This window comes from Delphinus delphis, chromosome 15 (assembly GCF_949987515.2).
Source record: "Delphinus delphis chromosome 15, mDelDel1.2, whole genome shotgun sequence".
Lineage (NCBI taxonomy): Eukaryota > Metazoa > Chordata > Mammalia > Artiodactyla > Delphinidae > Delphinus > Delphinus delphis.
In genome coordinates, this window is record NC_082697.1 from 78802309 (window position 1) to 78944693 (window position 142385).

At 45.0% G+C, this 142385-nt stretch overlaps 4 protein-coding genes and 2 pseudogenes across 5 annotated transcripts; 3 read left to right on the plus strand and 3 right to left on the minus strand.

Annotated features, from left to right (window-relative positions):
• Nucleotides 1–568: 568 nt before the first annotated feature.
• TBL2 (transducin beta like 2) lies at nt 569–9284 on the plus strand. Its single transcript, XM_060032251.1, has 7 exons — nt 569–1295; nt 2765–2895; nt 3156–3340; nt 3828–3979; nt 4309–4435; nt 4795–4947; nt 5181–9284. The coding sequence occupies exons 1-7, from the start codon at nt 1166–1168 to the stop codon at nt 5641–5643; spliced, it is 1341 nt and encodes a 446-aa protein (XP_059888234.1). The 5' UTR covers nt 569–1165; the 3' UTR covers nt 5644–9284.
• Nucleotides 9285–19607: 10323 nt separating this feature from the next.
• On the plus strand, nt 19608–36557 carry BCL7B (BAF chromatin remodeling complex subunit BCL7B). Its single transcript, XM_060032252.1, has 6 exons — nt 19608–19845; nt 22795–22870; nt 32064–32160; nt 34352–34522; nt 35115–35194; nt 35450–36557. Exons 1-6 carry the CDS (start codon nt 19754–19756, stop codon nt 35540–35542), a joined length of 609 nt encoding a protein of 202 aa, XP_059888235.1. The 5' UTR covers nt 19608–19753; the 3' UTR covers nt 35543–36557.
• LOC132438853 (glycine cleavage system H protein, mitochondrial-like) lies at nt 29825–31950 on the minus strand (annotated as a pseudogene).
• Nucleotides 36558–41989: 5432 nt separating the features above from the next.
• Nucleotides 41990–108364, plus strand: BAZ1B (bromodomain adjacent to zinc finger domain 1B). 2 transcript variants are annotated; one of them, XM_060032254.1, is made up of 20 exons: nt 41990–42430; nt 51224–51340; nt 54229–54373; nt 61447–61648; nt 64449–64570; nt 66728–66925; nt 77314–79015; nt 82869–83007; nt 83506–83639; nt 85715–85820; nt 86768–86866; nt 89260–89437; nt 91328–91510; nt 98645–98792; nt 99870–100017; nt 101857–101969; nt 104279–104424; nt 105813–105916; nt 106172–106545; nt 107053–108364. In XM_060032254.1, the coding sequence occupies exons 1-19, from the start codon at nt 42324–42326 to the stop codon at nt 106527–106529; spliced, it is 4449 nt and encodes a 1482-aa protein (XP_059888237.1). In that variant the 5' UTR covers nt 41990–42323; the 3' UTR covers nt 106530–106545; nt 107053–108364. The 2 variants fall into 2 exon arrangements, with proteins under 2 accessions (XP_059888237.1, XP_059888236.1); XM_060032253.1 differs by having other exon boundaries at nt 106172–108364.
• LOC132438854 (large ribosomal subunit protein eL42-like) lies at nt 72163–72485 on the minus strand (annotated as a pseudogene).
• Nucleotides 108365–112718: 4354 nt separating the features above from the next.
• On the minus strand, nt 112719–114798 carry FZD9 (frizzled class receptor 9). The gene has a single exon (XM_060033143.1). The coding sequence runs from the start codon at nt 114713–114715 to the stop codon at nt 112943–112945; it is 1773 nt and encodes a 590-aa protein (XP_059889126.1). The 5' UTR covers nt 114716–114798; the 3' UTR covers nt 112719–112942.
• Between the last annotated feature and the right edge of the window lie 27587 nt (nt 114799–142385).

The following is a 142385-nucleotide window of genomic DNA, read 5'->3' on the forward strand; positions in this document are numbered from 1 at the left end:
CAAATTCTATCACTAGTCTTTCAGAATATCTCTTTTTTTGGTGAATAAACTCTGTAGATTGTATTAATGCCAATTTCCTGGTTTTGATATTGCACTATAGTTATGCAAGATGTTACCATTGGGGGAACCTGGGTAAAGGATACATGGAACCTTCCTCTTCATTTTTTTTCCCAACTACCTGTGAATCTATAATTATTTCAAAATTAAAAGTGTCTTGTTTAAAATCACCTTTTCAACTTCCTTTCTATCCCCAGGCCACCCTGAGTCCAGGATCTTATCACCTCCCTCTTGAACCCTTGCAACCACCTCTTGGTTTTCCTTCTGTCTTTGGTCTTGGCACACACTAGTCCATCCAAAGAATCTCCAAGACCCCGAGTTTGAGCTATCTCACCCTGAAATAACCACCAGAATCTACTCTCTGTTTGCTGGATTGAGCTGGCACTCAAGGCCCTCCAGACCTTTCCAATCTTACCTGCTACTTTTTTTTTTTTTGGCCCATGCCGCAAGGCTTGCGGACTCTTAGTTCTCCGACCAGGGATCGAACCTGTGCCCCCTGCAATGGAAGCGTGGAGTCCTAACCACTGGGATGCCAGGGAACTCCCTTACCTGCTACTTTTTATTTTGCTCATGCCCTGCCTCCACACAGCATTCTCCTGCTCAGGAGGATGAGGCTGTCCCACCTCCTAATTCCAGAAATACCCTTTCCCTTCTCCATTAACAGTAAAAGCCCATCTGAATTTCCCCTGATACTAAGAAGACTTTCCCACCTGTTGAATGGGAGTAATAATAGGTCCCATGGCTCCTTGAAAGGATCCAATGTGATGACGACTGGAATAACGCCTTTAATAACGATTATCAGTAAATTCTTCAAGGGGAGGCCTGAGCAGAGTCTGCATCACCTGCCCCCTACCCAGTGAGGCCACACAGCCTCAATGGCCAGACGAACTTAAATAGCCAGGCCGCGTCCTTCCGGATGCCCGATGGTCAGGCCCCGCCCCTCGGGACGCTCCACCAACAGGCCCCGCCCCCGAGACGGGCCAAAGACCAGGCCGCGCCCCTCGGGACGCACTAACGGCCAGGCCCCGCCCCACGTGCGTGCACCGCCCTGCGGAGACGTGCAGGCCCTCGCGAGGCCAGAGGCTGAGGTGGCAGCGACTGTGCCGACATGGAGCTGCTGCAGATGCCGGAGTTGATGGGGCTGTCGCTGTTGCTCGGGCTGCTGGCCCTGATAGCGACGGCGGCGGTAGCGCGGGGGTGGCTGCGCGCGGAGCAGGAGACATGCGGCCGGTCGGCAGGTTAGTGGGGCGGGGGCGCGTGGGGGCGACCCACCGGACCTGTCGCTCCCGGCCTCCCCGGTGTCCGACCGGCCGTTTGGGCCTGCGGGGGTGCCAGAGATCCCGCCCTCCCTTCGGCCTCAGTTTCTCCTCTTGGGACATCAGTTTCACTTTGGGACGACCTGTTAGAACCTAGGCCCCGCGCTACCGAGCTCTCCGTGGCCGAGGCTAAGCCGCCTGCCCTCGGAGCCTGAGCTTCTCCCCGGGGCTGCTGCGGGGACGCTAGGAAACTCTCCAGCGCGCTCCTTGTTCGTATTTTCTGAAAACGGGGAGGAGGGGACGGACATTCATTTGTGAACGCTCTGGTTCCCCGACATGCAGCATTTATTGAGTACCTGCCACCTCCTGTAGGCTTCGGGGTCTTTTCCTTTAGGGAGTCCAGTGTCGGGTAAAAAAGAACAGGTGAAACTGTAAGGGAAAAATATAGTGTAGTAGGTTTCATAGGAAGGTCAGTACTAGACACAGGAAACCCAAAGGTGGGAGTGGTCAGCCCTGCTTTTGTCGGTGGGCGGGGGGGTGTCAAGCAGGGAACACTTGACGTGGGGTCTTGAAGGATAGACATGTGAGAGTTTGCCAGGAGGCCAAGAGAGGGCGAATATTCCTGGCAATGGCAACATGCGTGAAGCCAAGGAGGCCTGGAACAGCGTTTGGTTTGACTGTAGTGGGAGGGGAGAGGGGAAGGCTTGTTAGACAAGGCTGGAGACGCAAGCGGAGGGCAGGCAGATTTGTCTTTGTATGTGGCCTCGGAGCTTTCTTCCTGTAGGAATTGAGGAGCATCTGTAGCGATCTAACATATGCCCGCTTTGCTCCTGGCCTGATTTTCAATTAAGTTAGCTATTTGATACAAAAATGACTGGCACCATTTCCAGCACACGGGATGTACTCAACTCACGTCAACTACCTCTCACCTCTGGGTTCTCTCTGGGATTCCTTTGAGCCCTTTAATGCTTGTGTTGGGTACTGTGCTTGTCATTTTGTATATATTATCTCACCCAATTCTCAACTTCTCTTTTAGAAAACCAAGGCCCAGGGCAATTACCTGAGATCAGGGTCACTAGATTCCGGTGTGCACATTATCCCCCACTTAGAGATGTCTGGCCAAGAATCTGCATTCCACTGGCCATTCTGTGTACTTGCTGAGCTGTGCCTGCCCTGAGAGGGCGCCTTTTCTGATGTGCAACGAGGTGCTCTATGGTTATGTTATATACACTAACAGCAAACAGCCTCCTCAGGGTCACTCAGTGGTAGAGATGCAATGCAAACCCAGGTCTGATTCCACAAAGCCTCTGTTTTTTCCCATATCCCTCTCTTCTTGAGGACAGGGGCCATATCTGGTCATCTCTTGTGCCTCTATTCAGTGCCAATCATAGGTGGTCAGTAAGTGCTTATCGAGTGAGTGAATGGACGAATGACATGGGCCTTCCTTATAGGCCAAAGAGCAAATGGACTTCCACCTGACAAGTCCTTGAGATCCAAGAAGCAGAAACAACATCAGCGGGTTCACAAGGAAAAGCCTCAGCAACACAACTTCACCCACCGCCTCCTGGCTGCAACACTGAAGGTACATGGTGCCCACGCACAGGACATGTATACAGAGACTCACACCCCCGTAGACTTTTCCTTTGTAGTATTCTGTGCATGTTACAGACCCCTCTGCCTCTGACCAAAGTCAGTGGGGATGCCCCATCCTATCCCTTCTCATCACATCCCATCAGCAGCTTGCTGTTAATCTAAGCAACAGGGCTCCAGAATCATGGCTGCATGGGTTTCCCCATTTGCCCAGGGGGTTCCTGTTCATACTTGCTGCAACCCTTCCCCTAGAGCCACAGTGGGAACATATCTTGCATGGACTTTAGCAGCAATGGCAAGTACCTGGCCACCTGTGCAGATGACCGTACTGTCCGCATCTGGAGCACCAAGGACTTCCTGCAGCGGGAGCACCGCAGCATGAGAGCAAATGTGGAGCTGGACCATGCCATCCTGGTGCGCTTCAGCCCTGACTGCAGGTGGGACAGGAGGGATCCCCAGGTTTGCCTGCAGAAGCCCTGACCCAAGCTTATGTCCTTCCCATACCTTGTGTAGGGTAGTGAGGGGGGACCCAGGGTCTCCCTTGAGGTGGCAGAAAGGGAACATCCAGACAGCTTGAACACCGCCTGAGGCTCCTTGGAGGCCTGTGGAGCTACATAGCAAGGAAGCAGAGAGGGGAAGATCTCTTCCTCCTTGGGAAGTACCAAAGCCTGACTTCCAGAGTAGTCTTGGAAGCTCTAGTGGTTTTCTAAACCCTAGAGAGATGCTAAAGGAGCCAGAGCTATGAGAGGCTTACCTTGTAAGGAGTTTTAAGAGATTTTGAATTAAGGGTTTAAGTTGTGAGGCTGGACTATAAGTCCTGAAGGGAGATCTTGATTTTCCTCAGAGCCTGCCTAGCATAGGACCTGGCACACACAGGTCTCCGTGCCCAAAGGAGTGAGAGACTTGTCTGCTCCCTGTCTCTAGAGCATTCATCGTCTGGCTGGCTAACGGAGATACCCTCCGTGTCTTCAAGATGACCAAGCGAGAGGATGGGGGCTATACTTTCACGGCCACCCCAGAGGACTTTCCTAAAAAGCACAAGGCAGCCATCGTCAACATTGGCATTGCTGACACAGGTGAGGCACTCAGAGGATGGAGCTTGCCCAAGGCAAGAGGGAATGGACCCAGTTTTACTTACTGAGTGAGCAAATGCAGCCTGACAGTTATGCTTAGCCCCAGTGTGACAAAAAGGGCCCTGGCTCTGGGCTCCCCTGGAGTCCTGGGAGCCACAGCAAGTCCCCTGGGGGAGGCAGGTAGTAGCCACAGTCTTCAGCCAAATCCTTATCTGTGGTGACCCTTGGCTTGGGAGGCAAGCGTGGATACGTTACACTGGGCAGCAGATGCCTTCATAAGTCAGTCGATCAGGTCATGGACCTCAGCCCATGGCACTCCTCTCGCCCTTCAGGGAAGTTCATCATGACTGCTTCCAGTGACACAACTATCATCATCTGGAATCTGAAAGGTCAGGTGCTGTCCACCATCAACACCAACCAGATGCACAATACATTTGCTGCTATATCCCCTTGTAGCAGGTGAGGAAGGAGGGACTTTGGCCTCGGGCATGGGCAGAGGTTGGGGCTGGGGGGCTGGGGACAGAGCAGAGAGCCAGCTTCAGAGAGCAGAAGGGGCAGGCAGTGTGGAATCAGGACACCTAGATTCAAGTCCTTAGTCTCTATTTCTCCATCCATAGTTTTTAAGAGGTTGGGGTGGGGGTACTAAGTATCTTACAGCCTGGCTGTGAGGATGGACTGAGGTCATGTATAAAAGCAGTTTTCAAAGGTAGTGTTTTAGGCACAAGATTAATTAACTTTCTCAGGAAAAAGTTTTGGCAGATTTGCAGAAAAAGATGCCCTTAAAATTAAGTTTTAATGCAACCTGGGTTGTATGGCAGGTTTGTGGCCTCGTGTGGCTTCACCCCAGATGTAAAAGTTTGGGAAGTCTGCTTTGGGAAAAAAGGGGACTTCCAGGAGGTTGTGCGAGCCTTTGAACTGAAGGGCCACTCTGCAGCCGTCCACTTCTTCGCTTTCTCCAATGACTCCCGGAGGTGAGTGACTTCTCTCTGATTTCTTACACGTGACTTGCAGCCCCTCTTGGCGTCCAGGATCCTTCTGCCATTCTCTGCAGTGGCTCTGAAGTTGCGGGGGGAGGGTGCCTGGCCTGCAGCAGGAAGTAGACATAGCAGTGGAGTTGGCTTCCTAGCTGGCGTCCCTAGCACTGTCCCAGTGCCCTCTCCTCCAGGGTGTGTTGGGGCTAGAGCCGTGGCTTTCCCTGCTGCAGGATGGCCTCTGTCTCCAAGGATGGTACGTGGAAACTGTGGGACACAGATGTGGAATACAAGAAGCAGCAGGACCCCTACTTGCTGAGGACAGGCCGTTTTGAAGAAGCAAGCACCATGCCGTGCCGCCTGGCACTCTCGCCTGACGCCCAGGTTTTGGCCTTGGCCAGTGGCAGCAGCATTCATCTCTATAACAGCCGGCGGGGTGAGAAGGAGGAGTGCTTCGAGCAGGTCCATGGGGAGTGTATCAGTGACTTGTCCTTTGACGTCACTGGCCGGCTTCTGGCCTCCTGTGGGGACCGCGCAGTGCGGCTCTTCCACAACACCCCTGGCTACCGGGCAGTGATGGAAGAAATGCAGGGCCTCCTCAAGCGGGCCTCCAATGAGAGCACCCGCCAGAGGCTACAGCAGCAGCTGACGCAGGCCCAGGAGGCCCTGAAGAGCCTGGGTGCCTTGAGGAAGTGACTCATGGGAGGGCACAGCAGGAAGGATCTGGCCTTCTGCCTTCGCTGTCCCGGCTCTTCCCAAGTACTCCCCAGCTGGAAGCTTTTGAAAGGGGTGTGCTGATTTTCTTAATGGTGACTCCTCTCTCCTTTTTCCCATTGAAACTATTCTTGCCTACTTAGATCTCTCTCTCTCTTCTTGCTGGTGTGACTCCTGGCCTTACTTGACCTCCCAGGCTAACGACCAAGGTGCTTCTCTTTTTCCTGGGCCCAAGGGGTAGAATCTGTCTTCACCAGGCACTGAGGAGAGTGGTAATTAGAAGAGAAAGAGAGAACATGGTCTTTGACCTTGTGGCAACACACCCTGCTATCCAAAGAAGTGTGTAATTGTGGGACTTCCCTGACGGTCCAGTGGTTAAGACTCTGTGCTCCCAATGCAGGGGGCCTGGGTTTGATCCCTGGTCGGGGAACTAAGGAAAAAAAAAAAACGACAAAGAAGCTTGTAACTGTGGAGGCAAAACCTAGGGAACACCTGAGTACTAACCAGCAGTCTTGCAGGGATGGGAGATTGGGAAATCTTCCAATTCCATAACTGTGGTATGGCTCAGGGAAAGGCTGATCTTAACCCAGCAAAGCACCTAACTTCATCAAAAAGTGATTAAGGGATTCATTCTGTGCCTCAGTTTTCTTATTTGTGAAATGGAAAATAATTATCTCTTGACCTCATTACAAAGATGTTATGTTGTGAGAGTATGAGGGTATGAAGTCCCTAGATTTGGAAGAAGAGTAGAAAAGAGTCATAACATATGTTACCTGTTGTTGCATATCAGTTATTAACTACAGGGTTAAAACAGGGCACTTTGAAACTCAATTAGAAAGAAACATATCCCTTGGGAAGGCCAAGTTTCTGGGACTTGATCATACATTTCATATCTGGTTCTGCTTTAAGTTGTGTGGGAGAATCACAGAATCCCGAGATAGGGCTCTTCTCTTCCAGGAGGTTATGAGGAGAACTTGAGGAGAACTTCTTTTCAGTTCACCAGACATTTGAGTGCCTACTCTGTGCCTAGCACGCAGCACTGGACCCTGGAGATAAGTATGAATAAGACATGGTTTCTGCCATCAGAGGTGGCAGGTGGAGAGGGGTTCACATGCCCGTGAAGTGCTTTTGTTAGTTTATTCATAGCTGGAGAAGGCTGTTGTAAAAGTCAAAGCGAGAGAGAGGATTGAATCAGGACAGAGGCAATGAATATGGAGTTGAAGTTGAAGGGTAGATTTGATAGATTAGGTATTTAGCAGTTCAAATTTTGGGACTTTGAGGACTGCTTGGATGTGAGATGGAAATGAGGAATCTTAGGAAGACTTGAGCCTAGGGAAAATTTACTCATCCAGAATAAATTCTTCCTCCCTCTCCCTAAAACTGGGATCTCTGCTAGTCACCCCCAACTCATAGAGATATTTGAACAAGTCACAGCCTTGGAGTTATCCTTAGTTACTCCCTTTTCATACTCTCTCCGCCCTACTGCACTGCTGCCGTCCACTCCACCAGAAAATTCTTTTGGTTACATTCCAGTTTATATCCTGAATCTGCTACCTCTCTCCATCTTTTCTGTTACCATCCTGGTTCTAGCCACTGTCACCTACTGGACTGCTATAACATAGCTTCCTCATTGGCCTCCCTACTTCCTCTCTTGCCTCGTTAAGTCACTTTTCTACGTAGCAGGGTGATCTTTTAAAAATGTAAACCAGATCCCATTGTTCCCAAGTTAAAACCCTGAAAAGACACCCCATCACAGTTGGAATAAAATCCAAAACTCTGACCATGGCCTACAAGGTCCTATGTAATCTGGCTTCTTCCTTCCTCTGTGACCTTGTTACCACTTCCCTCCACCAAGCCAAGTTATTTCCAGCCTCGAGGGGGACTTGTGCCTATGCTTTTCCCTTTGCTTAGAAGCATTTTTTTTTCTTCTGTTGGCAGTCTTGTCATGCTTGTCATAATTCAGTTCTCAGTTTCGATTATACTTCAGAGAAACCCTCCCTGACCACCCAATCTGAAGTAGCCCTTTACACCAATCATATCAGATCCATCACATTAGCTTATTTTATTTTATTTTGCATTACTTAATGCTATCTGAAATTATCTTGTTTGGATATTTGTTGGCTTCAGGGGTTTTCAGTTTAAATGATTATGGATGTCAAGTGGGTAATATAAGTGGGTGATTCGGGCCACAGTCGTCTGGGTGTAAGACAGTAGGAAATGGAACTGAAGTGATCTCTAGGGGGCATGTGTCCTGGGTAAGGGGCAGGCGTGGCTGCGACTTAATATTCAGGATTCCAGCAGAAGTTGCCTGTTTCAGAGAAGCTAGAAGTTGGCAATTCATTATAAACAGAAAAACTTAGGCACTGTGGGGACCAAACAGAATGCTACTGTGGGCAGGATGCAGACCAGCAGTCTCATTGGCAGCTTCTGGATTGTTCATTAACCCACTGGAATGTGACAAGACTCCTTGTCGGTCTTATTTGCTCTGTATCCCACACACAGTACCTGGGATAGAGTAAGCACTCAATAAATGTTGAACTCAAACCAGAGCAGTTGACAGAAATTTCAGTACCCTCTGTGTATTGTGGTTTTATGTTCCTAAGAATAGACTTCTGATTGATAATACTATGCACCTGGGTCCTGGTGAATACTTGCTTTCTGATTGTTTGAAGAATGAGACTAAAACACTTTGCATATCTGCTTGGCTCTGGCTTTACTCTCGTATATCCAGGAGAGGAAGTGACCACAGAATGTTGAGTTACGGAAGTCAGAAGTCTTCAGTTCCAATTTCAGCTGGGGCACTTACTGACTTGAGACCTTGAACAGACAGATCACTTGACCTCTCTGAGTTCGTTTCCTCATCTGTAAAATGGGAATAAATCCTGTCCTTCGTGCTTTGCAGGGCTATGAACTTCTAATAAGATGAATGAAAGCACTACAAAAAAGTCAATACAGAGACTTCCTGAGGACAGAAAGCTCCTCTCACTAAAGATGAGGCTGCTTCTCTTGTAAGCATGGAGAAGTTACCTAGATACTCCTGTAGCCTAGAGGCCACCGTGCTTTTTTGGTAAAAAATCCTTGTGTGTGAAGGCAGTGTTAATACTTAAATATTACTATTTCAATGTGTGTAGGTTTGAAATTTTTCAAAATAAAAATTTGGGGAAATATTTTAAAATGGTGCTTTATAGATTATTTTTATCAGTCATCAAAAATAGAAAAAAATATTTAAACCACAAAAGTGCACATCTAAAGGCCTGTTGATAGTCTTCATCAATTTCAATTAAGGTAATGAGAATACTCTTATTTAAAAGATGTTCTGGGGGATTCCCTGGCTGTTCAGTGCTTAGGACTCCATGCTTCCACTGCAAGGGGCACGGGTTCGATCCCTGGTCGGGGAACTAAGATCCCGCAAGCTGCACTGTGCAGCCAAAAACAAAAAAGATGTCCTGCAATTAGAGATTATAGGAGGTAAGTAGGAAGCACATACTCTGGTGATGAGTTATCAATGATGATAGGTTGGGACTTCCCTGGTGGCCCAGTGGTTAAGACTCTGTGCTCCCAATGCAGGGGGCCCGGGTTCGATCCCTGGTCAGGGAGCTAGATCCCGCATGCATGCCGCAACTAAGAGTTCGTATGCCACAGCTAAGGAGCCCGCCTGCCGCAACTAAGACCTGGTACAACCAAATAAATATTTAAAAAAAATGATTATAGGTTATATCAGAGACCCAACATTGCCCCAAACTGGCCACATATCTAGAAACAATAATTTGGGATTCATGTTCTCCTCTACAAAATTCCAGAAATATGAGTCTTCCAGGTGATCCTGGCTTGTTTTGAGCACACAGCTCTTGAGGCTGAGGCCCACTGATAGAACAGGTTGGCACTGCAGAATCAGCCACAGCAACCGAAAGCATGATTCATACACACAAACCTGGGAATGTCTTCTTGAGATTGTGACTGTATGTCCAAGTCTTCATTTCTTCAAGCTTCCAACTCTGATCCCAGGGTTCAGGGCAATTGGAAAATGAATGTGGTTTCCACTTTCTATTCAGTATACATACCCAGTTTGAGTCCATTTTCATTTTCTTGGTCACATTAATAGTGGCTAACGTTGAGCGCGAAGCCTTCAATCCCTACCAACTCACTATTGTTTTTGCCTCAGCAAAACCCAGTAACCAACCACATCTTAGTTTTTATTTGGTGAAGTCCCACTTCCCCAAATCTTAATCTGTACAATTTATAGGGGATAGACCCAGACCCTCCATGGTGGGCATATAACCAATCAGCATATTCCTGGACTTTGCCAGAACTCTAGAAAAGTGAAAATATGTTTAATTTTCTGCTGGGATTGCTTAGTAAGTTGGATGTAAAGAACCTATGTGTAGTCCTGTCCAAGAATGAAGCCAACACAGGAAAGCAGCCAAAGAGGTAGAGAGGTGCTGTGCTGAGGATGCTGCTTGTTTAGACAGCTGGCTCCAGACACACCTGAGGTTGCCACCACTGGACGGTCAGTTATAAGAGCCAATAGATTCCTGTTTATGATTGTCCGTTTGAGTTGGGATACTCTTACTTGCAACTGAGAGAGCCTTGACATCAGTATTATTAGAGAGTCCAAGTAAATTGCCCAAGGCACATAACCAATAAATGGCTTGCCCAGATCTTCAAATTTAGGTCTATCGAGTACTAAAATACATTCCTTTAGGGAATTCCTTGGCGGTCCAGTGGTTACGACTCTGCCCTTTCACTGCCGAGGGCATGGGTTCAGTCCCTTGTCAGGGAACTAAGATCCCACAAGCTGTGCGGCCCGGCCAAAAAAATAATTTAAAAAATAAATTCCTTTCATTTGCAAAGCCATAGGCAAGAATACAAATGAAGGCCCACATGCCATGCCATGTCTTAATATTTCTTATAAATTAAGCCAAGCTCAAATATGTTCTGTCCTCCTACCTTCATATAACTTCCTGGAAGGCCAAGTTCCAATTTAGAATTCTCAGACTCAGGTCTGTGCCACAAAGTGCTGTCAAAGCCAACCATCCCATGATCAAGGCCGTCCCCCTTTTCCCACCTGATTCTCTCCCACATTGCAAGAGATACCCCAGCCCGCACCTCACATGCCATCATATCCCTGCAAGACACCACCTGCCCCTTGGCCACCAACCGCTCGGGCCTTAGGGTGTGCACCATGGCAGCCCCACCTTTGGGAGAATGGACCTGGTGAGAGGCTGGTACAAGCCCTTGAAGCAGGCTTGTGTCTGTTTGGACAGGGAGTCCAGGGTCTAGTGGATGAGATGGTGACAAAAGCTCTGGGTGGTCACATTTCCCTGGTCCTGCAACTCCCTCGTGGGGAGGGGCATGGCAGGAGGACGGCCAGGGCAGTTTCCTCCGGAGGAGTCCTCTTTGCCCACATCTAACACTATTGACACTGTGTTGACCACACTCCATCTTTTCCCTGCAATTCCAAGTTCACTATGCTAAGCTCTCCTCAACACGTCAGAAATGTAATACAGTATTTTATTGTGAGTTCTTGGGGGTTCAACCAGGTATGTATCAGAGTTTTTCCTAAAGTTCTGGATACGTGAAAGCAATCTTGTGCGTTTTCTTTACCGGTATCTGTGGTCTGATTACTGACTCTCCATTCTCACCTTCAAATTCTTCCAAGCATCCCAGAGACCAGCTGCACCCAGGGTACCAACATGGAAACCATGTACACCTTTATCCTTCATCACAGTCCTAACCACTGGGCCGCCAGAGAATTACTATACCCTTTGATTCAAAAGCCCTCTTTTGCATAGTTTCTGCACCCAATACTCAGTGCTTGCCACTGGGAAGCAAAGATGGATAGATGGCCTTCCTTCCATCCAAAACGCGCTTGATCTGGTATCAGGAAATACAATAATAGTAACAACAGCAAATACTGAGTATGTGATAGGCAAGGTTGTAAGTGCTCTGTACACATTAGGCTATTTAAGCTTCACCACATCCTACTGGGTAGATATTGCTATTCCTATCTTAGAGATGGTGAAACTGAGAAACGAAGAGGTTAAGGGACTTCCCTAAGTGACAGAGTTAGGATATGAACTTGGCTCCAGCACTTGTGTTCTCAACGCACTCTTATGCAGCCTCCCAGCCATGCCTGTACCCAGAACATAGGCCAGAATGTGGTTACCTGCCATCAGCGAGGCACAGCCCTGTGCCCAGTACAGTGCCTGGTACTCAGAAATGACAAAATGAGGACAGCCAGGGTATTACTGAATATCACAGAACCCGTGTGTAGAGGGGTCTGGAAGTAGCAAGAGAGGCTGGAGAGGAAGAAAAAACAGGCTTACTCAGAGAGGCAGATGGGAAACCAGACCCAGTGTCAGGAGGATGGGTAAGGAGAGCTCCTGCCCCTCTCCTTTTTTTCCTTCCTCCCTCCCTCCCTTCCTTCTTTCCTTCCTTCTTTCCTCCCTTCCTTCCTCCCTCCCTTCCTCCCTCCCTCCCTCCCTCCCTCCCTTCCTCCCTCCCTCCCTCCCTTCCTCCCTCCCTCCCTCCCTTCCTCCCTCCCTCCCTTCCTCCCTCCCTCCCTTCCTTCCTTCCTTCCTTCCTTCCTTCCTTCCTTCCTTCCTTCCTTCCAGGGATAGTTGCTAAACATCTTCCATGGGCTATATTTGGAGTATACAAGATGTTTCCTCCCTGTGGCTGTGGGGAGAAGGAAGGCCTGGATGTACATGACTAGGTTACAGGTCTCAAATAAATAATATTTTTGTTTTCTTGTTTTTTATTTAAGGAGAATATTTAAATAGTAAAACCGGGTCAGAGCTCCTTAGTCTGCCTTGCAGATTCTTTCTGATCAGGGCCTCAGCATTGGTTCCCAAACTGGGCTACACGTAAGATCATCTTTTTAAAAATACACTAAATGTACTTTCCTCTTGTTTGGACAAATTTCTGTGATGTGGCAGCAGAACAATGATCCCGACCCCCACCCCCGCCACAAAAATGTCCACATCCCAATACCTGGGACCTGTGAATTCGTTAGGATACGTGCTCTCTTAGTTCGGGCTGCTGTAACAAAGTACCGTAAACTGGATGGCTTAAACAACAGAAATTTATTTCTCACAGTTCTGGAGGATGGGAAGTCCAAGATCAAGTTACTGGCAGATTTGGTGTCTGGTGAGAGCCTGCTTGCTGGTTCATAAATGACCATCTTTTCGTTGTGTCCTCACATGGGCAAGTAAAAGGGCAAGAGAGCTCTCTGGGGTCCCGGTTATAAGGGCATGAATACCAATCATTCATGAGGGCTCGGCCCTCATGACTGAATTTCCTCCCAAAGGCCCCTCTTAATTAAAAAAAATGTTTTGGCCGTGCCGCACAACATGCGGGATCTTAGTTCCCTGACCAGGGATGGAACCCTCACCCCCTGCGGTGGAAGTGCGGAGTCTTAACCACTGGACCACCAGGGAAGTCCCAAAGGCCCCTCTTAATACCATCACACTGGGGGTTAAGATTTCAAATACGAATTTTGTGGTGTCACATTCAGTCAGTCCACTGCACATGCCAAAGGAGAATTAAGGTAGCCGATGGAGTTAAGGTCACTAATCAGCTGGCTTTAAAATAGAGAGATTATCCTGTATTATCTGAGTGGGCCCAATGTAATCACAAGGACACAGTGTCCTTAAAGGTGGAAGAGGCTGGCAGAAGAGAAAGTCAGAGAGATGGCAGCAGGAGGAGGACTCAGCCTGATGTTGTTGTCCTTGAAGATGGAGGAAGGAGCCATGGACCAAGGAAAGTGGGCAGCTCCTAGAAGGTGGAAAAGGAAAGGAAACAGATTTTCTGCTAGAGCCTCTAGGAAGGAATGAACCTTGAGCTTGGCCCACTGAGACCCCTATCAGACTTCTAATCTACAAAATAACACACTTGTGCTGTTTAAGCCAATAAGTTTGTTGTGATTTGTCACAGCAGCAATAGAGAACAAATACAACGATGTGTTACATAAAATATCAAAGTACAGAATAATGCACAGAGTGTGCTGCAACCAGTTGTGTGAATATGTACTTTTGCACATATGTTTGTAAACAAGACGAGTGGGTGTCGACATTGGCTGTACATTAGGGTGATCTGGAAAGCTTAAGAACAAATCCCAATGGCCTGGCTGCAGTCCTGTAAATCAGAACCTCTAGGAGCGGGGGGACGGGGTAGAAGTACCCAAGCATTAATATCTTTTGAAGCTTCCCACGTGCAGCCAGGTTGAGGCTATTGGTATAGACTGTCTCATCTCTGGAAGGTTAAGCATTGGGGAACAGGGTGACTGTGGGACCAGGGAGGGAAAGAGAGACAGACTTGCTTTTTTTTTTTTTAATTTTGAACTTCACTGTATACCTTTTTTAAAAAAATTATTTATTTGGTTGCACTGGGTCTTAGTTGCGGTGGGCGGGCTCCTTAGTTGTGGTATTTGAACTCTTAGTTGAGGCATACATGTGGGATCTAGTTCCCTGACCAGGGATCGAACCCAGGCCCCCGCGATTGAGAGCACAGAGTCTTAACCACCACGCCACCAGGGAAGTCCCTTCACTGTACCCCTTAAAAAAAACTTTTTATCATGGAAAATTTCAGTGTATACAAAAATAGAATAGTATAACGAACCCCCACGTTTCCATTACCCAGCTTCAACAATTACTAACATTTTGTACCCTTTTAATTTTCTAGCATGTGCATGTTATATATCAAGATAAATAAATAAAATGAAAATAAAATACATGTGCCAAAGCTGTACCACAGAGAAAACCTTGGGGACAGGGCCCAGGAGCCTGCGTTTTTTTTTTTTTGGCATGCGGGATCTTAGTTCCCTGACGAGGGAACGAACCCGCGCCCCCTGCAGTGGAAGCACAGAGTCTTAACCGTTGGACTGCAAGGGAAGTCCCCGGAAGCTGCATTTTAACAAGCTTCTTGGGGGTCCTCATGGTTGGAGCAGCACTGGGCTCTCTCTGCCTCTGACTGGCCATCACTGGCTGTTTTCTTGTTTCTTTCTGGCACTTCTCATTAGCAAGGCATTAAGGACCCATGCCTGTGAATGTTTTGAGGGGTTTTTTGAACCGTTTCCATTTTTAGCCCATGTAACCTCTCTTTTAATGAATTCCAGTAGGTTCAATGTTGCTGCCTAAGGACACACAGGGAGCGCCCACAACCTCCTACAGGTCTCCTTGACTCATCAGGACTGTTGCGTGGGCCTTGGTGGCCTTACAAAGGAGCACAGCCTACAAAGTGGCTTTCAGAGGAAGAAGACCTGATCCAGGTCCTCTGTCTTCTCTCTCAGCCGGGCTCTAACACAACCCAAGAAGGAGAAAAGAGAGAACGTCAGCGTAGTTCAGGCTCTTAGTCTTCAAGGCTTTTCCTCAAACAGATTTTCATAGATGCCAGTGCGGGAGATGAATACACAGGTTCTAGGCTAGAACCACGGGACTCAGCAGGTTCCTCAGACCCTGTCTTCCACTGAAGCAGCCTGGGTGAGGATCTCAGCTTTTTGGGAGGTAAAATAAAAGGAAAGGGCGCTCCCCTGGTGGCGCAGTGTTGAGAGTCCGCCTGCCGATGCAGGGGACATGGGTTCGTGCCCCGGTCCGGGAAGATCCCACGTGCCGTGGAGCGGCTGGGCCCGTGAGCCATGGCCACTGGGCCTGCGCGTCCGGAGCCTGTGCTCCGCAACGGGAGAGGCCACAACAGTGAGAGGCCCGCGTACCGCAAAAAAAAAAAAAGGAAAGGGCCGAGAGAGGTAAACGCAATGCTCTAGGGGGACCTAAGCAAGGGTGGGATTACATGCTTTTGGAATAATTGTGGAGGAGGTTGAGTCTTAAAAGATGGGTGTTTCAGAAGGAGGATGGCAACTGGGGAAGGAGAGGGGGTGGCATTCCTCAGGGGAGAAGCAGTGTGAGTAAGAGCACAGAGGTGATGTGCAGAATCTGTTCAGGGAACAGGGAACAGGTTTATTCAGCTGGAGCTAAGAGTATGGCAGGAGCAATGGCACAGGAAGCCAAAAAGAGAATTTCTGCCTGCAAGGCACTTTGTGGTTTACAAAGCTTGTCCGGTCTCTACCTCACCAGGTCCTTGGTACAAGCCTATGAAGTACAGAGCCATTGTTATTGAAGTCATTTCACAGAAAACAAAACACAGAACAAAACTAGGATTCAGAGTGGTTAAGTGACCTACGCAAAGCCACGAGGCAAGTTCATGGCTGAGCTGGGATTCTGACCCAGGGTTTCTGCCTCCTAGCATTCTTTTCCCTGTGACTGAGATCATATTTGGGACCCTGATTAACACTATGGTATGAGGTTGAACTTGGGCAATGGGGAGGCATGGAAAGGATTTTGGAAGAGGCCTGGTTATCAAAGGCGCACTGGCCCTGGACACACGTCCTGGTTGGGGGAGGATTGAGTGCTACCTAGGAGCTAAATCGCTCTGACAAAGAAAGTGGGATGATTTCCAGGTAATGTGGATGGGGCAGAAAGGGAGAAAACAGCTGATGGCAGGCCCTAGAGAGACCCTGTGGGGAGGTGTGGTGGTCATTCTCTCATTCATTCATTCGATAACACTCTATTAAGCACCTCATCTGTGCCAGGTGCTGTGCTAGGCATCGGGGATGTGCTGGTGAACTTGACGATGGGGTCCCTGCCATCACAGGGCTGCCATTACAGGGGATAGCCAGATAATACAGAGCAAAGGAAAAGTCAAAGATCTTCTAATTGTGATTAAACTTATGATCTTCAGGAATATCCGAGGATGTCCACCCAGGTCATGTGGCCTTCAGGTTGGCTTCTCCTACCTGCCTGTGGTGGTTCAGGGGAGCGAAGCTTCCTTCCTCCTGCTTGAAGTGATCTGGGGAAGGCTTCATGGAAGAGGAAGCATCATGGCTGGGAATTCATTCATTTAACAGATACTTAATGATCACCCACTGAGTGCCAGGCTCTGTTCTAGGTGCTAGGGATAATCAGTGAACAAAACAAAAGGGACCATGTTGCTACCTTCATGGAGCTACTGAAAGGAGATAGACAGTAAACAAGACAGGGTAAAGTAGTATATCAGACGGTGCTGAATGCTCTGGAGAAAAATATATTGGGGGAGGGGGATACAGAGTGTGTGTGTGGGATTGCATACTGCAGTCTTAGGTTGGCCAAGAAAGGCTGAATTGAGAGGATAATATTTGAGTAAAGTCCTGAAGGAGGTGAGGGAGTGAGCCATGTAAATACGTGTATGCAGAATGGATGATCCAGGTAGAGGGACCCACAGTGCAAAGTTTTACTGGGTGTTTTCAGATGAGCAAGGAGGCCAGCGTATTTGGAGCAGAGACAGCAAAGGGTAGATTGCCGGTGGTGAGGTCAGAGAATTAATGGGAGGAGGGAGACGGTTGGGGCATTGCAGGTCTCTGTAGCTTTTACTTTGAATGCACTGCTTTGAATGCAAGTTGCCCAAGGTAGAGGTCTGGGCTGCTCATCTCAGCACCCAGCTCTGCATCTAGCACAGGGCTTTCACCTAGAAAATGTCAAGGTGAGATCTCTTTAAAGAGAAGGATGTCAACAGAGGGCATTTGTGCAGGCTTCGGGGAATAGTTGGCAGGTGCCCATTTTGACCAGTCTCTTACACAGAGAGAACTTCAGTGGGAGACAGGTGGGGAATGTAGGGCCAGGTGGACAAATGTGAGCAGGAAACAGGAGGATCACTGGGTCTTCAGGGGATGGCCCGAAGAAGCTGGCGACTGGCAGGGCGGGCTGGAGGAGAGATGGGTGCAGGAGGCTAAAGCAGCTGGGAGGAGCAGTGGGCTGTGGAGTAGGGAAACTAGAGGCAAGAAACCTTGGTGTGGGAGTGGGGTGCTGGCCAGCACTTGGACAAGGGTGAGACAGAAGTGAGACGTAAGTGTCTGGTGATGTGTGCCTAGACCAGGGGGCCCTATGAACAGAACTGGAGAATTCTAGAGAGCTGGCCTCTCTCACAACACTTAACATGCTCTGCCTCGAGTTTTATTTTCCTCTTGCTTTCCTTATCCTCGCCCAAAGGGCGGGGAGTGTGTCTTACTCATCTTTGCGTCACCCAGTGTCCACTGCTGCAGGGCATATAGCAAGTGCTCAGATAGTTCTTTGGTTCAGTTATTTTGGATGAGTGGCTTTGAGAAACAGACATGCCACCTTTGATCCTGTTATTTCTAGAATCGTTCTTCCCTCCACATGCTAGTTCAGCTCTTCCACTCCTCAAATGCTTATCGAGCCATGATGTTGGTGGATTATGAAAGGGCGAACAGTTATAGAGGCTATGTCAAGTTCAGGGTTAGCTAGACATTTCTCTGGGCACACAGAAGGAAGTTCCTCTAGAGCTGAAAGAAGTAGCTGCTACCAAGCAATGCAAACTGTCACTTACTTCCTTTATGTTTCCTGAGGCGGTTGCTCCAGGACCCTCTCTGCATACTGCAAGCATCAATAAATGCCTAGGGTGCTGGGGGAAGACTAGGGAGCTGCGCTGAAGGTTGAACATTCACCCAAACATCTACTGAGCATCTACAGTGTCTGTGGACACAGGACTTAGAGCAATTGCACCTACTGTATTCTCAAAGTTCAACTTCAAGGTCATTTTTCCCCAGATGCCTCTAGACACCCCTCATCTAGATTAGGGTTGTCATAGCACCTTGTACAATACCTCTCTTAGCCTAGCGTTTATAAAATGGCATTTTATTTTTATTATTATTTTTAAAATTTATTTATTTCTATTTATTTATTTTTGGCTGCATTGGGTCTTCTTTGCTGAGCGTGGGCTTTCTCTAGTTGCAGCGAGCAGGGGCTACTCTTCGTTGGGGTGCATGGGCTTCTCATTGTGGTAGCTTCTCTTGTTGCAGAGCACGGGCTTTAGGCGCGCAGGCTTCAGTAGTTGTGGCACGCGGGCTCAGTAGTTGTGGCGCACAGGCTTAGTTGCTCCAGGGCATGTGGGATCTTCCCGGACCAGGGCTGGAACCCGTGTCCCCTGCGTTGGCAGGCGGATTCTTAACCACTGCACCATCAGGGAAGTCCCCTAAATGACGTTTTAAATGCCTGTTTTCTGGTCTGCATGTTCTACTAAACTGGAAGCTCTTTGAAAGCAAAACCCCAGATTTTGTCCTCAGCACTGAGCATGGAGTCTTGCACAACGCAGGCATCATATAATCACCAATTGCTGAATTAAATGAGACCGTAATGTAGAGCAGGGGTCCCCAACCACAAGGCCATGGACCAGTACTGGTCCTCTGCCTGGAACTGTGCTGCACAGTAGGAGGTGAGCAGGGCGGGCGAGCAGGTGAAGCTTCATCTGCCGCTCCCCATCGCTCGCATTACCGCCTGAACCATCAACCCCCACCCCCGCCCCCGCCCCGGAAATATTGTCTTCTATGAAACCAGTCCCTGGTGCCAAAAAGGTTGGGGACTGCTGATGTAGTGTCAAGGATGCACTAAGTGGCACCCCAGGATATCAGGGAAGACCTGTCGTAGTTCAAATGGGATGTTGGAAGAGTAAGTGGTCATTAGGTGAAGAGACAGAATTCCAGGTGGGGAACAGATGTGTGCAAACGTTGGAAGGCATACTAAAGGTGTGAAATTCTCTGTAGTTGGAGCACAATGGTGTTATCTGGGGAGCTAGGGCCCCAGACAGGAGTGGCAGCAGGACAGGATGGTGCAGACCCTCAGTAACGTTAGGGTCAAGCCCATAAAATATAGGTTATGGCGGCAGCCCTGTCCAGAGGATTAAGATGCTCCCCTGGGAAAGAGCCTCCCACCACACCCTGCACACAGCACGTGCCACCAGCTCGCCCGCTTAACCCTGGCCTGCTCGTAAGCTCACTGGACTCGGGGACGCCCCGGGTGGGACGACCAGGGCGGGGCACGCTGGGTGGGACGCCCGGGGTGGGGCACCTGAGACTGGGCGCGCAGGCGCGCTGATGCCTCGAGCCCCATGGGGAGGGCGGGTGCGCGCGCTTCCTCGCGCACGCGCGCACGGAGGGGGCGACGGCCGCGGTGACGCTGTTTGCGCCGGGCGGGCGGCGGCGCGTGAGGCGCGCGATTCCCGGTGCCTTGGGAGCAGTGCCCCGGCCCCCGCCGTTCCCACTGACGCCATGTCGGGCCGGTCTGTCCGGGCCGAGACCCGCAGCCGGGCCAAGGATGACATCAAGAAGGTGATGGCGGCCATCGAGAAAGTGCGGAAATGGTGAGGGGCCAGGGCCGAGGGTGCTGGAGGGGGACGCCGGCCCAGGCCCAGAGCGGCGGTGAACTAGCGTGTGGGGTGGGAGCCGACCGGCGGGCGCTTGGGGGAAGGGGGAGCGGAGAAGGCGGGAGGAGGGTGCTGCTCGCGTCGGCGTGAGGTCAGAGGGCGCGCCAGCCGCAACCAATCAGCGGGTCGCCCGGCCCGCGGGTCCGCCCACCTGCCCTAGGGCAGCGCGGCGCCGGTGGAGCTGTGGGCGTTTGGCGGCGCTCGGTCAATGGGACCTGGTTCGCACGCCGGTCCTCTACGTATGAAGTCTAAGTTAGGTGAGAGCTTCTCGGCAAACCTACATGCCACGGGACCAAGTGGTTATTGGAATTAAAAGCCCTGTGTTTCGCCTAATACGGACCCACACGAGCGAGCTGGGTAGGCATTTTCTCTTGATGGCCTGGGAGCTGTTAGTAGTGGAGTCAGGATCTACCCTTCGTTTGGAAACGGCTCCTGTAGCGTTCGTTGCAGGCGCCGGTTTACCGCCTATTTTGTAGAAACAGTGATGCGTTATCACCTTCAATATTCACAGCCAACTGTTTGCGCCAACTTCTTGAGTACTTTTCTCTAGCTGATTACTACTAATAATTTTAAAGTCCGGGTAGGTGTTAGCTCCCTCCAGGAAGCCTTCTCCAAGTTCTCCTGCCCTTCACTCTCCACTCCCTTTATTATTATTTTTTTAATTAATTAATTTATTTTTGGCTGTGTTGGGTCTTCGTTGCTGCGCGGGTGCTCTTCTCTAGTTGCAGCGAGCGGGAGCTACTCTTCCTTGCGGTGCGTGGGCTTCTCTTTGCGGTGGGTGGGCTTCTCATTGCGGTGGCTTCTCTTGTTGTGGCTCACGGGCTCTAGGCGCGCCGGCTTTAGCAGTTGTGGCCCACGGGCTTAGTTGCTCGTGGCATGTGGGATCTTCTCCCACCAGGACTTGAACCATGTCCCCTGCATTGGCAGGCGGATTCTTAACCACTGCGCCACCAGGGAAGTCCCTCCACTCCCTTTAGGGTCATTACCTTGGACTTTATTTTCGTGTTTATTTGTCCATTTCTCTACAAGATCAAGTTCCTTAACTCTTTATCAATAAGGGCTTGATATATAGTTGGACTCATAAATACTAGTTAAATAATTAATGATTTTTCCCCTCCAAATCTCATCCTTCTAGGTTTTTTTGGGAAACCTAAAAATGGGCATACCTTTCTCTTCTGGCCATCTCCGTCCTCACCTGCAGCCTAGGGCAGATGAGCATATTCTCTCACCGAGAACTCTTGTACCAACTTCCCTATGATCTGCCTGCTTCAGGACTGGCTCATTCCCCAGTCCATTCATCACATTGTATTTTTCTCAAGGGTGAATCTTCTAGCACTCCTGCTTAGGAAATAATGCTTCATTGATCTCTTCTTGCTCTTAGGATAAAGACCAAAGATGATCCTTCTTGCCCCACCAGACTGGTTCAAACTGCCCTCTTTCCCAAGATGCTGGCCATCTTTCAGTTGGGGCCACACTTCTGTTTCTGCTACCTGGTGTCCTTCCTCTACCCTCTCCTCCCCCTTGCCTAGTTAACTCCTAGTTGTGCTCTCCAGTTGCTTCCTCAAGGACACCTTTCAAGATCCCCAGTCTAAATCAGGTCCCCGACTGGAACTTTCCACAATTGTATTAGGTCGAAGCATAATATATTGCCTGTATTTGCCTTTTTAACCAGCAGAAGCGGCAGTTTGATATGGTTAAACCTAGTGATTAGGTTTCAAACTGTGAGATGAGTTGTGTGATGTCTGTTTCCAGTTGGAATTTCGGGTCTGTGAGGGTCAGGACTGTGCATCTTGTTCCCTGTGTGCCCAAGACTTAGCATAGGGTCTTGAATATTAAATATTTTTGAGTAAATGAGGAATAAATGAGTGGCTGGCCAGGAATTAACTCCCGTTTCCTAAGTCTTTAGTTCATTCTTCTTTCTGTTACATCATAGTCTCTACATTTCTGTGATGTTACCATTTGCTGAATAGCATCATCAATAGCAGCAGTAACAGCAGTTACTTTTTTTGCTTTTTTGTCCTCAAATTGGGATGCGAAACTTGCAGAAGTCATACTCCAGACTCCCCAACTCTGGCCGTTCATAATCTACACTCTTATTCAACAATGTCACTTGCCTTTCCCTCCCCAGGTATGTGCGGGGTGGGGAGAACAACTCATTTTTTAAGGCTCATCTCAAAAGTAACCTCTTGTAAAATGAAACCTTAAAGCAGCCTTTCCATGGCGGCTTGGCCTTCACCTCTTCCAGAAGCCAGTGTGAGGCTCAGGTCTGTTAGTTGGAAGCATCCTGTCCTGCTCCTGTGATTATTTTTAAATAGCATTGTGTTTCAATCCAGAGTTCCACAGGAGTCATAGGAGTTCTGCCTTCCGTGGGATATCCTGATCTTACTCTTTCAGCCTTCTTCCTTGCCACCTTCACGTGTTACAATGCTTTCTTTACTTATCTTTTCATTGCTATGAGTTCCCAAGAGAGGGACCCTATCTTATATATCCTTTATCTCCTATTGGGCCTTGTATATTAGGGCTTTATAAATATCAGTGGAATTGAATTAATTTTGGGGAAATAAAGAAGTTTATGCGAGATAGATACCTGAATTTGAAAATGTGCTGATACTCTATACTGCTGTAGGCTGTGAGGAACAAAAGGTTTTGGTACACTGTACATGAGCAAAGGTGGCAAGTAGAGGGTTCAGAGCCAAAGGCATTTGATAGCAAAGTGTTTCTGGAAGGGATGATTTTGTCCTGAAAGGTAAGGTATGATTTGATGGAGAGGAAGTTTAGAAAGCACTTAAGATTGAAGGAATGATCTGCTGAGAAGTGGGAAAGCACAGTTATGATCAGAAAATCTATTTTATTGTTTATCAGTTCTAAGAAGTGTCTTTGTTTTAGGGAGAAAAAGTGGGTGACTGTGGGTGACACGTCCCTTAGGATATTTAAGTGGGTTCCCGTGACAGACAACAAGGAGGTAAGTGTGGAAGAAAATCGAAACAACAAAAAGGTAACGTCTCCTTTCTTTCTTTGATTGCCTCTTAATTATAATGGAATGTATTTTCCCAGAATTGAGTTGAAAATACTTCAAGGCATCCTCTGTCATTGGTCCACGCAAAGCCTCTTATTTTATTATTCCCTCCCCTTTATTCCCTTTCCTTAACCCATTCCTCTTTTCCAGGGCTTGACAAACTACAGCCCAGGCCTGCTCCCTGTGATTCAATATAGTTTTATTTGAACACACCTATGCCTGTTTGTTTCCTTATTTGTGGCTGCTTTTGAGTTGTAATGGCAGAGCTGAGTAATTGCCATAACACCTAATGGCCTGCAAAGCCCAAGATATTTATTATCTGGCCCTGTAAGAAAAAGTTTGTGGACTCCTGCTGCCCACTGTAGTTTATTACATCATGTGTTTAATATGTATATATGCCTTTCTAATTCCTCTTCCATGGGTTTATTTGGACACCTGTATATTCTTTTTTTCAAAATTTTTGTCTGCATTGGGTCTTCGTTGCTGCGCACGGGCTTTCTCTAGTTGTGGTGAGCGGGGGCTACTCTTCGTTGCGGTGCGCGGGCTTCTCACTGCGGTGGCTTCTCCTGTTGTGGAGCACGGGCTCTAGGCGCGCAGGCTTCAGTAGTTGTGGCATGTGGGCTCTAGGGTGAGTGGGCTTTAGTAGCTGTGGTGTGCGGGTTCAGCGGCCGTGGCTCGCGGGCTCCAGAGCGCAGGCCCAGTAGTTGTGGCACACAGGCCCATTTGTTCCGCGGCATGTGGGATCTTCCGAGACCAGGGATGGAACCCGTGTCGCCTGCATTAGCAGGCGTATTCTTAACCACTGTGCCACCAGGGAAGCCCAACCAGTATATATTCTTAACAGCAATATGAGTTCTCACTGCTCCAAATCCTCATCAACAGTTGGTATAGTTAGACTTAATGTATTAAGATATCTCATTGTGGTTTTAATTTGGTGATTAATGATGTAATTACTAATGAGATGGAGAATCTTTTCAGCATCCTTTTGGATTTCCTCTTTTAAGAAGTTCCTATTTAAGTCTCTTTGGCTGTGGTCTTTTTCTTAGGACTTGTAGGGATTCTCTGTGTTGTGGACACATACTCTTTATTGATTAAATACTATCTGTACCTTTTTCCATTCCATGGCTTGTCTTTACACTCTGTTTATGCAGGCTTGAGTAACAGAAGTTTTTTGTTTTTGTTTTTTAATTTTATTTTTGGCTGCATTGGGTCTTCATTGCTGTGAGCAGGGGCTACTCTTTGTTGTGGTGCGCGGGCTTCTCCTGGTGGCTTCACTTGTTGCAGAGTGCGGGCTCTAAGCGCACGGGCTCAGTATTTGTGGCTCACAGGCTCTAGAGCGCAGGCCCAGTAGTTGTGGTGCATGGGCTTAGTTGCTCCGCCGCATGTGGGATCTGCCTGGACCAGGGATCGAACCTGTGCCCCCTGCATTGGCAGGCGGATCCTTAACCACTGTGCCCCCAGGGAAGTCCCGAGTAACAAGTTTTTAATTTTAATATAGACAAAATAATTTTTTACTTTATAATTAGTGCTTTTAAACTTTTTTTTTTTTTTTTTTTTTGCTGTACGCGGGCCTCTCACTGTTGTGGCCTCTCCCGTTGCAGAGCACAGGCTCCGGACGCGCAGCCTCAGCGGCCATGGCTCATGGGCCCAGCCGCTCTGCGGCATGTGGGATCTTCCCGGACCAGGGCACGAACCCATGTCCCCTGCATCGGCAGGCAGACTCTCAACCACTGCACCACCAGGGAAGCCCTATAATTAGTGCTTTTAAATGTCTTAAATCTGTTCCTTCTTTGAGGTCACAAAGGTATTCTTCCATATAATCTTCTACAGTCTTGTTATCCTGTTCCCATTTATAACACACCTGGAGTTGATTTTCGTGTATTTTGAAGTAGGGGCCCAATTTCATTTTTTTCCATGTGGGTATGCATTTGTCCCACCACTTGAAAAGACTGTTTTCCTCCTGCTCTGTAGAACCAACTTTGTCATATTCCAAGTGTCCGAATATGGGTCTGTTTGTGTGTGTTGCCTCCAGCTTTTTTTGGTAGCACAGATGACTCTGGTGGACATTCCTTAAACCATTGTCCTTGAGGACTTGTGGGAGGTTTTCTCTGGATTAGATGCCCAGGAGTGAGATTTCTCTGTTACTGGCTGTACATACATGATTGTTTTGACTAGATGCTGGCTGTCAGAGCTCTCTCCTGAATAGCTGCACCCGGATACTTAGTACACTTCCCCAGTTGTGCTGCAGGGCTCCCGTTTCCCACATCTTCAGCAACATCTGATATTATCTAACTCCTAATTCCTAAGTCCTGCCAATCTGATAGACGTAAAGTGGTATCTCTTTGTTTATTTTGCATTTCTCTGAACACTAGGGAGGTTGACAGTTTTATCTCTTCAGATTTACTTTTTATTCATTTAGATTTCCTCTTTTCTGATTTCTTTTTTTTTGCCCTGAGGCTTGTGGGATCTTAGTTCCTCAACCAGGGATTTAACCCAGACCCTCGGGCAGTGAAAGCACAGAGTCCTAGCCGCTTGGACTGCCAGGAAATTCCCCTCTGATTTCTTGTATTTTCCTTGTTCTTGGATTGGGTTTCCTCTTTACTTTTCTGATTTGCATGGCTTCTTTGATTGATATTCTAGATATTCTAAAAGACACCGTGTCTTCTTTTGATTTGTGTTTCCCTGGTATGTCTTGTAATTCTGTTTTTCTCTGTTTTACATTTTTCTGCTTATTGGGCATATTGGGATTAGGTTTAGCTGTGGGTGACAGAAAACTCAAAGTAGTAATGGTTTAAAAAAGTTTTCTTTTATTCTTAGAGGAACAGAAATATGCAGTCTAGGACCGGTGTGGCACTTCCACTCTAAGAGTCCCCAGGGACCCAGGTTTCTTGCAACCTTTCTGTTCCTTTTTTTAAAAAAATAAATTTATTTATTTATTTTTGGTTGCATTGGGTGTTCATTGCTGTGTGTGGGTTTTCTCTAGTTGTGGAGAGAGGGGGCTACTCTTCGTTGCGGTGTCGGGCTTCTCATTGCGGTGGCTTCTCTTGTCGCAGAGCATGGGCTCTAGGCCCACGGGCTTCAGTAGTTGCGGCGCGTGGGCTTAGTTGCTTTGCAGCATGTGGGATCTTCCCAGACCAGGGATCGAACCTGTGTCCCCTGTGTTGGCAGGTAGATTCTTAACCACTGCGTCACCAGGGAAGTCCCACCTTTTTTTTTTAATTTATATTTAAGAGATTAATGGTTCTCTATTCATTTTACTTTATTTCTATTGTGGTAAAATACACATATCATAAAATTTACCATCTTAACCGTTTTTTAAGTGTACAGTTCAGTAGTGTTGAATACATTCACTTTGTTGTGTAATCCATCTCCAGAACTCTTCATCTTGCAGAGGTAAACTCTATATGCATTAAACAATTGCCCATTTTCCTCTGCTTCATGTTTGACCTTGTATCCAAGTTTGAGCTCCAGCCATCATTCAACACATTCAAGTTCAAGGCAGCAAGAGAGTGGAAGGATGGGCAAATGGTATTTTCATGAATTTAAGGAGTTTCCTAGAAGTCTCCTCAGGACATGTATACTAACTATGTGTGTTCATAATAGCTGTGGCACATTTAGGGGCCGGAAAGGCCGTGAAAATGTCACCATCTAAACACTCTACTTATGGGGACAAGGATTTCTGCCATGATACACTTTCTTTTTTCTCTTCACCTCAAATTCAGTTTCAAATTTTTCTTCCGATTTGAAAGTTCCACATTTTATTTTTAATTTTTTTATTGGCTATCTCTAACCTAATAAGACTTACACTTACTATTTTTCTGTATCAGTGTATAACGCTTATCAAAATCTGTGTTTCCCCTCAGAGCCTGAACACATTTTTAACCACCCCTGGTCTCTACCCCCACTTTCATTCCTGCCCTCTCCTTAGTTTTCAGTGGAATTTCAGGTCAGATATTCTGTTCAGATATTTCTGTTTTTACAGACATTTCTTGTTTTAGTCATTGCTTAATTAGACAAAGTAAACATTACTAATTATTTACTAACCCTTTGTACCTATTTATTATTGCTTTCTCTTAGATTCATTTCTTTTCTTGCTGGAATACACCCTTCAAGAGTTTTGCCAAAGAGGGCTTGTGTGGAGAAAACGTTCTGAAAATATCTTTGTTTTACTTTCATGTTTAATTGATCATTTTACCTGTATATGAAATTCTAGGTTAAAAATTATTTTCTTTCAACATTTTGAAACTATTACTCAATTGTTGTGCTTCTGGTTTTCTGTTGAGAAATCTGATGTCAGTCTAATTCTTGATTTCTTTGTAGGTGATTCTTTTATATTCCTGGAAACTTTTAGAATTTCTTCTGTTTGACCTGGAACTTCTGTAAGAATATCCTGTAATGTGGACATCTAGCTTCATTTCTTAACTTTTAGTTTGTTTCATCTCTTTATTCTGTCCTCATATATTCTGACTTCTCAACCCAGTTTTTTTTTTTTTTTTAAATTAATTTATTTATTTACGGCTGTGTTGACTTTTCGTTTCTGTGCCAGGGCTTTCTCTTGTTGCGGCTAGTGGGGGCCACTCCTCATTGCAGTGCGCGCGCCTCTCACTATCGCGGCCTCTCTTGTTGCGGAGCACAGGCTCCAGACGCGCAGGCTCAGTAATTGTGGCTCACGGGGCTAGTTGCTCCGCGGCATGTGGGATCTTCCCAGACCAGGGCTCGAACCCGTGTCCCCTGCATTGGCAGGCAGAGATTCTCAACCACTGCGCCACCAGGGAAGACCCTCAACCCAGTTTTTGCTCATTAATCTTTTCTTCAGCTCTATTTCTGCTAATAAACTCGTTCACTTAATTGTTTTTTCTTTTTTTCCACGCTGTGCAGCTGGCTTGTGGGATCTTAATTCCCTTCCCAGGGATCAAACCTGGGCCCCAGGCAGTGGAAGCGCTGAGTCCTAACCACTGGATTGCCAGGGAATTCCCTCATTCACTTAATTTTTATTTTGAACGAGTTTATTATTCATACCAAATTTCCTTTGTTGTTGGTTGTTCAAAACAACTTTCCAGTGTCATCCTTATCTTTCTGAGGAGATTTGCTATGTTTTATTTCAATTCTTCTGTCCCACTAGTCTGCTTCTTCTGGTATAGCTTGTTCTGTTTATTGTCTTTCATGGTGCTTGTTTTCCTCCAGTGTCTGGTTAGTTTTTTCTGTGCACTCATCTTTTATTCCTTTTGACTCTGAGCTGCATTGGCTAGAAATGTGTAACCGTGTAACCGAGGCTTTGTGTTCCCTCCTCTAAATGGATTTAGGGGATGGGATTAGCCTCAGGGTTCAGCCTTTCCCTTTTCCCCTCTCATCTTCCCTTGCCTCCCAGGGAACTCCCTAGTACCAGTCTTCCACGTGCTGCCTTTATCTGGGAGCAGCCGTCCTTGTCCAGCCCAAGGACTTGGTGGGTGAAAGTTAGGGGGGGCCCTGGAGTCACCCTTTGTTTTTCATCTAACCCTGGCTCTGGTGATGCCAGTACCCATAAGGGCCAAAGGTCAGGCTGCTAGATCTCTTGGGTAGTGTGTACATGTGGGGGAAGGACACTGCCAGCAACCCCCTCCCCATTTCTCACATGTAAGACCCTGGCGCTTTCCTATTTCAAGTTCTCCTGCCCAGGACTCAGTTCCTTTTGTCTCTCCGAAGGGCTTCTTACAGTGTTTGTGTTGGTTTCTGAGCTGGGCCCTGAGGTCCATCGGTTTATCTACCTTCCAGTGGTCCATGATAGTGTGCCATCTTCTAAGGTACTGGCATAGACCAGTTAGGTTAGGAAAAATAGAAAATGACCAAATTGGTAAAGAAAAAAATGTGAAGGACATAAGGGAGTGCGGCACTGCTGATGGGAGAGTAAATTGGGACAAACTTTCTACAGGTGAAGTTGATCGTATATGTATACTTAAAAACTTAATTAACCAGATGGTGGGAATCCTTTCACAGTGTATATGTATATCAGATTAACCCAGGGTACGCTTTAAATATCTTACAATTTTATTTGTCAGTTATACCTCAGTAAAGCTGAGGGGGAAAAAGCTTTCAGAATATTTATGCCTTTGATCTAGAAGTTTTATCTCTAGAAATTTATCCTCAGGACATAATCATGATGTGTACAAGGTATATCTATAGTGTTGAGCATCACAATATTATTGTTTGTGGTATTTAAAAATTGCAAGCAAAATGAAGATCTTATTGTAGAGAATTCATTAAGTTATTGTGCACCTGTATATTGTAAAGCTTTGTAACCATTATAAAAGATGGTGTAGAAGATTATTCAATGGCATAGAAAAAAACTTTTTTATTTTTTAGGAAGTTGCATATTTTATTATTAAACTGTTTCTTATTTTCCTGCAAGGCTGTTGCTTCACTGTATAAAAATAGCACAAGCAAACACAGTATATTGCAAAATTAACATAGTAATGTTCTTAATTGGACACGATACAACTAACAAACTTTTCTCCACTGCCATTTATTTCCAGTGGCAATTTCATTGAGTCTTTTGACCTAAATCCAGGGATGGCTGTAAGCAAGTTATTTTATATATATATATATATATATATATATATATATATATATATATATATATATATATATATATATAAATATATAGTTAAGATAACAATGTTATCCTTGAATTACATAATTTTTATAACTAGTTTTACCACAGATAATTTCAGGAATTCTAAATATTATAACTGGAGACTAGCCTAAAAATCATAGGGTGTTGTGAAAAAGATGCAGAGTGTTTATCAGAAATCATGAGGAAGTTAAGGGGTATTTTCTTCAGGCAACATTGTTGAAAGTCGTTTCTTTTGCTAAAAGTTGCCTTTTTTTTTTTTTTTGCGGTACGCGGGCCTCTCACTGCTGTGGCCTCTCCCGCTGCGGAGCACAGGCTCCGGACGCGCAGGCTCAGCGGCCGTGGCTCACGGGCACAGCCGCTCCGCGGCATGTGGGATCTTCCCGGACCGGGGCACGAACTCGTGCCCCTGCATTGGCAGGCGGACTCTCAACCACCGCGCCACCAGGGAAGCCCTAAAAGTTGCTTTTTAAAAATCTATCCACCACTAATTTAAGACAGCTATGCTAGATTAAGTTGTTTCCAACTAGTTTATTCAGGGGTTCCATGTTCACTCCTCAGTAGATTTTATGTATTTCTCATATGCTTCCTCACTCATTAGTTCATCTAGTTCTGAAGGCTTACTGAGTGTCATCTCGATCAGCCAACCATCTTCATAACAAGATTTGTTGACAAGTCCTGGATTTTCTGCTAGAGCTTCATTATTTTCTGTTACGTCTCCTGATGGAGGAGAATGGAGTTCACTCGCAGCTTTCACACTTTCCAAAGCACCAAATTCTTCGTTTGTTCAATTTTGTCCCAACTTCAGGCAGACTACAGTAAACAACATCTCCCAACGCTTCCTGTGCAGAATTGCTGATTCCCACTGTTCCAACATCATTTTCTGTTGTTACCCATTCATGTTTGTCTGTGAATTTACAACCTGACAGCAGAGCGGGTCCGGTGAGCAGCGCCCGGTCGGTGCCTGCCGCAGTCCCCAGGGCCACAGTGGGCAGGGCGTGTTGGGCACAGAGGTGGTGCGCAGGCTGCAGACTGTGGCCCGCACGCTCCGCACCACTCGCAGCACCATGTTCACAGAGAAAAATGTTTTTAATATGGTGAATGGGGGAGGGGGAGCAAGTTATAATGCTGAATCATGAGCCATTTTCATACAGATGTATGTTGTATCGGTTGTCTCGGGTTGTACAGGTGATTTTCATTTCTTTTTCTGTATTTTCAGAATTTCTTATAGTGAATGCATATTTTATGTGAGCCCAGAATCATTAAAATAAAGATAAATGAGAGATCAGAAAAAAATAATGATAAAGCCAAATGTTGGCATGGGTGCCGTGATGCTCGTACTCCAAATATATTGCCAGCCTCCTTGTAGAGAGTGGTGGGTGAGCCACAGTATATTTTAAGAAAAATATGTTTAGTTTATACTTTTTGATCTAGAAGGAATTTTTTTTGTGAATTTAGTCACATAATCCAGGAAAAAGTGAAAGTTGAGCATTGTGGGTTTATTCCTACTAGCAATAAACAAAAACAATCCTAAATCAGGTAAAGCTAAATGTCCACTAGTTGAGTAGTGATTAAGTGATTATGATATCTGGAATATTGTGCAGCTAGTAAAAATCATGTTTATGTAGCCTCTGCAGTAAAATGGTAAAGTGTAATTACATTAAAATTATGTCTGTATATGAAAAAATGAAGGGAAGGACTGCATGTATGTGTACAGTTGATTTATTGCCGAGCTAGTATTGAGAGTATTAAGAAACACTAAGTTGTATTACTAGTACGATGCACGTACAATAAATAGGCAAGTATAAAAAGTATGAATTAGTAAATTTGAGATTATTCAGATTTGAACTTTTGGCTCTTGGGATGCTCTCATTTGCAAATGCTTGGATTGATGATTTCCTGTCCTGTGGATTATTTCCTTGTTTGTTGCAAGCTAGTGCTTACCTTCCCACTGTGGTTCCCCCACATGTGTAACCTGCATCCTGCTTGAAGGCAGAGGTGGACATGGGAGATCATTTTGAGTGGATGTGGTGGATTGGTGAGGAATAGAGCTAGCAGGGGCCCCTTGTCCTGTCACTGCTTGCATTACATATAAAGTGACTCCTTCCTTTGTCCAGTCAGAGGTCCTTTCTTCTTTCACTTATTTTTCTTCCCTACTGTGCTACTAAAACAGGGATCTTTCTCAAATGGGTATTTGGTGTTTCTCACCCATGCCTGTAGGGAAGGACTGGATAGAGCATTCTCATCAGGGCAGAAAGCAGAAGAGTCCTACAGGGAGCTCTAGTGGAAGACATGTATCTGCCTCTCACTTGCGATTCATGATATTAGCACTGGGAGGGTCCATTTTACTGACAGAGACACTGAGGCCTGGGGACACCTTGTCCAGGATCCTGTTATTCCTCGGGTCCTGGATTCTGAAACCGCTGTTGTTCCTCCTGTTCCTAATCCAGACCTCTCTGGTGTCTCAGCACCTTCTCTCTCTGTGAGTCTTCTGCTTGGCTCTGTCATATTCCTCTTTTTTTCCTTTTCTAGAAAGAAAAGTCAAAATCGAACAGTTCAGCAGCCCGGGAACCTAATGGCTTTCCCTCTGATGCCTCAGCCAATTCCTCTCTCCTTCTTGAATTCCAGGGTGAGTTGCATCCATATGTCTTCCTTGCAGGAAACTGAAAAGATGACCCATTAATAATCAGAAGAATAGTCTGTGTGTCATTTCAGTGCCTACTGTTTTGCTGGTATCTTCCTGGGCACTTTATGGAAGCCTTTTCATTTAAACCTCACAATAACCCTGCAAGAGAGACCACAGTCTCCTCACTTTCCAGTTACGGAAACTGAGGCTCAGAGAGGTGAGGTTACATATCTAAAGTCATATCACTTGTAGGTGGCAGACCCCATGGTGGGTCCCGGTTTTCTGGATCAGAAGCACTTTTCTTTAGACTGTGTATTTGATGAGAGTGCCTCAGAGGAGACCCCCTCCCCCCCCATGCCGGGGCATCTACCCATCCACCCTTAGCCCAAGCTCTGCCTCCTAAACCAGTCTTCGGTAGACGTCCTGCCTGAGTCAGCACTACACTCATAACATTACCTTTTATACCTGTGTGGCAGCTACTGTTTATGAAGCACTTTCACTTCAGTTTCTCATTGTTATCTTTACATTAGCCTGTGATATAAACCAGGCAGTTATCATCATCCCTATTTCAGAAAACTGATGCTTGGAGAAGAAAAGTATTTGCCTGAGCAGAAGAGTGACAGAGCTTTATTCTTTTTTGTGATAAAATGCTACTTCCATTTTAGTATAGAAGGTGGTGGTCATTGTAGGATAAAGACTAGAAAGGGCTTACAATTTTCTCTTCGGAACTAGACTGGGAGCGACCAGGTATCTCCTCCTCACTTCTCCCCCAACCCCTGCAAGGTCAGTGTGGTACAGGAAGAGAATACAAGGGAAATGTTCTCTAGCTGTGTGAGATGTTCCATCATAAAGCTCTGGGAGACAATGGGAGGCTCCATTTCCTCAGTCTGGCCCCTATCTTATCCTTTTTGTTCATTGAACATTTAATGAACTCCTACTATGTGCCAGGTACTGTGTACTGCACTGGAGATTCAAGGACCAGTAAGCCACAGAGCCTGCCTGCACAGAGTGTAATGGAGGGAGACTGGTGTGTAATATAGTAAATGCAGGTGTGCACAGGAAACAGCAGGAGCATAAAAGAGAGGGTGGTCATTTCCACCCAAGGGAGCCTGGACACGAGGCTCTGTGGAGGAGGTGATGCCTGAGCTGAATGTTGGCATGTCTAGGGGCTTTGCAGGAAGACCGGAAAGAGCATGTCATAGCAGACACTGGTACTTGAAGCTGCTCTTAGGTTAGAGTCCAGTTTGGCAGGAGCCAGGGTACATGGGGAAGAACAGCAGGTGGTGAGCCTGGAGATCAGAAGGGAGTTTGTAGGTTGGGATAGGGCCATCTCGTGGGCAGTGGGGAACCGACAAGGGTTTAGAAAGATCATTCTGGCAGTGGTATGAGGTCCAGTGGGGGTGCCTGAGACTGCAGGAAGGGCAGTTGGGTAGCTGTGGCTGGAGGCCAGGCAAGAGATCATGAGGGCTGAGCTGAGGCCACGGGGAGAGGAAGGAATGGGCACAGGCCGAGTCAGGGCAGTGGGTGGGGCAGATTTGGTGACTGGCTGCTGGAGGTCAGGGAGAGGAAGGCCCTGCTGACTCTGTATTTTTAACTTAGGTGGTGACTTTAAGCCTTCAGACAGCGCTTCCCAGGTGGGATCCCACGGTCCTTGAGGCGGTGAGATGGAGCCTAGGCAGGTGCAAGGGCCCAAGCTGACCACCTCCAGACACTATCACCCTCCTTCAGACAGCCGAGAATAGCAGACAGACTCTCATTTTCTACACCTCTTGTATTGTGAGAAAGGTTGAGAGGCACAGATGTGTTCCTCCCTTCACTGGACAGTGGGAAAATACCAGGTCCCAGCTATAAGTGGTGGATAATAAAGAAGGGATTAATAAGCATATCTTGACCTTCCTGAAATATAAATGTTGCATAAACTTAAAGATTCTGGCTGCATCTTGTGGTGCTTAGAATATGTGTCATAAGATAGAACATGCTTAAATTAATCAATTTAGACTCTTGTTGGTAAGTTGCAGTGCACAGAAGCCCCGAGAATGTCTGCCTTTGGTTCAGAGGCTGTTTACAGCCGTGATCATTGTGTGCCTGGCTGTGTCCACGCTGTCTGCAGAGACACCAGGCCCTTGGCTCTGTACTGAATTACTCTCAAAAGTGACCACCCTCAGCTGTTGCCTTTGTCATGTTTGGTTTTCAGATGAAAACAGCAACCAGAGTTCCGTGTCTGATGTCTATCAGCTCAAGGTGGACAGCAGCACCAACTCGAGCCCCAGCCCCCAGCAGAGCGAGTCCCTGAGCCCAGCGCACACCTCCGACTTCCGCACAGATGACTCCCAGCCCCCCACCCTGGGCCAGGAGATCCTTGAGGGTGAGTCTCTGTTGGCCCCAATGAGCGTCTTGGAGGGGCCTTGCTCTTGCTCTTGATGTTTCTCTTCTTTAGAGTCACAGGTTAGAGAATTTGCCCCAGAGCTGGCAGCTTCAAGCCGTTTGTCAATTGTTTGAGGCTATTTTGGGAATGGTTTTATTTTCGCCTTTCACAGAATGAAGAAAGAAAACAGCAACACAACTGAGCGCCAGGCTCTCTGTAAGGAAGGCACTTTTCATATTTGATGCCTGGTATGACTCTCTCAAAAACCCCATGAAATGGCAGCTGTTATCTCCATTTTACAGATGAGGAAGTAGTCTTAGAAAAGTTCAATTGCTTGGCCATGATCACACAGCTAGTAACTTGTGGAACTGTGTGTCTCATTTCATTCCTTCTAACTTCGGAGCTCGTGCTCTTTGCACTAGATGCTGCGAATTTCTTCTTATAATGTATATTGATTCTGCGGCCTGTGTTGCCCCTTCACCAAGGCGTCTCCACATAGCTTGCAGGAGCACTCCCCCAGCTTGGGGCAGAGATCCCATAGGAGTCTCCTGCCTCAGGAGGCCCTTCAGCTACGCCGACCTTGCTTTTGCAGAGCCCTCCCTGCCCGCCTCAGAAGTTGCTGATGAACCTCCCACCCTCACGAAGGAAGAACCAGTTCCATTAGAGACACAGGTAAGGAGGTGCTTTGGGTTTCCCAGTTTCTAAGAAAAAAGTGAGGGCTCTGTTAATGTGCACTGGCTCTATAGCACGGGATGTGCTGTAGTTGGGAAGGCAGCACGGACGCTGGGCTCCAGGTTATAAGGTAGGGGAAGAGGTTTGGTTATCTGTGAGACAGTGGGGGATGGACTTCCGGGTTGTAATTAGGGTAGAAGGGGAGGTCTGTTTCAGAAGGATGGCCCTGTGATTCCATGCCCTGGCTGCTTCTAGATTGCTGAGGAAGAGGAAGACTCAGGTGCGCCTCCCCTGAAACGCTTCTGTGTGGACCAGCCCGCAGTGCCACAGACAGCGTCAGAAAGCTAGCACCACCCTGGCACCCTTCGCCTCCTGGCCCCAGGCCTCTCTTGCATTCTGGTTCTGGCTGTGCTGTGCTGCTGGGCTAAGGGCAAGCACTGGGCTCCAGAGCCTGCACATAGGAGCCTTCTGGGCTGGAAGGCTGACATAGGACTGGGGGTCGTAACGTCATCTTCCCGTCCCTGGCACCTGTGTCTGCTTGATCCTGAGAAGAGGAGCACTCCTGTCCTTTTTGCACCCCAAGTAGGCTGGAGCATCGGCCACTCCAGGGTTCATCTGTCACCTCCAGGTAGCAGTCTCTGCTCCGGAACCTCTGGACTGAGCTGCTGGTGCTTCTACAAGAGGAAAGAGATGTGGAAGGCATCCTCTAGAGAAGAGAGTGCCTAGGGCTTACTTGAATTGAATGGAGACTGTAGATTCATGGACTTTCGCATAGGGCTAGGGGCCCTGTAGGCTGCTGTTGGAGAATGCCTGAGTAGACTCCGGAGGCAAGGGAAGGGCTTCGCTCCATGAGAGGGTGGAAAAGTCCATATAGATTTCTTGCTATCCTGGCACTTCTGCCCATTCCTGAGGTTATCCTGCCTCTCATGGGCTCTCTGGCTGCTGACAGTCCTTTGTCCCCCACTGTAACCATCCCCTTCCCCCAACACACACGCGCGCATGCGCGCGCGCGCGCGCACACACACACACACACACACACACGCACGCGCAGCTTTTGTTGTTTCCACCTGGACATTTCATTCCAGCATCCCCTGCCTCCCGCCACGGTCCCCAGCACTCCTGCCGCAAACTCTGCCCCAGCAAGAATTTGAGGTTCTGACAACAGCACCCATTCCCACAGTACTCCTTCAGCTCAGACTTTCTAGAAAGTTCCCTTTTCTTTGAAATCTGCATGTTTAATTGAACCTCGTGATTTTATTTTTTGTTTCAAAAAAGTTTAAGAAAATGGAAATGGGCAACAGTGAGTGAAGACATATTTTAGCACCGAATAGAATATTTTTAAAATTAAACTATTTGAAATATGTCTTGTTGGTAGCTGAGTGCTTCATTCTTGAAGGTTGTGGAGGGCAGGGGCTGGGGGGGCGTGGTGGCTGAGTGCTAGCGAAGTCACTGTGGGCTGGGCCCTGCCAGTTGTCTTCACTCCCACAGAGTGACTTTCTGATGAAAATGATTTGGAGACTCCATTTGAAGTTGTCATGTACTTGGAATTATACTTCTGTCCCCGCCTACACCAAATGAAAACCTGTGTACACTGCACAGCTCCAGGTCCTTAGGAGGCTGACTTTTGTTCTTTAACTTTTGTTTTATTATGGTAAAATACACAACCATAAAACGTACCATTTTTAACCATTTTAAAGTGCACAGTTCCGTGGCACTAAGTACATTCACAGTATTGCGCAGTCATCACCACTGTCTAGCTCCAAACATTTTCATCACTTCAAACAGAAACCCATACCCTTTAAGCCCTTTAAGCCCTCACTCCCCGTTTGCCCCTCCCCCGAAGGCCCTGGCTATCACAAGTCTGCTTTTTGTCCATGGGTTCCTCCTTTTTGCTCCCGATTCCAAAGGAAAACAGTAGAGTCATGGTGGAAAAGAATTCTACATTCTATATCTCCAAGAATTTCATTTCCTGGACTTCCCTGGTGGCGCAGTGGTTAGGATGCCACGCTCCCAATGCAGGGGGCCCGGGTTCGGTCCCTGGTCAGGGAACTAGATCCCACATGCCGCAGCTAAGAGTTCCCATGCCACAACTAAGGAGCCCACGTGCCACAACTTAAGGAGCTGGTGCAACTAAAATAAATATTAAAAAAAAATTTCATTTCCGTATTCCCTAAAGCGATTCCTCTCATTTCTCTTAGGGGCTCCAGGTGTCATGGATGAAACTAGAATCCCAGTTAATTCTGTTGCCTTTTTTTTTGTCATCTCTAGTTGGTTTTTTCGTCATCTTTAGTTGTTTTTTTCTTAAAAATTTAACAGGTACTAAAAAACTTTAATGTCACAGATACTAGAATCATATGTGGTACATGAAGTATGTCTTAATTTGTTTAAACAAAGGAAGCTATTGAAAGTATAATGACCAAGAGACCATAAAAAGTGACCAGGCAGATTTTGGAAAAGAATCAAATAGAGGATCCTTTTAGTGGGGAATAGTATTAAGAAACCTAGATAAACCTAGTTTTGCTGAAGAGGAAGGAGTCTGAGGGAAGAAACAGAAACACAGGACAGATTGTGGAGGGCCTTGAAGGTCACGTCAAGAGAGTTTGGTTTTACTCTGTTGGCTTTAGGAAGCCAACCATTAGAAGCCAAGAACAGGGGAGTGACATAGCAAGGTGCCATGGAGAGGAAAGAGAGGGAGGCAGGGGGACAAGTTGGAAGGACCCTGCCAACCTTATCTAGATATGTTTGCACTTATCAAGAGGAGACTTACAGTTCTGTGAGTTTGAGGATAGAACAGCGATAGGTATATGGAAAACAAAGTAAAATACATGAGGCAAACCAGGGGAAACAAAAGAAGAAAGGAAATGCAATCAGTTCACCATGTGGATCATTTGTGAATAATTCATAATCATAAGTTATACACTGACTATTGATTGAACTATTGCAACGTAATTATATATGCTTGTATATATGTATGGTGTTTCTGGGGGATATAAGAGGGCTAAGTTCTCATCTTCCACTGACGAAAGTCAACAGCTAATATTAAAACTGAAAAACTAAAGAAAACAGCAATATATATGTTATTTAGAAATAGGGAGGTAAATACCAGAGGAAACAGCTTAATGTATTGAAAATGGGTGCCTGGGGGAAGCAGGAAGTGGATGGGGGAGAGCACTGCAGGGCTGCTTTTTGTAGAACTATTTGTTTTCTTAACTCCATCTATATGTTTCCTTTTTGGAACCATGTCCATTTTACCATGAAAAAAGACATAATTTTAATGTAGTTTAAAACATTTTTAAAGAAGAAAGTCATTACAGTAGTAGTTTTGGCCAGAAATAATTGAAGTAGGATGCAGTGGGGATGGCAGGAAGGGGATGGTTCACGATTTTAGGCAGGCAGAATTGCTGTCATCTGATTGACTCTATGGCTGTGGAGCTCAAGAGAGGTCAAGGCAGAGCCTGTGAGGTTGTGAGGAAGGTGGGGCCATTAATAGAAATAAAAAACACCCACACAGAGCAGGTGATGGAGGGAACAGAGATCACAGACTGCAGATTTGGGATGTTTTGAGGTTTAGGAACCAACAGGACAGGCCGGAAAATACCAGCCAGAAACTGAAACTGTAGGGAATTCCCTGGCGGTCCAGCGGTTAGGACTCCATGCTTCCACTGCAGGGGGCACGGGTTAGATCCCTGGTCAGAGAACTAAGATCCCCCCTATCCACATGGTGCAGTCAAAAAAAAAAAAAAAATGACAAGCTGAAACTGTCTAATCAAGGGTTTCAGTGTGCATCAGTGGAAGAGGGGTGTTAAAAAATCTTGTGTCAATTAGCTCCATTGTTTGTAAATTGGAGCCATAGAAAGAAATGGAGGACAACCACCAAGCAATAGTCACATTAAAGTTTATTATTTTTTTCTATTTTAAAATGAAAATATAATCACTATAGAAAAACAAATGGAAAAATATACAAAAAGATAACAAAGAAAATAAAACCAACCATAACTCCATCTCTCCAAGGTAAACACTATTCTTTGTTTGGAGAGACACTTCTTAGCTCCTTTTCTTGGGACTCCAGCTACTAGGCTGTATTCACAAAGCCCCACTTCTAGCTTCCACTTCGGTCTGCAGGATTTCCAGCTGTGTTCTGGATGGCTCTCCAGGGTACTGGTCTCCGGTTCTTATGGCTGAAACTGAGTCCATCACTGAGTCTCCCATTTTAGATCTCCGCTTTATCACCACCAGGGGCTGGATTCCAGTCCACAGCAGCCCCAAGCACTGAAATGACTATGGTGACCATTCTCATGTGCAATTAGATGCGTTTTTTTAAATATCAAAAGTTTCCAAAATTTGTTTTTTGGATGTTTTTGGAGTTCTTATTCTGTGTGTAGTCTGCTGTTAGTTATCTAGCTCTGCAAGTGTCCATCCCATTAGCCACTTAGTCTGTGCCTCAAATCTGGCCACCTGTCTCCACTGATCTTGCTACACATTTGAGGCCCTTGCCACCAGTGCCACAAACTACTGCAGTTCCCTCCTATAGAGTCGCTTCAATTCAACCCTCACACGCTTTGGCCAGGATGATGACTTCCTCTGCCACTCTCATCTCTTGATACTTTCTGCCTGAAAAATCCCTATGTTTTAGGCACATTGTCCTGAATTTACCAAGTCTGCTCTGCTGCTCCCTCTGCCTAGAAGGTTCGTCCCTCATTTCCTCTGCCTAGTGGAGTGGGCTACTTGCCTCTTCACAATCAACTCAGATGCCACATCCTCTGAGGTTTCTCCTAATCCTCTTAGAGGAAATTGCTACTGAAGGAAGAAGAGCTCCCTTCTCTGCTAGGTGATCAGAAGGGGCTTCATAGAGATGGCGTCTGACCTATATCAATGGAAAACAAAAATGTTGCCTGCCACATCAGTAAACAAAGGATGTTGCAGGCAACAAGCCATCACCTTACAGCTGAGCCATGAGGGAACTCAGGATAGAAACAGGATGCCCGCCATCTAGCAGTGCCCCCTGCCCCCCGCCGACCCCCAAACTCAGGAAGAGAAAGCACAGGATACTGGCCCCAGATAGCTGAGGTGTATATCAAAGGAATGATTTCAGTGAGCCCTGACTTTTGCATCTTCCCATACATAGAAAAGCAATAAATCTCTTAACTTGAGCTATCTGGTTTTCTTTAACAGTAATCTTTCGATATTCTGACTACTACCTGGTCTTTGTTGCAAAAACTCCTATGTATCCTGGCTCCTCCCTTACCTCTTCCAAGCAGTCTCTCAGAGCTATCTGAGATGTTGTGTCCTGGACTTAAATCCTCGGTTTTGTCTGCCAAATAAAACATAATTCTCAACTTTTAGGTTGTGCTTTTTTTTTTTCCAGTCGACACCTAGAACTTACCTTTTACGTGGGTGGGGGGGGTATCCTTCTCACTTCAAGGTGAGAAGAAAAGGAGAAAACGGTCTGGCATTGGCATGCTGCCATTCAGGGATATCTAGCAGTCTAGCCCTGTCGAAGACCAGGCTGGGAAGGTACGTTCTGGGCACTGAAGATTTTTTTTTGTTTTTTTTTCGGTACGCGGGCCTCTCACTGTTGTGGCCTCTCCCGTTGCGGAGCACAGGCTCCGGACGCGCAGGCTCAGCGGCCATGGCTCACGGGCCCAGCCGCTCCGCGGCATGTGGGATCTTCCCGGACCGGGGCACAAACCCGTGTCCCCTTCATCGGCAGGCGGACTCTCAACCACTGCGCCACCAGGGAAGCCCACTGAAGATTTTTGAACCAAGGGTGACAATTTAACCAGGGATGAATGATTAATAAGTGTGTTTCTGACTGTACTGGATAGCCAAGCAGATTTTGGACTATGTGGGTGTAGTGTGCTTGGAGAAGTAGCTCAAATGTTCTCACTCTCCAGGCACAATTATTGCTGTTTTCTTACTGCGCACTTTGTACAGCATTCATCACACAGAACTGTGATTATTTGTCTCTCATTTTTTCAAGTCTCATTTTTTTCCCCTGTAGCACCCAACGCAGGGCCCTGAACATTGTAGGTGCTAGTAAAGACTATTTGAATGAAGGTATGTATTTTTAATAGACATGTCGTTTAATATATTTTTCCAAAGAAGATTCTGTATTATCCTTTCCAGCAAGCCCCTAGAAGCAAGCATTATACTAATATCCAGATCTCAACCACACTCTAGTCTAGAAGCAGGTAACTTTGGGGGGAGCAAGGCTGGGGCTCAAGTTACCCCTCGTAGAACCTTTGCTGAGGTAAGGTCTGGAGGTTACTTCCCGCCAAGCCCTCCTCCCATCCGCCCCACCCGCGCACCTCCGGGCGTGGCCGAGAGCGGTGCCTTTAAGAAGGGGGCGGAGCCCAAGTGAAAAGACAAAGCCCCTGGCCGCGCGCTCCCCCTCCCCCCTCCGGCGCACCACACGGACAGTGGTGCCCGGATGTCGGTGTCGCCTTCGGTGACAGATGGCGTAGTGTCTGTGTATGTTAGAGGGCTTCCCTGGCCTGACCTCTTTGAATTCTCGGCCTTTCGGTCCCCTGCTGTCCCCCACTTTCAACTCCGCCGCTGGAGGCCCGCTCCTGTCACTGGCGCTTACATAACGTGACCTTTCACCTCTTCATACTGCCCTCTAGTGCGCTGCAACCCAACTAGGCGGCCCGGGAAGGGGGAGGGACCCAATCGCAGAGCGGCAGCTCCTGTGAGCCAATAAACGCTGGGTGCTGACCAGCTCTCCGCCTATTGGAGCATTCGCCACCGGCGCCACAGGGGAGCATGTTAGTGTGTGCGCTGGCCGGACCGGGGGGAGGAGGGGAATCTCCCGCCATTTTTCAATAATTTCCTCCGGTGCAGCTGAGGACGAGTCGTGACTGCCGAACGCGGGGACCCGTAGCGAAGGTTGGCCGGAGGCTTCGGGGCGGCGCGGCATTGTGCGTGGGAGTTCTGTGCCCTTGCGTCCCTCTCCATGGCCCTAGCGCGGCGGCGCCAGCAGTGAAGGAGCCGAGTTCGCGCCGCCCTCTCACCCCTCCCCTCCCCCACCCCACCCCCGGGAGCCAGGCGCTCGCTCCGGGCCGCGGGGCCTAGTGTTACGCCGCGGGCGCGCTGAGGAGCAGCCGCCTTCCCCGCCGCTGCCGCCGCCGCGATGGCGCCGCTCCTGGGCCGCAAGCCCTTCCCGCTGGTGAAGCCGCTTCCCGGCGAGGAGCCGCTCTTCACCATCGCGCACACTCAGGAGGCCTTCCGCACCCGGGAGTATCCTTTTCCAGTCGCGCCGGCCAGGCCGCTCGCGGGGTGGGGTGGGGCGGGGTGGGCCGCGCAGCCCCGCGCCGGTGGCAGCTGTCAGCGCGCCCAGCGCTGGCGGGCCAGCACCCCGAGCTCGAGCCCCAGGCCCGCCGTTCCGGGGGGGTGGGCGGGCGGGCCGGCCCGGCTCAGGCCGCCCCGGAGCCCTGCGCCCTCCATCCTTTCCTCTGACCCGCACTTTGTCACCGGGCCTCGCTGTAGATGAACGACCCTCTATCCCGCCCCCCCACCCACCCGCCCCAGGAGGTTGGCTTTAGGCCGTAAGTACCGAGGGTTGAGCGGGGTTTCCTTTGCTGCTGCTTTTTTCTTTATAAATTAAGCCTTCCACTTAAGTTTTGGAAATTGTACTTGAGCGGCCTCGTGATCTGGGTTGTACAAGTCGCGACTGCGTCTTCCCAGATCTCTGCGGGGACATTTGTGTTTTGCTTCTCCCGAGTGGACTTTAGGCTGGTGATGGATGAACTGACAGGATTGTGAGGCACAAAACCAAGAATGAATGTCCAGACTTAGAGAAGAGGCAGTAAAAAAGTTACCTTGGAGGAGCGGATGCCTTCCTTCCCTGGGCATGCACAGATTTGGAATTTTGACGATGTATAGGAGATCAGTATTTGTCTTTTAACAACGTTTCAAAAAGACACGCTTAAAGTTTTTATGTTGTATTTTAGAAACACGAGGCTGATGTTTTAAATGAGGAGCACCCTTTCTTCTGATCATTGCTTAAGGTTTCTTGCACAAGCTTATTAGTCTTTTAGTTGAAAGTTGTACGACTCTTATTTACTTTTTTTATGGATGCCAGATGCGTCCGTTTTGAAGCTTAAGTGTAAAAAAGTTTTCTGAATCAAGCTTTCTTTAGTGTACAGAAAGCTTCAAGAGTGAAGGGTAATGTATTCTTTAGTTTTATCACCCCTTTCCCTTTGGAAGGACTTGATTTCTTAGTTTCAGTTTGCTTGCTTCAGTATGGAAGGAAATGCCGGTGTGAGCTATATCATTTGATTTCATTTTTCTTTGATCCTCCCTTTAATGTAATGCTTTATGGGATAACCTCATTCTTGTTTGAGTGCAGTTTGTGGATGTTAGGTGTTTACATACAAAGGGATTTGACAAGTGAGTCCATGCTGTAGGAGGGCTCTTGAAGAAATGCAGCTAGAGCATCTCAGAGCTGAAATGGATCTTGGAGATGGTGGGGTTCTCCTGCCTGGGTATGCCTAGCGGGCCCACACAGTTGAGGTTGGCTTGCTAAAGGTCACACACTCCGTAAATGATGAGAATCAGGAGTAGAATTCAGTGCTCCTCGTACCTCATCCCTGAAAGTAAATCAAGAGAGGAACATGGAATGCTATTCTTTCACTTTTAATAATGTTAGTCCATTGTTTGTGTCAGTTTGTGGTATGATAAGGTGCATTTAAGGGAGGGGTCGGAGTGGTAATCTGGTTCTTTTTCATGTCCTGTTAGGACTTTTGGATTGTTTTGGAGAAGTGTTCTAGCTCTACCAAATACTTTATTCTAAAAGTGCCCAATTTTTTTTTTTTTTAAATAACATTCCAAAACATCGGTGAAGTAAAAAATTACTTTTGGGAATCTGCCATATCCTTTTCAGATGTCATCTTTTGAGCAGTTGATGGTTATTCACACTAATATTACTGGTTGTTGATTTTTCAGGTCTGGTTCTAGTGGAGCATCAGAAACTGCGATAGGGAGGAGACAAATTCTAAGTCTGTACTAGGTACTGAGCTCTGTAAAAAATGGCTGTAGATAGAACTGGCAGCCCCGGCCTTTTCATATCATTTACTGAAATCGCTGAAATACAGTGATACATATGAGGAGTTTTTTTTAATGATGACAGTTGAAAACTGATATGTGGAACTTTTTAACTGTTATGTATTTAATAAAAATTCTTCATCTTTAAAATTTCCCATATGAGTATTTAGAACCCTTTTAACAAAGGAGTTCTTAAATTGTGTTATATATTGGGGGAAAATTGCTCCCTTGGTAATTTCTACAAGTGGAAGCACTTTGAGGATGGTTTTTAAACAATTGTACTGTGTGGTTGGCAGGTTGGCATATTTCTTTATTAGGCTATTAGTGATTTCATAGAGGAGAACAAGTATGTGGTTGGGTAACTGCTGCATTTGAAGTATTGTTATTTCCAATTCTTAATTTATAGTTATAATTATGTTTTAATAGGACTTCATACTTTAATTTTCTCCTAATACCTACCTTTTGGTTGCATGTATATTCTATGGCAAATTTGTATGGTGTTTTATTGACCTAAAGCTGTGAGCATTGTGTTCTTGAAGGTATTATTGTACATCTTCATTAAACTTACAGTGGTTGTGAATGATGCACACGTTTAATGACTGGGTTATATGTTGATGTTTATTGTACTGTAGCATTAAATCTATGGTACATTGCTTCCTAGGATAGTACTACTGCTGGCAAGACAGTAGATCTTGGTTTGAAAAATTAACTTTATTGGAATCACTTCTTGATGTGATTATTTGACAATAGAATTCTACACTGACTGTGTTTAAGTCAAGATAGATTTTAAGGAGGAACTGAACCTACAAGTGGCCTGCTGTAGATTAAATTTTTTTTTGTATTGCTTTATCCTAGTTTCTAAAGCCTAGAAACTAGTTCATAACCTTAGTAGCATCAATATGAGAACTTTTAGATGGTGTAATAAGGAGGGGGTATTAGAATATACAGTTATTCTGGCTCTAGGCAAGAATAACTTGATTTGCCTAGAGTGTTTTAAGAGCTGGGGTTAAGTTGTAGTTGCAAGACAGGATTTTATTGGGCAGTTGGAATACTGAGCTCTTATGTCGATTTTTATAATTTAATTTCTTTAAAGTAACAAGTTATTATCAGATTAGAGTTATTTTTAACTTAATGACAGACTGGTCCAAAGAGAGAAAATAGGATAAAAAGCAGACCTTGAGTTGGTGCTTTGTCTTCTCACTTAGAACTCTCAGCGTTATAGTTATGCTTATTTAACCTCCATACTTTTATGGGCCACTTCCTTTCAGGCTATCAGGTACTTTATTGAAAGAAACAATACTTACAAGGCTAAAGAGAACAAAGAAGGGCAGCATATGGTGGTAAGGAAGTAGCTCTTGAACTCTTGAAAAAGTAGATGCATAATGAGATAGTCTAGGATTTGAACTTATCATTTATAGCTTACACAACCTTTGGAGAATTGCTTTGACATTTTGTCTGCAATTATAAGTGCAGCAGTCGCTGGAACATAAAAACCACAATTGGCATTTGCTTTGAGCGGTTATTTGAGAGTGAGTGACTTATTTTGGTAACCTAAAATCTGAAATAGGATTTAGAGCCAGCTGACTCAACATCCTTCTTTTTGTAAAAAATTAATTTATTATTATTTTGGGGGGGCTCTGTTCGGTCTTCGTTGTGGTGCGTGGGCTTCTCATCACGGTGGTTTCTGTTGTTGTGGAGCATGGACTCTAGGTGTTTGGGCTTCAGTAGTTGCAGGCCGCGGGCTCAGGAGTTGTGGTGCATGGGCTTAGTTGCTCCATGGCCTGTGGATCTTCCCAGCCCAGGGCTCGGTCCCATGTCCCCTGCATTAGCAGGCGGATTCTAAACCACTGCGCCACCAGGGAAGTCCCTGAATATCCTTCTCATGGGCTTTTTTTTTCTCCTTTCATTTATTTTTTCTTTAACTTTTCTCTTAGCATAAATCAAAGTAATAACCAGAACAGAGTTACATAAACTTAAAACTACCTAATGTTAGGGGTGGTTGTAGAAATTTCAGTTTTAGACTTTTGAAATTAATCTAATTTGAATGACTAGTCAGTTAAAAATTGTGCTGTCAGAGGACATTCATTCCTAGACGTAATCGTTAGGTTTATAGTGCTATCCAACAGAAATGTGATGTGAGCCACATGTAATTAAAATTTTTCTAGGGCCACATTTGAAAAAAAGAAAACAGGTGAAAAAAAAGGAAACGCACATTTTTCTTATTCCAAGTTTCAGGCTGAAGGAGCAGTCCCTGTCTGCAGCGACCTTTTCTAGTGGCAGAAAGGTCAGGAGGAAACCATGACAGCTTTTTAAGCTTCTTCCTGGAAGTGGTGTCTGTCACATCTATTGGTCAAAGCAAGTTATGTGGCAGGGCCCAGCCTTTGTGGGGAGGGGATGTGCTTTCCTCTTCCCAGGAGGCATTGCAAGCCACATGGCAGTGGGTGGAGGTGTAGAATCCTCTTAGGGAAGAGAGGTGGATATTTGGAAAAAATAGTACAGTCTGCCACATTTTAGGGTTAAGGGAATGTTTCCTGGGGAAGGTTGCTTTTAAGTTGAGATCCAAAGGATGGTTAGAATTTAGTTTATTTTGCCAGTTATATCTCAGTGAGCTGTTTTTGTTTGTTTTGGCTGCACTCGGCAGCTTGTGGAATCTTAGTTCCCTGACCAGGGCTCTAACCTGGGCCCCTGGCAGTGAGAGCGCTGAGTCCTAACCACTGGACCACCAGGGAATTCCCGATTTTGAAAACCTGAAAGAAGTTTCATATGGCTGGAGTGAAGAAGTGGGGATGGAGATGCAGTGTTGAGAGATACAGAAAAGGGCTGCATCACAGGTCCTTGTGAGATAGGCTGAGGAGTTTGGACTTTGCCTTAAATTTAGTGGAGGCTGTTGAAAAATTTGAACAGGAAAGAAGCAGGCTTTTAGGTTAGGAAGATCAATGTGGCTGTAGCATTGAGAATGGATCTGCAGCCTTGAGACTAATGGCAACTAGATGGTGTTTAAATAATTAAATAATCTAGGCAGTAGATAATGGTGGTCTAAATAAATTTACTAGCCCTTGAGGTGGAGAGCAGTACAGTTGATGGATTTCTGAAATTAAGTAGATTTGACAGGGTTTGGTGATTGATTGGGGAGGAATCAAGGGTTATGTTTTGGTTATCACTTGGTTAGTGGTGTTCTTCTCTGATATAGAGGACCCTGTGAGACAGGAGGGAAGGGGGCAGGGCACAACCTTAAAAGAATGACAGCCCCTGAGGACATAAAGTGGTTAGAACGGAGATGGCGGAAGAATCTACTTCCAGTAGACCTTGAGCCTCATTATACGCTCATTGCCATACATTAGAATATTGTAAATGACGCCCCGCAGGCGCACTGACTGTTTGAGGCCAACCATAAAAGGCCAGAAAGTGGGCAGTGGTCCAATTCCTGGAAATCCCTGCCTCTTCCCCAAAATAGTTGGAGTAATCTTCCTATTGCTTAGCCTGTGAAATTACCCAGCCCATAAAAACTAACCATCCCATATTCCAGGGCCTATCGCCTTCTGAGAGGGCCCACACACTCTGTCTGTGGAGTGTGTATCTCCCTAAATAAACCTGCTTTCCCACTTAGGTCTTGAGGGAAACTCCCTTGCCTGACTGCTTGCATCCTTCACAAGCATCCTATATTAATAAATCTACTTCTTGCCTATGGCTTTGCCTCTCGCTGCATTCCTTCTGCACTGAGGCATAAAGAACCTGAGCTTCATTAGTCCTGAGACCAGGTGTGTGGTTTCAGCAGGGAGATTGTGGGTTCAAGCCCCATCTGAGATGTGATTGGGTTTGAGTCCCAATCTGAGGTGTGGGGTTTCATGGTAGAGGATCAAGTGGTTCTTTTGTTTTGACTGTGAAGGGTGGTGGGGGACAGATAGGAAGTGTTTAGTTACGGAGGTTCTTATATTGAATTGCTGAGTATATCCAAATGGAGATGTATATGTTGCTAGTATATATATGGGCCTGGAGTTCAGAGAGAGGAGACTGAGCTGGTGATAGAAGTTATTAGCATATATAGATAGTAGTTGAAGTTACGGGCATGGATGAGGTCACCCAGAATGAGAATGCTATACTGATGATGATTTTCACAGGAGGGTACGAAAGATCTGTATTAGGGTAGAAGAGACTGTCATTATTTGAAAAACCACACTCAATCAATCAGTATTTGGTATTTAAATACATATTGTTTGAAAAAAGTTGGAAGAAAAAGTTTCTTCCTTTTTTTCCCTTAAAATAATAAAAATCATAGAAAATAAAACACAATAAAATCTTGATGGGTGGAATGATTTTCAGAACTGTGGGGGCCGGAGGATTTTTCCCTTTGCAACAACATATTTGTATTTTAGGAGGCCTGAGGCCAAGTGAGATTTTTAAATCGGAAGAAATGGGTTTAAAAACAAGACTGAGAAAAAAGGTTGTGAGTGTAAGAATCACAAAGGGCCAGAGAAGAAGAGGATTACCAGTCAGGCCAATTAACATGTTTTAAAATGTTATGACTGAATGAGAAATGAGGATCAAAAGCTGGATTTGGATAATGGTTCTTTTATTGGAGAGAAAGGACTTAATTGAGAAACACCTAAGTGGTTACAGTTAGGGACTGAAGAGGTTAGGATGATTCCCTGATTTCTAACTTGGACACTAGGGCCATTCAGTGAGATTGGGAGTATCTGTTAAAGAGCAAGTTTGGGAGGGAGTGGAGGAGTAGTAAGAGTTTAGTTTTAGAAGAAGTTGGATTTGAGGGATTACTGAGGCATCCAGGTGACAGCAGTTCTGTGTGTTATTGGCCATATCGGTCTTGATCTAAGGAGAATGGACTGGGCACATGGCACATTATTCCTACTCCCCCCCTCCACTGGGCAGAGCCTCGTGACTTGCAGGATCTTAGTTCCCCGACCAGGGATTGAACCCATGCTCTCGGCCACTGGACCACCAGGAAATTCCCACATTATTCCTACTTTTTAAATTAACAGCTAATAATAGGGGCTTCCGTGGTGGCGCAGTGGTTGAGAATCTGCCTGCTAATGCAGGGGACACGGGTTCGAGCCCGGGTCTGGGAGGATCCCACATGGCTCCGAGCAACTAGGCCTGTGAGCCACAACTACTGAGCCTGCTGGTCTGGAGCCTGTGCTCCGCAACAAGAGACACTGTGATAGTGAGAGGCCCGCGCACTGCGATGAAGAGCGGCCCCCGCTTGCCACAACTAGAGAAAGCCCTCGCACAGAAACGAAGACCCAACACAGCAAAAATAAATAAATGAATAAAATAACAACTAATAATAAAAACTTAATGTTTTCTCTTTAGGACGTATTTGTTAATCTCACATTCTCTCTGATTACACAGTGAATTTCTTCAGTGTAGCTGAATGATATATTAGAATGTTACTAAGCTTTTTTTTTTTTGCGGTACACGGGCCCCTCACTGCCGCGGCCCATCCAGTTGCGGAGCACAGCCTCCGGACGCGCAGGCCCAGTGGCCATGGCCCACGGGCCCAGCCGCTCCGCAGCATGTGGGATCCTCCCGGACTGGGGCACGAACCCGCGCCCCCTGCATCGGCAGGCGGACTCTCAACCACTGCGCCACCAGGGAAGCCCTAGAATGTTACTAAGCTTTTTGAATGTTTAAATAAATCCACGTACTGATTCTTTATTTTACCTCCCCTCCCCAGGTGCAAACAGGCAAACAGAAAACAAATCCATTTTGTTGATAAGTTAGTTATGATAATGTCCCTGTAGAAACCATGCTATTTCCTTTTCTCTATGGGATTTTATAAGTTTTCAGTGATTGGATTTACATAGCTTTCTATGGAAGTCTGACTCCTGATTTTTACAGGTGCTCTATTTTGTTTAATCATTTAAATATTAGCAACAGCCCGGTGAGGAAAAGAGACATATTGCTTTGTTTTTGGCAGATCCAGAGAATGATATGGTGAGAGAAGGTGCTTATACTATTGACTAAAACTACAGTTCTGGATTATTTATGGATTTATCCCTGTCATTTGTCTTTTAACTGATCATAACCCTAGAAAACCAAGAATCTCTTTTATATTAAAAATGAATTATTTGTTTAGTTGTGAGGTAATATTACAAGGGGAGCTGTTTAAATACTTTTTATTTCAACCATTATATATAAAAACTGTCACTTGGAAAGTACAGAGATTGGCAGCTAATTCTCTAGTTGTGGTGTAAGTTTATTTTCCTGCATAACATCTTTTGCTGTGCATAAAAGTAAATTAGTTACTTGTCATTTGAATTTGAATATGGCTGGGTGATAATGAATTACAATTGGGATGGTATGGAAAGTTACCATATACATGCACTAGTTATAGGATGTCTTCCTCCATCTCCCTCACAAAGACGGAATAATGACTGGTAAACAACTTGTGGACGTGGTATTATTGGAGATAACATAAACTCTGGATAAATATTACTATATCAGAATTATTTTTACTACTTGATGGAACTTATTTTTTAAACCTTAGAGAATCAACAAGTGTTTCCAAGGTAGACTGGAAGGCTGTTAGTAAATGGATCATTAGCATATGCACGGGGTTATTCCAAACTGCCTGTGAGACTGCTGGAGCCATCTCATCTTACTGTGGAACTGATTCTTAAACTTGCTGACCATCTGAGTTGTGTAACAGTTTCACATACCTTAAATTCTTATTCCTTGTGTCTTGTATTTTATTTTGCCTTTATTTTTTCTTACTAATCTTTACTACTGTGTGAGTCTTGTGAAATGAAACTTGGGTGAATTGAAGAAAGCACAGTTGTAGACGGTCCTAACCATACTTTAGTGTTAATCATCTTGTTTGGATTTGCCAATTGAAAATTGATTTCAGTTTTATCTTATGCTGTACATTATAGAAAGTATACTGTAGTTTTTTTCCCATATATGGTAAGTATTTTGTGGATTAGTTGTCTCTGTTGCTTGAATATTGTGTTCCTGAGCCACTGCTAACAGAGAGTATGAAGCCCGCTTGGAAAGATACAGTGAGCGCATTTGGACGTGTAAGAGTACTGGAAGCAGTCAGCTAACACACAAAGAGGCCTGGGAGGAGGAACAGGAAGTTGCTGAACTGTAAGTAGTAGAAGCACTGCCCTTCTAGCGCTATCTTCATGTTATTAGGAAAGAGGGAATATTAACCATAAAACAATATTTGTATTTAAATTTATGGGGCATAAATTGGAATACATTACGTTAGTATAATGTACTGGTGTCTTGCCTGTTGTCATTTTGCAAGTAACAGTATGTGGAATATATAGTTGTGTGTACACTTATTTAGATATTTACTAGGCTTTTGAGTGTTCTTGCTGTATACTTTTACCTTGTAAATACTCTGGAAATGTGGTTCTAAGCAAAGGAAGCTGGTATAATCTAGAAGTAATATGGAGGCAGCAAATTAGCAGAAAGTTTTCTTTGTTTTGTGGTCATTTGAAATTTAAGATAGTATTTAAAGCAGCTATCAAAAATAAGTACACAGTTTGAAGACAGTTTATCTGAGTGGGGTGGTTGAATGAGGTGTCTTAAAAATTCTGTCTGTTTTCAAAGGGCCTATTTGTCTGGGTAGTCTCTCAAAAAAAACACTCAGAATTTAGGCAGTAGAAGCATGCAGAAGGTAAGTAGAAACTAAGGATGATAAAACAGTACTCTTTTTTTTTAGTGGTTTTTTTTTTAATTTAAGTATATTTGATATACAGTATTATATGTTACAGGAGTACATTATAGTGATTCACAAATTTTAAAGGTTATACTCCATTTCTAGCTACTATGAAAAAACAGTACTCTTTTAGAAATTCGGAGTAGAAACTTTTTCTGTGGACTTCTCATTGACTTCTCTTGATAGTATATAAGCAGAGAGCATACAGTTTAGTAATTAATACCATTCTGCTCTTTTGCCTGTGTAACAGAACACAACCTTCAGTTGAGACCTGGGGTCTAGTAATGGTTCCATCACTGATTAATAATTAGTGAAGTCTGTTAACCTGGTGCCTGTTTCTTCTTTGCTTGGGTCACTGACATAGTTCTGTTTTGGATTATTGTTATTTATGTATATGCCCCATTTAGTATACTAGACTCAGGGTTGGCCTACCTTTACTGTAAAGTGCCAGTTAGTAAATATTTTAGGGTTTGTGGGCCATGTGGTCTCTGTCTCAGCTATTCATGTATTTACTTCAGTGACCAGTGTGAGGACAGCAATGCTTTTTGAACAGCAGAGGCACATATGACAGTTTTGATGATTGGGGTTGTGCTTTGAGAAGATTAATCTGGAAGCGGTGTGCAAGATGAGTTAGAGAGGGAAGAGGCAGGTGGGAAGTCTGTGTAATCTAGCTAGGAGTATTCGGGTCGGGAATCATGGCATTATTGGGAATAGAAAGAATGAGATGGATTTACATTCTGAAAAGGGGGGTTTGGTCATAATTTTGGAAAACCACTACAAACTTTGTTCTTGAGAAGTCATAATACACATTAAAGATTTTCAGAAGACTGTAGTAAAGAAACTCTAGCTTGGTTTAGTCTTATGGGTTTTAAACTTACTCGACCTTAGATCCCATTACAACAGAGGGAGGTTCTGAAGAACACAAGTAGGGAATGTTTTATGTGATTTGATAGCTAATAGAATATAAGGAGTAATGGGAGAAATTGTTGAAAAAGACAGTGAGGTTTTATAATTTTTATTCAAAGTAGTAATACTTTTTTCTGATTATAAAAGAAATGCATACTTGTTATAAGAATGTAAACAATACAGAGTTAGTAAAAGAGTCTGAACATCATTGTCCAACTTCACTCCCCAGAAATAACCACAGACAATGAAGCTTTAAGCCTGAGTGACTGGGAGGCTTAATGGAAAGAGACAGTGAATTTATAAGGGCCAGGAAAGGCCTCGTGGAATTAAGGAAGTCTGAGGACATGTTGGAAGGGTGATTAAGCTGGGAGGGAAGACAGTGGGGAGAGGACAAAGGTAACAGTCTTAACAAAGGCAGGGAGACTTGAAGGTTATTGATCATGAGGGGAATAGCAGATAACTTGGTAGGTTAATTGTGAACGGAGTATGATAAGAGCTTTTAAGCCGCAGTTGGAGGAACATTTGTTATGAACAGCACAGAGAGTGATTGAGAATATTGTAGTATGATAATAAACCTGCTACTTGCATCTGTATGAATATTCTCATGCCTGATCCTTCCTTTTGCCCTGTAACACATATGTTAAACTATCTGGTCAGAATTGGATATCTAACAACTCTCCATTTAGGTTGCTTCACATTTTCTGCTGTCATCAAGAATCCAGCAGTGAATATCTTTGTGTACCTATGACAGTTCTCCTAATTGTTGTCAAACTGCTTTCCAAAAGAGGTGAAACGTGGGCTTTTGGCAGAGTATGTGTGCTATTTTGCACCATTCACTTGCTCCTATCAGGGTGTGATAATTAAAGTTCTTTTTTGCTAGTTTAATAAATGAAAAGTGGTACATCATTGTTTCACTTTGCAAGGAGTTCAAATCATGGTTCCAACATATTAACCATTCATGATTTATTTTTCTTATCTGTAAAATGAAAATTCTAGACCCCTCACAAGGTATTGTGAGAACTAAATGAAGGAATGCATTTTTATTGATTGAGACATAATAATTAAGTTATGGTCTCCCAACCAAAAATTGCGCAAAGGATGTGTATAAAGAATTCATACCTGAAAAGGGAAGTCAACTGCAAAAACGAATGGGAAAATGTTCAACCTTACTAATGATGTGCTTATTATTTTCATTTTATAGATGAGAAAATTAACATGGACAGGTCAGTTAGACAAAGCTATTTAAAAGTTCTTTCTTTATTCTGTATACCACATAGGTTTTAATCTTTGTATTCTCCAGTGCCTTGCATGTATTTGCTAAAGAGCTTTTTGCATTGATCTGAGTAACTCTCCGGATAGACTCTCCTGCATTTTCTTGGTAACTGATGACATGTTTGTTTAGTTTGAAGGAGGAGTTCCCTGCCTGGTATGAGAAACTTGTTCTGGAAATGGTTCACCATAACACAGCCTCCTTAGAAAAGTTAGTAGATACTGCTTGGTTGGAGATCATGACCAAATATGCTGTGGGAGAAGAGTGTGATTTTGAGGTGAGTGCCTATTTTTATTTATTTTTTTAATGTGATTTGACTCACCAAATGTCAGGATTGGAGCTTCCAACATAGATTATAGAATATATTTCTTTGTGAGTAAAAATATACATTATATTTGAAGTCCACTTAATATCAAATATTTTAATCGCCAATTTTTTTTTTTTTTTTTTAATGTGGTGGGTTTTTGTTGCTGCAGGCGGGCTTTCTCTAGTTGCGGCGAGCGGGGGCTACTCTTCGTTGTGGTGCGAGGGCTTCTCATTGCGGTGGCTTCTCTTGCTGTGGAGCACGGGCTTCAATAGTTGTAGCTCGTGGGCTCTAGAGCACAGGCTCAGTAGTTGTGGCGCACAGGCTCAGCTGCTCCGCGGTGTGTGGGATCCTCCCAGACCAGGGCTCGAACCCATGTCCTCTGTGTTGACAGGTGGATTCCCAACCACTGCACCACCAAGGAAGTCCCTAATCACCAAATTTTAGAACCACGTTTGTTATTGGGAATGTTGACTATTACAATAATTGTTAGACTGTATCATTGCAACGTTGTTTTCCCTGTTTTGTCCCTTTTTGATAACTTGATGCTGTATTGGCCTTGTTTGTTTTGTCATTTTTTTCATACTTTGTTTAAAAGACCTTTAGATATTTTTAGTCCAAATCTATGGAATCTATAGGCAAAAGATTTCATTTCCCTGCAACAGTGATTGAGTTGACTGTTTTGTTTTTCTATTTAAATTTTTAAATTTTCCAGCCCATTACTAAAGGATAACTATTACTGAAGTAAATAGGTAAGATAGCTATTACTATTACTAAAGGATTTACTAAAGTAGTTAGGTAAACTGTTTACGTAACACTAAAGCAATCCCTATATAATCCTTTGAAAACTTAAGTAAGATTCAGGGCGGAAGGGAACTAACATTTGTTGAATTTCTGTATGTACTGGATACTGGGCTAGTTGCTTTACATAATGTCTTACAGAATCTGCACAGAAAAGTGAGGTGGTAAACAGGCACAGATGTTTAAGTAGCTTGTTCAGGTTTATATAACGTACTAGTTAGTACTAGTGATTTCATCTGTATGTAATGAAATGGCTGACTGACAGTGGCCTGGACTTCTCAAACTTTAGCCTAAATAAAATCACTTAGAGGATTACTGAATGTACATTCTTGGGCCCCATCCCCTGAGAGCTTGATTCAAAAGGTCTAGGGTAGGGCCTGAAAGTTTGCAGTTCTAACAAGCTCCAGGATGTGATGATACGAACCCTCTGGGGACAACATTTTGAGTAGCATCGGCTTAACCAATGAAGACATTTGATTATCTCGCATAATAAGTCTTAGAGGCAGGCAATTCCAAGTTTGGTATAGAGGCTGAATAATATTGTCAAGGACTTAAACTCCGTCTCTCTGCCTTTCTGCTCCGCTTTTCTCAGTGTGTTTGGTTTTGTCCTTAGCTTTGTTGCCTCTTGGTTGTGAAATTGTGACTGTGAGCACAATTGTTTGCTCACTCGCAATTCAGAGTGATCAAATATCTAAGCACAGTAAGAAAATCTTTACCAGAAGCATATTCCTCCTGTCCCCCCCCTTTTTTTAAAAAAATATTTATTTATTTTGGCTGCGCTGGGTCTTATTTGTGGCACGCAGGACCTTTGTTGTGGCATGCGGGCTTCTTAGTTGCGGCATGCGAACTCTTAGTTGGCAGCATGCATGTGGGATCTAGTTCCCCGACCAGGGATCGAACCCGGGCCTCCTGCATTGGGAGTGCAGAGTCTTACCCACTGGACCACCAGGGAAGTCCCCCTCCTGTCCCCTTTTATCTTTACATGTTATTGCCTAGACCATGGCTTACATAATCCATCAGCTGCAGGGGGGCTGAGAAAGTGAATACTACCTTTTTTATAAAGCCTCAAAAGAGACAGGCTGGCAAGAGAAGAGGAGGAGGGGAATGGCCTAGGTAGCCCAACAATAGCCAGTAAGTCTGTGTCTATCTGGCTCCAAAGTCCTTGTTCTTTCTTTAATTTACTTTGACTCCTTGTATCTCCTAGCTACTTTTTTAAAATTTTGTAATTGTCTGTGGAATCATCATTGGGTTTTAATCACACACTGTATCATTCAGTGTCCTGGCAGGAAACAGATGGCATATTCATATAGTGTAATCAAATTGAGTTTAATAAAGGAACTACAGACAGCAGACAGCAGTCTGATCTAGGTCAAGGAAAACTAACAAGGTTAAAGTACCTCATGGCTGTCAATAGTGGAGAGGCTTTACTACTTCTAAACCCCAAGTAAATGAGGGGAGGGAGTGGATACAGGAACTAGGAGAGAGTAATGTAATTGTAGAAAAGTACTTTGGTAGTGAGAAGTAACCAACCTGCTAGGGAGACAGGGGAATGAATATACCATATGATTTTCTGCTTATGCTTCCCATGGGTGGAACTCACCAAAATCTAGAGGGCAAGGGAGCCCTTTGATGTAGTTCATAAAGATCAGCCTGTTTAAGCACAGAGCAAGGCAGAGAAGACTGGAGACAGATATGGAGTGGCAAAAGGAAGATACTCTGCACACATCTGCAAGGTGGAAGAGGAAGAGTTCCAGGAAGCGGGGGAGAGAGATTAGGGAGATAGGCGTGTCCATAAACATATGAAAAGATGTTTACATTCATTAGTAATCTAGGAAATCAAACTGAAACCGTAGTGAGATCATTTTATACTCATCAGATTAGTAAATAAGAAAAAGTCAAAATAATGCCAAATTTTGACAAGAATCTGGAGCTGCTCATTCACTGCTAACTATTTTGGTAAATGCTTTGGCATTATTGAATACAGTGGACTTTGACTAGGGTTTTTATTCTTGAGTATTTACTCTTTTGATAACTAATAATGTTGAGCACCTTATGTGCTTGTTGCTATCCTTCTATTTGTATTTTCTTTGGTGAAGTGTCTGTTCAGATCTTTGTCCATTTAAAAATTTAGTTTAGGGCTTCCGTGGTGGCGCAGTGGTTGAGAGTCTGCCTGCTGATGCTGGGGACACGGTTCGTGCCCCGGTCCAGGAAGATCCCACATGCCGCGGAGCGGCTGGGCCCGTGAGCCATGGCCGCTGAGCCTGCGCGTCCGGAGCCTGTGCTGTGCAACGGGAGAGGGAGAGGCCACGACAGTGCGAGGCCTGCGTACCGCAAAAAAAAAAAAAAAAAAAAAAAAATTTAGTTTAAATTTAAATTGTTTATTTTCTTGTTTTTAAGTTGTGAGACTTATTTATATATTCTGCATACGTATCCCTTATTAGATATGTGTTTTTGCTTTTTCTCCCAATCTAGGGCTTGTGTTTTTACTCTCTTAACAGTGTTTTTTGAAGAGCACAAATTTTTAGTTTTTTTTTTTTTTTTTTGCGGTACACGGCCCTCTCACTGCTGTGGCCTCTTCCGTTGCGGAGCACAGGCTCCGGACACGCAGGCTCAGCGGCCATGGCTCACGGGCCCAGCGGCTCCGCGGCACGTGGGATCTTCCCGGACCCGGGCACGAACCCGTGTCCCCTGCATCGGCAGGCGGACTCTCAACCACTGCGCCACCAGGGAAGCCCAAGTTTTTAGTTTTGATAAGCCAAATGGAAAGAAAGTACCTAACCATATCTGTAATTATGTGTAATATAAATGTTCTAAAAACTTCACTTAAAAGGTAGAGATTGTCAGATTGGATAAGAAAGCAACACGCGACTATCTGCTGCCTATAAGAAAGATACAAATAGAATAATATGAAAAGGGTGGAAAAAAGATACCATCCTAACATTAGTCAAAAGAAATCTGGTATGGCTGTATAAGTGTCAGACAAAGTAGGTTTCAGGACAGAGAATATTACCATGAATAAAGAAGCATTTCATAATGACAAAGGGATCAGTTTATTAAGAGGGCATAGCAGTCCTTAATGTTTATGTATTTACTAATGAGAGCTTCAGAGTACATGAAGCAAAAATAGAACTACCAAAAGAAATAGACAAGTCAAAATTGTAGATGGAGATTTCAGCCCCCTCCCCTTTTCTCAATAACTGGTAGAAAGAGTAGACAAAAAGTCAGCCAGAATATAGAAAACCTGAATAACATTATCAACCAACTTGACCTAATTGTCATTTATAAAACATTCCACCTAATAACTGCAGAATACACATTCCTTTCAAGTGCATAGTTTATGATGGTAGACCGTAGTCTGGGCCATAAAAAAAGTCAGTAAACTTACAAGGGTTCAAATCATACAAAGTATATACTCTGACCAGAATGGAATTAAATCAATAACAAGATATCTGGAAACTCTGCAAATAATTGGAAACTAAATAACACAACTTTAACTTACTCATAGATTAAAGAAGAAATCAAAAGGGAAATTAGATAATATTTTGAACTGAATGAAAATACAGTATATTAGAATTTGTGAGATACTGCTTACAGTAGTGTTTAGGAGAAATGTATAATACTAAACATCTCTGAGAAAAAAAGAAAGGTCTCAAATCATTGACCTTGGCTTTTACCTTGAGAAATAAGAAAAAGAACCCAAAGGAAACAGAAGAAGAAAGGAATTAGTAAAAATCAGAGCAAAATCAATAAAATAGAAAACAGGAAAACCATAGAGGAAATCAGTGAAACCAAAAGCTGGTAATTTGAGAAGATCAATAAAATTAATAAACCTGTAGGCAAACTCAGGTTAAAAAAAAAAGAAGACACGAATTAACCAATATGAAGAATTAGGTGATATCCCAACAGAGCCTACAGATATTGACAGAATAATAAGGGAATATTATTAACACCTTTAAGCCAATAAATCTGCCAATTTAAATGAAAACATTCCTTGAAAGACACAAACTACCAAAACTGACTGAAGAAGAAATAGAAACCTTTAATGGCCCTTTATCTATTAAATAAATTGAATTTGTAATGAAAATCATCCCACAAAGAAAACTTCAGGCTCAGATGTTGTCACTGGTGAATTCTACCAAACATTTAAGGAAGAAATAATACCAATTCTATATGTTATTTCAGAAAATAGAAGAGGAGGGAATTCTTAACAAATTATTTTATGAGGTCAGCATTACCCTGATACGGAAACCGTATAAGCACAAGAAAAAGCCACAGACTAAGAAAAAAAGTATGTTCACAAAGCTCTCTTGTGAACCTAGATATAAAAGTTCTAATAAAAATTTTAGCAAGTGAAATCCAACATTATGTTAAAAGGATAATACATCATGACTAAGTGGGGTTTAGCCTAAGAATGCAAGGTTTTAAATTTCTAATTCTCCTTACTGATAAACCATACGATCATCTCAATTTACACACAAAATACATTCGACAAAACCCAAATTCCTAATAAAAACTCCCAGATAACTGCAAATAGAAACTTCTTCAACCTGATAAATAGTATTTACAGAATAACAATCTACAGCTAACATCATACCTAATGATAAAAGACTGAATGTCTGCTTTCCTACTCTACTTAATATTGTACTGGGGGTTCTAGTCAGAAAAAGAAGTAAAAGGCATCCAAATTGGAAAGGAAGAAGTAAAATTGCAGACAGCACGATTGTCTATGTAGAAAATCTCATGGAATCTACCATATAAGGTACTAGAACTAATAAGTGAGTTTAGCAAGGTAGCAGGATACAAGATAAATACAGTCATCCCTTGGTATCCGTGGAGGATTGGTTCCAGGACCCTGTGGATACCAAAATCTGCAGATGCTCAAGCCCCTTATATAAAATGGTGTAGTGTTTGCATTTAACCTATGCACATCCTGCAGTATATGTTAAATTACCTGTAGATTACTTATAATACCTAATACACATGTAAATGCTGTGTAAATAGTTGCCAGTGTGAAGCAAATTCATATTTCGCTTTTTGGAATTTCTTTTTCTTTTTTTTTTTTTTTAATATTTTCGATATGTGGTTGGTTGAATCCACAGATATGGAATCCGTGGAAATGAAGGGCCCACTATACAAAAAACCAATTTGTATTTCTATGTGTTAGCAGCAAACAGTTGGAAATTGAAATTTAAAAATTCAATACCATTTATAGTAACATCAAAAAATCTGGAATACTCTGGGAGTAAATCTGACAAAAGATGTGTAAGACCTATACACAAAACTATAAAACATTGCTTAGGGAAATTAAAGAAGGCCTTAAATGATGGAGAGGTAGACTTTGTTCATTGGTCAGAAAACTAAATATTGTTAAGATGTCAGTTCTTCCCAAATAGACATATAGATTCAACACAATTAATAGTAAAATCCCAGCAGCTTGTTTGTAGGGATTGCCAAGCTGATTGTAATGCAAAAAACCTAGCCAGAACAACTTTGAAAAAGAACAGCTGTCTGATTTTGAGCCTTATTGTAAAGTATTAAGACCGTGTGAAATTGGTATAAAGATAGACCAGTAGATCAGTGGAACAGAGTAGCATCCGGAAATAGGTGTGAGCACGCGCGCGCGCGCGCACACACACACACACTCTCCCTCTCTCCCTCTCTCTCTGTGCTGATTTTTGATAGAGGTGAAAGGTAATTAAGTGAAGAAAAGATAGTCTTTTCAACAGATGTTCTGGAGAATTGAATATCCATATATATTTTTTTTTAGAAAATGGAAATTCTTGAACTTTATTTACACATTTCTCAGGTTTGTGCAGTAGTTGCCCTTTGGCATTAGTATATTGGTACGTGAATTATGAACTAGATTGTGATCATTTTATTTTTTAAGATGTCATATTTCAACCTGGAGATCTGAGAAATAAAGTTGAAAAAAATCACTGTGCTTGACTACTTTAGAGTTTCAGTGACTTTTGTCAGGTGAGGTGGAATGTGTATTGGATAATATATTCTAAATGTTACCTTTAGGTTTCTAGTTCTTAATATCTTTTTTTTCTTAATATTTATTTATTTATTTGGCTGAACTGGGTCTTGGTTACGGCATGCAGGTGCAGCATGTGGGATCTAGTTCCCTGACCAGGGGTTGAACCTAGGCCCCCTGCATTGGGAGCGTGGAGTCTTAGCCACTGGATCACCAGGCAAGTCCCCTTAATTATTATCTTTGATTTTTTCTCCTATCTCCCTTATAGGTTGGGAAGGAAAAAATGCTAAAGGTGAGGATTGTGAAGATTCATCCTTTGGAGAAAGTGGATGAAGAGGCCACTGAGAAGAAATCTGATGGTGCCTGTGATTCTCCCTCAAGTGACAAAGAGAATTCTAGCCAAATCGCTCAGGACCATCAGAAGAAGGAGGCAATTGTGAAAGAGGATGAAGGAAGGAGAGAGAGTATTAGTACGTATGATAGTAGCTTTCCTTAATGAGTTGTGCAACTCATATTATGCGCAAATCTTTTTGAGTTCTCTAGCAATTAAATTTGTAATTGGGTTTGTTGCTATATAGACATGATTTTGTCTGTTTATGATTCGGAAAACAACTAAAATACCTACAAAGTGAATCAAGATTTAAATCTCCCTACACAATTAAGACAATTGGGAAGTCATTTCCTCTAGTTGCTTGGAAATCTATGTGCACATACCTAGCTACCCAAGATGGGAAAGTAAGTTTGCCTGCCTTTTCTCTTTAAGTTGGAATTATGTATATGTGTGGAAGGGGTGTGATCAGAGTATGAGGGATAAATTCTAATCTCTGTTTCTCTTCACATTGCAAGCCAGTGTGACAGTTTTGAGATTCTTCCTTTTATCTGTATTTTGTAACTCAAATTTGTCTCAGATGGGAGCTGCCAGAATTCTGAAACACTATGATATCTGAAAGTAATTTTTAGGGACTTGGAGACATAATGTAATGTTTTGAAAGTTGAAGAACTGAGACATTGCCCATTGGAAAAATAAATCGTCCTCTGAGGTCGTCTTTTTTTTTTTTAAATCTGTGTCAGTAAGGAATTTGACTGGGATAGGTGTCTTCTGTCTCCACAAATATGAGTACTCAAGTAGTCATGTATATTGATCCCCTTCCCCATGATTGTTAGAGGATCAAATTTTACCTCATTATTTAACTATTACAAAGTTTGAATTAGAACATTTCATTAGAATGTTATGCTGTATGTCTTCCATTCTATTCTTTGTCTCTCCAGATGTTTTGGATATGTGCAGATGGTTTTAAAGGAATGTTCTTATCTAGTCCCGAGGAAACTTCTGAGGCTCGTCTGCCCCAGTTGTTGATGCTTCAGTTTTGTTTTCCACTCTGCATTTTGAATGCTAACGTCTATGTTTTTCAGTTTCTCTTTTCCTTCTTTTTGATACTGAAGTTTTCTAACATGTATATTACTTATAATTCCCAAGACTTGAGGTTGATAAGTGTGTTGGTTAGGTGTTGACTGATGATATGTCTTCTAACACTTCTTCTAGAACCAGATCATTGGAATACCAATGATGTGTTACAGTTGTTAGTTTTATGCCTTAAACGTGTACTAGGAACCCCTAGTTTTAGGCTTTGGCTTCTTTTTTAGGGTGTTATATGCCTTAGTTTAGGTTTTAATTTTGGGATATAATGTTATTGCTAGTATGTGGAAAGAATGGTAGGCAGGCTAAAGAATGTTATGATGTACTCTGAATGTTTTCAGGGGGAAAACTGATTAGAATTTACATAGAAATATGAGAGACAAATTCCAGTATACGAAATGTTTTCTCACAAGGTAACCTTCCTTCTACTTTATGGGGGGAAAAATGTATTAGGCAGGAACTTTTCAGTTTTGTGTTTTTAACCTCACTGTTACGAATGTCTGTGTTCTTCCTTCATCTCAGAAGGGATCTGTCTGTCCTTCCTCTTGGTCAAGATACTTGTGCTTTGAATTCCATTCCTTCCTGCTTTCTCAAGGATTGGGTTAACTCTTATTATTCTACTCTACAGTGTTTTTAACCCTCTCTCTGATGGTTCTTCTCAACTTATAAATGAAGTTCCATTTTCTAAAAACAAAAACATACCCTCCCTTGATCCTGTTGTTCTATTTCTGTCTTACTCATTCAAGCCAAAGTTCTTGAGAATGTTGTCTCCACTTTCTGACCATCAGTTTATTCCTTATGCTATTATAGTCTAACTTCTGCCTCTTTAGTCCTAAAACTGTTCCTAATAAGGTTATGGGTGACCCCTAATTGCCAAATCCACTGATTTCTTCTTAGTCCATTTTACTTTTCTTTTACATTTAACACTGTTGGTCACTCTCAAATCTTTTAGTTTATTTGATAGCACAGTCTCCTATTTCTCTTAACTACTTTTCTTTTTTTATTTTCTTTTTCCCCACTGCCATTCCTTAGATTTTTTTCATATGGTTTTTGTTCTGCCTTTTTATTTTTATTTATTTATTTATTTTGCCTTTTTATTTTTCACTACATCATCATCTACTTGATTTCTAAGGCAGAAAACTTAGAAACCTTTAACATTCCCACATCTAGTTGGTTACCAAGTCTGTCTTCTTGACTCTTTCCTTCACCATTCTGATACATTAATCCAGATGTTTAAGATTATATCTTATGATTCCCTTTCTTCAGTCTCACCTTCCCATTTTATTCATTTTCTAACTGCTGAAAGTGCTTTTTCTTTTTCTTCATTTTTTCACACTAGTGCTCTTTCCAAAATGTACATCTAGTTAGTTAGATCAAAAATCCTTTGTTTCCCTAGTGTCCGTAAGACAAATTCCAGCCTATATGAATGGTATACAAGGTTCGTTATAATTTATAAGCCCCTACTTACCTCTGTAGTCTGATTTTTTTAATTGTACTGTAGATCATATTCACCTGTATCTCATTATTTGCAGTCTCTGAACAAGTCATATTCTTTCTGAGTCTTCCCTGCCTATCTTCCAGACTAAATTAGACATTGCTTCTCTCTTTTTGAGAATTTTTCTCTCTAATCTAGTATTTTTCTATACCAATCTCTATTATACTATTTACCCATTGTATTGTAATTATTGTTGACTCCTCCCATAGACTTTAGCTACTTGAAGTAAGGACCTTATGATTTACCTTAGGGCCCCATCACTCAGTGCTTGGTTGCAGAGTAGCTGTTCAGGAAGATTACTGAGTGGATAGAATTAAAAGAATTATTTTTTTCACTAATTTTCTATTGATTTGATTAGATGACAGAGCACGTAGATCTCCACGAAAACTTCCTACTTCATTAAAGAAAGGAGAGAGGAAATGGGCACCTCCAAAATTTCTGCCTCACAAATATGATGTGAAACTACAAAATGAAGATAAGGTTAGTTGGCACTTTATATTAAACCTCTTACATGTAGTAGATGTTGTTTAAGAAAATATCAAAGGGCTCGTTTTCTCGTAGAAAATGTGCTAAAGAAAAATGTAAATAAATGTTTCTACAACAAATTCTGAGTGGTTTTCTGGTCTTTGTAATTATGACTTTAAACTGTATTGTCTTTCCTAGGAGATAGCATGCTTTTTCCTTTTTAATAGGAATTATTAGGGTGTGAGAGTAGTTTACATTTGAGCTTCAAACTTAGTTATTTGAAAAAATAAGACTCTGTTTCCAGTGGTTATGGGCTTCCTGAGGAAATAGCTCTTCCCAGTTAAAAGCAGAGCAATTTGTAATATAATTAAACTCAGAAAGTGAGTTAACTCTAACCAGTGCTTTTTCAAGGCATCTGAAGCTAATAATCTAAAATGGTGAATACCCTTTAAATAACTTAGTACTATGTTTTATTGATTCTGAGATGTTCAACTTTCATATTTTTATATTTCCAGAATAAGGATATGTATCTTTTTTTTTTTAAATTGAAGTATAGTTGATTTACAATATTGTGTTAGTTTCTGGTGTACAGCAGAGTGATTCAGTTATACATATATATATATGTATATTCTTTTTCATATTCATTTCCATTATAGTTTATTACAAGATATTGAATATAATTCCCTTTGCTATACAGTAGGACCTTGTTGTTTATCTATTTTATATATAGTAGTTTGTATCTGCTGGAATCAGGATATATCTCAATATCAATTGGCAAGAATTCTTTTCTTTGTGGTACATAATGTGTCTTTCATTAATAGCATTCTAGATTTCATGAAATATGCCATGTTGCTTTTGGGTACTTTTATTCCTATATGTCTAAGATCTCATCATTAGAAAGAAGCAGGAGGGCGGCTAGGTGTGGAAGGCAGTTGCACATTTGTCTTCATGTCTAACTGTTATATAGAAGAAACAGCTATGGCCTGAGAAATTAAATAATTCTATCAAAGTTCCTAATTTAATAAATGAGATTAGGAAGGATTATAACCTGGATCTCTTGCCTCTTTAGAGTGTTGTTTTTTTCCCACGTCAGAATGCTGACAAGTCTTATTTCATTTTGACTCATTTGTTTTATAGTTAGTGACCTGAAGACATTACTGGATTGTTAGGATTTCTTTATATTTGAAAATTGTGTGTTAAATACAATTTTTCACTAAGTTTCTTAGCTCCCGTTCAGCAAGGTGGCTAGTTAAAACATCATTGCTGGGACCTCCCTGGTGGCGCAGCAGTTAGGAATCCACCTGCCAATGGCAGGGGACACGGGTTCGAGCCCTGGTCTGGGAAGATCCCACATGCCACAGAGCAACTAAGCCCGTGCGCCACAACTGCTGAGCCTGCACTCTAGAGCCCGCAAGCCACAACTACTGAAGCCTCCGCGCCTAGAGCCTGTACTCCGCAAGAGAAGCCACTGCAATGAGAAGCCCGTGCACTGCAATGAAGAGTAGACCCCGCTCGCCGCAACTAGAGAAAGCCCGTGCACAGCAGCGAAGACCCAGTGCAGCCAAAAATAAATAAACAACAAATAAATAAATAAAAGAAAAATGAATCCCTTATTGATGTACCTTTATGTAGTATTCCCTTCCTTTTCCCCCTTCCTTTTATAAGCGATTGATGATGACTTTCCATTTACTTCTTTTTCAAAAAAATTTATTTATTAATTTATTTATTTAGCTGCACCGGGTCTTAGTTGCAGCATGCACGATCTTCGTTGCCTCGTGTGGGATATTTAGCTGTGGCATGCAGGCTCTTTGTTACAGCAGGCGGGATCTAGTTCCCTGACCAAGGATTGAACCTGAGCCCCCTGCATTGGCAGCATGGAGTCTTAACTGCTAGACCACTAGGGAAGTCCCTCCATTTACTTCTAAATTCTTAACAAGAGGAACTGTTGGTTCAACAGATACACCCATTTTTAGGACTTTGATACATATTGACACATTGCCTACAGATATCTTTAACATTCTGTCTCTGAAAATTATTCTTCTTCTATCTAGTATATAACCTATTTTATAGGTGTAATGATGAGTTTTCCAGAGAGAATATAAATCTTTGTTCTCATTGGTTAATTGCTTTTTACCCCAGTAGTGAGTTAACTATTTCTATTTGTTAACCTAGATCATCAGTAATGTGCCAGCAGACAGCTTGATTCGTACAGAACGCCCACCAAATAAGGAGATACTTCGATACTTTATACGGCATAATGCATTACGGGCTGGTACTGGTGAAAATGCACCTTGGGTGGTAGAAGATGAATTAGTGAAGAAATATTCCTTGCCTAGCAAGTTCAGTGACTTTCTGCTTGATCCATACAAGGTAAGGTCACTTAAGTTTTGGACAGCAGGATGGAACACTATTGAATGAATTTATTTCCTCTGATGGTTACAGTAGATTTTGAACTCTAACTTCAGATAATGAATTCAAAGTTTTCACGTATATCTATTTCATATAGGTTGTGATTATGGGGTTGGTAGGGAAGAGGCCACACTGAATATCTCCTCTTCTAATTTGACTTATTTTACTATGGTTGCATAATTAAAACAAAGAAACAAATTACATGCATGTGCCTTTTTGTCTCAGATCTTTCTTGGAATGAGGTATGGTATTAAAAAAAATTATTTTTGCAAATTGATTACTAAAAATGAAAACTGATTTTGTATGTGAGATAAGATCAAATATACTTTCAGCCTTGAAAAGGACTAAGTATTGCTTTGTATGACAGATTAGTAGAAAATCTAGTACTTCTATTATTTTTCCTTTAATTATCTCATTTGATTTTCAGAATATTCTTATAAAGTTGTATGGTATATATATATTTTCATCTCTTTCTTGTAATTATGAAAAACTAAGGCTATCTTACAACTGAGTCATACAACTAAATTACTTCAATTACCTTATGTTGATATCGTTAACAAAAGTATATTGAGACATAATTTTACTTCTTCAAACATTGGTAAAGACCTCCAACTGTAGTTTAGCATTAGCATGTTTTCTTATTCTAGACCAGCACGATCAGGCATTATCTTCCATTATGCTCTTTAAGTTTTTAACATTTGTGTAAAAAGAAAAATTTAGGGATTAGTTGACTTTTTCTAGATCAGGACTAAAATTTCCATGGAACACTATTTAGTAAACCTAAACTTTTTCTTTTTTTTATTATTTTTATTTTTATTGGAGTATAATTGGCTTTACAGTGTTTTGTTAGTTTCTGCTGCTACAATGAAGTGAATCAGCTATATGTATACCTATATCCCCTCCCTCTTGGACCTCTCACCCGCCATCCCACCCATCTAGGTTGTCACAGAGTACCGGGCTGAGCTCCCTGTGCTATACAGCAGGTTCCCACGAGCTGTTTTACACATGGTAGTGTATTTATGTCAAACCTAATCTCCCAGTTCATCCCACCCTCCCCTTCCCCCCGTGTCCACATGTCCATTCTCTACGTCCACATCTCTTTTCCTGCCCTGCAAATAGGTTCATCTGTACCTAGAATTTTTCTAGATTCCACATATATGCATTAATATACAATATTTGTTTTTCTCTTTCTGGCTTACTTCACTCTGTATGACAGACTCTAGGTCCATCCACATCTCTGCAAATGACCCAATTTCGTTCCCTTTTATGGCTGAGTAATATTCCATTGTATATGTGTACTCACGTCTTCTGTATCCATTCATCTGTTGTTGGACATTTAGGTTGTTTCCATGTCCTGGCTATCGTAAATAGTACTGTAATGAACATTGGGGTACATGTGTCCTTTTGAATTATGGTTTTCTCAGGGTATATGCCCAGTAGTGGGATTGCTGGGTCATTTTGGTAGTTCTGTTCTTAGTTTTTTTAAGGAACCTCCATACTGTTTTCCACAGTGTCTGTATCAATTTACATTCCCACCAACAGTGCAAAAGTGTTCCGTTTGGGCTTCCCTGGTGGCGCAGTGGTTGAGAGTCCGCCTGCCGATGCAGGGGACACGGGTTCGTGCCCCGGTCTGGGAAGATCCCACATGCCATGGAGCGGCTAGGGCCGTGAGCCATGGCTGCTGAGCCTGCGCGTCCGGAGCCTGTGCTCCGCAACGGGAGAGGCCACAACAGTAAGAGGCCCTCGTACCACAAAAAAAAAAAGTGTTCCGTTTTCTCCACACCCTCTCCAGCGTTTATTGTTTATAGATTTTTTGGTGATGGCCATTGTGACTGGTGTGAGGTGATACCTCATTGTAGTTTTGATTCGCATTTCTCTAACAGTCAGTGATGTTGAGCATCTTTTCATGTGCCTCTTTGCAATCTGTATGTCTTCTTTGGTGAAATGTCTATTTAGGTCTTCCACCCATTGTTTAATTGGGTTGTTTGTTTTTTGGATATTGAGCTCCATGAGCTGTTTGTATATTTTGGAGATTAGTCCTTTGTCTGTTGCTGCGTTTGCAAATATTTTCTCCCATTCTGAGGGCTGTCTTTTCGTCTTGTTTATGGTTTCCTTTTGCTGTGCAAAAGCTTTTAAGTTTAATTAGGTCCCATTTGTTTATTTTTGTTTTTATTTTCATTACTCTAGGAGGTGGGTCAAAAAAGATCTTGCTGTGATTTATGTCACAGCATTATCTTCCATTAGGCTCTTTAAATTTTTATCATTTGTGTAAAAAGACAAATTTAGGGATTAGTTGACTTTTTCTAGATCAGGACTAAAATTTCCATAGAACTATTTAGTAAACCTAAACTTTTTCTTAAATTTTTTTATTTACTGAGGGGAAATTTTAATTTGTTTTCGTTTTATTGCTGTAGAGTTTTGGAACTGTGATACAGCTTTCGGTGTTTATAACAGGAACTTACTGTCTTTACTGTATGAAAATTGTATATAAGATCATCTCTAAATAGGTTTTAGACTCTTGGATCATTTGAGTCCTAAATATTTTCTTCTTTTTAAATTTTACAGTTGTCTTTTATGTATTTTAGTTCAGTGATTCAAATATGTGAGTAACATGAAAGAAAGACTGAGTATAATTTATGGATAAAAAGGTCTTTGGGTTTTATTAGAACAAAAAAGCTGATCCACACTTTCTGTAGGAGCCAGAGACTTAGAATTCCAGGAATTTATATCTTTTTTTGTTTGTTTTGTTTTAAGAATTTATTATATCTTGAAAAGCAATTTCTGAAGAAATTGGCTACTCTGAAATTTTCTAATGAGGACTTAAAATATTAACTTAATGAATTTTGGCTGTAATTCTGATAGAGACTAGAAGTGCAAGCTTGTTTACACTAAACTGCTGTAAGAAGGCAGTGATTCTACTTAGAGAAATTGAGTCATGTAAGATACCAGTCTGTAAATTCAGAGCATACACTTGTCTTTTAATGTATTTTGCATACCTTAAACAATAATTTCTTATTCCCCAATACTATTTGACATTTCACTGATTTTATCTTTTGAGTTTATGTATGTTTATTTTTCCTTTTTATAAAATTGGTTTTCTCAAAGAACTTTTGGCATCTCAGCCAGGACAGAATATAGTAAAGGTATGGATAAGTAGACCATAAAAGAGTGCTTTGGATTCTTTCCTGATCTAAAGGAAATTTAAAATAATGCAGTGGGGACTTCCCTGGCGGTCCACTGGTTAAGACTTTGCTTTCCAGTGCAGGGGGTGCAAGTTCAATCCCTAGTCAGGGAGCTAAGATCCCACATGCCTCAGAGCCAAAAACCAAAACATATAGCAGAAGCAATATTGTGACAAATTCAATGAAGACTCTAAAACTGGTCCACATCAAAAAAAAAATCTTAAAAAAGATAAATAAAATAATGCATCGAACATCAGAGTTGATCACATGTGATCTGCCTGTCCCAGAGGCAGTGGGTTTGAGCTTACTTTGGCAGCAAGTACATTGAAATGGGAACCAAAAGCAATAGGTTAAAATTTTTTTCTTTGGTTTTTGTAGAATTTAATGTTATGCTAGGCTGCTGAATACAACTACTATAGAGAGAGATGAGGTCTGGAGAGAGGAAGCAAGTTGTGAGTAATAGTTTTAGGAAAGGACCAACTAGGAGAGCTTAGGTGGGAAAGAGGAAAATTATTTAGAAATGTAGAATTTTGGAGTGTTACCTGAGTAGGGCCTAGTGTGATGATGGGGGTGTGCTTGTGGTCTTGTAGAACCTTAGAATATAAATTACTTGAGATTAAAAGCTATCTTACTCATTTTATATCCTGTGATGTTTAGCATAGGTATAATATGTACATGGCTAGTGAATTCATTTCTTTAAGAAGTTCCATTCTGTTCATTGAGGAGAAAAATGCAACTGACCGTTGAGTTTAGGGGTGAATATTTTGTAGGCCTAATGACTTGGAGGAATGATTTACAAGGCACTTGGATGATAAAATAACTGTCATCTAACACGAAATCAGCTATCTTAGCTCATTTCCGTATTCTAATACATGGCAGCTCTAGTGTTTTGTTAGTCTGTCTATAATGTTTTGCCTTTTTTTTTTTTAATAGCTGTGTCACGTGACATGCAGGATCTTAGTTCCCGAATCAGGGATCGAACCTGTGCCACCAGCAGTGGAAGCTTTGGAGTCCTAACCACTGGACCACTAGGGAATTCCCTGTCCATGTTTTGAAGTCTTATTTTGGAGTGGTATATCCTAGTAAGGAAGCATTTGGTTAGAGACGTAACAAGAAAAATAACACTTTTTAAGACATTTGGAGTCCTAAAATAATTTGGATTGATTTAATATTCTGAATACATTTTAAAAACGTTTTATTTTGAAATAATTTCATATAGAAAAGGTGACAAATACTATAAAGAATTTCTCTGTACTCTTCAAGTAGATTCCTCAAATTTTAACATTTACCACATTTGTTTTATTATTTTTTCTGTTTTTTTTAAAATTTGTTTTGATTTGACTTTTTGGTCATTTCAATTTATTATTTACTGCCCTCCAAGTTCTGGATTAGGAGTTGAGCAGATGATTTTTTTTAAATTAATTAATTTATTTATTTGGCTGCATTGGGTCTTAGTTGGGGGATCTTTGTTGCGGCATGCAGGATCTTTCGTTGAGGTGTGTGGGCTCTTTGTTGTGGTGTGCGGGCTTCTCTCTAGTTGTGGTGTGTGAGCTCCAGAGCATGGGCTCAGTAGTTGCAGTGCACAGGTTTCTCTAGTTGCGGTGTGTGGGCTCAGTAGTTGTGGCACACAGGCTCTCTAATTGTGGCGCAGGCTTAGTTGCCCCACGGCATGTGGGATCTTAGTTCCCCGACCAGGGATCGATCCCACGTCACCTGCATTGGAAGGCGGATTCTTAACCACTGGACCACCAGGGGAGTCCCTATTATTTTTTTCTCTTTATACACATTATTTTTTTCTGAGCTGATGGTAGTAGGTTATAAGACAGGATACCCTTTTACAAAATACTTGAATATGTGTTTCCTAAAAGACAAGGATATTTTCTATAATAACTATAGTACAGTGATCAAAATCAAGAAATTAACATGAAAACGATACTGTTATCTGATCTGTAGTTTTTTTAAAGTAAACGTAATCTCAAGATTTTATTATCTTCATAATAAAACAAAATATGAAGCTTAGAACTGGATCACTTGGCTCTTTCTCTTTTTACGTCCTCCCGGCTCAAAATGCTTGCTTCTCTTAATAGCCAGCATTCTCTTAGATCTGCAGTTGGGCTCAATGCATTCAAGCCTCAGCAAAATCTTCTTTGTGGTTTTATTTAGCCTTTTTCTGGAAAACCAGCTTAGTCTGTCCACCATAGCCACTCTCCTTCCTGTCATAACATTCCTTTCCTTGGAGAATACAGAGAATCCTTGCGCTTCTTGTACTGTATCACTTTGTGGGCAGGTTTGCAACACTAATTACAGAAAATCCAGCAGGTTTTAGGAATGGTTACCATGTATGCGAGAGCACTGTCGGTGTGGAAAGAAGTGATTTACAGTTTTTAGTCAAATTTTGCCAGTTGTCCCATTAACATCCTTTTAGCCAAACATATTTTGTTTTGGCCCTAATAGGATCCAGGGTAGTATCATGTATTACATTTACTTGTTATGTCTCTGTAGTCTTCTCTAATCTGGATTAGTCCCTCAGTTTTCCTTTGTCTTTTAAAAACCTTGATAATTTTAAGAATACAAACCAATTATTTAGTATAATGTTCCTCAATTTAAGTTTATTTCCTCATGCTTAGTAATACCACAGAACTGATGTTGTATTCTTCTCAGTGAATCATTTCAGAAGGCACATGGTGTAATTTTGTCTCATTATTAGTGATACTAATTATTATACATTTTAAAAGATGTTTCTTATCTCTCCTAATAACTGATGTTTCAAGTAAGTGTTTATGGTCTTAAGATTTTTCTTTGATTAAATTTTGGTGCTTGAAGTTTGTTTATGAATTAGACACTAGAGCAACAGTACTTTTTCCCAAAAATTTATTTATTTATTTATTTATTTATTTATTTATTTATTTTGGCTGTGTCGGGTCTTAGTTGCAGCATCTTTGTTGAGGCATACGGGATCTTCTGTTGCGGCACGGGCTCTTCGTTGTGTGTGGGCTTCTCTCTAGTCGTGGCGTGCAGGTTTTTTCTCTTCTCTAGTTGTGGTGCATGGGTTCCAGAGTGCGTGGGCTCTATTTGAGGCACGCAAGCTCAGTAGTTGAGGCACACGAGCTTAGTTGCCCCATGGCATGTGGGATCTTAGTTCCCTGATCAGGGATCGAACTCGCATTTCCTGCACTGTAAGGTGGATTCTTTACCACTGGACCACCAGGGAAGTGCCATAGAGCAGTAGTACTTTTAAAAATAAATTACATTAATTTCAAAGCACTTAAAAATATTGTATAGTAACACATTTCACAGATTTGCTGATAAAGGCATCTAGAGATTGAGACAAGCACACTATATGAATGTTGCCTTAAAACTCCTAACATCGTTCCTGGGGTGAATGAGAAGAGTGGAATAGAATCAGAATGCAGATTGCCAAAGTTTTCTAGTTTAGGGTTCTGACTGCTTACTAGTAAGTTAAGTTTAGCATCTGAATGAGCTGCTATAAATATTAAGTTTCTTCATTTTTATCTTATTAGATTTCCTTATTTGTGGTGGTGGTTCGTTCCAGGTGACAGGGAACAAGTATGGAACTGTATACACTATTTTCCTTCTTTTTTTTTTTTTACACTATTTTTCTTATAGCCTCTCGTGTTGCTAATACATACATAAATATTTTTCCCTGTTTAGCAGTTAAGAAGGGCCTTTTCCAGAAAACTATAATACTGCTAATCCAGATGCCCATTCTTTTCTCCTTCTCTATGCACTACTCTGGTAGATTACTTATGCTGAATGGGGGACAGGGGAGACCCTTAGCACATAAGTGGTTTTATACTTTTTCAGATTCCCCCTGAGTCCAGCCATGCCGGCTCCCATTGGCTGTGACTGCCCAGCATGCCCTATGCTGAGATGATCCAGTTACTGAAGGACTGCTCACGCGGGGAGCCGGCCTTTTGGGAGGGGGTTGGGTGAGTTAATTTCTTTCATTTTTAAGAAAAAAAATTAATGTGGTGTGGCTTGGCAAAAAAACACACCTTATAGATAAAAATGGGCTGCTGGACCATCTCATGGCTAAGCCATCCCAGCTCTTTCTTGCATTATTTCTGCATAATAGAGTGCTTCTAAGTAGAAGAAATTTATGCTAAATTTGAGTGACTTTTTAAATAGAAAGAAATGTAATCAGTAAATTAAGAAGTGGCCCAATTATAATAGACCCTATTAGATATTTATTTAAAATGGTAAAAATGAAACATAGTCTCACACTAAACTCCTTTTTAGTGATAAATTTTATTTTAGAATGACTTTAGAGATAATCTCTTATCCTGCTCACTAGAAAAAGTATCAATCCATTATGTTTGTACTCTGAAGATTTTCCAAGGCTAGCTGAAGTGGATGATTAACTTTTGGAAGGCACATATTTGTCCTTAATTCCTGCCAGGGTAGTTTTGGGTCTTATTCGTGATTTGTAGGGTGGTCTCTGAAATATTGTCCTCTCTGGAGTTTTGGTAATATTACTGCCAGCAAGAAGAATGGAATCATACATAAGTTATCTTTGCTTATTCTTTTTAACATTTTAAAATATAGTTCTGGGGAACTAGAACTGAGAAATTCTTGCCTCTGGGGAAAGTGTCGCCTGAGTCACAGATAATGTTTATGTTCTATAAACTATGAAACCTCTTTGTCAGCCCATACTGAGGAAGATAATTGAGGAACAAAACATCCCGTTTTGGTCAGGGAACAAAAACAGCCAGCTGGAGGAACAGTAACCTGCAATTGCCTGTAGTTCTTAAAAGGCAGATTGGCCTTTAAAGTTAGAGAACTTAGCCAGAAGAAGGATTTGTTAAGTATAGCCACTCATTCATTGCAGACCATATTTCTACCTCTTGTGCTGCTTAGGTTCTATGAGTTTGTTTCTCTGATGATTATATCCTTAATGTTTAAAGCTTATTTGGCATTGTAGTACAACTTATTAAATTTTATTGTACCTGTTTTGTTTACTTCAACAGGAGCATAGGTGTTGTTGTGTAGCATCTCTGAGATTTATTTCACCATAGCTGTTTCTCTGTTGCCTTTTTAAAGGGGTCCTAATTTCATATTCGATAGTCTTCAGCTGTTTCCTGGCCTGTAGTCTCATCTCACACTAGCCTGTCTTATCCACTGCCTCCAGACTGCTTCTTAGCAAGTTAGTCCTTTCCACTCAGAAACTTAAACTCAGCAGTCTCTGAGTGCCTTTTATGTGCTTAGCTGCTTTTGGTAATAGAAGTCAAATATTCTAGGGGTTATCTAGTCTTTCTCCTAATCACTTGAAACAAAAAAAATTTTTTTTGAATTGGCTATACTTTTTCATTGCTTGGCTATTATTTCATGTAGTATGTGTTTTAACTGCCAGGCTTTTTTTCTTTGTAATTATATTTTAAAACATCAAAATCAGCAGTGTTTTTGGTTTTGTTTCAATGCACATTTAAACAGAAACAATGGCAGGTTGACTGGGTTCTAACCTATTAACTAATTCTGTATAATGGGGATAAGGTGGAGATTTTAAGAGATAGGAAAAGATGTATATCCAGGAGAGTGAGAAGGTAAATGGACTAAGGGAATATATTGTGATTACTGAGTGGCATTCAGGATCCATCTGAGGTACCTGATCATGAATTTAAAATAAGTCCACACACTGTCATTGTGTCTTTTATTCTAGTCATGTTCAAGCTTAACAAGTGCAGGCTAGGAGTAACTTGATATAATAGAGCAAGAGAGACAAGGGAACTGTAGGTTTATGCAAGATTGATTGGAATGACTGTCTGTGGAACTTAACCTGAGTTAAGAAGGACAAAGAAGTGAGATTGGTGAAAACGTGATAGAATTAACTGATTTAAGGGTCCTGCTGGGATTGAAGGATTGCAGAGTTGGGGTACTAAAGGGAGTGGATTTGAAAGATGTGAGGGGATGATCAAGAGAGAATTGTGTGTTTGAGAACTTATGGGGCTTGTAGGTTTTTTTAAATAAATTTATTTATTATTTGTTTGTTTATTTTTGGCTGTGTTGGGTCTTCATTGCTGCTCACAGGCTTTCTCTAGTTGCGCCGAACGGGGGCTACTCTTCATTGCAGTGTGCAGGCTTCTTATTGCAGTGGCTTCCCTTGTTGTGGAACGCGGGCTCTAGGTGTGCGGGTTTCAATAATTGTGGCGCATGGGCTCAGTAGTTGTGGCTCGCAGGCTCTAGAGCCCAGGCTCACTAGTTGTGACGCACAGGCTTAGTTGCTTTGCGGCATGTGGGATCTTCCCGGACCAGGGTTCGCACCCATGTCCCCTGCATTGGCAGGCGGATTCTTAACCACTGCGCCTCCAGGGAAGTCCTATGGGGCTTGTAGTTAATAATGTATTCGTGGGAAAGAGTTCTTGAGGTGTGGGGCGAAGACAGAGAGGAGGTTAAGGAGCCAGGATCAGGAGGGCTCCTTATTTGTGAGCAGTGTTTTGTTGTCGTTAGTATACTTACTGATACTCTTAATAAGAAAATATGTTTCTGAATTTAAACAAAAATACTTAAATGGTGTACTTTCTACCATTCTAAACATAGAATACCCCTAGTTGTACTAAAGGTTTAAAGGACAAAAATACAATCCTGTCTCAAGAGCAATAATTTTAAAATTCCTCAGATGTTGACATTATCTAGATCAAGTATCCTTAGTCTGGGACCCATGGACTCTGAAATTGTATGCATGATTTTTATATGTTTCTGGGGAAAGAGTTCATAGATTTCATTAAGGTATTTAAGAACTGCTAATCTATATATAAGAAGAAAACTAGTTATATAGCAAAAAATGCCTAATATTGGAGTATAGATGTTTTTTTTGGCCACATCGCACGACATGCTGGATCTTAGTTCCCCGACCAGGGATTGAACCCATGCCCCCTGCAGTAGAAGCATGGAGTTGTAACCACTGGACCGCCAGGGAAGTCCCGGAGTATAGATTTTTAAGTCTGAGTATCAAGAGAATTTTGTGTTGATATGGCTAAAACATTAGCTAACATTCATGGCTTTGTTTTTTTCAGGGACGGAGTGTCTATGAAGAGAAATGAATATGTAGCTTTACCTGAATAGATGGGGAAGAGGGCCTTTAGGATGCTTAAATATTGCTTCTTTAAATTAGTTTTTAAAACTATTTTTGCTCCTGTTCTTAAATTCTAGTACATGACTCTCAACCCCTCTACTAAGAGGAAGAATACTGGATCTCCAGACAGGAAGCCCTCAAAGAAATCCAAGACAGACAACTCTTCTCTCAGTTCACCACTAAATCCTAAGTTATGGTGTCATGTACACTTGAAGAAATCCTTGAATGGCTCACCACTCAAAGTGAAGAACTCAAAGAATTCCAAATCTCCAGAAGAGCATCTGGAGGAAGTGATGAAGATGATGTCGCCCAACAAGCTACATGCTAACTTTCACATTCCTAAGAAAGGCCCACCTGGCAAGAAATCAGGGAAGCATGGTGACAAACCTTTGAAAGCAAAGGGCAGAAGCAAAGGCATTCTGAATGGACAGAAATCCACAGGGAATTCCAAATCTCCAAAAAAGGGCTTGAAGACTCCTAAAACCAAAATGAAGCAGATGACTTTGTTGGACATGGCCAAAGGCACTCAGAAGGTGACACGAGCCCCGAGGAATTCTGGGGGCACACCTAGGTCCTCTAGTAAACCTCATAAACATCTGCCTCCTGCTGCCCTCCACCTTATCGCCTACTACAAAGAAAACAAAGACAGGGAGGACAAGAAGAGTGCCCTGTCCTGTGTTATCTCCAAAACAGCTCGTCTCCTCTCTAGTGAAGATAGAGCTCGTCTCCCAGAAGAATTGCGAAGTATTGTTCAAAAACGCTTTGAGCTTCTAGAGCACAAAAAGAGATGGGCTTCTATGTCTGAAGAGCAGCGCAAAGAATATTTGAAAAAGAAACGAGAGGAGCTGAAAGAAAAGTTGAAGGAGAAAGCCAAGGAACGGAGAGAGAAAGAAATGCTCGAGAAACTAGAGAAACAGAAGCGGTACGAGGACCAAGAGTTAACTGGCAAAAACCTTCCAACATTTAAATTGGTGGATACCCCTGAAGGGCTGCCCAATACACTCTTTGGGGATGTGGCCATGGTGGTGGAGTTCTTGAGCTGTTATTCTGGGTTACTCTTACCAGATGCTCAGTATCCTATTACTGCTGTGTCCCTTATGGAAGCCTTGAGTGCAGAAAAGGGTGGCTTTTTATACCTGAATAGAGTGTTGGTCATCCTCTTACAGACCTTGTTACAAGATGAAATAGCAGAAGACTATGGTGAATTGGGAATGAAGCTGTCAGAAATCCCTCTGACTCTGCATTCTGTTTCAGAGCTGGTTCGGCTCTGCTTGCGCAAATCTGACATTCAGGAAGAAAGTGAGGGCTCAGACACAGATGACAACAAAGATTCAGCACCATTTGAAGACAATGAGGTACAAGATGAGTTCCTAGAAAAGCTGGAGACCTCTGAATTTTTTGAGCTAACATCAGAGGAGAAACTGCAGATCTTGACAGCACTCTGCCACCGGATTCTCATGACATACTCAGTGCAGGACCACATGGAAACCAGGCAGCAGATGTCTGCAGAGTTATGGAAGGAACGGCTTGCTGTATTGAAGGAAGAAAATGATAAGAAGAGAGCAGAGAAACAGAAACGGAAAGAAATGGAAGCCAGAAATAAAGAAAATGGAAAAGAGGAGAATGGGTTAGGCAAAGCTGATAGGAAAAAAGAAGTCGTGAAGTTTGAGCCCCAGGTAGATATGGAAGCTGAAGACATGATCAGTGCCGTGAAGAGCAGACGGCTGCTTGCCATTCAGGCTAAGAAGGAGCGGGAAATTCAGGAGAGAGAAATGAAAGGTAAAATCTTGTGTTGAGAGAAAAGGGGAAGCCCTTTAGGAGATAGTAGAAGAAAGGAAATTACTGAGGTAATGGTAGCGTCTTCGTTTGTCACAACTATTTAGTTATTTCTGTGTGTAATAACCCGACCCTTCTAGGTATGTTAGATTCTAGCAGGAGTGTTCAGCCTGGCATTCTGCAGTTAATGATAGTTTGACTTGGATTAGTGTGATGTTGGCATCTTTTCTGGCTTAGTAAAGGACCAAATCCACAAACAGACATAGTGGAAATAACATATGACCTGGGAATGGACTGACTTGGGTACCTGCGACTTAGCTATAGTTCTTTGAGCAAGTTGCTTATCCACGCCGCAGTTTCCTCATATGCTTAAGATTGTCATAACAAATGAATGACAAGGTATTTGAAGCCCTCAGCACAGTTGCCAACTCAGATATTAATCTTTCCTTTATTAAGATGTAAGGAAGTAAAAATTTGGGGCTTTCATAGCACCATTAAGTCTGAACTTTTTAAAAAACAGCTTTATTAAGAAATAATTCACATACTATATTATTCATCCACGTTTATTGTACAGTTCATTGTTTTTTAATATATTCACAGATATGTGCAGCCTTTATCATGGTCAATTTTAGAACATTTTCATCACCTCAAAAAGAAACCCCATGCTCTTTAGCTATACCCATCCTCCCCAGCCCTAAGCAATCACCGTCCACTGCTGTATCTCTGTATTTGCCTATTCTGATACATCATATCAGTGGAGCTGTATAATAAGTATGTAGTCTCTTGTGACTGGCTTCTTTCACTTACCATGTTTTCAAGGTTCAGGCTGTAGCATGTCTCAGTACTTAATTCCTTTTTATGACTGAATATTATTCCATTGTTTGGATATGTCACATTTTGTTTTTATCCATTTATCAGTTGATGAACGTTTGGTTTGGTTTAATCATTTTTGGCTATTATGAATAATGCTGCTACAAGCATTGGTGTACAAGTTTTTGTGTGGACGTATGTTTTCATTTCTCATGGGTATATATACCTAGGGATGGATCTGCTGGATCATATGGTAACTATGTTTAACTGAGGAAGTCCTAGACTGTTTTTCAAAGTGGCTGCGCAATTTTACATTCCTACCAGTAGTAAATGAGGGTTGTAATTTCTCCACTTGTCTGCATCTTTGCCAAAGCTTGTTATTCTATGATTCTGATTGTAGCCATTCTAGTGATTGTGAATTGGTATCTCATTGTGGTTTTGATATGCATTTCCTTGATGACTAATGATGTCATCTTCTCTTGTGCCTATTTGTCTTTTGTATATCTTCTTCGGAGGATATTAATTCAGATCTTTCGCCCATTTTCAAATTGGGTTATTTGTCTTTTTTTTTTTTTTTTTTTTTTTGTGGTACACGGGCCTCTCACTGTTGTGGCCTCTCCCGTTGCGGAGCACAGGCTCCAGACGCGCAGGCCCAGCGGCCATGGCTCACGGGCCCAGCCGCTCCGCGGCATGTGGGATCTTCCCGGACTGGGGCACGAGCCCATGTCCCCTGCATTGGCAGGCAGATTCTTAACCACTGCGCCACCAGGGAAGCCCCTTTTTTTTTATTATTGAATTACAAGGGGTCTTTATATATTCTAGATACAAATCCCTTAAGGTACATGATCCAAAAACATTTTCGCCCATTTTGTGTGTTTGTTGTCTTTTTACTTTTTCTTTTTTTTTGCGGTATGCGGGCCTCTCACTGTTGTGGCCTCTCCCGTTGTGAAGCACAGGCTACGGATGCGCAGGCTCAGTGGCCATGGCTCATGGGTCTAGCCGCTCTGCGGCATGTGGGATCTTCCTAGACCGGGGCACAAACCCGTGTCCCCTGCATTGGCAGGCGGACTCTCAACCACTGTGCCACCAGGGAAGCCCCTTTTTACTTTCTTGATGGTGTCCATTGAAGCACAAATTTTTAAAATTTTGATGACATCCAATTTATTATTATATTTTCTTTGGTTGGTTGTGGTTTTGGTGTCAAATCCAAGAATCTGCTGCCAAATCCAAGGTCATGAAGATTTACTCCTGTGTATTCTTCTAAAAGTCTTAAGAGTTTTAGCTCTTACATTTAGGTCTTTGATTCATTTTGAGTTAATTTGACTATAGACACATCAACTTATTTCTGGCTATGTGTGTCTTTACACCAATACCACAGTGTCTTGAATAGAATTGAGAAGCCAGAAATAAGTTGATTATTGATACAGAGAAACAAGAAACAGAATATTATAAATATATAATATAATTATACATATATTTAAATTTTATTTATTTATTTGGCTGCGTCTGGTCTTAGTTGTGGTACGTGGGATCTTCATTGTGTCGCTCTGGCTTCTCTAGTAGTGGCACTCGGGCTTCTCTCTAATTGTGGCACATGGGCTCTAGAGTGCAAGGGCTCAGTAGTTGCGGCATGCCGGCCTAGTCGCCCTGTGGCATGTGGGATCTTAGTTCCCCAACCAGGGATTGAACCTGCGTCTCCTGCATTGGAAGGTGAATTCTTAACCACTGGACCACCAGGGAAGTCCCTGTAATGTAATTATAAAATATGTAATAAATATCAGTACTTTGCCAAGGATAGTATTTGAATTAGAGTTCAGGTCTTTTGATGTCTAGCTCAGTGCTGTAACCTCTGGAACTAAATTTGGTCTTTTTTTTTTTGATGACTTTCCCTAGATTGTTTTTTGTTTGTTTGTACCTGCAAGAGAAGGAGCTTTTCCTTTATTGTGATTTGGCCATTACTCTTTTTGTCATTGACCTTTGTACTGATTTCTACTGTAATCATTGTTTCAAACGTACAACTCTATTCAGGCTAGAAAACCATTTATTAAAAGTAACAAATACCATACCGTTCTGTTTTGGTTTTTGTCCGCACTGTGCAGCTTGCGAGATCGTAGTTACTTGACCAGGGATTGAACCTGGGCCCAGAGCAGTGAAAGCACTGAGTCCTAACCACTGAACTGTCAGGGAATTCCCCCATATTGGTTTTAAATAGATGAAATTTGACTTAAATTTTTAAGTAACATCTGTAGACTGATGCATTTTCCAGATTCTCGCTACATTGTGGATGTTGTCATCAATAGAGTACCAGCAGTAAAATTGCTGGCATTGTAAATAGCAGTGCCCTTTACTTACAGTATCAAAATTTGTGACAGTTGTGGAAAAACTTAAAAGGAAAGATTCCTGGGTGTCTTTCATTATTGAGGGAAATTTCTATCTGGGTAGAATAAACTTATTAAATGAATGATCAGAAATAAATTGACTAAAACTTTTTTTTCATCATTAACAGTAGCAACTTGCTGAATAACTCAAAGAATAGTATTAAAGAAGCAATAATTACTATTATCTGCTGATGCTTCTGTGCCCTTGCTTTCTCACTCCTTTTTCTAAATTCCTCAGGACTGAAATATGTCTTATTTTGAAATAGCTATTTTGGTTTTAGTCATCCTGATCATTTTGAGGATCCTGTGGCTGGTCCTGTCAGAAAATGTTTCAGTTAATTCCGTTTAAGGACTATTTTAACTTTACATTTAAAATTAATTATCAATAAAATAAAATTAATTTATTATGAAACTAATAAGTTAAATTTTGGAGAGAGAAGATTTTGCACTGAGTTGATGGCTGAGACATCACCAAAATTCAAAGAACATAGAAGGATCAGATAGAAATTGCTGCCTTACACATTATTTCTTATAACAGTTTAGAATTAGGAGAAGGAAACTAAGATTTCTACTTAATACCAGGCACATTTCACTCCATATCTTATTTAAATTTGTAAGAGTAAAATTTACTAGGAAAAAACTTAATTGATTCATTTTATCTTTAACAGTGAAACTAGAACGTGAAGCTGAAGAAGAACGAATACGAAAGCACAAAGCAGCTGCTGAGAAGGCTTTCCAGGAAGGAATTGCCAAAGCAAAACTAGTCATGCGTAGGACTCCAATTGGTACAGATCGAAACCATAATAGGTGAGTTATTAAACTTAATTTTTATCATCTTTTAGGGCTGCTATATTGTTGCTAGTTTGTACTAAGACTAGGCAAGCTTCCCTGTTCGTGGATATTGGAAACAGAATTGCTCATCACACATTTATTTGAATATTTACTGTGCCAAATGCTAGGGTTATGAAGTTAAAGACATGACCCTGTCCTCAAAGATACCACAGATATGAAGCTTAAATTATGGTGATAGGAGAAATGTAATCCTAATAGAAGTCTTTAAAAATGGTAAGATATTTTAAATGCATACATTGTGTGGAACCTAAAGTAGTGAAATATTAGAAGTTATAAAAATTACAGATAATAAATGAATCTCAAATTCCCAAAATTTTAGTATTCTGTGCTTTACTTTAGGATTTGTATCTGCTGAACGTTCAGTGATATTCTGTAATCATCTTCCTCAACAATGAAGTCATCCTGTGCTCATGATCTTTCACTAACACATTAATATGTGGTTGTGATTTGTAGATACTGGCTCTTCTCAGATGAAGTTCCAGGTTTGTTCATTGAGAAAGGCTGGGTACATGACAGCATTGACTACCGATTCAGCCATCACCGAAAAGACCATGCAGACTCTCCTGATGAGGATTACTGTCCCCGTAGTATGTATATCTATTAGTTAGTTTACCCTGCTCAAGTAGGGTCAATATTAAGACTGTCTTTCCTCTGTCACTTTTTTTTTTACTTTCTAAATTTCTTTATTGCCTTCTTAGGTAGATTTATTTGAGTGAAGTGGGAAGATGTGAAATGCATAGCAGAAGGAAGGAAACTTAACATTTGATTATCGACTTTGTTCCAGGCATAGCATGAAAAGATAAAGAACTTGAATATTAGGATATTTGGGTATTAGATTTATACAAGTAGTTTTCAAACTTTGTTCCTTTGAAGTCTCTTTGTAGGTACTTCAAGGGCTGGAATTGAGGTAAGGGGCCAAGAAGGTGGTTATGTGTCTTTTTCCTCCACTTTAAAAATTCATTTATTTAATATTTATGGAGCATCTCTTATTTGCCAACCAGTTTTTCATGTGCTGTGATACAAGATGGCAAACAAGACATAAAAGGTCCTGAATGTCAATTAACTAAAATTCTAGTGAGGAGAAACACAGCAAATATATAACTAGAAATAAGTGACTGAGAAGGGTCATAAGGGGCACTGATAATGTTCTTCTTCTTGACTTGGGTTCTGGTTACATGAGTATGTTCAGTTTGTAAAATAGAAAAGTGTACTTTTCTAAATATAGATATTTGTGTGTATATAGTCTTTCTTGACCTATACATAGATGTGCGTGTGTGTATGTGAGTGTGTGTGAGTGTGTGTGTGTGTGTATATTTCTTTTTCCCCCCCCCAAGAAAAAATTAAAAGAAAAAATTTTCATTTAAAAATACCAGATGGTTAGGTTAGATCAAGTTTTCTCAGCCTCACTGTTGTTGACATTTTGGGCCAGATAAGTCTTTGTAGTGGGGGGTTGTCCTACATGTTGTAAGTTATTTAGCATCCCTGGCCTCTACCCACTGGATGCCATTAGTGATAACCAGATGTCACCAGATATTGCCAAATGTTCCCTAGGAGGCAGCATGGCTTTCTGTTGTGAACCATTGCGTTAGATGATACATAAGCTTCCTTCCAGCTGTACTTTATATAACCTAATGAAAATTGCTTCTCAAAAAGTAGTTTTCTTTCATTTTAGAGAAACTCATAACCCAAACTTTTAAACTCACAGAATCATTAAATAAGGAAATTAGTATATAGCCCAAAACTTCAAATTTAAGGCATTTTCTTGTTGAATTATGTTATTTGTTAGATTGTAGTACTTAGTAGAAAAGTCTAGTTTTGGTAGACTTTGTAAATAACCAGGTGAGGGCAGTAAATACGAAGTTAGGATCTTCAGACTTGAGAGAGATTCCAGTGGGATGAAGGACTGTGATTTTATGTGTCTCAAAAGCTTAATGGCTATTTTCAGAAATCAGGTCCACACAGTTACAGCTCTCAGGAGAAGACTGGCATCTACATCCCTTCACTTCTAGAGCATCCTGGTGGATGTTGTTCCTTCATGTTTTCTAGTTCCAGCATGGCAGAGTTTCTTCAGAATTACCTGCCTGAAAAGACTAAACAAGGTTATGTGTTAGTATTGCAGGGAAGGTGCTGCAGGTTAAAGGGGAGAGAAGGGGAGTAGGGGAGAGAACCAATTGTAGAATTAGGTAAGGCCTCAAATACAGGCTTAAGATCTATCTATAGTAATGTCATATATTAGTATACAGGAGATGGTTTACAAAAAAGCTAATCATATTTGACATTTGAAGCCTCCAGGGGTAAGTTTGTAGTAGTTTATATATTTCAGTTGTGTCTGCTTCACCACAGATGCCTTTGTGCTAAGCATCACGTACAAGGAACAGATTATTTATTTGCTCTGAGACATTTAGTCATCTCTCTCCATTCTATTGCAATAACTTGTAACAGTCTTAAACTTTGCCTGTTCAGCTGTATAGAGAGCAATTGTCTCAGATGATGTGCTGTATGTAAGATGTTTAAGAGAAATTAGCATCTATTGTGCCTGTGGATATATTTAATAGGCAGCATATGTGTTATTGGTTGTTGAATTTGCACTGTGTACTGCTTAGGTTTGAAACTAGGAATTGAGTATGTACTATATTCAGCCTAATGTATAAATTTTTCTTAGGTAAGAAAGCAAACCTAGGCAAAAATGTAAGCATGAACACACAACATGGACCAGCTACAGAAATTGCTGTAGAGACCACTATACCCAAACAGGGACAGAATCTATGGTAATGTGAGCATTCATCTGGTTGCTCTTTCTTTTTCTTTTTCAATGTTAAGAAAATAATTTATATAGTGAAACCCAGTGAGTTAGTGATTATCTATTAAGAGCATTTTGTGTGATTTTGATTTCTTGGATCTGTAAGCTCGTTGCTTTAAAAGCAGACTTGATTTTTTTATAAGAATATATCTGTTTGCTTTAAGGTTTAGAATTTTATTTTTTCCTTGTAATGTAACTTTGTATGTTATATGATAGATCTTACATAGCATTGGAAATGCCTTTCAGTCTGCTTGGCAATAGAAGTATTTAGAATTTTCATCTTTATTAAAGAAAAGGAATTGTAAATATAGCCATTAATCTTCCTTTGTATCTATCCTGCTTTTAGGCAGGGAGCTAGGTTTTGAGAGGGTCCCTTCTACTTTTGTGATCGCATTAACTGCTTTAGCTGTGATCACCTTTAGTTTAATGACCTTTTGTCTTTTATTTTTTGATATAACTTTACTCTGTGAAAGGGATATGGACAAGTGTGCCTATTTACTTTATAAAATTTGTCTCATATTACTTTTTACTTATTTATATGTTTGTTTGTTTGCTTATTTATTTATTTGGGCCTGCTCTGAGCGGTATGTGGGATCTTATCTTAGTTCCCCGACCAGGGATCGAACCCATGCCCCCTGAAGTGGAAGCCCGGAGCCTTAACCACTGGACCGCCAGGGAAGTCCCCTCATATTAAGTTTTAGTAGGAAACATTGGCTCCAGTGTCCTAAGATAAAGTTAACATTAGGTCTCATGGAAACAATAAATTGTTCTACTTCTGAGCAAGGTTGGAATTCTGCTTTCCCAACTCCCACCACCAATCCTAGGTCCCTTTCTTAATGTTTGATTCTTCCCTTTTTTTTCAGAGTTAACAGGGGTTTTTTTTGGTTTTTTGTTTTTGTTTTTTTGCCCCTACAGGTTTTTATGTGATAGTCAAAAGGAACTGGATGAGTTGCTAAACTGCCTTCACCCTCAGGGAATAAGAGAAAGTCAGCTTAAAGAGAGACTAGAGAAGAGGTAAGGGTTTTCATCTCGCTCCTCATATCTCCTCTTCAGCATTAGATATTATACATACCTTAGGGGTTTTTTGTTGTTGTTGTTTATCCATAAAAGCTTAAGTAAAAATTTTAAAAGTCTGTAACTCTTTTATGTTCTTGTTGTTCGGTATTTTCTTTTAAAATATTTATTTATTTTGGCTGCGCGGGGTCTTAGTTGCTGCACGTGGGATCTTCGCTGTGGCTTGTTTAGTTGTGGTATGCAGGATCTTTAGTTGTGTCATGCAGGCTTCTTAGAACTAAGTGGCATGCGTGTAGGATCTAGTTCCCCGACCAGGGATCGAACCTGGACCCCCTGCATTGGGAGCATGGAGTCTTACCCGCTGGACCACCAGGGAAGTCCCGTTGTTTGATATTTTCTGGACACCTCATGCTTGTTTGGAAAAGTATGCTTTTAAACGATGTATATACAAGATAGCAGGACTATTCATTGACTAACACGCCATACACCAGACTGAGAGCCTGATTGTAGTTAGGCAGCCTTGTAAGTGCAGTTCCACATTGGTTGGTATTCAGAAGTATTCTGTCGGTATCCAGAGTAGCACCAAAAATGAAAACAACCTAAATATTCATCAACTGATGAATGGATAAACAAAATGTGGTATATCCATAAATTCAGCCATAAAAAGGAACAAAGTAATGAAATATCCCACAAAGTAATGAAATATCCCACATTGTGGGTAAAATGAAATTTGCCCACAATGAAAATGTGGGCAAACATTTTGCTGAGTCAAAGAAGCCAGACATAGAAAGGCCACATATTGTGTGATTTCATTTATATGAGACATCCACAATAGGCAAATTTTTTTTTTTTTTTTTGGCCGTACGCAGGCCTCTCACTGTTGTGGCGTCTCCCGTTGCGGAGCACAGGCTCCGGACGCGCAGGCCCAGCGGCCATGGCCCAAGGGCCCAGCCGCTCCGCGGCATGTGGGATCTTCCCGGACCGGGGCACGAACCCGCGTCTCCCGCATTGGCAGGCAGACCCTCAACCACTGTGCCACCAGGGAAGCCCCACAATAGGCAAATTTATAGTCAGAAAATAGATTAGTGGTTGCCAGGGGATGAGGGACGGGGAGAATTGAGAGTGACTGCTAACCCTTATGGGATTTCTTTATGGAGTGATGAAAATGTTTTGGAATTAGGTAGTTTTGATGCTTCTAAAATGTGAAAACCACTGAAAGTATAGGCTTTAAAATGGTGAGTTTAATGTTATGTGAATTATATCTCCAAGAGAAACCACACACAAAAAAACCTGCCTACAAAATTAGCATCAATATCAGTGCCGTCTAGATTTGCTAGTGTCCCTCCTGTTCTAGCAGTTGTTTCTATCAAAACTGGGATAGGTTTTGCCTTAAGGCCACCTTTAATATCTGCATGCTTTCATGCTGGAATTTAGGTTTAATTGAGGAGAGAAGGAAAATACTGTTCAGTACATACTCTGCAATTTTGAGACACTTTTGAGAGTGATAATGGGTACATCTTTGGTTTTGGTCCACTGCTTAATGTATAAATGAATTAAAATTGTATTCAGAATCGTCCTGTCTTGATAACACTTAGATCAAAGAAGAAAATAAAGGGAAAATTATGTGGTAGAAGGCAGTGAAAGCAGAATCCTTTATAAGAACACCAGTGAGACACAATGTATAGTCAGAGGAAAATAATATTAAAACTCCTTATTATTAAGCATGAAAAGGGAACTTAGTACTCGACTTCGATGACCTTGAACATTAGTTTTTGGTGTAAGAAGCCAACAGTGAAGCTTATGGCGAATCCAGGGTAGAGAGTCTTATTAGAGTCTTTATTACTGTGACCTCAGAAGGTTAATCTTCAGTGTGAAAGTGAACTCTGAAGGTCCTTGTGTAGGTTTTCAGCTCAAATTCATGTTTCTTCTGTGTTGTGAAGAATCCAGGCAGACGATTTAAAGTTTGTCTCCGGTTGGTAGCAATTTCTGGCAACTAACGTAAGCAGATGCACACTCTCCTTGGAGGAGCATAACTTCAAACCAGGCCTCAAAGAATTTCCACAGATAAAATATCAAGAAACTCTTGGTAAAAAAAAACAATAAACACCCCAAAAAAACCACACAAACCAGTTACCATGAATGAGAGCTAGGTAAAGAAACATACTTCAGATACTGGAATTACCATATACAGAACAAAATGTGTGTTTTTTAAATGAATCAAGAATAAGAGAAATTTGAAATTTTGTGTGAGAAACATGAGACTATTAAACGAGAGATGAAAAGGATCTAAATAAGTCATCTAGAAATAAAACATGTCATTCAAGTAATTGAAATTAATAGACCATTTTTTAAAGTTCCTTTATTCCTCCTCCCCTTTGCCTCAACTTTTCTAGGTACCAGGACATTATTCATTCTATTCATCTGGCCCGGAAGCCAAATTTGGGTCTAAAATCCTGTGATGGCAACCAGGAGCTTTTAAACTTCCTTCGTAGTGATCTCATAGAAGTTGCAACAAGGTTACAAAAGGGAGGACTTGGTTATGTGGAAGAAACATCAGAATTTGAAGCTCGGGTAAGAATATAAGGAAAACACCCTTTGAAATGTTACTCATGGAAACTCAATTTGGAATTGTTCCCTGATACTGTTCTTGACTTTCCTAGATGACCCTGGGAATCATATTTGCATTTGTCTTGAAAGACACATGTGGAACCCTAAATTCTCTATGTACATATGATACTTTTCCTTTGTTATATTCTGCTGGTATCCAGGAAAATCTAGTATTTGGCTCAGAACCTTTGTTCAAAAAGAGCTTTTCTATTAAGTTGAATGAAAACTAGTCCTGGAGTCTTACTCATATAACATTATTTAACCTATCCATTCCCATGTACCTATCCATTCCCATGTGATGCCTGTGCTGTAAGGTATGAAACATTTGTGTATCTTGCTTTTGTTCATTCTCTATACTTGATCAGCTTAGTTATACTTGTGTTCGGCAGCACTCATGCTGTTAAACAGGTACATTTCAGTGAAGGCACTTTAGTAGTCTTATCGCTTACTGTTCAGAAGGACCCTTAAGTGTTATAGGTGAAACAGTTCAAGAGACCCTGTGTTCCACATTAGATTTTAGGTAACAAAGCTGGAGAAAAGATTGGAGAACACTGTCCATGAGTTATCACTGTAAAAATTTTTTTGTTAATTTTAAATAATAAAGTCCACGTAACTCGAAACATTAATATTTGTGAGTCTTTTCAAATTGTTCATTTGCATTATAACAGTGTGTTAATAGTTGTGTGATTTTTATGAGCAGTTGAACCTCCCACTGCCCTCCAATTTTCCCTCATTTTATAAATACTTTCCATTTCTTTTAATCTTTAATGTCACTTTGGGGTACATAATAACACATGGAGTTGATATCGTAAATCTTTTACTGCCAGACTTTTGTATTTCTATTTCTTTGCTATTAGAATTAACAAATTATATATGCATCTTACATATGTAACTTTTTTTCATTAGTCTGGTTATGAATTCTTGGTACATTACCTGGGAAAAAGGTTTAAACATCTTTATTGTTCTTAAAGATTTTTTTTTAGGAATTACTCAACCAAAAGAATTTCACCTGTTTCAAATATTACAGTTACTTTTTTGTTTATTTAGCAAATATCTATCAATAACCTACTTTGTGCCAAACCCGGGCCCACACCTTGCTAACGTTGGATTATCATCATTCTTTGTTTCTCTTTGTAGTTATAAAATGGTGGGGGGGTTTTTTGTTTTTGTTTTTGTTTGCGGTACGCGGAGCACAGGCTCCGGACGTGCAGGCTCAGCGGCCATGGCTCACGGGCCCAGCTGCTCCGCAATATGTGGGATCCTCCCAGACCGGGGCACAAACCCGCGTCCCCTTCATCGGCAGGCGGACTCTCAACCACTGCACCGCCAGGGAAGCCCCTAAAATGGTATTTTTTTAATTGGCATGTGTTGTGTGGCTGAGAAGGTAGTTTCAGTCCTTAAGAGCATGATTTGGATCAAAGTGATTTAGTTTATGCTTCCTCATCCATAAAATAAATGTGAGGCTTAGATGAGATCAAGTATGTAAAATGTATTATCTGGCTTATAGGTTGTAAGCTGTTAGGTTGGTAAATTTTTACTTTCCTTCTCAGTTTTTCTTTGCCTTGAGACTGTCATTTGCACGTAGTAGGCACTCAGTCACTGAGTGTATGAATGAGTTCAGTAATTTCCTTTAAGTAGAGCAAGTTTCAGCCTCCCATGGATCCCTTCATCAGGGAAATCCAAGTAGTTGGCTACTTTCAAATGCATAAGCCATCCATTGAACTGAGGAACCCAGTTAAATTAATGTTATGTGACCAATTTGGGTCTAGGTTGATTTGAATTTAATCGAGGATTGTCTATTTCATCTTTCTCTTGGCCTTTTACTCAGTCTGGTTTTTAAATCTTTTTCTGTAGGTGATCTCACTAGAGAAACTGAAGGATTTTGGCGAGTGTGTGATTGCCCTTCAAGCCAGTGTCATAAAGAAATTTCTCCAAGGCTTCATGGCTCCCAAGCAAAAGAGAAGAAAACTCCAAAGCGAAGATTCAGCAAAGACTGAAGAGGTGGATGAAGAGAAAAAAATGGCAGAGGAAGCAAAGGTATTTAGCTAATGAAGATGTAGTTTTATGACTGTGTAGAAGTATGTGATCTGGTTTTAAAATTATCTAACCCTATGCTTTTTAGTTACATAAGCACTGTTCCCTAGCCAGTGTTTGATCTTTATCGCTTTCTCCAAATGTTGTAGTTTTCAAACTGGTCTGTGGAGCACAGCCCTGCCTGTAGAGCTGGATAGTGTGTCAGAGTCCCCCCTTCCACTTTACCAGATCTAATTCCTTTTTTTTAAAAGGTGGTGGTTTTTAAACTTTTAAGAATTGTAAAATATACATAATGAACAACTTAGCCACTTTTACATGTATGGTTCTATGTCATTAAGTACATTCACGTTGTTCTGTAACTATTACTACCATCCATCTCCAGAATTTTTTTATCTTCCCAAAGCAAAACTATGCCCTTTAAACACTAAACTACCCATCTCACCCGCCCAATCCCTGGCAACCATCATTTTCTTTCTTTGTCTATGAATTTGACTACTCTAGGTACCTCATATAAAGTGGGATCATACTGTATTTGTCCTTTTGTGACTGGTTTATTTAACTTCTTCAGAGTATCTACATTGTAGCATTTGCCAGAATTTCCTTCCTTTTTAAGACTGAATAATATTCCATTGTGTGTATAGGCCATATTTTGTTTATTGGTCCATCGGTGGACACTTGGGTCACTTCCACCTTTTTTTTAATTTTTATTTTTTTTATTTATTTATTTTTGGCTGCGTTGGGTCTTCGTTGCTGCGCGTGGGTTTTCTCTAGTTGCAGCGAGCGGGGGCTACTCTTTGTTGCGGTGCGCAGGCTTCTTATGGTGGCTTCTCTTGTTGCAGAGCACGGGCTCTAGGCACGCAGGCTTCAGTAGTTATGGCGTGCAGGCTCAGTAGTTGTGGCTCTTGGGCTCTAGAGCACAGGCTCAGTAGTTGTGGCTCACAGCCTTAGTTGCTCCACGGCACATGGGATCTTCCTGGACCAGGGATTGAACCCTTGTCCCCTGCATTGGCAGGCGGACTCTCAACCACTGTGCCACTAGGGAAGCCCTACCTTGTGGTTTTGATTTACATTTCCCTAGTAATTGGTGATGTTGAGCATCTTTTCATGTGCTTATTGGCTGCTTATCTTTTGGGGGAAATGTCTTTCTGAGTCATTTGGCTATTTTTAAATTTTTTTGTGGGGGTGGGGTGGGGAGATGTGTGGGTTCCTTATATGTTCTGAATATTAATCCTTTATCAGATACATGATTTGCAAATATAATCTCCCATTTCGTGAGCTGCTTGTTCAGTTTTTTTTTTTTTAGCCGTGCCGAGCAGCATGTGGGATTTTAGTACCCTGACCAGGGATTGAACCTGTGCCCACTGCAGTGGAAACGCGGAGTCCTAACAACTGGACTGCCGGGGAATTACCTGCTTTTTCATTCTGTTGATGGTGTCTTTTGACGCAAAAAGTTTTAAACTTCGATGAAGTTCAACTTACCTGTTTTTTCTTTTTTTGCCTCTGCTGTTGGTGTCAAATCCAATGTCATGAAGCTTTCCTCCTGTATTTTATTCTACAGGTTTTATAGTCTGAGCTTTTACATTTAGATCTTTGATCCATTTTGAGTTAATTTTTGTATATAGTATAAGGTAAGGGTCCAACTTCATTTTTTTGTATGCGTATAATCCAGTTTTCTGGGTTTTTTAATTTTAGAAGTAGCTCATTGTAAGTAAATCAAATGTGAGAGGTAGATACGATATGAGACAATTCCCATTTTAGTTTTGCCACACACACACACCACCCAAGGACATCACTCTTTAATAGTTTGACGTGTTTCTGTGTACATACAAAGATAGTTTTGTTGGATTTTTACAGAATGGAACCCTCTGCATAATATTCTGCAGTTTTTCACTCATCAACATATCTTAGGCATCTGTCCTCTCGCTCTGTCAGTCCGTATAGATCATCCTGGTATTTGGGTTTTTTTGGTTGTTGTTGTTTTGTTTTGTTTTTTTAACATCCTAATTCCTTATTGATGAACATTATGCTGTCTCTGGTTTTTCTTTTTTAGGATAATTAGCAGCTCCATTTTTTTCTGTTTTGTGTACTAGATTTCTGCTTAAGATTACTTGTGAAGAAAAGAATTTGAAAATACTACATTAAGGGAGCTGTCCCAGCCATTATCCAGTGGAATACTTTCCCTTGTTTTTGACTTCCCTCCCTCCCTCCCTCCTTTCCTTTCTTTCACAAACATCTGGTAAAGGCTTGCCTGGGCCAGTCATTGTGCAAAAGTCTGGGGGTTTTGGTCATAAGTAGAAGCTGGAAGTCCTTGCTCTCAAGGAACTCTGAATGTGAGAGATGGTTGGAGTAGAGTGACAAGTATGTTGAGAAAGAGCAGTGCTTGGCTCTCCTGTGAGGGATACCAGGGCAGCTTAGAACTTCCCAGAGAAGAGAATCTATCAGCTGGATTTTTGAAGAACAGGTAGAAATTAATTAGGTTGTGGAAGCGGGGTGGACATAATGTTAGGTTGAGCTGAAATTGCCTTCTCATCATTGACAGCTGGTCCTTGTTTTGCCCTGAGTTTACACAGAATGAGTTTACTCTCTAAAGCTCCTCTGGTAGCTGTACACAGTTGTCATGTTCCCCCTGGGTTTCTTCCTGAGGCCAAGAGTGATATGTGATACAGGAAAGAACATGTTGGGTCAGAGGTGAGTAGAGAACTAAGATTCAGTTAGATAAACATTTAACTATTAATTCATGGCATAGACTCAGAGATTTCACACAGGTAAAGTCTTTATTGAATTTGTTACAATATTGCTACTGTTTTATGATTTGGATTTTTGGCCAGGGAGATATGTGGGATCTTAGCTCCCCAACCAGGGATGGAACCCAGGCCCCCTGCATTGGAAGGCGAAGTCTTAACCACTGAATCGCGAGGGAAGTCCTAGTATTTTTCTTGATGTGATCTTTCCTGGCCATTTCTTGACTCAATAAAATTTTTCTTCTCATTGGGAACTAGTAGCTGTAGAGTTCTCATTTAAGTTCTTTTTTAGTATTTAACCCCATAGCGAAGTAACCTCTTTTTAGCTTGTCATATGAGACGATTCTTAGATTGATTGGGGAGGAAAATATGAGCACTTTGCAGATTTAACCTTGAGGCCCAGACACATAGTACACAAATGGAAAACATGGAAGAGTTTCTTGGAAAATCAATTAGGCTGCCTACTAAGTAGTTCAGCAATGTTCTCCATTAAAATGGCATTATGCCCTGCAGTTCCCCACCGAAGGTCAGCCTTGCCACAGCTCTGAAATTTTCCACTGTCCTTTGCTTTGAAGGTTTCCACTTAGCATGGGCCAGGGTTTTTTCAATTGGCACTAGGTTGTTGCATGAGCTAATATCAGTCCCTAATCTGTGCTTCAGTTTCCTTATTTGAAAAAGTAGATTATCTCTCAAATCCCTTTTTGTAATAGTCAATTATTTCAAATATTTAATGTTTATTTCATTTTCTTGCATTAAATGGGAAAGACGTATAATTTGGCCAAATCCTGGGTTCTGTTAGACTCTTTTTGCTTTGGATGCATTTGTCCCTGATTATCTGTTTTTCCATTTTAAATGTTCTTTTATGGAAGAATATGGTCTGAAGCCTCATTATATTCTTGCCAAGATATATTGCCTTTTTACTGTTAGGTAAAGGGATTAATGGTGACTTGCACATAAGGTGGCTTCCCCTTGATTTTGTTATACGCACTTCTACCACTTCTAACTAGGTCCCAACTTCATTTAAATATGCTAAAGAATTTGACTTTTTCATCAGTGTTGTGTGTCCAGCTTCCCAGCAGTACTGCAAAACAGAATATTTACTTGATGCTACCGTGTTGTATGTCAAAACTTTATCTTGCTGCTGTTCCTGTGTTTTTAAAAAGTCTTCGATATGGTGGGGTTTTTTTGTTTTGTTTTTAATGTTCTGGACTGGAATTTTGTGCAGTGGGAGGATACTTAAGATGTTCTTTAAAATCTGAGTGCCTATTGTTTTCGCCCTCGAAATTAGAGGCTAGCTGGAGACGAGGCTGGTCTAGATGGATAACTCAGTGGATGAAACAGGATCTAATGTATAATGCCAGGAGCGTTGGATTGGGGATTGGGAGACCTGGCCCTAAATTGCTGTGAGACCTTGGGCAAACTTTCTTTTCACGAAAAATAATAAATGAACATTACACACATGTGCACAGACATTCATAGCAGTGTTTGTTATTCAGCATAGTCAAAAAGCAGAAACAATCCAAATGTCTGCCAACTAATGAATGGATAAACAAAATGGATGTATTACTCAGCAGTTAAAATGGAGTGAAGTGCTGTTACATGCTGGGATGTGGATTAAGCTAGAAAACATTATGCTCAGTAAAAGAAGCGAGTCACAAAAGGCCACATGTTATATGAAATGTCAGAATAGGTAAATCTATAAAGCAAAAGAAGATTGTGGTTGCCTAGGGCCGGGGAAGTGGTGGGTTAGGGTAGGGAATGGGGAATGACAAGGTTTCTTTTTTGGGTGATGAAAGTGTTCTAAAATTAAGATTATGTTGATAGTTGTACAACTCTGCAAATATATGAAAAGGCATTGACTGTACACTTTACAGGGGGAACTTGTTATCGATAGTATATAAATTATATCTCAGTAAATCTGTTTTTAAAATGAGGCTAAATAAGCTTATTCTCAAGATCTCTTCCAGTTTTCTTATATATATATATATATATATATATATATATATATATATATATATATATATAAATTTATTTTTGTCTGTGTTGGGTCTTTGTTGCTGAGCGCGGACTTTCTCTAGTTGCGGCGAGCGGGACCTACTCTTCATTGTGGTGCGCGGGCTTCTCACTGCAGTGGCTTCTCTTGTTGCGGAGCACGGGCTCTGGGCGCACGGGCTTCAGTAGTTGTGGCTCATGGGCTCTAGAGCGCAGGCTTAGTAGTTGTGGCACACGGGCTTAGTTGCTCTGAGGCGTGTGGGATCTTTCCGGACCAGGGCTTGAACCCATGTCCCCTGCATTGGCAGGCAGATTCTTAACCCCTACGTCACCAGGGAAGCCCCTCTTTCAGATTTTTGTTTGTTTCTTTTAATGAGGGCACATGTGCTGGGTGTTCAGATTTTATAATTTATAGGAAATAAGTAAAAAGCAGTACTGTATACTGATGTTTTTTTTTTTTTTTTTTTGCGGTACGCGGGCCTCTCACTGTTGTGGCCTCTCCCGTTGTGGAGCACAGGCTCCGGACATGCAGGCTCAGCGGCCATGGCTCACGGGCCTAGCTGCTCCGCGGCATGTGGGATCTTCCCAGACCGGGGCACGAACCCGTGTCCTCTGCATCGGCAGGCGGACTCTCAACCACTGCACCACCAGGGAAGCCCAACTGATGATTTTTTTAATGCTTTTGTGCATCTGACTGTCCACTAGAGGACAGCAAAGCCCATTTTAACCATTCCTTGGCTAATTGAGTGTTCTCAATAACACTCTTTTAGGAACCAAACCTGAAATTCTTAAATATATGTTCCACTGAATGAAGAGATTTGCATTAATTATTACAGTAAGAGAATCTGTGGTACCGTATGTCAGCTCTCCATTACATTAGGGGAGAAGACCTGCAAGGCACCTGTGATTGTAGATCTTACATCCTACTGAGGAGCTCTGAAAAGGGAAGGAAGGAAATTGTATTTCAAAGGCAGATGTTGAAATATCTTCACTGCAGGTTGGAGTAAGGAATGAGTCAGTTTCCATTAGAACTTTAGCAACCTCTTAAATAGATTTTTTCGATGTGTTTGTTACTTATCCTCATTATTCATAAATTTATACACACAAGGCTCTCAGTGGTTCTCTGTTTCTATAGGAAAGAGAATAGACAGCCTTTGGTCCCCTCCCTGAACTCTCACACTACAGGTTCAGAAGTAGCTCAACTGTCTTTGTCCCTTGGCAGCTCTATTTCAAATTGAGCTGTGGCCTTTCAGGGATAACAGGCCTTTCTTAAAGGAGGAAGACTATTACTTAAAATAGGCTTTTTGCCTAGGACAGGGCAGTGAAACCAAGCAGTGCTGTTGTCAGTTAGCTAGAGCTAGCCAGGTTGTATAATAAAAGTAGCCAGCATGGCTAACTTTAGTTCAGTCATGACTGAGTTAAGCAGTATGACCTCCACAAGGTAGATGAGAGTGAGATAACCTAGTCTCTCAGCTTCTGGTATACTGCCGAAGCTTTACCTTGTCCAGCTCTGTTGTATTTTCTGACTGTCTGAGAATGATGTCCCCTATAATGGCATTTGTTTACATGGATGCTCACCCTAATTGTTTAGGCTTTTTTAGTGCTTTGAAAACATCCCCAAAAGTCACCTTTTAATTAATAAAACAGCAATACAAATAAATGAATTATCCTAAAATGGCATTTTTGTTCCTCCTCAGAATGTATATTTTATAGAGGGAGGGTTGAAAATTCCTAATTACTTTTTTCTCCATCCTCTTTTACTTTGCTAATTCTAAATTAATTTGCATTTTCTGATGATGAGTGGAGACAGTGTGGATTATGCTGAGAGTAACTGCCCAGAATGAAATCAGGCCAACCCCTGGGACTTTACAGATTTCACTTAAGTTAGAAGTTGGTGATAAAGTCAAGAGAATATTTCATATCAGTACTTAATACTTTTAAGAATTATAGAATGCTTTATAGATACTATTTACTATTTCTTGGCCCTGTAATCTGGGATTATGGTACATATTAGTGCAGAAACTGATAATCTTACTGACCAAGCTACATGACATTGTTGCATACTAGCATTATTTACACAGTACAAATGTTCCTGCTTTTAAATGATACTGAATCTTTAAGTTGATTTCACTAGAAGTGACATGTTTCTAGTCATTTCCCCCTCCTTGAATTCTTTGTGTGACCTCTGGCAACTTTTTTCCACCCTTCCGAGCCTTGGTTTCTTCTGTAAGATAAATGGGTTAGACCAGAGGAGCTCTAGGAGGTGAATGTATCAGGATGCTCTCGTATCTTTACCTAGTTGTAGTCCTCTCTCTGTGTATACTGTCAGTATTATGTGAAAAATCCACATTTCATGTCTTTGAAGTCATTGTAGTAATGCTGGCCTGGTTTGGTCTCTGTTTAGGTCGCATCTGCTCTGGAAAAATGGAAGACAGCAATCCGTGAAGCTCAGACTTTTTCCAGAATGCATGTTCTACTTGGGATGCTTGATGCCTGTATCAAATGGGATATGTCAGCAGAAAATGCTAGATGCAAAGTTTGTCGAAAGAAAGGTATATTTAAATCAGAGTTGCTTATCTGAGTGTATTAGGCACTAGGACTTCCATTTGCAAGATCTTTTATCCCTCAAGAATTCTGTGTGCACAACTTTTAAATGTGGTGGTGGTGGGCCAGATTTTACCTTCTGAAAGTCCATAAAATGCTAGTCGTTAAAGTCACACGCTCGCAAATCACAGCAGGCCCTTTGTGCCTCAGTTTTGAGTATAAAATAAGAGCAGTTGATCTCGCCAATTCTTAGATTTTCTATAGGGAACAAGTTAGTTTTAACTAAAATTTTAAATCTCTCATTATCTCTTAATTTTAGTCATCCATGAAGTAAGGTGGGTGCTACCAGTAGAGGGCAGTATTTGAACGTTGTGAAGAATAGTTGGGTTTGGACCTTCTGGCATGGAATCCTACAGAGCGAAGCATTTGGACTGTTTAATGCTGAGAACTTTTAGAGCCCCATTATGTGTAAAAGGAACTAGATGGCTAAAAGCCCCCCAGTGGTTGACTTCTCAGTGGCTAAAGCTGTTTTGTGATTTACTTTACAAGGATGAAAAGACCTATGTAAAATCATTCAGTTGCTCTAAAAACTGATGTAGAATGAAGGTTGGAGAGGAGAAGTTATCATTTAAATTGGTTTGGTGTATTTTCAAATGTAGGGAAACCGAATGATTTAGGAGAACCATATCAGATATGAGTTGGGAAGCATTTGTGTCGTCGGGGAGGAGGAGGAAGGGCAAAAAATGTAATACTTCATGGGAGATTCGTTTCTTAGTGGGACAGGGGCAGCAAAAATCTCCTGCTACTGCTTGATTTTTTGCTATCTCCTAGTAAATGTTAACTGTCGTCTTCCAGCCCGGAGTATTTGGGGATATAAGTTAGAAGACCTGAACCCTAAATTACCTATAGTCTAGTTAATGCTACATTTTTTTTCAGAAGATGACTGCGTTTTTTTAAAATGGGGTAGCAGTGTACTAGAATGTTTGTTCTTCCATTGGGTTAATTGAGGCTGAGCAGCTCTTCCTTACAGCTCACTGACTACTGCCCCACTCCCTACAGTGCTGTACAAGTTTATCTCCTTGCAGGTGAGGATGACAAGCTGATCTTGTGTGACGAGTGTAATAAAGCCTTCCACCTGTTTTGTCTGAGGCCGGCCCTCTATGAAGTACCAGATGGTGAATGGCAGTGCCCAGCCTGCCAGCCTGCCACTGCCAGGCGCAACTCCCGTGGCAGGTGAGAATTTCTTCTTTTAAAAACAAATAAATTAATAAATAGCTGTTATACTTGAGCTTGGGTTATTCAAACTGAATGATGCTGAGGAGCTTTAAGTTCATCTTTTGTGTGCAGAGCCCCATCATTTAAGGTATTACAGTGGGGGCTCAAAGGGCTCTGGTTTAATTTTAGCTTAATTGTCGACATTTCTTGTTTTCATTACCAGCTGTGTTTTATGTCTTCTTGGTCATACATTCTTCTCAAATAACATATCCTTTGTTTGCTTCCACTTCGCCCACTTCTTAATTTGTGATGACTTCTGCAGCCAGTCACTGCTAAAAATCCTGAAACTCACTACCTTCCTTACCTGTACCTACTCTTCCTTCCTTAGCATGATTAGAATTTTGGTGTCAACTTGGTGTCTTCCTCTCCCCCGTCTCTGTATTCATTCAACTTGCCAGATGTTATCAATCCAGTGTCTAGATGTCTTAATGAGTCAGAATCCTGATGTCCATTCCCCATGGTCCCTGCTGTCATTTGGCCCTCTCTCCATCTCTCATCTGGGCTCCTTCAGTGGCTTCTCAACTCTACCTCATATCTTCCTCCCTCTTATCCATCCAGCTCTTATGGTGATACCAGAATGGTTTACATAAGACAAAGATTTGCTTATGTCACTGTCGTGTTCAAAAACTTCGATCTTCCCCCTGCCTCTAGAGTAAAGTCCAAACTCCCTAGCCTAGTTTTTGAGACTCTCATTATGTAATACTAGCTGATGTTTTTCTAAGCCCTTGTTCCCATGTTTGTGTGCTTGTTACAGGCTGTTCATTGTGCATCCTTGCCTCTTGTGCTTTCCTCCCAGCTGGGAATATTCCCTGTCCCCAGAACTCCCACCTGGCTAAACTGACCATGGCCTACCTAAAATTTCACTGCTTTTTGGAAACATCCTTACATCCTTAGGATTACTTGTTCCTCCTCTGTGTTCCAGTTCAGCTTTCCATGTCCAAAGTTGTTTTTCGATGCATCTTGCCTTTTTGGTCAGTTTTATCCACGGCTGTCTTCCTATGAGATTGTTTCTGCCCTGAGAGTAGAGGTGGTGCTTTGTTCTTCATCCTCATCCCAGTAAGGCCAAACATAGGGCCTTGTAAAGAGGAGACGCCTAATGTTTGCTAAAGTTAATAACGTCGTTTTCCACGTTGAAATTTGAGGTTGTAGAAGAGCAGCTTGTAGCAGTCTGGCTTGGTGTCTCTTTGAAAGGTCAGAGCTGTTTGATCCTGACCCTGCCTAACAGCATTACTCGGTTATTTCTCACTCCATTCCAGCTACACTTAGAGAGATGAGGCTGCCGCTCTGAAATGGTGAGGCTTTGGACCAGCTGTTCTGAGCTGGGATTACCAGTGCTTTGATGTTATGGTCATCTGCAAGCTGTTTCAGCTCCTGGAAGGGGGCCATCAAGGTGGAGTAACACCTGTCTGGGCTGTTTATCCTTTCAGTCCACCCCAGCACTGGGGACAACTTTTAATACCTGAAATGTTACATTAGCTGGCTGTTTTTGTGAGACAGAAGGAACAGAGTTTTGTTTTGTATGTTGAGGGGTGGGGGTTGCATTTTGGTCTTGGTTTTTGCTGCCATTAATATCGTAGCCAGAGGGTTTGGGGCCTGATAGAGGAGACACTCTGTTAAAGCTTAGGTTTTCATTCTGCTTCCTGTGTCCTGGCCTAGATTCAGGTTCCCTCCCCTTAGCCTGAAATCTGTCTAGTCTGTGAAGAGGGAAAAGTTGCCACAATTTATGTGAGACTTTACCTTTCTTAGGACCCCTTCGGCCTAGATCCGTGTTCTCTACAAGTGTCTTTCCCCCCACAGGAATTATACGGAAGAGTCTGCCTCTGAGGACAGCGAAGATGATGAGAGCAACGAAGAGGAAGAAGAGGAGGAGGAGGAGGGGGAGGAAGATTATGAGGTGGCTGGTTTGCGACGTAAGTATTCAGTTTCTTTCATAGTTAACCTCACAGTCTTCTAAGCTGACTTGGAAAGACTGGGTTGGCGGTAGATAACCCAACAAGGCCATCGTGCCGTCTTCGTTTTTTCACAAGTTGTGGTGGAGGGGCGACTGCTGCCACGTTTTAAATGGGTTTTCAAGATGCCAATTAACTACCTTCCTATAAGGAGGTTGGGTGGCTTGGTCTCAGAACATCAAACTGGCAGATCCACTTGGTCCAAGATTTCATGGAATTCAAGGCCCCAGGTCTTGTTTATGACAGGTCTGCTGGTTCTGAGCCCCTCAGTGTGAGGATGGGGTAACAAGGGTCTAGACCCATTGCTGTCTCTTGCAGTTCTTTTGGCCTCTGGTGCAGTGTTGCTTTTAAAGAAGTTGTTTTTCTGTGGTTGCAGTGGTTCTTCTCTCCCCTGTAGTGTGCAGGGCTGTAGATTTGCTAGTTGGAAAGGGAAGACTTTTTTCCATGGTTTAGGCGTAGTTGTTAGGAAGGTTCAGATCTGTTTCTCTCTAGATGTCAGTAGGGGGAAAAGGCCTCATCACATAAACTCACCTTGTTGACTCAGTCTCTCATGTTCGTTTTTTTTGAGGCTTTGAGAGTCGTGTCATTTTTGTTAAAACTTAAGTCCTGTAGTTGAGCCTTTTAACAGCCTCCCTTTTTGCAAAATATACCCTTCTTTGTAGGTTAATACAGACAGAAGATTTTGATGAGCTTTTCAAGAGAGGTACAGTTCCCAAGATCATAACTCCCTGGACAGTCGTACTTGCTGTAAAAGGAGAGAGAGGACGTTTGGCACTCCTGGTCCTTACTGTACTGGTGCTGTCAAAACCTGAGGACTTTGGGCTTGCACCCCTGCTACCGTCTTCCCCGATCCTGCAGGGTTTTCATTTGGGACCTACACTTCTCTTATTCCTCTAGGGCTCCTTTTGTTTGTTCCCAAGGCATGATTTTTCAGGTATCTGAGTAAGGAGACAAGTAGTTCATTAACCCTGCATTACAGAGAGACCACGGAGTACTGCCAGAGTCGTGATTTGGATGCATGGTTGTCTAGGAACAGATTCTAAATATAGCAATGGACTGATTTTGTTTATTTTCCAAGTAATGGTTGCTTTCCACTTTCAAGTTATTCGTCTTTCCAGGGAATTGTTCCCTCTGCAGGTTTCTAGGGCCTTGTCTACCAAAAGGATCCAGGAAGTGTTTGGAACTTCAGAGCTTCTTGTCTACTCTGCCTTGTAGGCCACCAACGATGTGGTTCCCTAGTGCAACTCGAGGCCCTGGGCCGGTGGCTGTTCCCTGCATCCATCATTTCATCCTTGGCATCAGCTCCTTACCCTCTCTTCCTCGCCTAGTCTTACAACTTAGAGAACCTAAAATAGTCAGTGAGGGGTCATCATGGTGTGGAAGTAGAATATAAAACATTGTTTATTGATTCTCTATATCATTGCCTCCGTATACCCCTATCTCTCTCCAAATTGCCCCTCCCCATTTTCCAGGGGAAAATTTGCTTAGTGGAGCAGCCTTGAGCTAATCCTGATGGAGCGTTGTTTCCTGAAGATGTATTGAGAAATGTTGGTTTGTCTGACATTGAGCGCCTGTTGTAAACCTGAGAAACAGGCAGCCTCGGGTGCGTTTGTAGTTTTTATTCTCTCTTGTGGGATCCCGAGCAGGGCTCTTGTGGAAGTGGCCGGGCCTACTGTCTATGGTTTTTAGAAATCGCAGAAAGCAGGACTGGGCTAGGCTTAAACTGGATTCAGTGAGGCAGACTTCACATAAGTACTTCACATAAGTATCAGCTTTTCTCTGAAAAGATTGTGGTGGTGAGTATAGGATAACTCTGGGAATTATGAAACAGGATCTGTTCCACACTCAGATTCCATCTTATATGTAAATACATGCGTTCTCAGGCTGAGCTTGGGCTGAAGGAATTCCCAGGCAGACCCATCAGCAAGTGGCTTTTTCTCCTAAGTGAGTCAGTTTACAATTGATTCCTTCCAGGCCCTCATTCCTGAGAGTAACTGAACAGGGTGGGGACAGAGAGTGGACGTACTAAAGGAACTGGCCTTCTGAAGAGACTCTTAAAAGGTCTTTGGCAGTTGCTGAAAAGTACCCATTCTTCCATCTGCTACTGCTGCCCTTATAGTGTCCTGTGAGGTCGGCAGGAGACGGATAGCAAGAGCACCTCCTAACCAAAGGAAGCCATTGCTTTGCTTGTCCAGAGTATCACCCCTTCCATGGGCATGCTCCCTTCATCCTCAGGTCTGCATATTTTTTATGCATATTTTTTATTTCAGTGAGACCTCGAAAGACTGTCCGGGGCAAGCAGGGTGTCATTGCCCCTGCAGCAAGGCCAGGCCGACGACCAGGTAAGAAGCCGCATCCTACCAGGAGGTCTCGGCCGAAGGCGCCACCTGTAGACGAGGCTGAGGTTGATGAGCTGGTAAGAATTATTTATCATCTGCCCTCCAGCATTTCTGTTTCGTATCCCCCACTCCAGCATTAGGAATTCAGCAGGCAACAGGTGGGAGCCTCCCCTCTGCTCCCTCCTCCCTAACTTTGGAGACTGATGAGGCAGATGGATGGGCCTGTAGGCAAACGAGGCAGCAGGCCCTCCGGGAACAGCTATGTCCGGCATTCCCCTGCTGCAGCCTGCAAACATCTCCTCTAGTTAACAGGCAGCCTGCGACTTGTTAAGGATTTTAAAATAGTATCCATGTGTCTCCCATGGCTCAGAGGGGCTGGGTCTCCGTTGTGGGAATGTCAGCAATGTTGGAGCCTCACTTACTCTTGGGTCTTTTGCCGACAATTGTCATGGGAGGGACATTACCCTCCCCTCTGCTCCTCAACCAATGTAATTTTAGTGGTTTTACTTTAGGTTTCACTTGAAGCTTAAAGGACAGAAAGAGGCTCTTGAAAATTTGCTTCTTTTGACAGATTAAATTGGAGTTGGAGGTGGGCTGGAGGCATAAAGCAAGCCGTTAGGGTGCTCAAAGGGCATTGCAGGCACCTCCTGTGTGCCTGGCCCTAACCCCTTCAACTCTGTGCCTCTACTTCTGTGAGTCACGGCCTGTTCCTGCCACCTGGAAGGGAGGCACGCCCCTTTCTCTTTAGCCACTTAGCTGCTGCAGGCCTGCAGGGGAGAGCCCAGGAAAGGAATTGTACCTTTTGCTTTTCCTCCCTCTGACACCCCACCCCCACAAAATTGGCTGCGGGTGGTCCCCATAACCCACCTGGCTTTCTGCAGTTGCTTGTTTAAACTCATCCGCAGTGTGACCGTAATCCCAGGTCCATCTGCTCTCAGAGGGCTAGCGTCCTGGTGACAGTGGCCCTCTCTAGCTGGCCCCTGGCAGGACTGCTGTAATACAGCAACTGCTGCATGTCCTCCACTGCTTTGCTCACCGTCCACCAGGGAGGAGGCAGGTGGGCTAGTGCCCCCTGCTGAGAGCGCTCCCTGCGTGCAAGTCAGATGATTTTTTTTTTTTTTCCTTCTTTGCGGTACGCGGGCCTCTCACTGTTGTGGCCTCTCCCGTTGCAGAGCACAGGCTCTGGACGCGCAGGCTCAGCGGCCATGGCTCACGGGCCTAGCCGCTCCGCGGAATGTGGGATCTTCCCGGACCAGGGCACGGACCCGCGTCCCCTGCATCGGCAGGTGGACTCTCGACCACTGTGCCACCAGGGAAGCCCAATTCAGATGATTTTGGCCGTCTCTGCTCCGAGAAGATGATTGACCTTTTTCTTTTCTGTGTTAAGCAGATAGATGCGTTTCCTGCCCTGTCCACTCTTCTTTTCTCAGACCTGTAATAACATGTCGTCTTTCTTTGGCGCCAGGTACTTCAGACCAAGCGGAGCTCCCGGAGGCAAAGCCTGGAATTGCAGAAGTGTGAAGAGATCCTCCACAAGATCGTGAAGTACCGCTTCAGTTGGCCCTTCAGGTGAGCTCCGTGGCCTCAGGCGCAGGGGAGTAGGGCCAACCTTGCAGCTGAACCCCGAGGACACATCTCAGTGGCAGGGAAATGAGCTTCCAGACTAGCAGAGCCCGCTCTGAGTGCAGGCGAACACAGTTGCTCTGTCTGCCAGTGGGCTGGTCTCAGCAGGGTGGGCGTTCTGGGGCTGGTGGTTTGATAACAGGGTTTCTGTCCATTGGATTCAGGGCTGCGCTTATCTCACCATTTGGTTCTTCTCCACAGAGAGCCCGTGACCAGAGATGAGGCTGAGGACTACTATGACGTGATCACCCACCCTATGGACTTCCAGACAATGCAGAACAAATGTTCCTGTGGGAGCTACCGCTCTGTGCAGGAGTTTCTTACTGACATGAAGCAAGTGTTTACCAACGCTGAGCTTTACAACTGCCGAGGCAGCCATGTCCTAAACTGCATGGTGAAGACAGAACAGTGTCTGATGGCTCTGTTGCATAAACATCTTCCTGGCCACCCATATGTCCGTAGGAAACGTAAGAAGTTTCCCGACCGGCTTGCTGAAGATGAAGGGGACAGTGAGCCAGAGCCCGTTGGACAGTCCAGGGGACGAAGACAGAAGAAGTAGAGAGGCAGGGGCCCTGGTAAGGGAGCTGAGGTTGGGGGAATCGAGGGAGAGAGCGAGGGAGGGGGGAGGGAGGCGAAAGAGGACGCTGGAGAAGAACGTGGAAGGGAGGAGGTCACGGGGAGCCCAGGAATGCCTGTCATCCGAGCTTGTGCCGTGTCTCCAAAACTCTCCATGGGCCTTAATCAAGCAGAGCACTTTGGAGAGCCTAATACTGGGTTGGTGGTCTTTGCCCAGAAATACTGTGGGGGATAGATGGCCTTAACCCCCCTTTCCGAGAGTTTCCAGGAAGAGTCCCAGGGTATGGCTTTTCTTGTGAACCCAATTCCTTTTCTTTCTTCTTTCCTAAGGTCCCTCCCACTTTGGCCACCACAACAGTGCCAAGCCCTCTGGTCTCCAGGGGAGGGATTACTGTATTACGTAGAAGGATGAAGGGTAATCAGGCCAACTGGGTTTTTTAATCTATATTTATACACAGTCTTGTTTCTTTAAGCCTGTGCTCTGTCTCTCCCTCCCTCCCTCTCAGGTGATGGTATCAGTGAGTGCCATACAGAATTCTGTGTTCACCAGCATCATGAAACAGTTGTGGTCTGTTGAGTTGATCTTGGCAGAGTAAAGGGATATGTCCTGTAGCCATTCCTGAGTACCCCTCCCCTTCCTTGTGACAGCTCTCTCCCCACTCCCGCCCCACCTTGCCCCCTGGAAAAAAAACCCTAAGGCACTTCACTCAGAGACTGGAGCCCTGCTTGTAACCATGCATATAACCTTTACTTTGATGGGTCTGGCCAGAGGGGTGTTGGAGCCCAGCCCACCCACATACCAGACAAGCTCTTAGGGGAGCAGAAGAAAAGCAGGAAGAATTTAAATGTTTAATTTTTTTTAAATTGACTTTTCTAGTTATTAAAAGTTGCTTGTTTCAGCAGTGATATTGTATAAAGAACATCTTGTAAAAATATTTCTGTCATCTTGCTTTGGCACATGTACAGTACAGTTTATATGATAACGTGTTTGCTTTACTTTGCCCAGTCTCCTCCCTTGGCCCATCGTCTCTCCTTTAGAGAAGTTGGGTTGGGGTTCATCAGGGCCAGCAGTGGGGACCTGGTCATGGACGATCCCTCTGCCTGCCCTGGTGGCTGTTTCCGCCGCCTCTGTGTGCAGTGCCCCTGCTGTGCTGTTCTGGCCTCAGACTCAGGCTCCTCGGGAACCTGAATCTCTCAGTGCTCAGTGCCGGGGTGGGGGGCGGAGGGCAGGAGGAGGGGCTCCACGGCCCCTTCCCACAGTGAGTCTAGCACTAGTAGTTATGTTTAGGCAGAACTTTGTAGTCTTCTTTCCCTTTTATGGCAGATTTTGATAAAAACACAAAACAGGGTTTAATTTCCTTTTCTGTCAGCTTTGAATTTGGAAAAATGGGAGCACCTAAGCTCTTCTGTACCTATTTAAAGTAAGGGAAAAGAAGTCCACCAAGGGGATTGAAGCTCACAGAACCTGAGAATTAAAACCTCTTAAAGTGAAACTTCAAGGTGTGATCTTGTCCCCTGGCCTCCTTGCCTCCTTGGGGTTTGCTCCAGGGGCTGCTGGATAGGTTTACCATCCTGGCTCCCCCAGGCTTGGAGTTAGCACTGACGTTACAATTTCACAATCCCAGCCGTGGACACCTGCCCTGCCTCTTACCCTAGAGCCAGTCTGTTCTTGTTAACAGTGAGAATTCCGTGTTCCCACTTCAGTGACACCTGAGTTTTGTTGTTTTTCAAGTTGTCCTTAAGGAGGAAGGGCCCCATTAAAGGGTAAACTTGTAATAAATTGGAATTTCAAATAAACATTATGTACTTGTGTTTATAAAGAAGAAACAATTCTGGTGAATTTTTCTTTGTGCTCTTGGAGGGTGGTGCAGTCCCGAGCGAGCGCTGTCTTCCCATGGACTCTTGGAGCCTGTTCTTCTGGAGAGGACCTCCTCTGACTTAGTCTTTTTAACCACAGGTCAGATCCATCTACTGCATTTCTTTGCTTCCAGGAGAGAGTTCTGGTGCCCTGGGTAATCGAAGCTGTGACCTTCAAGCCTCTCCTGGCCTTGTCTTTGTCTCAACACCCACCCCCCTCCCCCCCATTCCATTTGAAACTTCTAAGAACTAGGAGAAAGTATTTTTTAAGGCTTCGCTATGGGAACTTGTGTAGTCCTTCAGGACTTAATTTTGGGGGAAACTCGACATTTTAAAACACTTTTCAAGGAAAATATAAAACATACACAAAAAGTGTGGAAATAGAACAAACTCCCACCTACTCAGCTTCAACAGTTCTGCTACATAGCCAATCTTGTTTTATTCGTGCCTTCATTTATATTTTATGCTGGGAGTTTTTATAAAGTCAGAGTGGCTAATTTGAGTAGATCACTGCTGGCTGGCGACCTGCCTGTGGAGTTCCAGGATTTTACAGGGCCACTGCATGATCCCATTCACTGAGAAGCGAAACTGCCAGTTCCTGGCCAGCTGCGCCAGGGATGGCATAAGGTAAAATAGGAAGAAATCTGAGGAGAAGCCTAAGTCCTGGGTGCGGGTTCTGCCATTGACTCCCTTTGTGGCCTTGGTGAGCGTGGGCTTTGAGCCAGGCCCGCGCCAAGCACTCGGGGATTTTCAGTCCCGCAGGGGAGGAAGTGGTTTGCCCCAGGGTCGGATTGAATTTGACCAGCCCTCAAGCTCTGGAGGAGGGAGCTGTGTAACCTCCAGACATTTTCCACACAGGCACGGTTGGACTTGGGACTCCCAGCCCACCCACACCTGTGAAGTCCTATTCCTGGGGTGGGTTTCTTAGGCTACACCAGGCCAGCGCCTGTGGGGCCTTGTCACCTCATCTAGGCTCTGTATCCTGGTCCTATTCAGCCATCCCAGCCCATTCCTCCCTATCACGAGAAACCTAACTTGGGCTGACTACTGCAAATGGAGACGAGAAAACTTTTTTCCTGAGGAGGGGTCTGGAATACTAATGCTGGCAATCAACAGAGACCAACCCCTCTTCCTGCCTACTCTTGTTTCTCCTCAAACCCTGTCTCTGGGGAGGGAGCACAGTCAAGGGTGGCAGTCAGCTGGTGACTGATTCCAAAGCAGCTACTCAGGGGCGGTGCCGCTTCCACTAGGGAACCAGGTCTCCCACTTGCCCGAGAGCCAGGGTCCCCTCCGCAGGGTACTGAGCGAGACACTTAGACCAGGTAAGGGGAGAAGGCTGCTGTTCTGTTACCCCCTGCCCAGGACCCCCAGGCCTTTTCACACGGGCTGTCCTGGAGCTTCCTCCTTCAGGGTGGGACTGAGCAGAGAGTGAGGGCAGCTACTGACCCCCCCCCCGGAGGGGGGGCAGCCTCTCCTCAATCTGACCTCAGTCAAGATCACCCCTGCTGACTCCAATGAACTTTGAATTGTTTCCCTGGAACTGATAGTGACTGAGGTCAGGGCTCAGAAGTTCCTTTAAGAACAAGCACAGGCTCGGCCCTCAGACAGGCTCAGCTGGCGTGGACACATGCACAGACGTGCTGCTCTAAGGGGCCCTGTGCTGGGCTACTAGGCCCCTGAGGGAAGGGGCGGGGGCCGGGGGCGCACAGGCCAGCAGGTGTTGGCTTCTGAGGTGTTTCCATTGGGTTCTGGAATCTCCTTTTTGGGGGTGGGGGGAGGTCCCACTGTGGGACCGGTTTCTCTGGACAAAACCGCCCTAGGTTTTTGTTTTTTTTTTTTTTTTCTGCAGTACGTGGGCCTCTCACTGTTGTGGCCTCTCCCGATGGCGGAGTGCAGGCTCAGCGGCCATGGCTCACAGGCCCAGCCGCTCTGCGGCATGTGGGATCCTCCCAGCCTGGGGCACAAACCCGTGTCCCCTGCATCAGCAGGTGGACTCCCAACCACTGCGCTGCCAGGGAAGCCCTGCCCTAGGTTTTATAACACCCACCCTGTCCATCTCACCCCATGCCCCAATGAACTCCATGGTGTGAAATCACAAGCTCTGGAGGCCACAGTCTCCCTGGTTGTGTGAACTTGAGCCAATCGATCCCTTCAAGCACTTCCCTTGTCTGCACAACGGGGAGAGGAGGATCAGATGGAGGACTTCTGTAAAAGGTCTTTAATCATGTTTCCTTCTTCCTTTTCCTCTAGGGTCTGGGACTCTTCCATAATGTTGTCCAGCGCTGAGAAGCCTTAGCTGGCAAGGCCCGCCCGCCCTCCCTCCCTCCCAGGTCCTGGCCTATGTGAACCATCTCAGCCTCAAAGCAGAGCCCCCTTGGGGCCTGTCCTGATTGCACGCCCCCCACCCCCCACCACCCCCGCCATCCCAGTTGTCCTGGAAGCCAGTCTTGTTTCCGCTGAGGGACACAGCCAGGTGCCCAATGACTGGCAGGACCTGGGTGAACTGGTGCTGCCCCTGATGCTTACCCTCCCCGCCACCCTTGGCCCCTGCACATCACTTGCCTTTCTCCTCCCCTGTTTCCAGAATCCTCTCCTTTGCCTCTGGCTGCCCCTGCCCTAGTGCAGGCCCTCAGCAGTTTCAGGTCGGCTGCCCACAAACCTGGCCTGTTAAGCTCAGCTCGGTGCAGCCACTCCCCCTCCCACTCCAAACTTGGGCCCCTGTCACCTTCATTAAGCTCATTCTGTTTCTCAGTCAGGGACCCTCCCCGGGTGAGTTGCCACATGTTAGGGTCACTTGGTTTCACTGGTCAGAGAAGGCATGAGGACTTATCCTGTGTCTATGAGAAGGGGAGGATTTAGATTGGGGGGATGGGGGGGCATTCCACCTGCCAGCTGCAGGGGTGAGGGCTGCGAAATTCCCTTAGGGGTCAGTACTGTTCCTTGTGAGGGACAGCCCTCTCCCCACTCACCTCCTGAGGGAGCTGATGCCACCTGTTTGATCTCCATTTGGTTTCTTTCTTGTTCCTGTGAGATTGGTGGTTGGTGCAGGGTAAAGGGCTCTGGCTGGAGAGGTGCTGGGTTTGGGGGCTCAGCCCTACTGTGATATGAAGCAGTTGACCTTGGGCCTCCCCTTGGCTGGCAGTGGGGCTGGACCCTGGGGCCTCCTGACAGTGACGCTGAACGTGTCATGCACCCAGAGACAGGAACCAAGACCCTCCCCTGGCTGGAGTCACAGTGGCCAAAGCAGAGGCTAAGATAGGACGCTGAGGTCTGACTCCACGCTGACAGGGTCTCCGGGACGGCCACACACGGAGGTGGCGCAGGTCCTGGCAGCTCCAGGGCCTCCCCGGCACACAGATAGGCGCAAGTACCTTTTCCCATCCCGGCACACGAATGTGGGCGCTGCCTCAGGGACAGCACAGCTGCCATGTGCACGCCCCAGCACCTGCCCCGTTTCTCACTGCTGTGCTCACAACTCAAACCTTTCCGCAGCCCTTTAGGAGCTAGGGACCCAATCCCCACTATCTTCAAGGGCTGTCTCTATGCCTGTGTCTGCCACCAAGATGCCCATATAATAGTCCAGCCCCATCTCCACCCAGAGGGACGAGAGGGTGGGGTGCCCTGACTAGGGCCGCAAGGAGTGAAGTGGCCACATCACATCAGCAATCTTCAAAGGCAACGAGGACAGTCAGCTGGGCCCTGGCCCTCAGGCCCCAGGGAGGGGACAGCAGGATGGGCCATAAGGACAGTGGGAACAGATCCTGAGCCTCTGAGGAAAACTCTGAGGTAGGCTGATGCCCTCATTTTTTATACAAAATGAGGAAAGCAGAGTCTTACCCCCAGGACCCAAACAGGCTAGACTCCCCCGGGCCAGAGGGGGACAGTGTCATCCCAGGGGATTCCCTGAGTATCCCAGCAGGCATCCCAGTCTCACTTTGGGAAGCAGGGACCCAGGGCTCAGAGAGGCAAGCAGGTTGCCAAAAGGAGCAAAGAGGAGAAGAATCTGGGACTCCTGCAAAACACAGCTGTTTCACAGCACGATGTCCTCCCCATTGATGGAGAGTCAGAAAACGGGGTCAGGGGATGAGCCCAGAACCCACCCCCAGCTCTGCTCACATGGGAGACTCCTGCAGGGCCCTCACCCTCCTACCTTCTCCCTTTCCAGTCCAGAGAAGACTCAGCGGTGCCACACGGGGGTTTATTCTAGTCACAGCTTCCAGAGAAACTCCAACAATAAATTACATCATTAAATAAACTCTGCTGGACCACACCCCCTTCTACCCCTCCTCCTCTCCACATGCCCCCACCCCCAGGGACCTGCGGGGGACTCAGCCAGGCCCACCCCCTTGCACTAGGCGACAGGGGAGTGAGCCTCACTGGGTCCTGACAAGTGAGGGTTGAACGAGAGTCTCCCCGCCCTGGTCCTCGGCCCCTCGCACTCACTTGCCTGACCTTGACAGCTGGGCAGCTGCTAGTCAGCTGTCTCCTCCGGAGGGGGGCTAGGAGGGGGCAACAGCCTCCCCACGCAGGCCTGTGTCCCTAGAGGTGTGTGGGGTTCTCCAGAGAAGGATCCGTCTTAGTCATGTGCAAGACCACGGTGGGGGCCTTATAGTGGCAGTGGGTGCCACGGCCATAGCCCCCGGGGGCCCGGCAGGTCTTTGCCCGTGCCCGGCCAGCTGCCATCTTGCGGTGGCACAGGCTCTGCCAGGTCTGGAAAGTCTTGGAGCTCCATACCCAGACGCCGCTGGTGATGCCCACCACCAGCGACATGAAGATTTTGAGCATAAAGACAGCCACGGTGGGCACTGAGCCCCCTTGCAGCGAGCAGTCCCTCCAGCCTCCGGGCGTGGTGGCTGCCGAGCAGGGCTGCTCTGTGGCCCGCAAGCGCCAGAAGTCCATGTTGAGGCGTTCATAGACGTAGCACACAATGACGCAGGTGGCGGGCACAGTGTAGAGGATGGAGAAGACCCCAATCTTGACCATGAGCTTCTCCAGCTTCTCCGTATTGGTGCCCCCTGTCTTCATGATCTTGCGGATGTGGAAGAGGGCCACAAAGCCGGTCAGGAGGAAGCTCGTGCCCAGCACCAGGTAGCAGGAGAGGGGTACCAGCACGAAGCCCGTGAGTGCCCCCGCATCCATGCTGGCCACGTAACAGAGCCCGGTCAGCTCATCCCCTGCCACCTTGCGCAGAGTCAGGATAACGATGGTCTTGAGAGCCGGCAGCCCCCAGGCTGCCATGTGGAAGTAGCTGCCGTGGGCCTCAATGGCCTCGTGGCCCCACTTCTTGCCGGCCGCCAGGAACCAGGTGAGGGTCAGCACCACCCACCACAGCGAGCTGGCCATGCCGAAGTAGTAGAGCAGCAGGAAGACGAGGGTGCAGCCCGTGTTCTCCAGGCCCTCCTGGATCACGTAGAGCGCACCCGCCTCCTGGTCACAAGCCACGCTCTGGGCCCCAGCCACAGCCCGGATGAGGAAGGCTAGCGAGTAGACGTTGTAGCACATGGAAAGGAAAATGATGGGGCGCTCCGGGTACTGGAAGCGGTGAGGTTCCAGCAAGAAGGTGAGCACGGTGAAGGCAGTGGAGAAGAAGCACAGCGCCGACCACACGGCCATCCAGACGAGCGCGAAGTCCTTGTCGCGCCGCGACCAGAACACCTCGACGCCCGGCCCGCAGCGCGGCGCGCACGAGCGGCTCTTCTCCACGTACTGGAACTTCTCGGGGTTCTCACAGGTGCCGCCGGCGGCGCCTAGGATGGCGTCGCCGGGGGGCCGCGCGGGCCGCGGCGCCACGGGCAGCATGCCTAGGCCCTTGTGGGGCTCGGCGGGGCCGGCCGTGGCGTTCTCGGGCGCCTCCATGCAGAGCGCGTGCGGGTCGTTGCGCGTGGGCAGCCGGGCGCAGTCCAGCGAGTCCGGCCAGCCGAAGTTGAACTGCTCCATGATGGGCGCGCAGCGCAGGCGCGCCTGCTCGCACATGGGCCGGCAAGCGGGGATGGGCGTCGAGACCTGGTCGGTGCACATGGGCGCGTAGAGCGAGCACAGGAAGAAGCGCAGGTGGCTGTGGCAGCCGTACTGCACGAGAGGCGCGAACTCGGCCAGCTCGGCGGCCGCCTCGCCCTGCGACGTGTGGCCCAGCAGGTTGGGCATGCGGGTCAGGTTGTAGCCGATGCCGCGGCACATGGGGATCTCCACCGCCTGGCACGGCGCCGGCCCGCGCCCGCGCTCCGGGTCGAAGCGGCCGATCTCCAGCGCCGCGCCGCCCGCCGCCAGCAGCTGCCACAGCAGCAGCGCCCGGCGGAGCGGCGGCACGGCCATCCCGGGCGGCCCCGGCCGAGGGCGGGAGGGCGGCCTCGCCTCACTCTGGCCGCGCCGTCCGGCGCCCCCGTGCCCGCCCGCCACGTCGCGGGGCGCGGGCCATAGCCGAGCTGGCCGAGTGTGTCAGGGCGCGGCCGGGCGCCCTGGGCAGCGCGCGGGGAAGCCGCCGGAGGGAAAGGAGGCGCCGAGCCGCCGAACCGCCGCCACTCGAACGGCCGCCGAGCCAAAGCGTGCCCCGCCTCCCGGGGCCGCGGCTACAAGCCTCGGGGCGGGGCGCCGGGCGGACGCGCCCAGAGGCGTGCCCTCAGCGCGCCGGGCACGCCCCCAGCCGGGCTTTAAAGGCGCCGCGTCTCGCAGCTGCGCGGGGAGGCACCAACCCGGGCGCGGTCTGGCGGGGCGGGGTGTACAAGAGACCTCGTCTGCCCGCTCACACTCGGTTTTTCCCCTTCTGGGTGGGTTGCTGCCCAACCTCTCCCCGCGACAAGACGGTCAGCCGGAGGATTTCCCTGCCACCGTACCGCGTCACCTCTTTTTACCCCAGGAGGGACGATTTCTAAGGCTTTTACGCGTGGGACGCCTCGACCGTGTACTCTGGGACAGTTCAAGTGCAGCCTCTGCCTCTTCACTAGTTGTATGTGGCTTTGGGCTCTTCGCTCTGTTTCCTTTTCTGTAAAACCGGCAGATAATCCTGTAGAAGTGAACAATTCATTTGTTGCTCACGTGCTACTTACCCGTCACACTGCGCACTTGACCTCATTGTCTCTTTCCGCAGTCCAGGAATGGTACATTCTCCCCTTCCCAGGTGGGCCTCGGGGGAGGTGTCACCCTATCCGCGAGAGGTTCTACTGTCTAGGGTGCCCCTTGACGCCTCAGGACCGCTTGAAAACTGCTTCGCACAGAGCTGGAGGACCCCGTCTCCCTCTGCCCCCTCCCCTCCTGTCCTCTGCGCTCCCTTCGTATAGGTTTTCCCCTGGGAATTCCTCTCGGCCCAGAGATCCTGCCGCTCTCTGCCTGAACCACGTCCACCTCCCCCTTCCCGCCCCCGCCAGGCCCCCCAGACAGCAGAGCAGGGGACCGCGTACAGTGACACCCGTGGAATATTTTAGTACACCTCACACCCTCCTCACCTAAGGCAGACAGCTGTCAGGAAGATAACCAGCTTACTCACTCTGCTTCCACGGGCGGCACCGAAATCGTGGGGAGTGGGGAGGACTGTCCTTCCCTTTGTACAGATGGAACGAATCAAGGCAGTCCTAGGGATATGACTCGGCCTCGTGGTGACCAGTGACAATAAGTGAGTGAGGTCTGAGACTGCGACCCCTGAGCTGCCGACACCACCCAACTCCTCCATCCTCAGGTTGGGAAGGTGTTTCTGAGAGGCTGGGGTTGCCCAGGGCCACCTGGAGTCCCAAAGCCCCTCAGCCCTCCCGCCTCTGCCCAGCCAGGTTCCCACCATGGTTCCCGGGTAGATTTGTGGGTGAAACCCGAGTGCCATCCAGCAGGCCACCCAAAGGGCCCTGCTCTGGTCTGAAGCTCCCTGAGACACTGCCTCCCTCCTCCATGGCCCACCCCCGTCTGTCCTCACCCCCTTGGCCTAGAGGTACCTGGAAGACTCAGACTCAGCTTCCGCGTGAGCGCTCGGCATAGGTCCAGCCCTAGCAGCTGCTCAGGGATGCCAAGCAGATGAAGGGCTGAGGGAGTGACCTGCACTGCAGGGGACCTAGGAAACTGGTCAAGGACCCACAGTGAGCCAAGTGGGCCCTGGGCCAGGCATTTTACACAGTGACTTTTTTTTTTAATTTATTTATTTTTGGCTGAGTTGGGTCTTTGTTACTGCGCCGGGCTTTCTCTAGTTGCGGTGAGCAGGGGCTACTCTTTGTTGTGGTGCACAGGCTTCTCATTGCGGTGACTTCTCTTGTTGCAGAGCACGGGCTCTAGGCACATGGGTTTCAGGCATTGTGGCTCGCGGGCTCTGGAGCGCAGGCTCAGTAGTTGTGGCGCACGGACTTAGTTGCTCTGCGGCACGTGGGATCTTCCTGGACCAGGGCTCGAACCCTTGTCCCCTGCAATGGCAGGCGAATTCTAAACCACGGCGCCACCAGAGAAGCCCTACACAGTGACTTTTTAAACTCTCATAACAGCCCTGCAAGGAATTCTGTGCCCATTTTACAGATGAGAAATTGAGGCTCAGAAAACTCAAGAGGGGCTTCCTTGGTGGCACAGTGGTTAAGAATCTGCCTGCCAAGGCAGGGGACACGGGTTCGAGCCCTGGTCCGGGAAGATCCCACATGCTGTGGAGCAACTAAGCCTGTGCTCCGCAATAAGAGAAGCCACCACAATGAGAAGCCCGCGCACCACAACAAAGAGTAGCCCCCGCTCGCCGCAAGTAGAGAAAGCCCGCACACAGCAACAAAGATCCAGTGCAGCCAAAAATAAATAAATAAAATTTAAAAAAAAAGAAAATTCAAGATATTTGCCTGGGATTACACAGCTCACAAGGGTCAGGGATGGCATTCAGGCTCTTCTACTGCATGAGGCTGCCTGTCACCACCAGAGCAAGGGCACCTGCCCAGCTGGCCCTGCTCGGCCAACACTGCCCTGCTATAGAGCCTGGCATGTGGTGGAGGCACAGCAAGGAGTCGGGGCAGCAGCTGTAATTAGTGCTCACCTCCTCTTAGAGCTGTGCTGGAGCAGGGAAGGGAGAAGGACCCAGCCTCTGGCTCTCCAAGAGGACCCGAGAGATTGGGACTCCATGGAGATGCAGCCAGCCCTGTGCCCTGCAAGAAATACAAACTCGGCCCACCTGAGCCGTGAGAGGCGCAGCGGCAAGCTCCTGAACTTCCCAAAGAGGTAGCACAGAAATAGGGTAACTTTGAAAAAAGGACCTGGCTTCGACCACCTGGTCAAGGAGGTTCCCGAAATGCCAGTGGCAGCTTCCCATTGCCCAGGATGAAGGTCATGCTCCTGGGGATGGCAGCAGAAGCCCTTCCAGGCATAGCCCCCATCCTCCTCTTCCTTTCCTGCCACGACCAACTCCTTGGAAACCCATGCCATGTCATGCCTCAAATCTCCCCAGCCCAGAAGGCCCTTCTCTTCTGCTGTGTTGGGCACACCAGCCTCTTAGGGGTAGCCCCCCAGCTCTTCTGGATGGGGCTGGAGGCTCTGCTCTGTGGGCCCAGAGTCCTTGCCCACACACTCTCCCCCACTTGTACACTCATGTACTGTTAGCCTTCCATCCATCTGCTCCCTCTACCCCAATGCCAGCAGCTGCTCAAGGACCCTGGGGACATTTTATTTCTCTCTGTATCTTGCCCCAAGGAGGCGGAGACGCATGGATGACAGAGGTGCATGGCCTGAGCCCACCACATCATAGTGTCTGTAGGAGGCGGGGGCTCTGGAGCTGCCCCTGTGCAGGCAGCTGCATTGGGAGGCACAGAAGGCTGGAGGCTTCCCCCCTGCTAGGACTGTCCAGGGAGCCAGGTTTTTTTGTGCCCCCGCCCCGCAACCAGGGTGGAGAGGAGTCCAGGGGCCCTTCCTCCGGCAGCCACAGTGGGGAGGATGCCCCAGGAGCCATGGGATGCCAGGCTTGTCACCATGACAACAGCTGCTGCTGGAAGCCAGAGGTGGGGGGGGTGTAGAACAGCCCCTCCCCCATGCAGATGCTGCCTGGGAGAGAAGAGGCCTCTTGGGCTGCCTGCCCACCCACCCTGCTTTGTCACTCGATCTGCCTCTTTACAAAGGCGGAACAATACGCCAGGCACTCACTGAAAGGGAGACTAGGAGGAGGACCCGGGGGACTGGGAGGAGGGAGATTACCATCAATGCCCACCCCCACTCCTGCTCACTGGGCAGAAGGGCCAGAGTTGGGCGAGGTGGGAATGGAACCCCTCCCAACTCCTCCTCCCGGGGCGGGGGGTGGGGTGGGAGAAGACTCCCTTCCAGGGGGCCCTTGGCTGTGGGCCAATGAACTGCCCTGCACAAGTGGGAAGGGACACCCTCCTGACCCATGTGCCCCAACCCCAGCGCTCCGGTCTTCCCTTCTTACCACGTCCTCCCTGACCGAAGCCACCACTCACCCCACAGGACACATGCTGACCTTTCTGCAGCTTGACCCTGGAATTGCCTCCTCCAGGATGACCCTCTGCCCGATGGCCCTGGTGCCTGCCTCTGTGCCCTGCAGTCACCACGACTGCACCTGTCTCCCCATAAACCTGGCAGTTTCCGGAGGTCAGGGGCTGGGCTGTGCTCCTGGGTGTCTTGGTGCCTAGCCTGGAGTAGGCTCCCATAAATGTTTGTTGAATAAAAGAACGTCATAATGAGGAGAGGTTGCATGCAAGTGGGGCCTGAGGTTGGGGGAGGGGTACTGATTAGACCCTGGGGGACAGAGGTGTCCGCGTGAGTAAGCAGGAACCAGGAGGAGGGCCGTGCTGCACCTCCTCCAGGTGCCTGGGACAGCCCTCAGGAGGGGCTGCCTGCGGGGGGTGATGAAGGACTCAAGGGGTATCACACTGTCATGCCTGCTCCTGGGCGGGTGCGGCTGTGGAGTGACACAGCAGCCTGGGCAGACAGCAGTGGGCGCCAGCACATATGCATGCTGTGTATGTGGGTCTGGGGCGAGTTAAGTGTGTATACACACACAAGGACACGCAGGGGCCTAGTTATTCCCGAGTGTACACATACTTGGCCACGCCCCAGGCAAGCTCAGGGAATGGGCCCACCTCCCCGCAGCTTGAGCCCTGGTTCTGACTCAGGGTCTCTTTTTTTTTTTTTTTTTTAATAAATTTATTCATTTATTTTTGGCTGCGTCGGGTCTTCGTTGCTGTGCGCGGGCTTTCTCTGGTTGTGGCGAGCGGGGGCTACTCTTCATTGCAGTGCATGGGCTTCTCATTGCAATGGCTTCTCTTGTTGCAGAGCACGGGCTCTAGGAGCACGGACCTCGGTGGTTGTGGCACACGGGCTTCAGTAGTTGTGGCTCACGGGCTCAGTAGTTGTGGCTCGTGGGCTCTAGAGCGCAGGCTCAGTAGTTGTGGCACACGGGCTTAGGTGCTCTGCAGCATGTGGGATCTTCCCAGCCCAGGGCTCCAACCCGTGTCCCCTGCATTGGCAGGCGGATTCTTACCACCTGGCGCCCCCAGGGAAGCCCTCAGGGTCTCTTTATTGGGATGTCAGGGGCTGGACTAGATGTTCATTCTTACTAAAGAAGCGTTTTTAAAATTTCTTATTAGGGCTTTCAAATTTTCATAACTAATTCCCTTGCAACCCTTGCCCTCAGATAATCAGCATCAGGAGTTCAGGCATCTCCTGCAACCAACAAGGGCTTAATTTCCAAAATAAACAAACAGCTCATACAGTTCGATATCAAAAAAAAACCTAAACGACCCAACCAAAAAATGGGTGGAGGACCTAAACAGACATTTCTCCAAAGAAGACATACAGATGGCTAACAGTCACGTGAAAAGACGCTCAACATCCTGAATTATTAGAGGAACGCAAATCAAAACTACAACGAGGTATTGCCTCACACTGGTCAGAATGGCCATCATCAAAAAGTCTACAAATAGTAAATGCTGGAGAGGGTGTGGAGAAAAGAAAACCCTACTATTCTTGTTGGTGGGAATGTAAACTGGTGCAGCCACTATGGGAAACAGTATGGAGGTTCCTTAAAAAAACTGAAAAATAGAATTACCATATGATCCAGCAATCCCACTTCTGGGCATATATCTGGAAAAGATGAAAAGACACATGAGTTGAAAAGACACATGCACCCCAGTTGTTCACAGTGGCACTATTTACAACAGCCAAGACATAGAGGCAACCTAAGCGTCCACCCACAGAGGAATGGATAAAAAAGATGTATACACAATGGAATACTACTCAGCCATTAAAAAGAATGAAATAGGACTTCCCTGGTGGTCCAGTGGTTGAGACTTCGCCTTCCAGTGCAGGGAGTGTGGGTTCGATCCCTGGCTGGGGAGCTAAGATCCCACATGCCTTGAAGCCAAAAAACCAAAACATAAAAAAAAAAAACAGAAGCAATATTGTAACGAATTCAATAAAGACTTTAAAAAAAAATTGTCCACATCAAAAAAAAAATTTAAAAAAAAAGAATGAAATAATGCCATTTGCAGCAACATGGATGGACCTAGAGATAATCATGCTAAGTGAAGTAAGTCAGAGAGTGACAAATATATGATATCACTTACATGTGGAATCTAAAAAAATGATACAAATAAACTTATTTACAAAACAGAAACAGACTCACAGACAGAGAAAACAAATTTATGGTTACCCAAGGGGAAAGGGGGGTGGGGGGTGGGGGTGGGGTGGGTGGGATAAATTAGGAGTTTGGAATTAACATATACATACTACTATGTATGAAACAGTTAAACAATAAAGGCCTACTGTATAGCGCAGGGAACTATATTCAAAATCTTGTAAAAACCTATGATATTGTAGAAAAGAATCTGAAAAAGAACATCTATCTATATAACTAAATCACTATGTTGTACACCTGAAACTAACACTACGTTGTAAATCAATTATACTTCAATTTAAAAAAAAAGAGTTCAGGCATCTCTTCTGATACTTTTTTCTAGACTTTACAAACACAAATATACGTAGTGCAGTCTTTTCTGATCTTTTCTTTCTTTTACTAAAATGGAAGTCATATTGTACATTTTACACCTCATTTTCTCACCTAAGAATCTATCATGGACAGATGGATGGACATATGATAAAAAGTAAGTGTAGGGCTTCCCTGGTGGTGCAGTGGTTGAGAGTCCGCCTGCCGATGCAGGGGACGCGGGTTCGTGCCCCGGTCTGGGAAGATCCCACATGCCGCGGAGCGGCTGGGCCCGTGAGCCATGGACGCTGAGCCTGCGCATCCAGAGCCTGTGCTCCGCAACGGGAGAGACCACAACAGTGAGAGGCCTGCGTACCGCAAAAAAAAAAAAAAAAAGTGTAGTAAAATATTAATGGTAGAATCTCATGGTGGGCATTCAGGTGTTCGCTATAGACTTTAAATAGTCTGTGTATTTTTACATTTTTGCAATAAAATATTTGAAAAATAATCTACCATGAATGGTCTTTACAGGTCAACACACAGGATCCAACCCATCCTTTTTAATAGTCATTCTAATTTCCACAGTGTGGGTTTATTATAAACGATTCAACCAGTCCCCTATGGATAGACATTTAGGTTGTTTCTGTTATGGTCCTGACATAGGTAGATGTACCTAGATTCAGGATCTGCAAACTGTGGCCCGTAGTCCAAATCTGGCCCTCTGCCTGTTCTTATAAATAAAGTTTTACTGGAACACAGCTATGCTCGTTGGTTTATGTAGAATCTATGGCTGCTTTCCAGCTATAACACTTTGGCAGAATTGAGTAGTTATGATAGAGACCAAATGGCCCGCAAAGCTGAAAACATTTACTATCCGGCCCTTTGTAGGAAACGTTTGCTGACCCCTGAGTGTACCTGTGCTTTTATTTCCATAGCACAGAATCTGAGAACTTGCTGGGTCAATTGGTCTTTGAATTTTTTTACAGCATTATTGAGGTACACTATTGATGTGCAATCAGCTTGCACATATTTAAAGTGTACAATTCGATGCATTTTGACATAAGGATATACTTGGGAAATCATCACCATAATTGATCCAGATAATGAATATCCTCTAGTTAAAATGCAACTCTCTTACTGAGAAGTAGTACATTAAAATGTTAATAAATGGTATATGTATTAATATATGGTCAATACAGTGTGAAATGAGCTTAATAAAACTACCATTTATTAAGTATTAATTCACATCTCATTTAATCCTCAAACACCCTAATGAGGTGGTTATTACCCTAAATGCTAGATGAGGAAACAGGCTTAGAAAGAATGGAAGAAACTCGCTTCAGGCAAGTGATAGCATCGAGACTTTAAAAACCCATCATATTCTTTATCACTTGTATGTGGAATCTAAAATATGGCACAAATGAACCTATCTACGAAACAGAAACAGACTCACAGACATAGAGAACAGACTTGTGGTTGCCAAGGGGGAGGGGGGTGGGGGAGGGAAGGACTGGGAGTGCGGGCGGGGCGGAGGGGGGATTAGCAGATCTAAACTATTATACGTAGGATGGATAAACAAGGCCCCACTCTATAGCACAGGGAACTGTATTCAGTATCCTGTGATAAACCATAATGGAAAAGAATATTATAAACAAGAATGTCTTTATGGGTGTAACTGAGTCACTTTGCTGTACAGCAGAGATTGGCAAAACGCTGTATAAATCAACTCTACTTCGATAAAAAAAATTAAATTAAAATATAATTTTAAAAAATCATATTCTTCACCACCCGAAGCTTTTTTGTTCCCTCCGTCCCTTCCCCAGGCAGCCCCTGAACTGCTGTCGCTACGGGTTAGTGTGCATCTAGTTCAGGTACGTGCAAGGTGAGTGTGATGTTACAGGGATGTGGAGCGGCAAACTCTAACTGGGCGCCTCCTCTGTGTCCCCATAGCACACAGCACGGCCGAGCAAGGCGCTGAGCACACGAGATGAACCTGCCCTCTGTTTGCTCATGGTCAGGTGATGAATCGGGACCACTCTGGGGGCAGCTGATGTCTGTGACATGAGAGAGAAGCTGGGGCGGGCATCAGAGGGGGTGATACTTGAACAGGGTCGCTTAGCCCAGTGGGAGCCAGGCAAGAGACAGGGGATGTTCTAGACAGAGGGAACAGCCTTCGCAGAAGCTTTGGAGAGAAAACAGAAGCAGCCTCCTGGAGCCCACAGCGGACGCTGGAAAGCCGGGCTGGACCCTCCGGCCATGGGGAGCCGTGCTTCGGAAGGTTTTAAGGGAGGGAAGGCTTTACACGGTCTGCGCGGAGTGCTGTCAGGGTCGTAGGACAAGCGTGGGCTCTGCTGGGGGTGGGCGGGGACCGGAAGAGGTGACCAGCGTGTGAGTCCCAGAGAGGGAGGGCGGGCATTTGAGGCGGAGGCTCGGGGGTGGGGGTGGGGGAGCTGCTGGGAAGGGGTGTGGCGTCTGCGTGCCCACCTACCCCTCCCCAGCCCTGCCGGGGCACTGTGGCCACCCTGCGGCCAGGATGGGCCAGAGGTGCCTGACGCTGCTGAAAGCTGCTTTTGTGCGGCCGCTTGGGCTCTTGTTTCGTTGACGTTGGAACCTGCTGCTTATTTATCCAACTCGAAGGGAAATTCAGCAGCAAACGAGGGGAAAAAAATAACCTCAGCGGCCGAGCTAGGAGGAAAGAGGCCCTAGCCTGGCCCTCACCACCCAGCCTGGCCCAGCCAGGGGCCTCGGATGGAGCCCAGGCTCTCCCAGCAGCTGTGGGCCTCATTCTGCCCCTGGAGAGGGGGGCCTGGTAGGTCTGGGGCCCCCACCCTGTCTGAGGCTGCTGGCTGGCTGGGGGTCCCCCTGTGGCTCCTCCCAAGGAAAGTCACCTTTCTCCAGGACATGCGGGCCTCAGTTCATCACGGTGCCCTGCCTCTGCCGGGGGAGGCTCCGGGGAGGCCATCCCTAGTGTGTTCTGGAACCCTTCTTCTGCCCCCACAAACCCTCTCCGAAGCCATCGCAGGCCCTGGCTTCAGACCACACTGCCTCTCAAGGTGTGAGGGCGGAGCTCAGCGAGGCCGTGACCTTTAACCACTCCCTACCCTGTGGTCCCTCAGGCAGGGGTGGAGGTGTGGAGGAAAAGGTGTGGACGTTGCCCCCAGCCCAGGGAGGGCCTTCCAGCTCTCCACCGCACAGCCTGCCTCCCCTTCCTTTCGTCCAACCGTCCCTGTGCCTGGTGAGGCCCTTTCACACCCATGATCTTGCTTGCCACCATTATACAGATGAAGAAACTGAACCTTGGGAGGCTGCAAGGTAGAGCTGGATCCCAGACCTCCGGACACTAGACCTGCAGCCTGCCTCACTTCTCTCTGAGGTCATCCCACAGGATGGGTCCACTTGCTCCCCTGGCCTGGTCAGTGGGTCTGAGAGACCTGCTGGTCTACCTGCAGGGGGCTGCTCCAGAAACTCCCATGGGCAGGGAGCATGTCCCTATCCATCTTGGCTTCTCCTGGTCCTTGCCCCGGTCCTGGCTTTTCCTAGGTGTGCGGTGGGGAGAGGCCAGGGGGAGTTATTCCACGTGAAGGACAGAAGCGCCCCCCACACCATCCCCATGCCCACAGGTCTTTTTCTGCTGCTTGTGTTAAGATTTCTGCAGGCGCCCACACAGGGAACATCTCAAGTATATTTTGGGGGTATTCAGGCCGTGGGAGGCCATGACGTGGTTTCTGGATCCAGCGGCCTGGATTCAAATCATACCCCGCAGCTGTCATCTTAGCTAATCTGCCCAACCTCTGTGGGCTGCGCTTTTCCCAGCAGTTAAGGGAACACTCCAGCGGTGCCCGCATCCCAGGGCTGCTGGGAGGGTTGGGTAATCTGCACAGCGTGGGCTGGGGCTCTGCACTCAAACGAGTGTCACAGTCACTGCCGGTCCACACCCTGGTCTGCTCTCACTCCCTCCCTCAGACACACATCCTCCACTCAACTCTCGGGGACTCTGGGGTGAACTGTTGTCTCAAGCTGTTGCTTGAAGCCTGGGGCCACATTTTGATTTTCATGGTCTTTAGGCACTTTTGCTTTCCTGGGTCCCTTCCACCATTAAAATACAATTTTAAAAACTGTATTTTATGGCTACACTAGTATAAAGATGAATATATTATCTACGAAAACACTTTTTGACCTAAAATTGATTTGTTTTTTCCTGCTTTTAAGAGAAAGCCTTTCGGTGGGCCCCTAGAAGTGCTGTGGGCCTGGCGTGGTGCCCTCTGAGCCTGATGCATAAGGCCTATTAGGCGGATGTTGGACCTCCTGGATTGATCTCTGATACTCTTTTCTGTCTGTCTACCGCTTTATCTTTTCAGTGGCTTCCTGGGAAATTTCCTCATTTTTATCTTCCAACCTTGTATTATTATTTCTCCTTTTCCTTCTCCTTTTTACTTTTAACCATCATGTTTTTAATTTGCAAGAGCCCTTTCTTGTTCTCTATTTTTTCCTTTTTTACGTCATCCTGTTCTTGTTTTATTATAAAATTTTTTTTAAATTAATTTTTGGCTGTGTTGGGTCTTCGTTGCTGCGCGCAGGCTTTCTCCAATTGCAGTGGGAGGGGGCTATTCTTCGTTGCGGTGCACGGGTTTCTCGTTTCAGTGGTTTCTCTTTGCTGTGGAGCATGGGCTGTAGGCGCGCGGGCTTCAGGAGTTGTGTCTTGCGGGCTCTAGAGCGCAGGCTCAGCAGTTGTGGCGCGCGGGCCTAGTTGCTCCGCGGCACGTGGGATCTTCCCAGACCAGGGCTTGAACCCGTGTCCCCTGCATTGGCAGGCGGACTCTCAACCACTGCGCCACCAGGGAAGCCCTGTATTTTACTATTTAAGAAGGAAAAGAAAAAAAAAAAAAAGGAAAAGGCCCATGAAATACATGAGGCAAAGAGGGAAAGTCCCCACCCTTCTCCCCTCTGCAGAGGTAATGACGTGGGTTTCATTTCATTTCCTTCCAGACACTTTTCTATGCACTTACATCCCTATACACAAGTGTATACAGGTTAGGAGTTTTCTTGTGTTTCCCTTAAATGAGACATATGTCATTCTGTAACTTTTTTTCACCTGATGGGTCTTGGGCCCATTTGAAGCTCAATGGGCCATCTTCTCTATAGCATTAATATATCATAGCTGGACTGAATTAGTAACAGTACCTACCTCAGGGGGTACTGTGAGAATTAACTGACATCCTGGATGTGAAGTGCTTAGAACAGGGCCTGGGGCAGACCAGGCTGTCCTAGAGCTAGTTTCCTTAGCTGTACCACGAGATTAATGCGAGGATCAAAGGGGTCAATAAAGGGAAAGCTGTTCCTGACAGTGCCTGACACAGGTAAGAAGAGCACGACAGCACTGGCTATAACAGTAGTAAATGTGCAGGAAACACTCTTTTTCATGATTGTAAACGTGCAGTTTACTTTTCTACTGGGAAGCGCAGGCTCCCTGCCTTTGTTCTTTATTTTGATGATTGTCTTGCCTCTTTCTCCTCATTTTCTCTTCTAGATAAACTTTGTCATCTAGTCCCAGAAATAATCTTACTGGATTTAGAGATTGATTTATGGAAGTTTATAGATTACCTTGGGGGGAACTGACATCTTTACAACATCGAGCCTGCCCATCTGGAGATGAACACATACATGGAGTGATGTTGGCTGCGAGGACAGCAGGGCTGGGGGCAGAGAGTGATGCCTTGAGTGGGGGTGGGAGGTGGCAATTCAGCTGGGAGGGGCTGTCCTAGAAGGACGCGGAGGCATTGGCCAGGTGACAGCCGTGCACATTTCTTGTCCCAGGTCTTCATCCCCATTCTGAGGTCCCTCGGACTCCCTTCCAACTGGAAGGACATGCCCACCCAGAGCCCCTCCCCGTCCCCCCCAGTGCTGGGTGGGAGAAATCCATCTCACCTCTGACCCCCTCAAGTCCCCTGCCCGCCCTCAACCCAGTCATTGGTGTTCATGGGCCTGAGGGGCAGGTGGGGCTGAGCTTAAAGGGCCTGTGAACCTCTTTGCCCAGAAACAAGTAGGAAGTCTCTGAAGACCTTGAGAGACAGGAATGACATAATCAGATCTACATTTCTCAAACAGCACGCTGGGAACCGGGGAAGGGGGCTTGGAGGACGCTGTCACTGCAAGTTGGGGCGATAGGAAGAGAGAGGAAGGGAGCCCCGTGTTGAATGAATGAACGGATGGATGGATGGATGGAAGGTCAGCCCGTACGGACACCAGCCGGTCAGTGAGGAAGAGTGCAGGGTTGGGGAGGGGTCAGCCCTCCCAAGTGCCCCCATGACGACATCAAGCCGCACACCAGCCTGGGCCTCATCAGCCAGGGCCAGGCTCTGACCGCAGGACTCTCCTGCCTCCAGCTTCTGCCGGGCAGGGAGGCCTGAGGTCGGACCAGCTGCCTGGCAGGAGCTGGGACAGGGGAGGGGAGGCTGAGGGCAGGATGTCCCTCCACTGAGGGGTGGCGTCTGCCCAAGAGAAGCCAGGGGCACCAGGGCCAGCCGGCTCCCCGGGTCTCTTCCCTCTGCCCTGGGCCGACAGGTCGGTGGCCGGCAGGTCGGTGCCTGGCGGGCCCTAGGCCGTGACGAGGGGCCGCCGCCCAGCATCCCCGCCTCATCCGCTCACTGGCGGGGTGGGGACTCGGCAGCCCCCCGTCCCACCCCTGCACAGAAGCCCTTTCACCGGCGGGCGGGCTTGGCGCGCTGGCAGCCCTCAGCCCCCACGCCTCCTTCCTGCCAGGCCCCCAACTGGTCCCCCTCTCCAGGCTCTTCGCAGGCCCAGGGTGGGGAGTGGCCAGGAACCGAGCACAATGTGGCTCCTTGTTCCCCAGCCCGGCGAGCCTCCTGGAATTGGCCCGTTTCCTGCCTGGGCCACAGGGCCTTTTCCAAGGTAAATAAACAGATACGGAGAAGCTGGGGCCGGGGTCAGAAAGCAGGGTACCGGGGTACTGCTCCCTGCACCCCAGCCCCATGGCCACAGGTGGCATGGAGCCGCGAGCCTGGGACGGGGAGGCCGAGGCCCCACCCGCTGAGCTTTGCTGACCCCCGGAGGAGCAGGACCTCGGAGGGTTTGGGCCGCTCCGTGCCTCCAGTCCCCGCCCTCAGCCAGGGGCTGCCCCCAGAGAGGAAGCCCAGGAGCCAGGGACCCCCGGCAGGGATTCCCGGGCAGGGGAGACAGCAGCTGACGGCGGAAAGGGCTCTGGGGTGGACGGCAGTTCCCTGGGCTCCCGTCCCAGCTGTGCCGCCTCGAAGGGCTGACCTGGGGAAGGAAGTACGCCACCAGCTGCAGCAAGGGCTGAGGAGGGGCTGCCAGCCTGGAGGGCTGCCCGGAGTGGGTCTCAGCCCTGTGGGCAAGGGGATGGGCACACGTGTTAAGCAAGAGAGTGAAGACTGCTCAGACGCGTGTCGGGGGATGATGCCAGCAGGATTACTCTGTGGGGCTGCATTAGGGTGACGGGCAGGGGCCTGGAGGCTGGGCAGGAATCCTGTATGTCTGCTCTGTGAAGCCCGTTTAAGTGGCTCTTAGTCTCTCATAGATTAGAACAAACCCTGTCTCTCTGAGAGCCACACTTTCCACACGCCTCTTCTCTGTAACAAAGAGGGTAACAAAGAGGGTGGCCTGGATATGGGGAAAGGGCGAAGCGTCCAGCTTCCTGCTTGCCCACGAGCTGGGCTGGCGCCTGCTGGTGCCTCTGGGCTGCCCTCGCGGCTGACCCGCTGGCTTTCAACCCAGGAGCTCCTCCTGTAGGACCCACGCGAAGGCCTCGGAGAGCTCTGCGTCCCGGGATTCCCCGGCCCGACCACGCCGGCCACCGTGTCTGCTTTGACGTGGCTGAGTCCCCACGGGTGGCAGCGCAAGACAGCACTGCCTGCGGCGCCCCTCTCCGTTTATCCCTCGCAACTGCCCCTTCCGGCAGAAGCCCAGGTGGGGACGCCCAAACCCGGAAGCCCAATCTCGTCACTTCCTCTCCCATGATTCCCAGGGTCCAGGAAGTGGAAGACCCATCCCCTTCTTCTCGATGGGACCGTTTTCCTCATGATAATCTCTACAGAAAACGGATAGTTCACCAAGCCTGGACCCCGGTAAGTTACAGCGGGAGACACTGGCGTTAAGTTCACTCATTTTCAAGACGGCGAGATCGTATGTTTGAGCGTCAGAGGGGCCCCTGTGTTCCCTCTTTCTCTTTGCCTCCGTAACAAAGTAACAAATCCTGGCCTCCCCAAGGCTGACCAAAGGACGTGACTCAGAAATGCACAAGAGTGAATGAAGCACATGAATAACTAAGCGCCTCCCCCACTCCCCACCTGCAAGGCTCTTCACGGCTCTGGATGGAGCCGGGTGGGAGATGTTGCACCCAAGCTGCCCCTTCTCCCTCTCGCTGCCCCAAAGTACGTCCAGAAACCCCCGACCGTCATGCAGTGCAGAGCTGGAAAGTCAGTTCATTAGATTATCAGTCAGCAGCAGTCACTCCCTCCCCTCTGACGCCCTTCCAGGGGAGCAGTGTGTCCCCACCCCATTTAGGTTGGGCTTGGCCACGTGACTTGATTTGGCCAATGCAAGGTAGGCAGACACGAGGTGAACAGGAGGTTTGAGAAGTGCTTGGCCCCCTGGGCTTCCTGTCTTAGCCCTATAGGAAGCGCATGCCCTGGCCAGCCCACCTGAGCTAAGAGGTTGAGAGATCCATGGAGAATGCGGGACCCAACCGGGCTTACAGCCAAGCCCAGCTGCCCGGCAGAAGCGTAAGCAAGTAAACACTTGAGTGGTTTGTTCCGCAGCATTATTGGGGCAATATCTGACATCCGACTGGTACTGTTAGATGAACTCTGAGGCCCCTTATAGCTCTTTTTTTTTTTTATAAATTTATTTTATTTATTTATTTTTGGCTGTGTCGGGTCTTCATTGCGGTGCGGTACGCAGGCTTCTCATTGTGGTGGCTTCTCGTTGCGGAGCACGGGCTGTAGGTGCGCAGACTTCAGTAGTTGTGGCAGGTGGGCTCAGTAGTTGTGGCTCGCAGGCTCTAGAGCGCAGGCTCAGTAGCTGTGGCGCACGGGCTTAGTTGCTCCGTGGCATGTGGGATCTTCCCGGAGCAGGGATCGAACCATGTGCCCTGTATTGGCAGAAGGATTCTTAACCACTGAGCCACCAGGGAAGCCCCCGCTTATAGCTCTTTGCCTCTACAAGAGGACCAGTCCTGGCCAGGTTTGAACATCCACTTGTCTGGACTGGATGTTGCATTGAATGATCCCTGCCTCCCAAGAGTGAAGGAACTGAGCCCCAGGGGCTCATGGAGAAGCAGCCCTACCTCCTCTCCCTCCTCCAGGCAGGACAGAGGAGGGGGGTTCTCTGATCAGTGTTGCCCTTGTGCCCCTGCAGATGAGGGACCAGGGTTCCTCAGAGGAAGGGGATGATGTCAGACACAGGCTGGGCTGCCTGCCTGCATATCTCCCTTGTCAGCCCAGCCTGGCCTGCATGTCACACACATCGATCCAGAAGGCAGGCATCTTTGCGTCCATTTCCAGAAGAAACACTTGAGGGTCAGAGAAGTTAAAGGACTTGCGGAAGAACACACAGCCGGTGAGTAGACCAGACCAGCCCCCGTTTCCCACACCAGGGTTGTCTGCCCTTCTGCAGCTGAAGGAAGCGGGTGGGCAGGGACCAGTCCTGGGCCCAGAGAGGCCCCTCTCCAGCTGGCCTGCCACCTTCCAGGCGGGGACTCTGGGCAGATGGGTACATCTTGGGAGAGAGGCAGAGTTTTTCTTAAGCCTCCTACCTGTGCCCCTTTCCCCTTCCTATTACCTATATCCGGCCCTTGAAGGAAGTGTGAACCCCAGATTTGAAGCCTCTCTCCTCTTCCCTTCATCAAAGGCAGTTCGCAGATAACCGTCACTCCTAAAAGCATCTGAAAAACTCACACTGAGGCCCTGGTGACTGAGGAGAGCTGGGCCACCACAGGGGGACAGCTGCATAGGGGAAGGACGCCCCCAAAAAGGCCACGTATGGACACAGCCCAGTGAGGCAGGGAGGGAGGCAGGAGAGAGGCCGGGGCCTGAGTTTCCCCTCCCAGTGAACAAGAGCATGGGGCCAGGTGTATTTATAACACAGCCCTGAAGGGGACCAGGCTTCCCATAAATCACACTGTCTCCTTGACAGGAGTAAAAATAGCCCCACGGCATCCTGCACATGCTTGTGCATGGAACAGAGCTGGCCCCGCCAAGCCCTCCGCCCTCTGGTCATTGGGACAAAGTTTCCACCTCCTCCTCCCCGCCGGGCATCAGGCTTGCTGCTGGCCCCTCACCTCCACAGAGGGGATGCCCCAGATGGAGGGTTTGCTCGGTAGGCCCCCCGAAGCTCTGCCCACCAGGCCAAGACTGCTGACTCGGGCTAGCCACAGAGGGGACAGCACACGTCCTCGGCCAGGTCAAGGTGGGGAAAGGGTCATAGCCCAACAGTGGGTGAGGAATAAGGCTTGGGGCCAGTGGGCGGGGGACTTAGGCTGGAGACCCCAAATAAGCATCCGAGATCACCATGAGGCTTTCCACTACCTGACACCAGATGAAACAGGCACAAGGGGAAGGAGGGACTCAGGGCAACCCTGAAGCAGGGTTGGATATCGGGTGAGACCCCTCAGCCAGTGCACCGCAAAGGGCAGTCTGAGGTCTGCATCAGAGCAATTGGTGGAGACTCCCGGGCATGGACTCTGTGTGTGTGGGGGGGGGAGGGGGACACTGCATTTTTAAACAAGACCCCACAGTTCTGGGGCCCACTGCACCTGCCTTAAGCCCAGGCCGCCCCGCTCTGATGCGCCCCCCACCACTAGACTGGAGCCCTGGGGGGTGGGAGGCACGACACGGGGCAGGGCCCTCTCCCCCCTGCCGCCCCTCTACCGTTCCTGCTCAGCAAGCCAGTTTTCCAGCAAAGTGACCTATCTGAGGCATGATCACACCCTCCCAGCCTCCCAGCCTCTCTTTGGGAAACCCCCTCCCGCGGGGCTGGGGGCAGGGAGAGGCTGCCTTCTCAGGGATGAGGCCTGGGCTCAGGTCTGGGGGGAGCCAATGGGGGAAGGGCCTGCCGAGTGCTGTTTGTGATCATGTTCATCAGTTTGCACAAAGAACCTTCCCCGCAGGTTATTACCAGTGTTTTCACACAGGAGGAAGCAGAAGCTGAGATTTGAACTGGGGTCTGTCTCACCACAGCCCATGGTCTAGGTCACAGGGGAAAACCCCAAATTCTTTCCTGTGTCCAAGCTCAGTATTGCCACAGAGCTACCTTCAGCGTCTCTCTCCTGTGATGTCCAAGATGTGGGCGACTGGCCTCGACCAGACCAGGGTGGTGGCCGGGTACCCTCCCCTCCCCCTCCCCCTCTCCTCACTGGGCCCTGCCTCCCTGGCGCCCCGCCCCCCTGGAGCCACACCCTTCTTCCTGGGCAGCAGCCTCTGCCCGGCAGGACCCGGCCATGCCCTGGGGGCTGAGGGGAAAGGCTCTCACTCTGGCAGAGACCGCAGGCACTTAATTCGTTAATTCGTCTAATTAGACCAGGGCAGTGGATCCGGCCACAGGGCGCCCTAGGAGACCTCAGAGGAGTTCCTCTTCTCTGAGCCTCACGGTGCAACAAATGCTTGATGAGCACATATCCATCAGACAGTCTCCACTGACCAGCTCCAAATCGGGAATTCTCTCATCCACTCTACCAGTGTTGATGGAGTACCTCTTACGGGGAAGGCACACTTCCAGGGTTGGGGTACAGCAGGGGGCACGACAGGCCGAGGTCCTGTCCACATGGCACTTACACCCCAGTGCCACAGCAACAGGGTTAAGAGTGGAAACTCTAGAAGCACCCGGGTTCAAATTCTGGCTCTGACTCTCAACTAGCTGTATGACCCTGGACAAAATACTTAACTGCTCTGTGCTGTAGCTTCCCCATCTGTAAAGTGAGGGTAATAATGATGCCTGCTTTGCTCTTGGGAGGATTAAATGAGCTAATGGCACATGGCACAGGCTGTTGGCTGCTGTCACTATCAGTGCCTGACCCGAGGTCCTCACAGGGAACGTTGGGAGGATTATGACAGGACATTATGCATCCAAGTATGAAGTATCATAATTTGTCCTATGGCAGCCCCAGCATTCTTTCCCTCTTATGAGTTCAAAGGTACCTGCCCTTGCCTTTTCCTCTTGGGCCACAGCCTCCTAGACAACAGATAACCTCCTGATTCCTTACGCAACTGGAAAAGGGCGTGGAAGAAGCAGCAGAAACACTGACCTCCCCTCCTTCCTGACTTGGTTTAGTTTGGGGTCTTGTAGTGGGTGCTACTGGCCCACCCCTAGTCTAGCCCTGATGGGAACAGAGGGTAACAGCAGCCACAAAGCCCAGCAGGGAGAGGAACAGAGCTGCCTTTAGGTCTGCAGGGGCCAGCACACCAATTTAGAAAAGCAGGCGAGATTATGGGGCCTAGTTAACAATCCTGCCTGGATGACTATCTTTCCTCAGCAATTGGTCTGAGCTATAAGCGGATCAAGAAGTAATAAAAAGAGACAGCTGAAAATGCTGGAAAGTCTAGTCATCTGGGTTATTCCAGTAAAAGGCCAAATAGTATTAAAATTTTTAACACCTGAGAATATCCTTATATTGAAAAAAAAACCTTGGGACATGTTAATAATAATGCTAAGGCTGTTTGGATGCCAGACACTATTCTAAATGCTTTACAGATGTTAATGCAATGATCCTTACCAAGTCTGTAGCAAGGTGAACACTACTGTACTATTATTTATCCCCAGATATCAGAAAGGATGGCTGGAGCAGTAGTTCTCAAAGTATGGTCCCATATCAGCAGCATCACCTTTACCTGGGAACTCATTAAACATGTGAATTCTCTGGAACCAACCCAGATTTGCTGAATCAGAAACTCAGGGCAGTGAGATGCAGCACTCTGTATTTTAGCAAGCCCTCTGGGGGATTCTAACGCATGCCCAAACTTGAGAACCACTAAGCTAGATCTGCTGTGGTAACAAAAACTCCCTGCGCTCAGTGGCTTAAAACAGTAAAGGAATAAGTCTCCCTTGTGCTACCTGTCCACTGTGGGTGGCAGGAGGCCTTTGCTCGTCACAGCACTCAGGCACCCTTTGGAAATGGTCCTGAAGGCTTAGAACAAATGAAGAAACATACAAGAAACTCTACTAAAACTTGGTAAGAACAGAGTCCGTGGTATTTGAACAAGATCCTGCCCCATCCCCACCCCCAGCTCAGCAGGATGGAAATTCCCCTCTAGGCTGCTGCAGCCCAGCACACAGAGGTCCCTTCCCTTCAGCTCCAAGGCAGGGGTCATCTTCCCAGAACACGCAGGAAGTCAGCATTTGTCAGCCTGCCCCCAGCTACTTGCTGCTGAGGCATTGTAAGTGTTGCCGAGAAATGGGGGCTCCCTATTCTGCCCAGCACCCACTCTACCAGGGGCGTGGCACCACTCAGAACACTGGGCCCCCATCCCCTTGCCCTGGCTTTCTAGGAAGAGGTTCCATCCTGCGAGAGGCAAGCCAAGAAGGCCTGAGGCTATAGCCTTTCTCCTCCACCGAGCACTCAGCTCCTAAAGGAGGGGTACCATTCAGAGAGAAGCACACCCTTGTCCCTAGTCCCAGCTCCAGAGTCATGGCACAGAGATTTTGCCCAGAGGGAGAGGCAGGCTGTAGAACAGAGAGCTCCCAATCTCTTCTCAAAGGAATCGACTTCATTTGCAGCAAAGTGTGGAGAAGTTCAAGCCCAGAGGTGCCCTCAGAAACACTGGAGGCTGTGGTGGCAGGCAGTTGGGAGGAGGCTGGTAGATTCATTGGAGATGTAGGCTAGTTAGTTTGTCAGAGAGAACCAGGGAAAGAGACAGCTGTAAGGAGCCCTTCTGGGGTCAAAACAGATCTCAAACACTGACCTCAGGAACCGTCCCTTCAAAGGAGTCTAGATTTGATTGGATTAGCCTGGGAACAATATATGCCACAGGGCGGTGATGAAAACAGTGGTGCAACTAACTAGCAATTAGTGGCGCTTAACAGATGTGTTTGGTCAGGGAAAGAGAGACTCAAAGAGAGCCCTGCCAAAACCACTGTCATTCCAGGGTGACTGTGGCCACAACCACCAAGCCTGCGCTCTCCGAGGAGCGACATCAGAGGCTACACATTAAGGGGAGAGGGTAGAATAGACTTTACTCAATAATCCACCAAGTCACTAAACCAATAAATAAGCAGATAACAACAATGCCCCAGGGGAGGGACACCATACTGAGTTGCTACAGTATATTATCTAAAATGTCCAGTTTCCAACAAAAAATATGAGACATACAAAGAAATGGGAAAGTATGACTCATACACAGGAAAAAGGCAAGTAATGGAAACTGCCTATGAGAATGACCAGATGTTGGATTTAACAGACAGAACTTCAAAGTAGCCATTATAAATATGTTCAAAGAACTAAAGGAAACCATGATAAAAGAAGTAAAGGAAGCTATGATGGGAAAGCTGCATCAAATAGAGAATATCAATAAAGAGATAGAAATTATAGGGGCTTCCCTGGTGGCGCAGTGGTTGAGAGTCCGCCTGCCGATGCAGGGGACATGGGTTCGTGCCCCGGTCCGGGAACATCCCACATGCCGCGGAGCAGCTGGGCCCATGAGCCATGGCCGCTGAGCCTGCGCGTCCGGAGCCTGTGCTCTGCAGCAGGAGAGGCCACAACGAGAGGTCTGCGTACCGCAAAAACAAAACAAAAAAAGAGATAGAAATTATAAAAAGAACTAAATGGAAATTCCGAAGTTGAAAAGTACCATATCTAAAACGAAAAGTTCAGTAGAGAAGCACAACAGTAGATTTGCTCTGTAAGGAGAATTAGTGAACTTGAAGATAGATTAGAGATTAAGCGGTCTGAAGAGCACAGATAAAAAAAGAATGAAGAAAAATGAACAGAGAAAGGCTTTCACTTGAGTTCAATAATATAACAGCCTTATAAAAAGAGTCAGTAAGCATCCCATCTTTTTCTCTCCTCCAGAATATTTTGTTCATGATTTGTATTTTATGTTCCTTGAATATCTGTAAGAACGCACCTAGAGTCCCCTAAACCTAGTGTTCTATTTTTGAAGCTGTGAAACTACCAGTTCAATTTATTTCATTGTTATAGGTCTATTGAGCCTTTCTGTTTCTTCAGGCATCAGTTTTGTCTCTAATTTTTGGCTATTATGAATAATGTTGCTATAAATATTTATGTACACATTTTTGTGTGAACATGTTTTCAATTCTCTTGGTAATACACCTAAGAGTGGAATTTCCAGATCACAGGGTAACTCTATGTTTAACTGTTACCGCAGAAGCTGCCCCATTTTACATTCCCATACAGACATATATGAGGGTCCAATTTCTCCACAGCCTTTTATTATTATTTTCGTTCTTTCTTTAAAAAAAAATCATAGCCATCCTAACTGGTATGAAGCAGTTTTGTGGTTTTGGTTTGCATTTCCCTTATGACTAATGATGTTGAACATATTGTCATGTGCTTATTGGCCATTTGTATGTCTTCTTGGAGAAATATCCATCTAGATCCTTTGCCTATTTTTTTTTGAATTTTTAAAAAATATTTATTTATTTATTTAATTATTTTGGCTGTGCCGGGTCTTAGTTGCGGCACATGGGATCTTTGTTGCGGCATGCGGGATCTTTAGTTGCGGGATCAAGGCATGCAGGATCTTTTTAGTTGCAGCATGCGGGCTTCTTAGTTGCAGCATGTGGGCTTGTTAGTTGCAGCATGCGAACTCTTAGTTGCAGCATGTGGGATCTAGCTCCCTGACCAGGGATCAAACCCAGTACCCCTGCATTGGGAGCGTGGAGTCTTATCTACTGGACCACCAGGGAAGTCCCCATTCTTTGCCTATTTTTAATTGGGTTGTTGGTTTAGTTATTGCTGAGTTTTTAGAGTTTTTTTTTTTTTTTGGCCGTGCTGTGTGGCTTGCAGGATGTTAGTTCCCTGACCAGGGACTGAACCCGGGCCACAGCCGTGAAAGCGCCAAGTCCTAACCACTGGACCGCCAGAGAATTCCCTAGAGTCCTTTATATATTCCTGATACTAGTCCTTTATCAGAGATATGACTTGTAAATATTTTCTCCCATTCTGTTGGTTATCTTTTCACTTTCTTGATGGTACCCTTTGAAGCACAAAAGTCTTTAATTTTGATAAAGTCCAATTTATCTATTTTTTTTTCTTTTGTTGCTCATGCTTTCAGTGTCATTCTTTTTTTTTTGTGGTACGTGGGCCTCTCACTGTTGTGGCCTCTCCCGTTGCGGAGCACAGGCTCCGGACGCGCAGGCTCAGCGGCCGTGGCTCACGGGCCCAGCCGCTCCGCGGCATGTGGGATCTTCCCGGACCGGGGCACGAACCCATGTCCCCTGCATCGGCAGGCGGACTCTCAACCACTGCGCCACCAGGGAAGCCCTCGGTGTCATTCTTAGAAACCATTGCCAAATACAAGGTCGTGAAGATTTATCCATGTTTTTTTTTTTTATATTTATTTATTTGGCTGTGTCAGGTCTTAGTTGTGGCACACGGGATCTTCATTGCAGCACACGGGCTTCTCTCTAGTTGTGGCGCTCGGGCTCCAAAGCATGCAGGCTCAGTAGTTGCAGCATGCAGGCTCTCTAGTTGTGGCGCACAGATTCCATAGTGCGCGAGCTCAGTAGTTGTGGCGTGCAGTCTCTCTAATTGTGGCGCAGGCTTAGTTGCCCTGCAGCATGTGGGATCTTACTCCCCTAATCAGGGATCGAACCTGCATCCCCAGCATTGGAAGGTGGATTCTTAACCACTGGACCACCAGGGACGTCTTATCCATGTTTTCTTATCATTTTAGTTCTTACATTTTGAGTTATTTTGACTGATTTTTGTTTGCTGAACCCCTCTTGCATTTCTAGGATAAATCCCACTTGGTCATGGTGTATAATCTTTTTCATATGCTGCTAGATTCAGTTTGCTTGTATTTTATTGAGAATTTTTTCATTTGTATTCATAAAAGATATTAGTTTGCAGTTTTCTTTTCTTGTATGACTTTGACTTTGATATCAGAGTAATAGAAGAAATTGGGGACTTCAAACCCATGGATTATTCAGAAGTATGCTGTTTTATTTCCAAGTGTTTGAATAATTTCCTGTTATTGTTTTGTAATTGACATCTAGTTTAAGTGCACTATGATTATATTTTGTATGGTTTCATTTCTTTTATATTTGTAAAGGTTAGTTTTAGTACCCTGGGTATAGTCTATCCTGGTGAATATTCCACAGGCACCTGAAAAGAATGTGTATTCTACCATTGTTGGGTAGAGTGTTTTATAAATGTCAGTTAGATCCAGTTGGTTGATGGTATTGTTCACTTCTTCAATAGCCTTTCTGATTTTCTGTCTACCAGTACTATTACTTTCTGAGAGAAAACTGCTAACGATAATTGTGAATTTGTTTATTTCTCCTTTCATTTCTGACAGCCTTTGCTCCATGTATTTTGAAGCTCTATTTTTGGGTGCATACACTTTTTGGATTGCTATGTCTTCTTGGTAAATTGACCCTTGTAATCCTTTGCTCTAAATACTTTGTCTGGCTATATAATAATAATTAATACAGCCACTCCAGCTTTCTTTTGAATGTTTTCTTCATGGTAAATCTTTTTCCATTCTTCTACTTTTTGCCTATTTATATCATTATATTTGAAGTAAGATTCTTGTAGACGGCATTATAGTTAGGTCTTTTTTTTTAACTTATAAACTATTTCTTTTATATTTTTATTATTATTTTTAAAAATATTTACTTATTTGGCTGCGCTGGGTCTTAGTTGAAGCATGCGGGATCTTCGTTGCCACGTGTGGGATCTTTTAGTTGCGGCATGCAAGGTCTTTAGTTGCGGTATGCGGGATCCTTAGCTGTGGCATGCAAACTCTTAGTTGCGGCACATGGGATCTAGTTCCCTGACCAGGGATCAAACCCGGGTCCCCTGCATTGGGAGCATAGAGTCTTAGCTACTGGACCACCAGGGAAGTCCCAGTCTTGTTTTGTTTTTAATGTCATTACTGATCTCTTTGGATTTAGATCTACTATTTTATTAATTTTGTTTTTTTCTTGTCTCTCTATTTCCCCTTTCCTGCCTTCTTTTAGGTTATTTTAATGTTTTTTAGTATTTCATTTTAATTTATCTATTGTGTTTTTGACTATTATCTTTTTGTATCGTTTTCAAGTGTGCTCTAGGGAGCACAATATACATACTTAACTTTTCAAGTCTACTTAGCATCAATATTTTACCACTTCAAGTGGAATGTAGAAAACTTTCCACAGTATATGTCCTTTTAACCTCCCCATTTACATAATGGTTGTCATATATCACATTGACATACATTGGAAATCCCACCAAATAATGTCATAATTTTTGCTTTCAACCATCATAGTTGTAAAAACTTAAGAATAGTTTGTTGCATTTGCCCAGATGTTTACCATTTCTGTCGCTTTTCCCAATCTTGATATTTCAGTTTCCTTCTGGCACTATTTCCCTTCTGTCTGAAAAACTTCCTTTAGTATTTCTTTTTGAGTAGGTATGCTGGGAATGAATTCTTTTAGTTTTCCTTCATCTGAAAATGTCTTCATTTCACCCTAATTCCTGAAGGATATTCTCACTGGATACAGAATATGGGTTGACAGTTCTTTTCTTTCCACACTTTAAAAATGTCGTTCTACATCCTTCTGGCCCCCATAGTTTCTAATGAGAAATCCACAGTCATTTGAATTGTTATTCTTTAAAAATGAATGTTTTTTTCTGGCTTCTTTCATAATTTCTTCCCTGTCTTTTGTTTTCAGCAGTTTAATCAGAATGTGTCTGGTTGTGAATCTCTTTGGGTTTATCCTATTTGTAGCTTACTGAGCTTATTGAATTTGTAGGCTTATGTCTTTTGCCAAGTTTGGAAAGTGTCCAGCCAGTATTTCTTCAAATATGGTCTGTTCACATTTTGCTGCTTTATTTTATGGGGGAGCTGGGGTGGAGAATGCTGCTCCATATTATAGGCCGTCTTATCTGGAAACAGAAAGTGTTTTATTAATATTAATATGGATATACCACTCTTTGGATTAAAATTTGCCTAATAAATATTTCCTATCCCATTACTTCCAGTATTCCTGTATTCTGATATTTATGTTTTTTGCTTTTGTTTAATTATTTCATTTGACATGCTCCTTTAATCTATACATTTTGTCCATTTATTATTTATTATTTTTTGTGATCAGTTATATATTTTGGACTGTGTTATTTATCTTCCTTTTCCTTTATTTCCTTTTCTCCTTTATTGTTTTCCATTAGCTTGGTTACATTTTCTGTATTCTTTTCTTCCCACTCCCTGCTCCACATATTACTTTGGAAGTTATACATCCTATTTCATTCCCTTTGTAGGTTACCCTTAAATTTTTAATTTGTATACTTGAACTAACAATGTCTGCAGCATATGTCTAGCCTTTTAACCCAAACAAGGAACTTAGTCACCATTGGGGCCCAATACTTTAATTACATCTTTTTATACCCCCAAATTGGTTACTGTTGTTATCATTAGATTTACTCACATTCGCTCACTTTTATTTGTATTTTTGTTTATCGTTGCTGCTTTCTTAACACCACTTCTTCCTGGGTTATAATATATACCATATATAGGAGATATGTGTACAATACAAAGGATATATAGGACACATACTTTTATATAGATATATAGTCAGTCCATAAAAAGTCTGTTAGTAGTAAAATCTCTCAATCTTTACAAAAAATAACCTTATTTTTATCCTTGCTCTTCAATAATAATTTAGCTAAAGAATTTCTAGATACACTCTTATTTTCTCTTAGCAACTTGAAGATACTCTTTTTTAAAATTAATTAATTATTCATTTTTGGCTGCGTTGGGTGTTCGTTGCTGCGTGTGGGCTTTCTCTAGTTGCGGTGAGCGGGGGCTACTCCTCGTTGCGGTGTGCGGGCTTCTCATTGTGGTGGCTTCTCTTGTTGTGGAGCACGGGCTCTAGGAGCGCGGGCTTCAGTAGTTGTGGCACGCAGGCTCTAGAGCACAGGCTCAGTAGTTGTGGCACACGGCTTAGTTGCTCCATGGCATGTGGGATCTTCCCGGACCAGGGCTCAAACCCGTCTCCCCTTCGTCAGCAGGTGGATTCTTAACCACTGCGCCACCGGGGAAGTCCATGAAGATGCTCTTTAACACAGTCTTCAGGCTTCTAATGTTGCCATTAGCAATCTCCTGGCAGTGTCATTGTCATTCCTTTGAAGGTATCTGTCTTTTCTCTCTGGTTGCTTTTAAGATCTTCTTTATGGTGTTTGGCAGTTTCACAGGGATGTATATAGTTCTGAATTTATTCGTCTTACTGGAACCAGTGCTTTCTGAAACTGAGGATTTATATTTTTCACAAAAACTGGCATTTTGTAGACACTATCTCTTCGAATATGTTGTCTCCACCATCTGCCTATTCTCTTCCCCATGGAACTCCTGTTAGATGTGTGTCAGACCTCCTCATTCTATTCATGTCTCTTACACTCTCTGGATCAGTAAGTTTTTGTTGTATAACAAATCATCCCCAAATGCACTAGCTTAAAATAACAACCATTTATTCAGCTCATGATTCTGTGCATCACCAATTTAGGCTAGGCTCAGTTGGGTGGTTCTTATGGTCTTGGCTGAGCTCACTCATGCATATGTGGTCAGTTAAGGACTGGCTGGTCTGGGATGGCCTCAGTTGGGATGGCACTTCTTTGCTCCACACTGTCCCTCATCTTCCAGCAGGCTACTCTGGGTTTATTCATTAAGGGTTTTAAGAGAATGAACGGAAGTGCCCAAGGCCTCTTGAGGCCAAAGCTCAGAACCAGCATCACTTCCACCACATTTTATTGGTCAAATGAAGTTGCAACCGCAGCCTAGATTAACAGGGTGGAGGAAAAGACTCCGCTTCTTGATGATAGGAGCTGCAGCTGCAAAATCACATGGAGGAAAATGGAATTTTATAAAATTAAGAAAGTGATGCTGTACCTCTGTATTTGTGTCATTTTTCTCTCATGTTTTT

Coding starts and splice junctions, on each gene's coding strand:
- BCL7B (XM_060032252.1), top strand. CDS start 19,754: ATGTCGGGCCGGTCTGTCCGGGCCGAGACCCGCAGCCGGGCCAAGGAT. Junction 19,846..22,794: donor ATCGAGAAAGTGCGGAAATG/GTGAGGGGCCAG, acceptor TCTTTGTTTTAG/GGAGAAAAAGTGGGTGACTG. Junction 34,523..35,114: donor GGGCCAGGAGATCCTTGAGG/GTGAGTCTCTGT, acceptor TTGCTTTTGCAG/AGCCCTCCCTGCCCGCCTCA.
- FZD9 (XM_060033143.1), bottom strand. CDS start 114,715: ATGGCCGTGCCGCCGCTCCGCCGGGCGCTGCTGCTGTGGCAGCTGCTG.
- BAZ1B (XM_060032253.1), top strand. CDS start 42,324: ATGGCGCCGCTCCTGGGCCGCAAGCCCTTCCCGCTGGTGAAGCCGCTT. Junction 83,008..83,505: donor ACAGATCGAAACCATAATAG/GTGAGTTATTAA, acceptor TGTGATTTGTAG/ATACTGGCTCTTCTCAGATG. Junction 101,970..104,278: donor TGAGGTGGCTGGTTTGCGAC/GTAAGTATTCAG, acceptor TTTTTATTTCAG/TGAGACCTCGAAAGACTGTC.
- TBL2 (XM_060032251.1), top strand. CDS start 1,166: ATGGAGCTGCTGCAGATGCCGGAGTTGATGGGGCTGTCGCTGTTGCTC. Junction 1,296..2,764: donor GACATGCGGCCGGTCGGCAG/GTTAGTGGGGCG, acceptor CCTTCCTTATAG/GCCAAAGAGCAAATGGACTT. Junction 2,896..3,155: donor TCCTGGCTGCAACACTGAAG/GTACATGGTGCC, acceptor CCCTTCCCCTAG/AGCCACAGTGGGAACATATC.